At 45.2% G+C, this 142,734-nt stretch overlaps 4 protein-coding genes, 1 long non-coding RNA gene and 2 other non-coding genes across 39 annotated transcripts; 4 read left to right on the top strand and 3 right to left on the bottom strand.

Moving 5' to 3' along the window:
- Nucleotides 1–35,982: 35,982 nt before the first annotated feature.
- Nucleotides 35,983–53,151, bottom strand: SH3BP5L (SH3 binding domain protein 5 like). 3 transcript variants are annotated; one of them, XM_023552521.2, is made up of 8 exons: nt 53,043–53,151; nt 51,937–52,545; nt 45,769–45,831; nt 45,506–45,634; nt 43,190–43,351; nt 40,157–40,318; nt 39,529–39,702; nt 35,983–37,880 (listed from the first exon to the last, which is right to left on the bottom strand). In XM_023552521.2, the coding sequence occupies exons 2-8, from the start codon at nt 52,114–52,116 to the stop codon at nt 37,416–37,418; spliced, it is 1,335 nt and encodes a 444-aa protein (XP_023408289.2). In that variant the 5' UTR covers nt 52,117–52,545; nt 53,043–53,151; the 3' UTR covers nt 35,983–37,415. The 3 variants fall into 3 exon arrangements, with proteins under 3 accessions (XP_023408289.2, XP_064135407.1, XP_064135408.1); XM_064279337.1 differs by having other exon boundaries at nt 52,988–53,059; XM_064279338.1 differs by lacking the exon at nt 40,157–40,318.
- An 11,117-nt stretch (nt 53,152–64,268) lies between these two features.
- Nucleotides 64,269–78,048, top strand: ZNF672 (zinc finger protein 672). 26 transcript variants are annotated; one of them, XM_064279314.1, is made up of 5 exons: nt 68,844–69,902; nt 73,047–73,103; nt 73,241–73,319; nt 73,431–73,951; nt 75,527–78,048. In XM_064279314.1, exon 5 carries the CDS (start codon nt 75,662–75,664, stop codon nt 77,069–77,071), a length of 1,410 nt encoding a protein of 469 aa, XP_064135384.1. In that variant the 5' UTR covers nt 68,844–69,902; nt 73,047–73,103; nt 73,241–73,319; nt 73,431–73,951; nt 75,527–75,661; the 3' UTR covers nt 77,072–78,048. The 26 variants fall into 26 exon arrangements, with proteins under 26 accessions (XP_064135394.1, XP_064135396.1, XP_064135393.1 ...); XM_064279313.1 differs by having other exon boundaries at nt 73,047–73,319; nt 73,431–73,518; nt 73,850–73,951; XM_064279321.1 differs by lacking the exon at nt 73,241–73,319 and having other exon boundaries at nt 68,845–69,902; nt 73,434–73,518; nt 73,850–73,951.
- Nucleotides 78,049–78,578: 530 nt separating this feature from the next.
- Nucleotides 78,579–93,878, bottom strand: ZNF692 (zinc finger protein 692). 6 transcript variants are annotated; one of them, XM_064279306.1, is made up of 13 exons: nt 93,335–93,870; nt 88,770–91,752; nt 87,872–88,057; nt 87,559–87,590; nt 86,888–87,154; nt 85,678–85,726; nt 85,467–85,589; nt 84,853–85,119; nt 84,686–84,763; nt 84,505–84,583; nt 82,568–82,682; nt 79,264–79,363; nt 78,579–79,101 (listed from the first exon to the last, which is right to left on the bottom strand). In XM_064279306.1, the coding sequence occupies exons 3-13, from the start codon at nt 88,045–88,047 to the stop codon at nt 78,777–78,779; spliced, it is 1,611 nt and encodes a 536-aa protein (XP_064135376.1). In that variant the 5' UTR covers nt 88,048–88,057; nt 88,770–91,752; nt 93,335–93,870; the 3' UTR covers nt 78,579–78,776. The 6 variants fall into 6 exon arrangements, with proteins under 6 accessions (XP_064135376.1, XP_064135375.1, XP_064135374.1 ...); XM_064279305.1 differs by having other exon boundaries at nt 91,521–93,871; XM_064279304.1 differs by lacking the exons at nt 88,770–91,752; nt 93,335–93,870 and adding an exon at nt 88,699–88,717.
- Nucleotides 93,879–110,987: 17,109 nt separating this feature from the next.
- On the top strand, nt 110,988–125,067 carry LOC111751529 (uncharacterized). Its single transcript, XR_002786644.2, has 2 exons — nt 110,988–111,276; nt 111,372–125,067. It is a non-coding gene; the product is annotated as an uncharacterized LOC111751529 (long non-coding RNA).
- TRNAL-CAA (transfer RNA leucine (anticodon CAA)) lies at nt 111,239–111,344 on the top strand. The gene is made up of 2 exons: nt 111,239–111,276; nt 111,299–111,344. It is a non-coding gene; the product is annotated as a tRNA-Leu (tRNA).
- On the top strand, nt 111,643–111,714 carry TRNAE-CUC (transfer RNA glutamic acid (anticodon CUC)). The gene has a single exon. It is a non-coding gene; the product is annotated as a tRNA-Glu (tRNA).
- LOC100657023 (L-amino-acid oxidase-like) lies at nt 118,278–126,618 on the bottom strand. Its single transcript, XM_023552511.2, has 6 exons — nt 126,342–126,618; nt 125,958–126,070; nt 124,949–125,150; nt 123,525–123,593; nt 121,441–121,577; nt 118,278–119,375 (listed from the first exon to the last, which is right to left on the bottom strand). The coding sequence occupies exons 1-6, from the start codon at nt 126,567–126,569 to the stop codon at nt 118,544–118,546; spliced, it is 1,581 nt and encodes a 526-aa protein (XP_023408279.2). The 5' UTR covers nt 126,570–126,618; the 3' UTR covers nt 118,278–118,543.
- Between the last annotated feature and the right edge of the window lie 16,116 nt (nt 126,619–142,734).

Raw genomic sequence — 142,734 nt, 5'->3', positions numbered from 1 at the left:
CAACAACAGGAGAATATAAATTCTGCTCAAGTGCATGAGGAACATTCTCCAGAACAGGCCATGAAACAAGCATCAATAAAGGAAAAAAAAAATTGAAGTAATACAAAGTACATTCTCCGAAAAAAAAAAAAAAAATAGAATGAAGTTAGAAATCAATAACAGACAGAAATTTGAGAAATTCACAGATACGTGGAAATTGAACAACACTCCCAAATAACCAATGGGTCAAAGGGGCAAATAAAAAGGAAATTAGGGAACACTTTAAGATGACTAAAAATGGAGACACACAGAAAAAAACTGTTTTGTGTTTTTTTGTTTTTTTCAATCCAAGAAATAACAAGATTCAATTAAAGCAGTGCTTACAAGGAAATTTTTAGTTGTAAATGCCTGTAATAAAAAGTAAGAAATAACCTAACCTTCCACCTTAAAACATGGGAAAAAGAACAAACTAAATATAAAACAAGCATAAGAACAGATATAATAAATATTAGAGCAGAACTTAATGAAATAGAGAAATGCAATACTGAAAATCAATGAAACCAAAAGTTGTTTCTTTGAAAAGTACAAAATTTTAGCTAGTGTCTTTGTCATCTAGTGCTAAAAAAAAAAAAAAGTGTCTTTGTCATCTAGTGCTACTATAACAGAAATACCACAAGTGGATAGCTGCAACAAATAAAAGTTTATTCTCTCACAGTCAAGTAGGCTAGAAGTCCAAATTCCAGGCATCAGCTCCAGGGGAAGAATTTCTCTCTCTGTCAGCTCTGGAGGAAGGTCCTTCTCATCAATCTTCTTGTGGATTAGGAACTTCTCAGTGTAGGGACCCTAGGTCCAAAGGACATGCTTTTCTCCTGGTACATACTTCTTGGTGGTATGAGGTCCCCTGTCTCTCTGCTTGTTTCTCTCTTTTGCACCTCAAAAGAGATTGGCTCAAGACACAATCCAATCTTGTAGCTTGAGTCCTGCCTCATTAACATAACTGCCTCCTATCCCACCTCATTAACATCATAGAGGTAGGATTTACAACTCGTAGGAAGATCAAATCAGATGACAAAATGACAGAGGATCACACAATACTGGGAATCATGGCCTAGCTGAATTCATACCCATATTTTAGGGGGAAACAATTCAATCTATGACAGCTAGGCTGACCAAGAAAAAAGAGAGAAGACTCAAATTACTAAAATCATGAATGAAAAAGGGAATAATACTACCAACCTCACAGAAATGAAAATGATAATAAAGGAATATTGAATAATTGTACGCCAACAAATTAGGTAACCTAGAAGAAATGAACAAATTCCTAGAAATAAACTACCAAAACAGACTCAAGAAGTAGAAAATCTGAATAGACCTATATAACAAGAGATTGAGCCAATTAAAACAAACAAAAAAAAACTTCCAACAAAGAAAAGACCAGGACCAGAATTCTACCAGATGTTTACAGAAAAAAAAAATAATACCGATCTTTCTCAAACTCTTCCAGAAAATACAAGAGGTGGGAACACTTCTTAACTCACTCTATAAAGCAAGTATTATCTTGATACCAAAGCCAAATGCATCGTAAGAAAAGAAAATTACAGACCAATATTCCTGATGAATATAAAAAAATAAATAAAATAGTTACTATCAAGTTAATTCTGACTCATGGTGACCCCATGTGTGTCAGAGTAGAACTGTGCTCCATAGGTTTTCCAATGGCTAATTTTTTGAAAGTCAACCACCAGGCCTTTCTTCTGAAAACCTCCGGGTAGACTCAAACTTTCAATCTTTCAATCAGCAGTGAACCATGGCAACTGTTTGCGCCATCCAGGGACATCTTAAGAATATAAATGCAAAAATGTTCAACAAAAAACTATCAAGTTAAACATAACAGCATATTAAAAGGATTTTGGAGGTGGAGCCAAGATGGCAGAATAGACAGACACTTCCAGCAAGCCCTCTTCACAACAAAGACCCGAAAAAACAAATGAAACAAGTATATTTATGACAAGCTAGGTTTTTAGGAGCCCTGAGCATCAAAGGCAAGCTTAGAAAATGAACTGAGAGGCAGGGGAGGAAGAGACAGTTTAGAAGCGGACAGGAGTTACCGAACCTGAATCACAGGGAGCCCTCAGCACCATTCCCCGAGCGGCGGTGGCTGGCTGGTACTGGTGTTCAGCCCCAGTTTCCTCAGGGAGAAGCAGCCAGCCACACAGCCTACTCACACCTCTGGAATGAGAGAGAAACGGTGCTCTCAGCAACAGCTAAGTACTTCCGTACATTTCCCCGCACCCCCTGCCCCCAAGCCTGCTTCAGCGGCTGACATCCCTGGGCCTAAGATAGGCCCTGCTGAGCACCTATAGCCAACCTCCCAGCCTAGAAGAAGGAAAAAAATTGCAATTGAGGGAAAAGATAATTTGCCTGCTCCACTAACCAGGGGAGCTCAGGACAAAAACCTCTCCCATCCAGACATAAATGGTACATAGACTTTGAGCACCTTTCTCTGCTGCATGAACCTGTGTGAGCCTATTTCAGGTGAATGGTCCCTTGCTGGCAGACTCAAACTGTTTCAGCTATGCAGCAGAGAGGTGGGTGTTTGATGTTTGACATTGCTTTGCCTATTAGACAGGGTCCTCACCTACCCACATTAGGGGCCTTAGGACTGGTAGCTCCACTCAGGTCACCCAGCCACCCACGACAGGGGTCCAAAAATAACTGGTATCTCCCAGTTCTTACAACCAAAAACATTGGGTGCTCATGGTCTGCCTGCAGAACCCACCCACCTGTAAGCCTAGGGATCAGGGATACGCTTTCCTCAAAGACACATGGGGGATGATTCTCAGCCTCCTGCCTTGTTCGGAGTGTGAGCCCCTGCTGCAACCAGATACCAGTACCTACACAAGTCACCCCTGCCCCTCTAAGAGCCCATACCACACACTTGATGATCAGCTACCTGGATGCCTGAGCTGAATTCATACAAGAAAAGTGAATGGACTCCGAGACTGTTATACCTGATAACAGCTTTAGCCACTTGGGGACAGGAAGTCAAGTTCCAAAGGCAAAAATAATCAAGCTAGCTCACTCAAGCAACCCATCTGGGCATATCAAAACAAAACAAACCAAGAAGCTATGACACAGCAAGCAAACATAAAATAAACTAATACAATAACTTATAGATGGCTTGGAGACAACAGTCAATATCAACTCACATAAAGAAACAGATCATGATCACCTCAACAAGCTCTCAAAACAAAGAATCCAGGGATCTTCTAGATGAAAGCACATTTCTGGAATTACCAGAGGCAGAATACAAAAGATTAATATACAGAACCCTTCAAGAAATCAGAAAGGAAATGAGGCAATATGCAGAACAAGCCAAGGAACACAAAGATAAAGCAATTGAAGAAATAAGAAAGATTATTCAGGAACATAATGAAAAATTTAATAAGCTGGAAACATCCATAGACAGACCAATCAGAAATTTAGAAGATTAACAATAAAATTACAGAATTAGACAACTCAATAGAAAGTCAGAGGAGCAGAATTGAGCAAGTGGAAGGCAGAATTTCTGAACTTAAAGATAAATCACTTGGCACTAATATATTTAAAGAAAAATCAGATAAAAGAATTTAAAAAAATGAAGAAACCTTAACAATCATGTGGGACTCTATAAAGAGAAACAACCTACAAGTGTTTGGAGTACCAGAACAGGAAGGAATAACAGAAAATACAGAGAGAATTATTGAAGATTTGTTGGCAAAAAACTTCCCTGATATCCTGAAAGATGAGAAGATATCTATCCAAGACGCTGATCGAACTCCACATAAGGTAGATTTTAAAAGAAAGCCACCAAGACATATTATAACCACACTTGCCAAAACCAAAGATAAAGAGAGAATTTTAAGAGCAGCTAACAATAAACGAAAAGTCACCTACAAAGGAGAGTCAATAAGAATAAGCTGAGACTACTCGGCAGAAACCATGCAGGCAACAAGGCAATGGTATGACATATAAAAAATTGAAGGAAAAAAATTGCAAGTCAAGAATCATATATCCAGCAAAACTGTTTCTCAAACATGAAGGTGAAACTAGGACATTTCCAGATAAACACAAGTTTAGAGAATTTGTAAAAACCAAACCAAAACTACAAGAAATACTAAAGGGAGTTCTTTGGTTAGAAAATGAATAATATCAGGTATCCACCCAAGACTAGAACACTGGGCAGAGCAATCAGAAGTCAACCCAGACAGGGAAATCAAAAAAAAAAAAAAAGCAAGATTTTAAAAAAACGCTCAAAACTGGGTAACAGCAATGTCATTATGTAAAAGATGGCAACATTAAAACAATAAAGAGGAACTAAGAAATGCAGTCATAGATCTTCCATACGCGGAGGAAGATAAGGTGGTACAAAGAAATAAAATTTAGATTTAAATTTAGAAAAATAGGGGTAAATAATAGGTAAGCACAAAAGAGACAAACTATCCTAGTCATCAAAATGAAACACAAGAAAAAATAGAGACTCAGCAGAAACAAAATCAACAACAACAAATATGAGGAAAGGACAATATATAAAGATAATCTACTCGGCACATAAAATTAAATGGGAAAAAGAAACTGTCAACAACACAGAAAAAAAGACATCAAAATGATGGTACTAAATTCATACCTATCCATAATCACACTGAATCTAAATGGACTAAATGCACCAATAAAGAGAGTGGCAGAATGGATTAAAAAACAAGATCCGTCTATATGCTGCCTACAACAGACACACCTTAGATTCAGAGACACAAACTAAAACTCAAAGGATGAAAAAAATATATCAAGCAAACAACAATTACAAAAGACCAGGAGTAGCAATATTAATTTCTGAAAACATAGACTTTAAAGTTAAGTCCATCATAAAGGATAAGGAAGGACACTATATAATGATTAAAGGGACAATATACCAAGAAGATATATACATATTAAATATTTATGCACCCAATGACAGGGCTCCAAGATACACAAACTCTAACAGCATTGAAAAGTGAGATAGACAGCTCCACAATAATAGTAGAATTCAACACACCACTTTCGGTGAAGGACAGGACATCCCGAAAGAAGTTCAATAAAGACACTGAAGATATAAATGCCACAATCAAACAACTTGACCTCAGAGACATATACAGAACACTCCACCCAACAGCAACCAACTATACTTTCTTTTCTAGTGCACATGGAACTTTCTCTAGAATAGACCACATATTAGGTCATAAAGCAAGCCTTAGCAGAATCCAAAACACTGAAATCTTACAAGGCACCTTCTCTGACCATAAGGCCATAAAAGTGGAAATCAATAACAGAAAAAGCAGGGAAAATAAATCAAACACTTGGAAACTGAGTAATACCCTGATCAAAAAAGACTGGATTATAGAAGATATTAAAGAAGAAATAAAGAAATTCAGAGAATCCAATGAGAATGAAAACACTTCCTACCAGAACCTTTGGGACACAGCAAAAGCAGTGCTCAGAGATCAATTTATTTCAATAAATGCACACATCCAAAAAGAAGAAAGGGCCAATATCAAAGAGTTATCCCTACAACTTGAACAAATAGAAAGAGAGCAACAAAAGAAACCCTCAGGCACCAGAAGAAAATAAATCATAAAAATTAGAGCAGAACTAAATGAAATAGAAAACAGAAAAACATTTGAAAGAATTAAGACCAAAAGCTGGTTTTTTGAAAAAATCAACAATATTGATAAACCATTGGTGAAACTGTTAAAACAAAAACAGGAGAGGAAGCAAATAACCCAAATAAGAAATGAGATGGGCGATATTACAACAGACCCAACTGAAATTAAAAGAATCATATCAAATTACTATGAAAAATTTTACTCTAACAAATTTTGGAAACCTAGAAGAAACAGATGATTTCCTGGAAACACACTACCTACCTAAACTAACACAAACAGAGGTAGAACAACTAAATAGACCCGTAACAAAAGAAGAGATTGAAAAGGTAATCAAAACACTCAACAAAAAAAAAGTCCAGGTCCAGAAGGCTTCACTGCAGAGTTCTGCCAAACTTTCAGAGAAGAGTTAACACCATTACTACTTAGGATATTTCAGAGCATAGAAAAGGATGGAATACTCCCAAACTCATTCTATGAAACCACCATATCCCTGACACCAAAACCAGGTAAAAAAAAAAAAAAGATACCACAAAAAACGAAAATTGCACATCTATATCCCTCATGAACTTAGATGCAAAAATCCTCCACAAAATTCTAGCCAATAGAATGCAACAATATATCAAAAAAATAATTCACCACGACCAAGTGGGATTCCTACCAGTTATGCAGGAATGGTTCAACATTAGAAAAACAATTAATGAAATCTATCACATAAATAAAACAAAAGACAAGAATCATATGATTTTATCAGTTGATGCAGAAAAGGCATTTGACAAAGTTCAACACCCATTCGTGATAAAAACTCTCAACGAAATAGGAATAGAAGGAAATTTCCTCAACATAATAAAGGGCATTTATGCAAAGCCAACAGCCAACATTGTCCTAAATAGGGAAAGCCTGAAAGCATTTCCCTTGGGGACAGGAACCAGACAAGGATGCCCTTTATCATCACTCTTATTCATCATTGTGCTGGAGGTTCTAGCCAGAGCAATTAGGCTAGATAAAGAAATAAAGGGAATCCAGACTGGCAAGGAAGAAGTAAAATTATCTCTATTTGCAGATGACATGATCTTATACACAGAAAACCCTAAAGAATCCTCAAGAAAACTACTGAAACTAATAGAAGAGTTCAGTAGAGTATCGGGACACAAGATAAACATACAAAAATCTGTTGGATTCCTCTACACCAACAAAAAGAACATCAAAGAGGAAATCACCAAATCAATGCCATTTACAGTAGCTTAGGAATAAATCTTACCAGAGATGTAAAAGACTTGTACAAAGAAAACTACAATACACTTCTGCAAGACACCAAGAGAGACCTACATAAGTGGAAAAACATACCTTGCTCATGGATGGGAAGACTTAACATTATAAAAATATCTATTCTACCAAAAGTGATCTATAATTTAATGCAATTCCAGTCCAAATTCCAATGACATTCTTTAATGAGATGGAGAAACAAGTCACCAACTTCATATGGAAGGAAAAGAAACCCTGGATAAGTAAAGCATTACCGAAGAAGAAGAACAAATTGGGAGGCCTTACTCTACCTGGTTTTAGAATCTATTATACTGCCACACCAATGGAACAGAATTGAGAATCCAGACATAACCCTATCCACATATGAGCAGTTGATATTTGAAAAAGGCCCCAAAACAGTTAAATGGGTAAAAGACAGTCTTTTTAACAAACGGTGCTGGCATAACTGGATATCTATCTGCAAAAAAATGAAACAAGACCCATACCTCACTCCACGCACAAAAACTAACTCAAAATAGATCAAAGACCTAAATATAAAATCTAAAATGATAAAGATCATGGAAGAAAAAATACGGACAATGTTAGGGGCCCTAAAACATGGCATAAACAGTGTAAAAAACATTATTAAGAATGCAGAAGAAAAACTTGATAACTGGGAGCTCCTAAAAATCAAACACCTATGCTCGTCCAAAGACTTCACCAAAACAGTAAAAAGACTACCTACAGACTGGCAAAAGTTTTTAGCTATGACATTTCCAATCAGTGCCTGATCTCTAAAATCTACATGATACTGCAAAAACTCATCTACAAAAAGACAAATAACCCAATTAAAAAATGGGCAAAAGATATGAACAGACACTTCACTAAAGAAGACATTCAGGTAGCTAACAGATACATGAGGAAATGCTCACGATCATTAGCCATTAGAGAAATGCAAATCAAAACTATAATGAAATTTCATCTCACTCCAATAACACTGGCATTAATCCAAAAAACACATAGTAATAAATGTTGGAGAGGCTGTGGAGAGATTGGAACACTTATACACTGCTGGTGGGAATGTAAAATGGTACAACCACTTTGGAAATCGATTTTTCACTTCCTTAAAAGGCTATAAATAGAACTACCATAAGATCCAGCAATCCCACTCCTCAGAATACACCCTAGGGAAATAAGAGCCTTTACACAAACAGATATATGCACACCCATGTTTACTGCAGCACTGTTTACAATAGCAAAAAGGTGGAAGCAACCAAGGTGCCTATCAATGGAAGAATAGATAAATAAATTATGGTATATTCACACAATGGAATACTACGCATCAGTAAAGAACAGTTATGAATCTGTGAAACATTTCATAACATGGAGGAGCCTGGAAGGCATTATGATGAATGAAATTAGTCAGTCGCATAAGGACAAATATTGTATAAGACCACTATTATAAGAACTTGAGAAATAGTTTAAACTGAGAAGAAAACATTCTTTTGTGGTTACGAGATGGGAGAGGGTGAGAAGGTGGGAGAGGGGTATTCACTAATTAGTAGATAAGAACTACTTTAGGTAAAGGGAAAGACAACACACAATACAGGGGACATAGGCACAACTGGACTAAACCAAAAGCAGTTTCCTGAATAAACTGAATGCTTCGAAGGCCAGCGTAGCAGGGGCACGGGTTTGCGGACCATGGTTTCAGGGGACATCTAAGTCAATTGGCATAATAAAATCTATTAAGAGAACATTCTGCATCCCACTTTGAAGAGTGGTGTCTGGGGTCTTAAACACTAGCAAGCAGCCATCTAAGATGCATCTATGAGTCTCGACCCACCTGGATCAAAGGAGAGTGAAGAACACCAAGGACAGAAGGTGATTACGAGCCCAAGGGACAGAAAGGGCCACATAAACCAGAGAATATATCATCCTGAGACCAGAAGAACTAGATGGTGCCTGCTACAACCAATGACTGCCTTACAGGGAACACAACAGAGAATCCCTGAGGAGCAGGACAGCAGTGGGATCCAGACCCCAAATTCTCATAAAAAGACTAGACTTAATGGTCTGACTGAGACTAGAAGGACCCCAGTGGTCATGGCCCCCAGACCTTCTGTTGGCCCAGGACAGGAACCATTCCCGAAGCCAACTCTTCAGACAGGGATTGGACTGGACAATGGGTTGTAGAGGGATGCTGGTGAGGAGTGAGCTTCTTGGATCAGGTGGACACTTGAGACTATGTTGGCATCTTCTGCCTGGAGGGGAGATGAGAAGGTAGAGGGGGTTAGAAGCTGGCAAAATGGACATGAAAAGAGAGAGTGGAGGAGGGAGCAGGCTTTCTCACTAAAAAAAAAAAAAAAAATAGGGGGAGAATAATTGGGAGTATGTAGCAAGGTGTATATAAGTTTGTGTGTGAGAGACTACTGACTTGATTTGTAAACTTCCACTTAAATTACAAGAAAAATTATTTTTAAAAAATTAAAATAAAATAAAAAATATACGAGGAAAAAAAATAATGTGGAGGATAAGTTATTGCATCTGGCCCCTCCTACAACTAAAAAGGAGGCACAATGCCTGGTGGACCTCTTCGGATTTTGGAGGCAACCTATCCCTCATTTGAATGTGCTACTCTGGCCTATTTATAAAGTGACTTAAAAAGTTGCTAGTTTTGAGTGGGGCCCAGAACAAAAAATGTTCTGCAACAGGTCCAGGTTGCTGTGGAAGCTGCTCTGCCACTTGGCCATATGATCCTGATGAACCAATGAGTGCATGAATTCTGTGGCAGATAGAGATGCTTTTTGGAGTCTTGGCAGAGCCCTATCGGTAAATCACAGTGCATATCCTTAGGATTTTGGAACAAGGTCCTACCATCCTCTGCAGGTAACTACTCTCCTTTTGAGAAACAGCTTTTGTCTTGTTACTGGACCTTAGTAGAGACTGAATGCTTAACCATGGGCCACTAAGATACCATGCAGCTGAGTTGCTCTTCATGAACTGAGTATTGTCTGACCCACAGAGTCATAAATTTGTATGTGCACAGCAGAATGCCATCATTAAATGGAAGTGGTGTATATGAGATTGGATTTGAGCAGGACCTGAAGGCACAAGTAATTTACATTTGGAAGTGGTCCAAATGCCCATGGTTCCCATTCCTGTCACTTCACTTCCCTCTACCAGTCTGTACCTATGGCCTCATGGGGAGTTCCTTATGATCAGTTGACTGAGAAAAAAAAACTTGTGCCTCCCTTACTTGTGGTTCTGCACGATATGCAGGCACCACTCAAAAGTGGACAGCGACAGCACTACAGCCCCTTTCTGGGACATCCCTGAAGGACAGGGTGGAAGGAAAATCTTCCCAATCAACAGAACTTCAAACAGTGCACCTGGTTGTTCATTTTGTTGGGAATGAGAAATGGCCAGAAGTGAGATTGTATACTGATTCATGGACTGTGGCCAATGGTTTGGCTGGATGGACAAGTCCTTTGAAGGAACATGATTGTAAAATTGGTGACAAGGAGATATAGGTAAGAGGTATGTGGAAAGATCTCTCTGAATGGACCAAAAAAGTGAAGATATTTGTGTGTCATGTGAATGCTCAGCAAAGAATAAACTCAGCAGAGGAGGATTTTAACAATCAAGTGGGTAGGGTGACCCATTCTGTGGAAACCAGTCATCTTCTTTCCCCAGCTACTCCCATCATTGCCCAATAGGCTCATTAACAAAGTGGCTGTTGTGGCAGGGATGGTGGTTATGCATGCGCTGAACAACACAGACTTTCACTCTCCAAGGCCAACTTGGCTACAGCCACTGCTGAGTGCCCAATCTGCCAGCAGCAGAGAACAACACTGAGTCCCTAAGGTGGCCATTCCTCAAGGTGATCAGCCAGCAACCTGGTGGCAGGTTGATTACATTGGACCACCTCCATTATAGAAAGGGCAGTGTTTTGTTCTTACTGGGATAGACACTTGCTGTGGATATGAATTTGCCTTCCCTGCATGCAATGCCTCTGCCAAAACTACCATCCATGGACTCATGGGATGCCTTACCCACTGTCATGGTATCCCACACAGCATTGCCTTGAATCAAGGAAATCACTTCACAGCAGATGAAGTGTCGCAATGGGCCCATGCTTATGGAATTCACTAGTCTTACCATGTCGCCCATCAACCTGAAGCAGCTGGCTTGATAGAACAATCAAATGGCCTTCTAAAGACACAATTACAGTGCCAGCTAGGTGGTAATGCTTTGCAGGGCTGCGGTAATGTTCTTCAGGAGACTCCATATTTTCTAAATCAGCATACAATATACAAGGCTGTTTCTCCTATAGCCAGGATTCACAGGTCTAGGAATCAAGGGATGGAAATGGGAGTGGCAACACTCACTGTTACCTGTAGTAACCCACTCACAAAATTTTTGCTTCCTGTCCCCACAACCATATGCTCTGCAGGTCTAGAGGTTTTAATTCCTAAGGGAGGAATACTCCCACCAGGAGACACAACACTGATCTATTGATCTGGAAGTTAAAAATGTCACTTGGCCACTTTGGGTTCTTCATGCCTCTGGATCAACAGGCAAAGAAGGGAGTTATCGTGTTGGCTGGTTGGTGGATTCTGATTACCAAGAGGAATCAACTTGACAGCAACAGGTTTGGTTTGGCTTTTTTTTTTTTTTAACTAAGAGGAGACTGACCGATATTACACAACGGAGGTAAAGAAGAAAGTCTGAAATATAGGAGATGCCTTAGGACATCTCTTAGTACTGCCATGTCCTGTGATTAAAGTCAATGGAAAGCTATAGCAACCCAATTCTGACATGACTATTAATGGCTCAGACTCTTTAGGAATGAAGGTTTGGGTCATTCCACCAGGTAAAAAACCATGACCAACTGAGATGCTTTCTGAGGGTAAAGGAAATGTAAAATGGGTGGTAGAAGAAGGTAGTTCTAAATACCAGCTATGACTACATGACCAGTTGCAGAAACAAGAACTGTTATTGCTATGAGTATTTCTTCCTTGTTTTGTTATATGCGTGTGTGCACACGCACACACGTGCACATACATATATTGCTGGCTATCATCAAGTCGGTTCCAACTCATAACCACACTATGTATGACAGAACAAAACGCTGCCCGCCCAGTCTTGTACCATTTTCACAATCCTTGCTATGTTTGAGCCCATTCTTGCAGCCACTGTGTCAATCCATTTCATTGAGGGTCTTCCTCTTTTTCACTGACCCTCTACTTTACCAAACGTGATGTCCTTCTCCAGGGACTGATCCCACCTGATAACGTGTCCAAGGTACCTGAGACAAAGTCTTACCATCCTCACTTTTAAGGAGCATTCTGGCTGTACTTCTTCCGAGACAAATTTGTTCATTCTTCTGGCAGTCCATTGTATATTCAATATTCTTAGTCAACACCATAATTCAAAGGCATCAATTCTTCTTTGGTCTTGCTTATTCATTGTCCAGCTTTTGCAAGCATATGAGGCAATTGAAAATGCCATGGCTTGGGTCAGGCGCACCTTAGTCCTCAAAGTGAAGTCTTTGCTTTTTAACACTTTAAAGTGGTCTTTTGCAGCATATTTGCCCAATGTCATGCATTGTTTGGTTTTCCTTGACTGCCATTTCCATGGGTGTTGATTGTGGATCCAAGTAAAATGAAATCCTTGACAAATTCAATCTTTTCCCCATTTATCATGATGTTGCTTATTGGTTTAGTCATGAGGATTTTTGTTTTCTTTATGTTGAGGTGTAATCCATACTGAAGGCTGTGGTCTTTGATCTTCATTAGTAAGTGCTCCAAGTCCTTTGCACTTTCAGCAAGCAAGGTTGTCATCTCCATAACGCAAGTTGTTAATGAGTCTTCCTCCAATCCTGATGCAGCGTTCTTCTTCTTATAGTCCAGCTTCTGGGATTATTTGCTCAGCATACAGATTGAATAAGTACAGTGAAAGGATACAACCCTGATGCATACCTTTCCTGACTTTAAGCCACACAGTATCTATTTGCTCTCTTCGAGTGACTTCCTCTTGGTCTATGTTCAGGTTCCCCATGAGCACAATTAAGTGTTCTGGGATTCCCATTCTTCACAACGTTATCCATAATTTGTTATGATCCACATAGTCGAATGCCTTTGTATAGTCAATAAAACATAGGTACACATCTTTCTGGTAGTCTCTGCTTTCAGCCAAGATCCTTCTGCCATCAGCAATGATATCCCTCATTCCAAATCCACTTCTGAATCCAATTTGAATTTCTGTCAGTTCCCTGTCGATGTATTGCTGCAAACACTTTTAAATTATCTTCAGCAAAATTTTACTTGTCTGTGATATTAATAATATTGTTAGATAATTTCTGCTTTCTGTTGGGTCACCTTTCTTTGCAATAGGCACATATATGGATCTCTTCCAGTAGGTTGGTCAGGTAGCTGTCTTCCAAATTTCTTGGCATAGACAAGTGAGTACTTCCACCAATGCATGTCTGTTGAAACATCTTAATTGGCATTCTGTCAACTCCTGGAGCTCTTAATATTGTTAAGAGGGCAATATTTCAAAAAACTGATCTAGAGATTCAACACAATCCCTAACCAAATATCATCTGGCTTCTTTGTAAAAATTGATAAACTGATTCTACCATTCATATGGAATTGCAAGCAACCCAAAATACCCAAAACAGTCTTGAAAAAAAGGAAAAAAATTGGAGCAGTCATCCATCCCAATTTCAAAATCTACTCAAACAATAATAATCAAGACAGTGTGAAGAACAACCAGAATGGAAATAATGAGAATGCTGACACATTGTGAAAAATGTATCCAATGTCACTGAACAATATGTATGTTGTTATTGTTATCAGTTCTGACTCATAGTAACTCTGTATATTACAGAATGAAACACTGACCAGTCCTGCACCATGCTCACAACCATTGTTAAGCTTGAGCCCATTGTTGCAGCCACTGTGTCAATCCATCTCGTTGAGGGTCTTCCTCTTTTTTGTTGACCCTCTACTTTACCAAGCATGATATCCTCCAGGGAGTGATGTCTCCTGACAACATGTCCAAAGTATGTAAGACTCAATCTCACCACCCTTGCTTCCAAGGGGCATTCTGGTTGTACTTCTTCCAAGAAAGATTTGTTCGTTCTTTTGGCAGTCTATGGCACATTCAATATTCTTGCCAACACCACAATTCAAAGGCGTCAACTCTTCTTCAGCGTTCCTCACTTATTGTCCAGCTTTTGCGTACATATGATGCCATTGAAAATGCCATGGCTTGGGTCAGGCACACTTTAGTCTTCAAGGTGACATCTTTGCTTTTCAACACTTTAAAGAGATCTTTTGCAGCAGATTTGCCCAAATGCATTGCGTCTTTTGATTTCTTGACTGCTGTTTCCATGGCTGTTGATTGTGGATCCAAGTAAAATGAAATGGCAACTTCAATCTTTTCTCCATTTATCACGATGTTGCTTGTTGGTTTAGTAGTGAGGATTTTTGTTTTCTTTATGTTGAGGTGTAATCCATACTGAAGGCTATGATCTTTGATCTTCATCAGTAAGTGCTCCAAGTCCTCTTCACTTTCAGCAAGCAAGGTTGTGTTATCTCCATAACACAGGTTGTTAATGAGTCTTCCTCCAATCCTGAAGCCCTGTTCTTCTTCATATAGTCCAGTTCTCAGGTTGTTTGCTCAGCACACAGAGTGAATAGGTATGGTGAAAGGATACAACACTGACACACACTTTTCCTGACTTTAACCCATGCAGTATCCCTTTATCCATCTGAACAACTGCCTCTTGATACATGTACAGGTTCCTCTTGAGCACAACTAAGTATTCTGGAATTCCCATTCTTTGCAATGTTATCCATAGTTTGTTTTGATCCACACAGTTGAATGCCTTTGTATAGTCAATAAAACACAGGTCATGTGTACCCCACCCCCACCCCCATGGCTGTATAAGAGGAACAGCTGCCAAGATACACTGGCACCAGCCATAAAGAGATAATGGGCAAATGCAATGAGAAAGGCCCTCTCCACAACTAACACAGCACCAACTTAGGCAGGAGAGCGAAATTATTCAAAAGCGACTTCTTTCCACATTTTAGCCAAAGTATCCATTTTAGCAGCTGTCACAGAACAAAGACCTTAGAAGGCCTCAAAAGAATTTTGAAGCCTTAGGTCTACTAATGCAAAAAACTTCTACTAGATATTAAGTGACAGTTTCCAACTTTTACTAATTAAGGTTAAAGAAAAAATCTGAGGGTCATGTTTCTGCAGAGCATCCTGCAATATTCTGCAAAAAGGAACTATTGGTTCTTTATCTGAATTATTTTTCCCCTAGGCAGTGCTCTGAGTGGTGAGAGATTTAATTACTTCCAACTGCCAATGTGGCAGACAGTCATGAAACCACAGGGAAAATTCGACTTTGGGAGGATAATGGGGGAAAATTTAGTGACTTCGTGGCCAGTCAGTATATTATGAATGATTTTCTATGATAGTTTTTAAAAAAAAAATTTATTTTAGAATAGTTTAGATTTATAGAATTATTGCAAAGATAGTTTCCCTTATTATTGATATCTTACAATCATATGGTACATTTGTCACAATTAATGAACCAATGATGATAAATTATTTTTAAAATTCATACTTTGTCCAGATTTCCTTAGTTTTTCCCTAATGTCATTTTCTCTATTCCAGTATACCATTCAGGATGCCACATTACAATTAGATGTCATATCTCCTTAGGTTCTTCTTGGTTGTGACAGCTTCTCAGACTTTCCTTATTGTGATGTCCTTGACAGACTTGAGAATTGCTGGTCAGATATTTGGAAAATGTCCTTTGATTAGAATTTGTCTGATGCTTTTCTCATGATTCAAATGGGATCATATGTTTTTGTTTGTTTGTTTTTTGTTTTATTAACTTTTATTGAGCTTCAAGTGAACGTTTACAAATCAAGTCAAACTGTCACATATAAGCTTATATACACCTTACTCCATACTCCCACTTGATCTCCCCCTAATGAGTCAGGCCTTCCAGTCTCTCCTTTCGTGACAATTTTGCCAGCTTCCAACTCTCTCTATCCTCCCATTCCCCCTCCAGACAGGAGATGCCAACACAGTCTCAAGTGTCCACCTGATACAAATAGCTCACTCTTCATCAGCATCTCTCTCCTACCCACTGTCCAGTCCCTTTCATGTTTGAAGAGTTGTCTTCGGGAATGGTTCCTGACCTGGGCCAACAGAAGGTTTGGGGATCATGACCGCCAGGATTCCTCCAGTCTCAGTCAGACCATTAAGTATGGTCTTTTTATGAGAATTTGGGGTCTGCATCCCACTGATCTCCTGCTCCCTCAGGGGTTCTCTGTTGTGCTCCCTGTCAGGGCAGTCATCAATTGTGGCCGGGCACCAACTAGTTCTTCTGGTCTCAGGATGATGTAGGTCTCTGGTTCATGTGGCCCTTTCTGTCTCTTGGGCTCTTAGTTATCGTGTGACCTTGGTGTTCTTCATTTTCCTTTGATCCAGGTGGGTTGAGACAAATTGATGCATCTTAGATGGCCGCTTGTTAGCATTTAAGACCCCAGACGCCACATTTCAAGGTGGGATGCAGAATGTTTTCATAATAGAGTTTATTATGCCAATTGACTTAGAAGTCCCCTTAAACCATGGTCCCCAGACCCCCGTCCTTGCTCCGCTGACCTTTGAAGCATTCAGTTTATCCGAGAAACTTCTTTGCTTTTGATCCAGTCCAGTTGAGCTGACCTTCCATGTATTGTGTATTGTCCTTCCCTTCACCTAAAGCAGTTCTTATGTACTAACTAATCAGTAAAAAAACCCTCTCTCACCCTCCCTCCCTCCCCCCTCATAACCACAAAAGCATGTGTTCTTCCCAGTTTATACTATTTCTCAAGATCTTATAATAGTGGTCTTACGCAATATTTGTCCTTTTGTCTCTGACTAATTTCACTCAGCATAATGCCTTCCAGGTTCCTCCATGTTATGAAATGTTTCACAGATTTGTCACTGTTCTTTATCGATGCCTAGTATTCCATTGTGTGAATATACCACAATTTATTTACCCATTCATCCATTGATGGACACCTTGGTTGCTTCCAGCTTTTTGCTATTGTAAACAGAGCTGCAATAAACATGGGTGTGCATATATCTGTTTGTGTGAAGGCTCTTGTATCTCTAGGGTATATTCTGAGGAGTGGGATTTATGGGTTGTATGGTAGTTCTATTTCTAACTTTTTAGGAAAACGCCGGATAGATTTCCAAAGTGGTTGTACCATTTGACATTCCCACCAGCAGTGTATGGGTTCCAATCTCTCCGCAGCCTCTCCAACATTTATTATTTTGTGTTTTTGGATTAATGCCAGCCTTGGTGGAGTGAGATGGAATCTCATCGTAGTTTTAATTTGCATTTCTCTAATGGCTAATGATCGAGAGCATTTTCTCATGTATCTGTTGGTTGCCTGAATATCTTCTTTAGTGAAGTGTGTGTTCATATCCTTTGCCCACTTCTTGATTGGGTTGTTTGTCTTTTTGTGGTTGAGTATTGACAGAATCATATAGATTTTAGAGATCAGGCGCTGGTTGGAGATGTCATAGCTGAAAATTCTTTCCCAGTCTGTAGGTGGTCTTTTTATTCTTTTGGTGAAGTCTTTTTTTTTTTTTTTTAATTAATTTTTATTAAGCTTCAAGTGAACATTTACAAATCCAATCAGTCTGTCACACGTAAGTTTACATACATCTTACTCCCTTCTCCCACTTGCTCTCCCCCTATTGAGTCAACCCTTTCAGTCTCTCGTTTCGTGACAATTTTGCCAGCTTCCCTCTCTCTCTATCTTCCCATCCCCCCTCCAGACGAGAGTTGCCAACACACTCTCAAGTGTCCACCTGATTTAATTAGCTCACTCTTCATCAGCATCTCTCTCCCCCCCCGCAGACCAGTCCCCTTCATGTCTGATGAGTTGTCTTCGGGAATGGTTCCTATCCTGTGCCAACAGAAGGTCTGGGGAGCATGGCCACCGGGATTCTTCCAGTCGCAGTCAGACCCTTAAGTATGGTCTTTTTATGAGAATTTGGGGTCTGCATCCCACTGATCTCCTGCTCCCTCAGGAGTTCTCTGTTGTGCTCCCTGACAGGGCAGTCATCGATTGTGGCCGGGCACCAACTAGTTCTTCTGGTCTCAGGATGATGTAGGTCTCTGGTTCATGTGGCCCTTTCTGTCTCTTGGGCTCTTAGTTGTCGTGTGACCTTGGTGTTCTTCATTTTCCTTTGCTCCAGGTGGGTTGACACCAATTGATGCATCTTAGATGGCCGCTTGTTAGCATTTAAGACCCCAGACGCCACATTTCAAAGTGGGATGCAGAATGTTTCCATAATGGAATTATTTTGCCAATTGACTTAGAAGTCCCCTCAAACCATGTTCCCCAGAACCCCGCCCCTGTTCCGCTGACCTTTGAAGTATTTATTTTATCCTGGAAACTTCTTTGCTTTTAGTCCAATCCAATTCAGCTGACCTTCCATGTATTGAGTGTTGTCTTTCCCTTCATCCAAAGCAGTTCTTATCTACTGATTAATCAATCAATAAAAAACCCTCTCCCTCCCTCCCTCCCTCCCCCCTTCGTAACCACAAAAGTATGTGTTCTTCTCAGTTTTTACTATTTCTCAAGATCTTATACTAGTGGTCTTATACAATATTTGTCCTTTTGCCTCTGACTCATTTCGCTCAGCATAATGCCTTCCAGGTTCCTCCATGTTATGAAATGTTTCACAGATTCGTCACTGTTCTTTATCGATGCGTAGTATTCCATTGTGTGAATATACCACAATTTATTTACCCATTCATCAGTTGACGGACACCTTGGTTGCTTCCAGCTTTTTGCTATTGTAAACAGAGCTGCAATAAACATGGGTGTGCATATATCTGTTTGTGTGAAGGCTCTTGTATCTCTAGGGTATATTCCGAGGAGTGGGATTTATGGGTTGTATGGTAGTTCTATTTCTAACTGTTTAACATAACGCCAGATAGATTTCCAAAGTGGTTGTACCGTTTGACATTCCCACCAGCAGTGTATGAGTTCCAATCTCTCCGCAGCCTCTCCAACATTTATTATTTTGTGTTCTTTGGATTAATGCCAGCCTAGTTGGTGTGAGATGGAATCTCATCGTAGTTTTAATTTGCATTTCTCTAATGGCTAATGATCGAGAGCATTTTCTCATGTATCTGTTGGCTGCCTGAATATCTTCTTTAGTGAAGTGTGTGTTCATATCCTTTGCCCACTTCTTGATTGGGTTGTTTGTCTTTTTGTGGTTGAGTTTTGACAGAATCATGTAGATTTTAGAGATCAGGCGCTGGTCTGAGATGTCATAGCTGAAAATTCTTTCCCAGTCTGTAGGTGGTCTTTTTACTCTTTTGGTGAAGTCTTTAGATGAGCATAGGTGTTTGATTTTTAGGAGCTCCCAGTTATCTGGTTTCTCTTCGTCATTTTCGGTAATGTTTTGTATTCTGTTTATGCCTTGTATTAGGGCTCCTAACGTTGTCCCTATTTTTTCTTCCATGATCTTTATCATTTTAGTCTTCATGTTTAGGTCTTTGATCCACTTGGAGTTAGTTTTTGTGCATGGTGTGAGGTATGGGTCCTGTTTCATTTTTTTGCAAATGGATATCCAGTTATGCCAGCACCATTTGTTAAAGAGACTATCTTTTCCCCAATTAACTGACACTGGGCCTTTGTCAAAGATCAGCTGCTCGTATGTGGATGGATTTCTATCTGGGTTCTCAATTCTGTTCCATTGGTCTATGTGCCTGTTGTTGTACCAGTACCAGGCTGTTTTGACTACTGCAGCTGTATAATAGGTTCTGAAATCAGGTAGAGTGAGGCCTCCCACTCTTCTTCTTCTTTTTCAGTAATGCTTTGCTTATCCGAGGCTTCTTTCCCTTCCATATGAAGTTGGTGATTTGTTTCTCCATCATATTAAAAAATGATATTGGAATTTGGATCGGAAGTGCATTGTATATATAGATGGCTTTTGGTAGAATAGACATTTTTACTATGTTAAGTCTTCCTATCCATGAGCAAGGTATGTTTCTCCACTTAAGTAGGTCCTTTTTAGTTTCTTGTAGTAGTACTTCGTAGTTTTCTTTGTATAGGTCTTTTACATCTTTGGTAAGATTTATTCCTAAGTATTTTATCTTCTTGGGGGCTACTGTGAATGGTATTGATTTGGTGATTTCCTCTTCGATGTTCTTTTTGTTGATGTAGAGGAATCCAAGTGATTTTTGTATATTTATCTTATAACCTGAGACTCTGCCAAACTCTTCTATTAGTTTCAGTAGTTTTCTGGAGGATTCCTTAGGGTTTTCTGTGTATAAGATCATGTCATCTGCAAATAGAGATAATTTTACTTCCTCCTTGCCAATCTGGATGCCCTTTATTTCTTTGTCTAGCCTAATTGCTCTGGCTAGGACCTCTAGCACAATGTTGAATAAGAGCGGTGATAAAGGGCATCCTTGTCTGGTTCCCATTCTCAAGGAAAATGCTTTCAGGCTCTCTCCATTTAGAGTGATGTTGGCCGTTGGCTTTGTATAGATGCCCTTTATTATGTTGAGGAATTTTCCTTCAATTCCTATTTTGGTGAGAGTTTTTATCATAAATGGGTGTTGGAATTTGTCAAATGCCTTTTCTGCATCAATTGATAAGATCATGTGGTTTTTGTCTTTTGTTTTATTTATATGGTGGATTACATTAATGGTTTTTCTAATATTAAACCAGCCTTGCATACCTGGTATAAATTCCACTTGGTCATGGTGGATTAATTTTTTGATATGTTGTTGAATTCTATTGGCTAGAATTTTGTTGAGGATTTTTGCATCTATGTTCATGAGGGATATAGGTCTGTAATTTTCTTTTTTTGTAATGTCTTTACCTAGTTTTGGTATCAGGGAAATGGTGGCGTCATAGAATGAGTTAGGTAGTATTCCGTCATTTTCTATGCTTTGAAATACCTTTAGTAGTAGTGGTGTTAACTCTTCTCTGAAAGTTTGGTGGAACTCTGCAGTAAAGCCATCCGGGCCAGGGCTTTTTTTTGTTGGGAGTTTTTTGATTACCTTTTCAATCTCTTTTTTTGTTATGGGTCTATTTAGTTGTTGTACTTCTGATTGTGTTAGTTTAGGTAGGTAGTGTTCTTCCAGGAATTCATCCATTTCTTCTAGGTTTGCAAATTTGTTAGAGTACAATTTTTCGTCATAATCTGATATGATTCTTTTAATTTCAGTTTGTTCAGTTGTGATGTGGCCCATCTCGTTTCTTATTTGGGTTATTTGTTTCCTTTCCTGTATTTCTTTAGTCAGTCTGGCCAAGGGTTTATCAATTTTGTTAATTTTTTTAAAGAACCAGCTTTTGGCTTTGTTAATTCTTTCAATTGTTTTTCTGTTCTCTAACTCATTTAGTTCAGCTCTAATTTTTATTATTTGTTTTCTTCTGGTGCCTGATGGATTCTTTTGTTGCTCACTTTCTATTTGTCCAAGTTGTAGTGACAGTTCTCTGATTTTGGCTCTTTTTTCTTTTTGTATGTGTGCATTTATGGATATAAATTGACCTCTGAGCACTGCTTTTGCTGTGTCCCAGAGGTTTTGATAGGAAGTATTTTCATTCTCCTTGCATTCTATGAATTTCCTTATTCCCTCCTTAATGTCTTCTATAACCCAGTGTTTTTTCAGGAGGGTATTGTTCAGTTTCCACGTATTTGATTTCTTTTCCCTAATTTTTCTGTTATTGATTTCCACTTTTATGGCCTTGTGGTCTGAGAAGATGCTTTGTACTATTTCGATGTTTTGGATTCTGCAAAGGTTTGTTTTATGACCTAATATGTGGTCTATTCTAGAGAATGTTCCATTTGCACTAGAAAAAAAAGTATACTTTGCAGCAGTTGGGTGGAGAGTTCTGTATAAGTCAATGAGGTCAAGTTGGTTGATTGCTGTAATTAGGTCTTCCGTGTCTCTATTGAGCTTCTTACTGGATGTCCTGTCCTTCTCCAAAAGTGGTATGTTGAAGTCTCCTACTATAATTGTGGAGGTGTCTATCTCACTTTTCAGTTCTATTAAAATTTGATTTATGTATCTTGCAGCTCTGTCATTGGGTGCATAAATATTTAATATGGTTATATCTTCCTGGTCAATTGTCCCTTTTATCATTATGTAGTGTCCTTCTTTATCCTTTGTGGTGGATTTAAGTCTAAAGTCTATTTTGTCAGAAATTAATATTGCTACTCCTCTTCTTTTTTGCTTATTGTTTGCTTGATAAATTTTTTTCCATCCTTTGAGTTTTAGTTAGTTTGTGTCTCTAAGTCTAAGGTGTGTCTCTTGTAGGCAGCATATAGATGGATCGTGTTTCTTTATCCAGTCTGAGACTCTCTGTCTATTGGTGCATTTAGTCCATTTACATTCAGCGTAATTATAGATAAGTATGTGTTTAGTGTTGTCATTTTGATGCCTTTTTACGTGTGTTGTTGACAATTTCAATTTTCCACTTACTTTTTGTGCTGAGACATTTTTCTTTGTAAATTGTGTGTTCCTCATTTTCATAGTATTTAACTTTATGCTTGCTGAGTCGTTATGTTTTTCTTGGTTTTTATTTTGAGTTATGGAGTTGTTATAACTCTTTGTGGTTACCTTAATATTTACCCCTATTTTTCTAAGTAAAAACCTAACTTGTATTGTCCTATATCGCCTTGTGGGATCACATGTTTTGAGGAGGAAGATCACGAACGTAAAGTAACATCCTCATTATCTCATGTAGATTTTATTTTAAATAAGTAGAGAAATGCTTAGGTTCATCCTGCATAAACTCATTTAGTTTATTGCAAGGTAGTCATGGCTCAGCACACAAGACGCTTATGTAGACCTACAGAATCATAGTAGGGTAAAGTTAGTCCAATAATCGAAGTCCAAATCTTCAGCCTGCAGGCGTTAACCTTTAATAAATGGTTTCAGGAGAAAGACTTGACCAGGGGCTCATCCTTGGTCAAGGTCCCTCATAGCTACAGTCCAAAGTTGGCAACCATTGAGCAGAATCTCCAACAGAGTCTCTGGCAGAGTCTCAGTCTTCGGGGAGGGTCAAAGTCTTGACCAACAGTGAGTTGTTCGGCCTCTACCTTGCTCTCTCTCATTCTCTTTCTAGTTCTGCCTCTACCTTGCTCTCGTTGGAAGAGCAAAAGCCTGAGGTTTTCCCGTGATTTAGTCCTTCTGGTTTTGCTGATACCATGTCCAGTTCATATTGTATCAGGGTAACTTGTGTCATAGGTTCATAATCAGAGGTTTACTCAAACTGCCTAACATAGATAAGCTGAAGGTTATGTCAAATCATATGACAGTAAAGCAGTTGTTTACAACACTAGAAGTTGTTTACCAGTCAAGTTTTCAAGTTGTTCACAGTTCAGCCTGAAATGTTCAAATCACATATTACATGTTTCACACATATGTGGCTTGGGATCACTACATTATAAGCACACATCATATTCATCATATCATATCAAGGATACAATCAATATAACTTATCACTGTTGATGTTAACTCTGATCACGTGGCTTAAGGTAGTCTTTGTCAGTTCTCTCCACTATAAAGTTACTCTTTTATTCCCCCTTCCCATTCTGAACTCTTCGGAAGAAAGCCATTAGTTGCAGCCCACACTTAAGGAATGGGCAGTTTTGCTCCACCTCCTTAAGGATGAAGTATTTACATCAATTATTTAGAATGCTTTCACATGAGAGATTTGTCTATTCTCCCCATTTATTAGTATCAGTATATACTCATGGGTATTTTATACTCTGCGTTATAATCCAATAGTACCTTATTTACCTTGTTGCTCAGATTGTTCCAGGTTTGGCCATTGGGAGCTCTTTCAGTTGAATCTTGGGTTTACATACCCACATGAATCTGGGCTTTTTTTTTTTTTTTTTTCAAGCACTTGCTGATATTCTAGCATTGCCACATGCTTCAGGTTCATCTTGTGTATTTTTGGCCACAGTAGTAGAATCAATCATTTTTCCGAGAAGCCCTGGTCCTTTTATTGAACATGGTATTAGAAACCAAGATCTGGGTACTAGGTGTGCTCACTGCAACTGGGGTGTCATTGCTTCTAGACTCTCTCAGCTGACAGAGCAAGAAAATATGTGTGCATGCTAACCCATGTGTGTGTGTCTGTGTGAGTGTATTTCTGTATGTAACCATCTGTATCTATATTAAGTAAACATAAACTCACACCGATGTCTCCAACTTTAAGCCATTATCACACAAATTAGTCTTTTGCCCTTGCTTATTTATAATCTGGCTACCACCATCACTATCCATTAACATAATTATTCAATTATAGTATACATGTATACTGCCCCCATGGGAAATAACTTTATCAACTAGAGTACCATCTTCTAATTTTGGTCTTACAGACTGTACTAATTCCCAAAGTTACTTAAGATAGGTCAGCATGATATTCCCCCACCCTCTTCAGTGAGGTTGCTTCATACATTTGTAAAACATTCAGACTTTTTGTCTCATTCTGTATTCCTTCCAGGGATTCACCTTGCCTACTAAATATTTTTTTAATATGCGTACATTAAATTTTACAATCTGCGCTGTAAAGTTATATGGTTTTGAAACATGTTTATTGTCTTGTGTTCATCATTACAGTATCATTCAGAAGCTCACAGCCCTAAAGAAACCTCCTATGATGTACGAATTCAATCCTCCCTTCCTCTCCCTAAGCCTCTAGCAACCACTGATCTAAGGTCTCTATAATTTTGCCTTTTCCAGATGTCATATAGTTGGAATCATACATTATGTAACTTTTTCAGACTGGCTTCTGTCACTTAGTAATATGCATATTTTTCCATGTTTTTCCATGACTTCACAACTCATTTTTTTGAATTGCTGAATACTATTCCATTGTATAGATGTCTCACAATTTGTTTATCCATTCACCTATAGAAGGTATCTTGGTTACTTCCAGTTTTGGTTGATTATGGTTATGAATAAAGATGCTACAGACATTCATATGCAGGTTTTTGTGTGAACACAAATTTTTTTTAAATCGGTTGGGTAGTTACCTGGAAGTGTGATTGCTAGAGCATATGCTAATAATATGCATGTTTCTTTCTAAGAAACTGCAGAGTGTCTTCTGAAGTGGCTGTACCATTTTGCATCCCACCAGCAACAAATGAGAGCTCCTGTTGTTCCACATTCTAACCAGCATTTGGTGGTGTTAGTGTTTAGGATTTTTGTTTTGTTTTTTTGTTTGTTTTTGTTTTTGTTTTTTTTAATAGGTGTGTAGTGGTATTTCATTGCTGTTTTAATTTGCAATTCTCTACTCAACTGCCCCATAGTGTTTCCAAGGAGTGGCTGGTAGATTTGAACTGCTGACATTTTGGCTAGCAGCCAAGCTCTTAACCACTACACCACTGGGCCTCCATTTGATTTTTTGGTAATGACATACAGTGTCGAGCATCTTTTCATATGCTTATTTGCCATCTGTATATCTTCTTTGGCACGGTGTCTGTTCAGGTCTTCTGCTCAGTTTTTACTTGGATTTTTTGTTTTATTTTGCTGAATTTAAACAGTTTTTGTATATTCTGAATACAAGTCCTTTATGTATTCTTCAAATATTTTTTCCCAGTCTGTGACTTGTCCTTCATTCTCTCAACAATGTCTTTAGCAGAGCAGAGATTTTTAATTGAAATAAAGTCTAACTTATCATTTTATTTTTCCATGGATTGTGCTATTGGTGTTGTATTGAAAACTCATCATCGATCTCAAGGTCATATAGATTTTCTTATGGTTTCTTCTAGAAGTCTTACAGTTTTGCATTTTATATTTAGATCTATGATACATTTTGAGGTAATTTTTTGTGTAATGTTCAAGGTGTGTCTTTTTGTTAATTTTTTGCCTACGTATGTCCAATTAATTTAGCACTATTTGTTGAAAAGACTATCTTTTCTCCATTGAATTGCCTTTCCTCCTTTGTAAAAGACTAGTTAATTATTTCTGTGTGGGTCTATTCCTTGTCTTTGTATTCTGTTCCATTGCTCTATGTGTCTATCCTTTCATCAGTCACACACTATCTTGATTACTGTAGGTGTACAGTAAGACTTGAAATCTGGTAATGTCGGACCACTAAATTTGTTCTTCTTCTTTAGAATTGAGTTAGCTATTCCAGGTCTTTTGTCTTTCCATATAAACTTTGTTTTTTTAGTAATATTTTATTGTGTTTCTTATGAAAATTTACATGGTAAATTAGGTTTTTACTTGACAGTTTCTATACAAATTGTTCAGTGACTTAGTTACATTTTCATAATGTGTCAACATTCTCTTTTACTGTGTTCTGCTTGTTCCATTTCTGTTACTCTCGTTTCCCTGTCCCCTTATCTTCTTATCTTTGCTTTAAATGTTGACCTTTTGGTCTCATATAGATGGTTTTCTAGTAAAGCACCATACTTACTGATAATATCCTTTGTGTACCACTCTGTTATTTCACTAAAAGGTGACCTCAGGGGATAGCTTCAGTTCAAGGTTTAAAGAGCATCTCAGGGTGTCCTCTTGTCTCAACTGGTCCAGTATGTCTGGCCTTTTTTAAGAATTTTAGTTTTCTTCTAAATTTTTCTTTCATTCTACATTTTTCTTTCTTTCTGCCCAGGGTCACCTATTATGACCCTTGTCAGAATGGTTGGTAGTGGTAGCTGGGCACCATCTAGTTCTTTTTGTCTCAGGGTAGATGAGGCTGTGGCTCATGTAGGTTCATATAAAGTTTAGAATCAGATTGTTGATATCTACAAAAAAGTTAGCTGATGTTTTGATTGAAAATGAGTTGAAGCTATAGATCAAGTTGGGAAGAATTGACATCTTAAAAATATGGAGTGTTCCAAACATGAACATGGAATATCTCTTCATTTATTTACTTTTTTTTTTTTTTTTTAATGCCTTCTGAAAATGTAGGAACCCCTACAGGATGGATTCAGGTACCCACTGGACCTGGTGTGAAATGGGCATAAGCTAAGACTCCATTGATAACCTGATTTCCATCTCCCCTACTCTGACTGGTGGTGTTTTGAGTCTCCTGGAATTAGTGTCAGTTCAAAGACAGGGTCCAGTAAAAATCACATTGATTAAAGGTAGGGTTGCACAGACATTTGTTGTAATTGATGTCAGTAAGTTGTATACCTGTAAAAAGTTGAATTGGCAAAAGTCGTGTAATAGATATATTTACAACAACAAAAAAAGAGTAGCTGCCGAGTCTGCTTATGTACAACCAAACACCTCATGGGATTTGGTTCCTTGGTTTGGAGGTTTAGGGTCATGGTTTCATGGGACATCCCAGTTAATTGGCCTAATAATATGTTTAGTGCTTCTGTTCTACCTCCTAGTTTGTTGCGTAGTGCCTGGGGTCCTAAAAGTTGCAAGCAGCCATCTAAGACAAACGATCTCTATTTGCCTGGAGGAACAAAGGAAGAAGGAAAGTTAGGAATGGGGGGGGGAGGAAATGGAATGTGTGGCTAATTGCCTCTATGAACAACTGCCTCCTTTGTCATGAGACTAGAAGAACTAGATGGTATCTGGCTCCCATTACTGATCATGTTTATCAAAGATTCAATAAAAGAATCCTGATTAATAGGGAGAAATGCAGAACAGAATTTCAAATTTTCATGGACCCAGATTTTCTGGAGCCATGGAAGTTGGATGAAGCCCTGAAACAACTGCCCTGAGATAACCTTTAAACTTTAAGCCAAAAATATCCCATGAAGACATCTTAAAAACAAATAGTTTAGCTTGTAAAGAATGTCTGCCTTGAGTGTTATTCTTTTTTAAGCTCTATATGGGATCAAGTTGACAACAGCAACTCAAAAGATTACATCAATAGGAAACTTGGGGGGCAGTGAGTTTGTTAATGGGGAAGGAAAAACTCAGAGAAGGAGGGTGAGAATGGTTGCACAACTCAAAGAATATAATCAGTGTTAATCGTACATGTAGAAACTGTTGATGTTTTGCCATGTATATTCTCAACAACAAATCACTTATAAAAAATAATAAATAAATAATGCCTCTACCAGTCTATGGCTTCAGTAGCTTTTGTTCTGGGTTAGCAGATCTTGACTGTGACTCTCTAGATTCACTTGTCTCTACAGATTTTTTTGACCTGAAACTCGGTTTTCTGATGGATCTATGAAAAGTCATGGATTTTCAGCTTGTCCAGCTTTTCCTTCTTGTAAGGGTGGGAGTGATGTTTTCCAAGCTCTTTACATGTCGGAGCTGAAACTGGAAGTCTTCTATGATGGAGATCTTAATGACAGTATTTTTCTATAAGTTTGAGGGATTGTTTTTATTTACTTAATTTATCAATGTTTTCAAGAACTTTATTAATATATGACTTTATTTTTCAAAAGCTTAAGCTTCTTCCAAATCAAAATACAATTTTATAGGCACACAAACCCAAAATTAGTTTATTTCCCAGGCCTGGGTCTTTTTAATAACACAAATCAGGTAGTATGGTACACATTTGGTAGAAGTTCCACGAAAGTCGTTTTGTTGTGTTCACTGCAATGTGGTTCTGAAGAAGATTTAAGACCTTTCTACTTAAAGTGTGGTCCAAGGACTAGCAACACAGACATGCAGACTGCACCAGGCCTGCTGAATTAGAATCTGCATGTTAACCATGTCCCCATATGATCCTTGTATACAGTACTCTCCAAAGTGCTGACTGACACCATCTAAAAGCCTAGTTTAAAAAAAAAAAAAATGTACAGGGCTTTTTATGAAGTCTGAATGCCAACTACAGAAGATCATTTAAGAGGCAATTGGGGAAATACTAATTTGGCTTGAGTGATAGACTATACCAAGAAATTATTTAGTCTGGTGTGATAATGGCATTGTGTTCATGTTCAAACTCCATTTTTTAGACAGGCCCATAAAACGAAATCAGACTAAAATGGGCACACCAGTCCAGCAGCAGAACAAGAAGGCAGGAGTGGACAGGAAAGCTGGTAATGGGGAACCCAAAGTCGAGAAGGGGAGGGTGTTGACATGTCGTGGAGTTGGCAACCAAAGTCACTAAACAATATGTGTATTGTTTAATGAGAAGATGGTTTGCTGTAAACCTTCATCTAAAGTACAATAAAAAAGAAAAAAATCCTTTTAAACATTAAAAAAAAAAAAAAACTCCCTATTTTTTTAGGCATACATTCTAACCATAGAAAAGGCAAACCCTAGCTTCTGCCACCTCTTCTGATAATGTTCAGGGCTGCTGTTTTTTTTCTACTTATGGCCTAAAATGGAAACCCTGTTGGCGAGGTAGTTAAGCACTACAGCTGCTAACCAAAAGGTCAGCAGTTCGAATCCACCAGGCACTCCTTAGAAACTCTATGGGGCAGTTCTATTCTGTTCTATAGGGTCGCTATGAGTTGGAATCAACTCAAACAGCAACGGGTTTGGTTTTTTGGGTTTTATGGCCTGAAATATTCCAGGCCTCCTCCTCCGGGGTATGTGGTAGGATTTCATTTCCCACTACACTGAAGTTGGGCCAGGTGACTTGCTTTGGTCAGTACAATGTAAGTAAAGTGACAAGTCTTAGGAGCCCCATTTACCATTAGCCAAATCTGTACGTGCCTCAAAAGTGTGGAAGCTTGTATCTTTCTAAATCAGAGGTTCTCAAACTCCAGCATCCACCAGAATCACTGGAGAGCTTGTTAAACATAGAAGCCAGACTCCACCCCAGAGTTTCTGATATAGTTTGTCTGGGTTAAGATCTGAGAATTTGCATTTCTAACAAGTTCCCAGGTCATGTGTATGCTGCTGGTCTGGAGGCCACACTTTAGGAACCAGTATTCTAGAAAGGTCCTCTCTGGATCTGGGTCCCTGAATGATGCCTTCCTACTGAGCCATGTCTAACGTGGCATAAATGAGAAATAAACTTTCCTTCTGTCTTCATTTCACTGCAGGATTTTAATGCTCAAAACTGAAAGAGAATGTTTGGCAAGAAGCATAAATGTCTCAAAACCCACGAGTCCTCAAGAAAACATGTTTTGATTATGGAGGTGCTTGTTCACCTTATGCAAGGCCTCAGGACCACAGGTCCTCCTTAGATTAATAGTGCATAGGCCTCAAAAGGTATGGCCCCCTTGGTCCTCTTCCACTTGGTAATAGGATGGCTTTTTCCAAGGAGAAACTCCAGGATTTCCTAGAGTCAGTCCTTTTTCCCTGTGCCCTCCATGGGCCCTATGTCCTGTGTTTACTCATAGGATCTGGTTTTCTATTAGGATATCAAACACTGTCGGAGCCAACAGAGAGTGAGGTAGGTCTGGAACAAGATTTATCAGTGATTTACCTGACATCAGAGTCATAAACCTCTGGTCAGCAGACAGCTGCAGAATGCAGGCAGCTCCAGGAACCACCCCACATCTAGGAACCTTAAGATGGGGTCTAGATGAGAGGGCTATAAATCTGACCTGGGCTCAATTAGTGTCCAGGCACCTTTGAGCACCCAGTTCTGCTACTATTTCTGTCACCTGTGGGTGTTTTCCTCTTTTTATCTCTTAGGTCCCTCCCTCCAGCAGAGCTCATGTATCTTCCTTCATCTCTCTCTTCTGCTCTACTTCTTTCACTTTCTCCAATTCTTTTGACTCCTCTAGTTGCAGAGTTTTCCTGTCTTTCTGATTCTGCCTTTTTCTATCACATTCTCTCTGGACATCTCTTAAAAAAGCACAAACTCAGAAAAAGGAAAAAAAAAAAAAAAGCATATCCAAGGTGGCAGGTGGACTAAGCACCTGGTGGCATTTTTCTTTTTCTTCCTTCCTTCCTTCCTCCCTCCCTCCCTCCTTTCCTTTTCTTTCTTTCCTTCCTTCCTTCTTTCTAACTTTCAGTTAGTTTTCATTGATGTTATGATGATACAGCTTCCCTTCTCTAACAGAGACCATCCTAAGTCTTCATGCCCTTTCTTAATGACAGGTTCCTTCCAATTGGGCAGCCAAGGTCCCTTCTGCTCAAATGCAAATTGTTTGAAGGAGAGGAAGGGGTTTGCAATCAGAGGCTTTTGAAATCCTATCCAAATTGAATGGGGCAGAGCACAGCTGATGGAAGGCCAGATGGGAGAGAGTGGGAACTATCAACAGTGCCGCACGTGGCCTACAGGAAGGTAGGCTTCTGGCCTCTCTCAGTCTCCAAGAAGAGCAAGGCTCTGAAATCACAGAACACCCAAGGTTGGAAAAAGGTGTGTGTGTGTGTGTGTGTTGTGTGTGTGCGCATAAGCCAGCCTCTGAGAGAGTCCATGCCAGCTCCATGAGCCTCCTGCCAGTAAGTCCTCCACACTAGCCCCTTTCATTATCCTTTCTCTTCCCACCCCCAGGCCACCAAGTTCCTATGAGAATTCCAGCTCCACTTCTGGAGAAGGGCAGGTCTTGGTACAATGGCAATGCCTTCTGTTGGGTATGGAGAGGACTCTACCCCTCTGTGTGTTTGTGCAGAAATCATAAGGGGACCTAAGAGATGAGGGACCTAGAAAAGGCATGTGAGATGAAGCTGAGGAAGAAGAGCATTTGTGTTCTCTTGCCAAACCCCATGGCCCTTCCCAACTGTATCTTACATTACTCTTTCCTAAATCGGGAAGAACCTCATTTTGATATCCCTTTTCTCCCACACTATGTTGTGAATGCCCTGGGGAAGGAGAAACCATTGCCTGGCACTCCAAGTTTCTCAGCCACAGTGGAAAGTCATAACCCCATCCCCCAGAGTTGCCCACTGGGAAGGAACCTATCAACAAGAAGGGTCATGAAGACATAGAACAGTTTCCCTTAGAGAGAGGAAATCTGTCTTTAAGGGCAGAAACAGAAAATAGCCCTGCACTGCCTTTGGGATGGGCCTTAACCAACCCTGGCCTTGAAGTTCTCATGTTCTAACCCCAAACCATCTCTGCAAATCCATTCACCAGCATGCCTCTTCATGAGTCACTGCTCCAGCCACCAACTAAGCCTAGACACTGTCCACCAAAACTCCTCTCACATGCCCCAGCCTGCACCATCTGTATTTTAGTGCTTTATATAACTTTAGAGGCTATCTACCAAGAGTGGCCTCCTCTTTTTGCATACTAGAATACCAAGGCCCAGAGAAGTGGCTCATCCTGTGCACACAGTCCTCATGCCAGAGGCAGGTCAAGAGCAGTCTTCTTGGAAATGTGGCCCACTGCTTTCAATACTTCAGCTCTCTACCCAATCAACACTTACTGAATACTTAGAAAAACGATGGCCAGACATCCTGGCTCACTTGGGACAGTGCCGGTCCATGCCTGCTCCCTTTCACACTCAAGAATGTCTGGGTTTAGACCATAAATCACATATGGTCACTTTACTTATGTCTCTTGTACCATGTTAAGTGTTGAGTGATATGGAGTCGAGAGTAACTTCTAGTCCTTCTTCCAGGGGACTTAGGACCAACAGTGTGCATATGTCTAAAACACTGGACTAGTTCTGCAACAAGTCAAGAGAGTCAGGAGGAAACTAGGGGGAGATTAATTTGGACTGGGCTAGAGAGCAAGGCAACCAGCCTTTGGTCAAAATTCCACGAGCCAAGCCTTAAACCTCAGGTAGAAGTTTAACAAGTCGAGATGGGGGAAAACACGTGCCAAGTGGAGCACAAGCATAAGCAAGTCAGTTGGGGCAGGTGTTTGGTGGAGACTTCAGAAGAAATGTTGAGGCGTGGGAGCACAGAGGCTCCACAGGAAGGCCTGCAAGCAGGGAGGCTTGGGGGAGGCTTCCTGCCATCTCCTTGCCAGCCAGCCACCAGAAGCAATTTCAAAGCCTCAGAGCAAAGCCGTACTGGAAGCCCCAGGTCTCTTTCCTAGCCTCTCAGATCCCTCATTGATTGCAATCCTCTAGTCTTCTATTTCTCACTGTCCTGGATCACCTGTGCACACCTTCATTCCTTACCTGGAAGCCCCATCCACAGTGTTCCTAACAACCAACACATCCATTTGCTGGCCAGTGAAACAGTCACTTGGTTCCCACCTTTGTCACAGGCTACAGCACAATGTGGTGTGGCATGGTGCTTAGGAATGGTGGGAAGGTGTGAGTGGAGGGAAGCCAATGGGATTTTCCAAGGAGGAAATATAGAATGAGGATATGGAAAGGGAGAGGGAGAGGACATCAGGATAAGGAAGCAGGTGAACTCTGAGAACAGAGGGCATCAGCAGGCACCAAATGTCCCATCTCCCCAGACCAGTCACACCCCACAGACCTGGTCCAGCTTTTACTCATGGCAGACAATTCCAAAGGCACCTTGAGATCCAAGATGCCCGTGGTGGGGACAAACGGGTTCAATTCTGGTCATATCACCCCACCTCACCCCCATGAGCTGTTTTCCAGGCTCCTCTGCGAAGTGCCCACCATGTCAACCTTGCAGGCCTGGAGGGCAAAGGAGACGTGTGCACAGCAGAAAGTGGACCCAAATCTCTGCTGTGCGGGTTGTCTGATGTCGCCTGCTGACAGAGCACAACTCTGACATTCAGAGAAGCCCATCTCCCTGCCAGGCTTGAGGCTTCACCTTCCCCCGCAACCTGACCTGCCCCAGTGTGGGTCAAGCTTGTCAAAATTACATTCAGACCAAAAAAAAAAAAAAACCAAACCTGTTGCCATTGAGACGACTGCGACTCCTAGCGACTCCATCGGACAGAGTAGAACTGCCCCATAGGGTTTCAAAGGATCGCCTGGTGGATTCAAACTGTCAACCTTTTGTTAGTAGCTGTGGCTTTTAACCACTATGCCACCAGGGTTTCTGCATTCAGACCAAGGAAACCTAAAATGCAGCAATGCAGTGGAGTCTTTATACAGTTGCCTTGTGTAGCACAAGGTCTTTTTAAGTTCACAACATTTCAAAGCTGCAAAGAATTGCTCCATAAGTGATTGCTGCTAATATCCATGGCCCAGGTATCGTGCTAAGCACACCTAGATTTTTCCATTTCATAGGCGATAACTGGAGGCATTAAGAAATTGGAGAATTTCCCTAGAGCATGGAGATTTGCTCCTGGGACTCTGTGTCTCAGAACCTGACCTCCTGAACCCAATACTGATACAGTCACCTGGCATAGCTTTTGACTAGAAGGGGTGAGAAGCAAAAACACATTTTCTGTGTATCTTTTAAGCACCAGGAACGTGCAAGGTGCTGGGGAGACTAAAGTGCCAGCCGCAGCCCTGCACACAGTGAGGACACAGTCAAGTGCGTCAGGTTGGCAAACTGACATACAGGAACGAGGGATGAGGCCCCACCTCTGCCATCTCCTGCTCACCTTAAAACAAAAGCCCTTAACCTTCCGGATATTTTTCAGCTCCTCTCCCCTGCAAACCATGCCTAGAGGTGGCTACACCCACTTCCACCACTTCCTCACCTCCAGACCTGTGGGGTCCTTCACTGAAGGGGCTCTAGTCTGGACTCAAGTCTAGGTGACTAGGTTGGAGCCAGTCACCATTACAGAACGCGAGGCTGGGCTGCTGCTTCCTCAGCCATAAAAACAGAATTGTGGTGTTACCTATCCCTGGTTGTTGTGGAATTAAATGGGTAGGTCTATGTATCTGGGTGGTGGGTTATGTATCTGGGTGCATGTGAGCCACAATTACTGGAATTTATTATTATTACATCCCTTTGCCATGTCTGCTTTTTCCTTCTATGTGGAGGAAGTGCCATTACCTCTAACCCTGCTGGCCTCTCTCCACCCCTCAATTACTACCCACCAGAGGGGGTGACATGACTAATCTGGTAAGTTACTTTTCAAGGAAAAACTAGGCAGACACAGCCCAGCCCTTGTTTCCTGGGGCTCCTCCATGCTAGGAGCCTCACAGGTCCTGTGCTCCCAAGCAGCAGCCATGTACACTCGCAGCTGCTTTCTCAGTAACAAAGGAATTATTTTGGCACCTATTTGCATTCCTCAGTTCAGAAACCAGATCAGGGAAGGCACTCAGAATGGACAGAATCTAAGGGCACATCGAGGGCCCCGTACATGTCTGGCATCCCTGTCACTTCCCCATGACACTGATCAAGCCATCACCAAAATCATGGCTCTGCCCTCGTGACCCTTTAATTCTAAGCCTTCACCCTATCCCTTCGGCTCCTAGGACACTCCTTTCCCACCCAAGGTTCCCCTCCCTCTTCCCTGGCAGCTCCTTGTCCATCCCTTGGCTGACCTCCTTCATGTAGACCTCCTGGATCTACATGGTGGTACACCCCAAAACTCCAGCCAAAGCCTTTGGTTCCCTGACTATGCAGTTCCTGAAGTTCTCATCTTCCTTCCCGAACCCCGCCCCCCCCCAAGCCTGATTTCACCAGATGTTTCAAAGGCATCTCCAATCACATGGGTCCAAAGGAACTCAAACCCACCCTTCCCATCAAACAGTCCAGCCCAATTTGGGGGGAAAAAAAAAAAAAAAACCCCAGTGCCGTCAAGTCAATTCCGACTCATAGCGACCCTACAGGACAGAGTAGAACTGCCCCATAGAAGTCACCTATAAAAGATTGAGTCTGAATTTCAGATAGACAATGAATAATTTTTACGGTTAGATCCCAGATGCTGTATGGGACTAAACCTACCATTTATTGGAAATTAAACTAAGCACTCTGTATTTTTACTTGATCTGGCAACCCTACTTTTAACCCTTCCCTTCCTTCAGGCTCACACCCAGGCACGTACAAGATCTCACCACTTCAGCACACTTGTCTCTCCATCTGGACCACTGGGGTGGCTCCAACAGTGCCCACCCCCACCCTGATGCCTCCTCCACATGCCCCTCTGTATTCCGTCCTCCACCGGCACCCTTCGCCTCACCCAGCATGTCTATACCCACCCTACAGCTGTGTGGCCACTCCTCAAGGGCACCGGCTCACCCTTCTGCTTGGAACATCTCCCCTCCTACCCTAGTCTGGTTCCCTCCAGTTTGTCCTTCAGCTCTGGGCTCAGGTGACGACTCCTCCCAAGAGGCCTTCCCTGACCCACCCCAACCAAAGAGCCCACCCTGTTCTTCCCACCTGCCTCATCCTCACTCCTGACAGGGACAATAAACATTATTGTTACATAAACTATTTTATTTAAATAAAACCAGAAGCAGACCCTCTCTCCCACACACACCTGCACATGCATGCACACACACACACACACCCATGTCCTTGTTCCTTTTCTTCCCTCCACTCAATGGCCACCTCAAACCTGTGGTTCTCATTATGACCATCCTCCCTCAACCAGAAGGCAGGGAGACACTTTCCATGGAGATGCCCTCCAAGTGGAGGAACAGGACAGGCCGACACACACTCTCTCATGTGCAGAGCCTGCTCTCCACCTTCCTGTGGTCGGACAAGGGAAAGGCCTGGCTCTCCCAAAGCATTCCCATCCTGATGTGGCTTCCCCACCTCTCCCTCTTGGCAGCCTGGAAGCAGCACAAGGCACCTGGGGTTGCCTGTGGAGGGCAGGGACCCTGCACCCCAGGCAGATTCCTCCCTGCATCAGGTGAGGTAGGAGGCTGGGCAGCCATGCTTGAATACTCCCCAAGGAACCTTGGAGGAGAAATTGTCGAGTTTGGGGAAGAGCCAGGGAGAGCAGTTGAGCACCAAATTCCCTAACTCCACCCTGCAAGAGGGTGCTGAAATTCAGTTCAGCAGCCTTTACCCAGAAAAGGTAAACCCCACTCCCCAGCAGGGAGGTGAGGGCCGGGAATGGCGGGAGCCTCCATTATCAGGACCTCATTACATCTTCATACCCCCTCCCCAACATGGATCCAAAGGACCCAATAGCACCTTTGCAATCTGAAGGGACCCAGCCGAGCTGGGGAAACACCACAAGCACGGAAAGCCAGTGAGGAGTTGGTGTTCCCTACACTGATACTGGGGTTGGGTTTCCTCTTCCCTGACATCGTCACCCTGTTAAATCCTGCTTTGGGGCACACGGGCCAGAGCCGCTAAAGTAGTGAGAAGCAAGCGCTGAAGGGAAGGGGCAGTGTTTTCAAGGGAGGAGTAGTCTTTCTTACAGGTTATACTCTGGGCAGTTTGGGAAGACACAGGCGCAGGGTTTCCAAGGGGACTCAGTAGTGTCCCCGGGGCCACCTTAGACAAGTGCCTGAGAGGTGCCTATCTGCACAGGCTGGGGGCAGTGAGGGCAGGACTCAGGCCCACCACACCTGCTTCTCTGATGGGCTTCCCTGTGTCTTCTAGACCAAGTTCCCTGACAGGGAAAGTCTGGAAGAATGGAAGGAGGGGTCAGACAGAAAGAGGAAAGCAAAGGGTATGAGATAGACAGACAGAAACTAGCAGGAGAACAAGACTTCTGGAGGTAAGGCAAGGTGAGAGCTGCCACCTGGGGAGGGGGCTGTGAGAAAGCCATGACAGACATAGAGCACTCCAGACACAGCCAACCTCTCAAAGGGAAGCATTAGAGAAGATGACCTGGGGAAGGGTGGGCCCCAGGAGAGGGGCCCCTGAGTGGGACGGTGGTCTGAGGATGACAACTACAGGCTGACACTGCGCTGGTGGCGGCCCCCACGGGCCCCATCACTCCCCCGGGGCCCCCCGCTCCTGGGCCCCAGCTCCTGGCCATCCAGGCTGGTGTGGTCCGAGAGGCCCCACAGGTGTTCCACTGAGTCGCACTTCTGCAGGTCCGAGGCCACGGTGCGTAGGCTCAGCAGGCTCAGTGTGTCCGTGTCAGGGCCTGGGCCAGGCCCCAGACTGCCCCCCTCCTCCAGCCCCCCACCCTCAGCCCCCTCAATCCCGCTGTCCCCATCTTCACCACCCTCAGGCCCAGCCTCAGCCCCCACAGGGGAGGATCGACGTGGGCCTAGAGGGTGAGGAGGCAGGCCCCGGCGCCGGGCGTGAATCTGCTCGCTGATCTGTTCCAGGTTCCTCAGGGCAACCGAGTAGCGGGTCTTGGCCTGGGCCACCTGCTGCTCCAGCTCTGTCACCTTAGCCTTGTGCTCCTGCAGAGGGTGGGACACTGTGAGGTGACCCCTGGAGCTACCCAGGTCCCATCAGCCCCACTCAGTACTCGGCACTGAGGTGTTCATAAGCCTCCTCTCCCAGCACCAATAGGAGCCCCACGCCCTCCATCCCAGCCGCCCTCAGCACCCACTACTAAGTTCTCACACTCCTCTCCCCTACTGCCGCAGTGGTTAAGAACTCAACTGCTCACCAAAGCGTTGGCAGTTCGAATCCACCAGCCACTCCATGGAAACCCTATGGGGCAGCTGTATTCTGCCTTATAGGGTCGCTATGAGTCAGAACAGACTCAGTGGCAATAGGATTGGGTTTTTGGTTTCATCAGCCACGAGGACACACAAACTCCACTGACAGTTGCCACACCCCTCCCTGACCTCACCCTTCCTCCCTTCCCCTACCTTTCTCCCAGGCCCCATCCTCACCTGCTGCTGCTGCTCCTCCTCCTCCTCTCCCCATTAACAGAGTGTGAGGTGAAGAATTAACTTTACCCAAAGAATTTGGCCTTTGTCTCCAGTATCTGGGAGGTAATCCTTAAACCCTAGGAATTTCCCAAGTGAATGGTGTGTTTCTCTTATTCATGGAGGGCTCCAGACCACACCTGAGCATGCTAATAAGATGACTCAAGGTGGGGGAGTGGTATCAACAGGATCTCCAGGGAGCAGAGGGTGATGGAAATTGAGTTCAATCCCACCGCCAACAAGTCAATCAATCACACCTACACAATGAGAACCCAATAAAAACCTCTGGATGCTGAGGCTCACATGAGCGTCCCTGATTGACAATGCATGACATGACAGGAGGGCGATGTCCTGACTCCATGGGGAGAGGACACGGAAGCTTCACATTTAGAAGCCTCCCAGACCTTGCCATGTGTCACTTGTTTGGCTTGGTGCTTATTTGTATCCTTTTGCTGTAATCAAATTGTAATTGTAGGTATAAAGCCTTCCTGAATTCTGAGTTGTTCTGGTGAATTATCAAACCTGAGAGGGTAAAGGAAATCCTGATGGCACAGTAACTAGGTGCTACTGCTGCTATCCAAAAGGTCGGCATTTCAGTCCACCAGGGGCTCTTTGGAAACTCTATGCGGCAGCTCTACCCTGTCCTACAGGGTTGCTATGAGTGGGAATCGACTCGATGGCAACGAATTCTTTGGTTTGGAGGGAGTAAAGGGAATCCCCAAATTTGTAGCCAGTTGGTCAGAAGTGAGGGTGGCCCTGGGGACCTACAAGCTTGTGGCTGGCATCTGAAGTCCTGGGCCGACTTAGCAGTCTAAAGGACTGTACCCTTAACCTGTAAAATCTGACCTAGCTGGATTGTTAGTGTCAGAACTGATCCTGCAATAACCATCTACCCAGCGTGGTTCCCTTTCCTGTGTCCTGGTTCCCACCTTTTCTATTGCTTACCTCCCTTCCTTAGCTGCATTCTCTGCCACCAGCGTATCCCTGGCCCCTGTCTCCCACTCCTGCAGTGTCACCCTGAGCACAGGTGCCACCACCACAGGCCTTGCACACCCCACCCCACCAGGATGGTGGCCCCACCAGAAAAACAGACCTGAGGTTTCCCCGCACCCTCCCTCACTTTCCCTGCACTCCCAGTTGTCCATTCTCCCTCCCCTCCCCACTCAGCTACCTCCAGGATCTGGCTGAACTGAGCCTTGAGCTCAAAGTAGGGGCGGCTCTTGCCGATGGCCCGCCGCAGGGTCTTCTGCAGGGCCTGGACCCGAGCCTCAGCCTGTTGGCACAGCCGCGTCACCCGCTGGTGTTCCCGCTCACCACGTAGCCGCTCCTCCTCCGCCTCGTTCACCTGTGTCCAGGTGGAATGGGAACACCCATTAGTGAGCTGGACCCAGTTTCCCTGCCTCTACCCAACCTGCCCATCTAAATGTTCTGTAAGAGGGAATCTGACCAGGAACACCCTCTGTGAACCACCTGCTGTTGCGGAGCCCTGAGAGCACAATGAGTTCTGAAGACACATGAGGGAATGGTGGGCCCGCGCACATCAGGAGACATTCATTCCACCGCTGCTGGATTTGTGGCCCAACTTCTAGGCCTTCAGTGCCTGCACCTCCTCACACACCTCTTCCTCGTGCTCCCATGCAGCGTCTGAGTGCTCCTGCCTGCCTGTACAACTCCACATTCAGCTTTGCTGTTTGCAAGACAGGCTCTGAGTGCCAGGGGCTGGGGTCCCAGGGAGATGGAAAATAGTCTCTCTGTGGGGAGCCACAACTCTCTGCATGGGGTTCTCCAGGTTTCCATACCTCAGGTGTGCACAATCTGGAGTCACATCCGAGCAGAGAGTAGGCAAGCGCTCTGACTGCCTGATTACACAAAGCCAGGACCAGTGGGCCTATCCATGCCACATTCTGAGCAGACCAACACCCAGAGCTCTGCCCTGCTCCATACAGTTTCAACACCGTTTCCTATAGGAGGCGCCAGAGAGAAACGATACATAAAACAGACTTTAAAAGCCAAGGCCCAGAGCTAACATCCTACTCAATGGAGAAAGACTGAGAGCTTTCTCATTAAGATCAAGAACAAGACAAGGATGCTCACTCTCACCACTACCATTCAATACTGTGGATCGGCTAGAAAAAAATAATAAAAGATATCCAAATCAGGAAGGAAGTAAAACCAACCCTTTTGGCAGATGACATGATCCTATACATACAAAACCCCAGTGATTCTATAAGAAGATATTAGAACTAATAAATGAATTCTGCAAAGTGGCAGGGTATAAGGTCAACACAAAAATCAGTCAGGTTTCTATACATCAGCAATAAGCAAAGCAAAAGGAAATTAAGGAAACGTTACCACTTACAATAGCATCTAAGAGAATAAAGTACCTAGGAATAAATTTAATCAGAAAGGTGAAAGGCTTGTACAAAGAAAATGATAAAACATTACTAAATTTACCAAAAGAAATTAAACAAAGCCTAAATAAATGGAAGAACATTCCATGTTCATGGACTGGAAGGCTTAACATAGTTAGGATGTCAATACCACCCAAGCAATCTATAGATTCAGTGCAATCCCCCACCAAAATTCCAACAGCCTTCTTTATAGAAATGGAAAAGATAATCTTCAAATTTATATGGAACAAGAAACTCCAAATAGCTAAACCACTCTTGAAGAAGACTAAAGTAGGAGGAATCACACTTCCTGATTTCAAAATATACTACAAAGCTACAGTAATTAAAACAGCCTTGTACCGGTGGCACAGTGGTTTAGAGCTTAGCTGCCAATCAAAAGATTGGCAGTTCGAATCCACCAGCTGCTCCTTGGAAACACTATGGGGCAATTCTACTCTGTCTTATAGGGTTGCTATGAGTTGGAACCAACTCTATGGCAGTGGGTTTGTTTGTTTTTTTAAGTACTGGTATAATAATAGCCATATAGACCAATGCGATACTACTTAAAGTCCAGAAACAAATCCATACAGCTAGGGCCAACTGATTTTTGACAAGGGCACTAAATAAGTTCACCCAATGGGGAAGGAAAAGTCTCCAATAAATGGTGCTGGGAAAATTGGATTTCCACACGCAGAAGAACGTTATCAGGATCCATGCCTCAAACCATACACAAAACCAATTCAAATGGATCAAGGTCCTAAATATGAAAACCAAAACCATAAATTAGAAAAAAATGTAGGGGGGAGGATGTGGGACTTAGTGTTTAGCTATAGATTATCAGATATGATAACAAAAGCTTGAGCAGCCAAAGATAAAATAAACAGGACCTCACAAAAATTAAATACTTTCATATATCAAAAGACTTTATCAACAAAGTAAAAAGACAACCTAGAGATTGGGAGAAAATTTTCAGGAACCATATATCAAATAAGGACCTTATGTCCTAAAAATACATAAAACTTCTATCACTTAACAAAAAGACAAACAATCAAAAAATGGGCAAAGGACTTGAACACAGTTCACCAAAGAGGATATTCCAATAGCCAACAAACACATAAAAAGACGCTCAACATCATGAGCCATTGTTGTTGTTGTGGTGTACCATCGAGTCAGTTCTGACTCATAGTTACCCTATAGAACAGAACAGAACTTCCCCATAGGGTTTCCTCAGCTGTAATCTTTATGTGAGCGGATCGCCAGGTATTTTCTCCCACAGAGCTGCTGCAGAACCTCCGACCTTTCAGCAGCTGAGCACTTAACCATTGTGCCACTAGGGCTCCTTAGCCATTAGCCATTAGGGAGATGCATATCAAAACCACAATGAGATATTACCCCCATTAGAATGACAATGATCAAAAAAAAAACCCGAAAACAATGAGTGCTGCCGAGGTTGTAGAGAAACTGGAACCTTCATCGATTGCTGGTAGGAATGTAAAGTGGTGTAACCATTGTGGAAAATAGTTTGGCAGTTTCTCAAAAAGCTGAACATAGAACTACCACATGACCGAGCAATCCCCATCTTAGGTATCCAACCAGAAGACACGAAGGCAGGAAAGCAAACAGAAACCTGTACGTTAATGTCCACTGCAGCACTTTTCACGATAGCCAGAAGGTGGAAACCACCTAAATACCCATCAACAGGTAAATGAATAAACAAAACGTGGTACCCACAATACAATGGAATACTATTCAGCCATAAAGGGAAATGAAGTTCTGATGCACGCGAAAATATGGATGATGAACCTTGAAATCATTAAGCTGAGCAAAGTAAGCCAGTTACGAACTGACAAATAGTGCATGATATCACTTAGATGAAACAAGCAAATATATAAAAACCGAAGATTATTAATGGTTAACAGAAGTGGGAGGGAGGGGAAAAAGGAGTTTTCATTTAAAGATCAGCACTGGGTTTATGCTTATGGTGGTAGAATATTTTGGAAAAGGATAACAAGAATGGTGTCACAACATGAAAAATGTAATCATTGTCATTGAATTGTAAATGTGGAAGTTGTCACGCTGATGAGTGTTTCTGGTGTGTGTATTTTCACCACAATTAAAAAAAAAAAATCAAAGAACATGGCAGAGCTCAGAAACAGTGAGTGGTCAGAGCTGAACATAACAAAACACCAGTGCTGCATCGGGAGCTTCTGGAGGGATGGATGTTTGTGGTTAGTGCCACGCCTGGAGGCAAAGGTTTGAGAAGAGTCAGGAAAGATGTTCTAAGTTAGATGAAGATGCAATGTGGGAAGCACTGGAGGCCAAACAGGACAGAGAAAGAGGACTAGGTTTTGCTAGAGACCGAATCAAAGTTGGGGGAAGGTAGAGTGCAAGAGCAAGAGAGAAAAAGGAGTGATGAAAGGGAAGCAAACCGCCTCAGCTTACCTTGCAGGTGGCGTGGTTGAGCATCTCCTGCCACGTGGGGTCCAGCCGGTTCTTGTCAGCCATGACACCCTGCTCTGCCACAAACACCATCTCCCGCGCGGCGTTGTGCATGCTCACGGCCCGCTCGTACCGCAGTGCAGCCTTCTGTGTCTCCTGCTGGGCCTGGGGGAAGAGGACTGTCAGGACCAGATACCCTTGAGGGGACCCCTCTGCCAGCCCGGAGCCATAGGACGAAAGGATGACATAGGCTTCATTTCCCAAACTACACTAAAGATCAATGCCAAAGAAGCAACATTCTACAGAGAATTTTTTTAAGAATAGAGATGAGGAGAAATAAAGATTAAAAAGGATGAAAATGACAGTGGAGGGCGTGTATGTAAAATCCAGCACTCTCAAAGGCTGCTGGCTAGGGAGGACAAAAGAAGCTCAGCACCACTCTGCCCAAAGGTAGTTAGCAACATGGATCAAGTCTTACAAAAAGTCCATCCCCTGGGACCAGCAATTTCACATCCAGGGAACTAGCTGAAGGAAGTAATCAGACAGGTGCTCAGAGACATATCACAGCATGCTTACCAGGCAAAACACGGAAAATACTCCCAAGTTTTCAATTACAAAGAACTGGCTAAAGGAACTATAGGACATGTAATATAAGGAGACATTCCTGGGTGATGCAACCAGTTAAGTGTTTGGCTGCTAACCAAAAGGTTGGTGGTTCAAGTTCACTCAGAGGTACCTCAGAAGAAAGGCCTGCTACTCTACTTCCAAAAAATCAGTCGCTGAAAACCCTGCGAAGCACAGTTCTACTCTGACACACATGGGGCTGCCTTGAGTTGGAGCTGACAAAACAGCAACTGGTTTTTTGTTTTTTTAATATGAGGAAGTGGGGCATTGATGGCTCATTGGTAGAATTCTTGCTTTCCAGGCAGGAGACTCAGGTTCCAGCCACCACCCCTCTGCCAGTGAAGGCTTGCATGCTGACATGATGCTGAACAGGTTTCAGAGGAACTTCCAGTCTAAAACAAACTAGGAACAAAGGCCTGGCGATCTACTTTTGAAAATCAGCCAATGAAAACCCTACGGGTCACAACAGTCCAACCAACGCATCATGGGGATGGTACAGGACTGGGCAGCATTTTGTTCCATTGTGCGTGGGATTACCATGAGTAGGGGCCAAGTCGATGACAGCTAACAACAACAATGTAAGAATATCTTATAAGCAGTTCTTAAAAATGATGGCATGCCAAATGTCCATCAACAGATGAATATGGTATATCCATGCAACGGAATATTTACTCATCCATAAATAGAAATGAAGTCTGGATACATGCTACAACATGGACGAACCTTGGAAACATGCTTAGCGAAATTAAGTCCGTCACAAAAGGACAAATATTGTTCGATTCCACTTATATGAAATCTCTAGCATAGGCAAATGCACAGAGACCAAAATTCATCATGGTTACTAGAGCCTGGTGGGAGGAGGAAGGGGGAGGTCACTGCTTAAGGGGCACTGAGTTTCTGTTAAAGGTGATAAAAAGAAGTTGAAAACAGGCAGCGGTGATGGTTACACAATATGGTGAATGTAATTAATATGGCTGAGTTGTAAACACAAAAAATGTAGACATGGAAAATGTTTTGTCATATATAGATTTATCACAATAAAAATGATGTCATGGGTGTGTATTTACTGACATGGAACCACGTCATCACGCTAAGTAAAATAAAGGAACAAAGAAGCATATATTGTCTAATCCCATTTAGGCAGAATATGTACCAAAATGTTTTTTAAAAAGTGTTTATCTGGGCACAGTGGTATTTTGGGTGATTTTAGTCTTATCTGGTTTTCCAACAATGAGCACACATTATGTACATAAAAAAAAAAGAAGTAGGGGGAGGGAGTGAAGGAGTGGGAGAAAACAAAGAAAAAATGCAGAAGAGACAGATGTGAACCAAAGGAAAGAGAAGAAAGAAGAAACAGGGAAAAAATGAGAATCACAGAACATTGGAGCTGGCAGTATCTGACATATCATCAAAGCTTGGTTCCTCACACACAGAAGACATATTATAAACATCAGCTGGGCTGAACCACCCCTCCACACCCAACCCCTGCCATTTTGTAGAGGATGAGCCCAAACATCACAGTGGTAAAGGAATCTCCTCGGTCCACAGAGCTCGACCAGCACAAAGCTGGGTCTGCACACAGTGCTCTGCCCTTTGGTATGGGATTCCATCTCACCCCCATGCAGAGAAAGAGGAGTCTAGGGCCCTGCTCTGTGTGCACCCCTCCCTGAAGACAGTCAGCTGGGCCATACATACCTCCTTAGCCAGCCTACGCGCCTCATAGTAAGGCCGGGCTTTCTCAATGCAACTCCCCAATTGGGAGCCCTGTGTGTTGAGCTTCCTCGCTGACTCCTGCAGGATCCTTCGATAGGTGGTCCGGGCCTCCTGGCAAAGACAGAGAGGTACATGGGCAGAATGAAGGCACATGCATGGATGTTGGTCCATTCTCCCTGCCACTGTATCATACTTGGAGGGTGAAAGCCCAACCCAAGGCTGGGAGAGAAAGAAGCAACACTCACGTCCAGCTGTAGCTCCACCTGGTTGATCTCCTCACTGGCCTGGTTCAGATGTTCTAGCTCCTCCTGTCACAGAGCGGCAGAGGGTTATAGCAGTCAGGAAGGACACAACCTCCCAGTGATTGCAGGGGCAGGCGAGCTGTGTACACAGAGAAAGCCCCCAACCCCACCGGAGGAAGTGGTGGAGAGAGGCACAGGAAAGGGAAGGAGAAATGAGGAGTACAGTATATGTTAAATGCCTTCTTGTCAGAGACCTCATGCCCAGTCTGTTGTCATCCTCACAACTCTACCTTTGTACTAGGGTTAAAACCCCCTTTTCAAAGATGAGGAAGCTAAGGTTCAGGAAGGCAGCTCTCTTACGCACACCGCGAGGAGGCAGAGAAGCCCCCACTCTCCCCATCAGACCACACCACCTTCAAAAGCACACCAGCCAGAGGGAGAGTGGCCTTGGAGCTACAGGTCTCTGCCCCAGACAGCATGACCTCCAGGCCAGGGCACAGCCCACTCAGCACACATCTGCTGGGCATTTATAACAGCTCAGCATCATGGAAGACATAACCAACAGGTGCTCAGTAGTGTGAGGAGCCCTCAAGGGCTGTGAATGGGTATGAAAAAGGGCAACAAGGTCATCTCCCTGGGCAGCAGCAGGACAAGGTGGGATGCCCAGAACACTTGCTCCCAAGCCAGACCTAAATGGATGTACACAAAAGCACCAGGGAAGGGAAGGGGACTGGGGAACCAAAGGGAGAGCAGGTGCTCCAGCAGGCAGGTTGGCGGATGAGAAGACCATTGTGGCTGGGGCACAGGGGAGGGGACATCAGGCCTTTTCCCCCACAGCAGCAGGGAGAACCTCAGAGCCTGGTGCCATCAAGTTTGCCGGCAAGACCCAGCACAGGGCGTGCATGCTGACCAGCACCTACACGTGACCTGCACTCATCAGAGACAACACAATCGCTTCTCATTCATTCGGCTGGTGATATGACAACCTCAATGGGCACTCAACTCCATGAGGTGGTCAGACCAGGATGTATAATCCCCCATTAATCATTCTATTTTTACGCCTCTTCTTGATGCTGGAGGGGCCCTGGTGGTGCAGTGGTTAAGCATTTGGCTGCTAACCAAAAGCTAGGCAGTTCAAATTCACTTAGCTGCTCCTTGGAAACCCAATGCGGCAGTTCTGCTCTGTCTTATAGGGTCACTATGAGTCAGAATCAACTCGACAGCAACGGGGTTTTTTTGGTTTTGATGCTGGAAAGATTTGAGTCAGCAAGTAAGAATATGGGAAACCAAGTCATATACATTAATTACCGTGAAAGAAAGAAAAAACAAAGGTGGAAACGTAAAATGGAACCGACTGTGCATTCCACAACACAGACCCTGCTTCGGGAGAGCCATTAATCTGGCTCTAAGTTTTCCAGAAACAAAGCTGACCAATAGAAATACGATGCAAGTCACATACGGATTTTTTTTTTTTTTACATATGGAATTTTAAATTTTCTAGTAGCCCCATTTAAAAAAAGTAAAAACAAGGTGAAATTATAACAATATAAATCTAAAATAATCAAAATATTATTTCAACATGTAATCAACACAAAAAATTATTAGCCACGTCTTTTGCATTTTTTTTCTGAACTAAGTCTTTGAAATCCATCGTGCATTTGACCCTATAGCACATGTCAACTTGGACCAGCCATGGTCCGAGCATTCAGTAGCCATATGTGGTGCATGGCTCCGTACTGGATCATGCTGGCCTAGAAGTTGAGGCATACTGGCAACCTGATTCATCACACAACCCCGTGTCCGTAAGGAAAAAAACAAGTTTTCAGGAGTGGCACAACCACTCTGGACTCAAAGGCAGGAGACACTGCTCAGAGGGCCCTACAGGAGGACCTGGGTGACAGCACCAACACCACCACAAGGAACAGAAGTTGGAATTTCGCAGCACTGTTCCTAAGAAGGGGCCCTGGTGGCACAGTGGTTAAGAGTTTGGCTGCTAACTAAAAAAAGATCAGCGGTTCAAATCTACCAGCCACTCCTTGGAAACCCTATGGGGTAGTTCTACTCTGTCCTACGGAGTCGCTATGCACCAAAATCTACTCAACCACAATGGGTATGGGTTCCTAAGAAGGACCATCACCATCAGCTGATGGGATCCCTCTACGGGGCCCTCAGAAAAGACAATCCCTTGTCAGGGTGAGAGGCAACATGATGCCAAGCAAATGTCCAACTTCCTGTGGCTCGACTTGATCCAAAAGGTATTTCAGACTACGCAGGAGGAGAGAGGACTCTGTCCTTTCGGCAGCCCCTCCTGAAGATTCTCTTTCTCAATCATTTGCATTTCATAGATATACAATGGATGATTTCCCCAAGGCAAATAATTAATAACAGAAGTTGGGTCTACATTCAGGACCTGACCCCTGATCTCACTTTTCTGCCACTGCGCTACTACTCCCTTAGGATTAAGGATAGCCCTGGTGGACTTCTTAGAGAAGACAAGGAATAATGTCACCTATGAAAACTGCAGCACTGGTAGGAGGAAATCGATCAGCTCAGAAATGCGATAAACACTGGTAGGGGAAGAGGAAAGAAGGGAGGAAAGGCACGCAGAGAGGCCACGCTGGGATGTTCATGTGGGCAAACCAATGTCCAGGATTGGATCATGACTCCGTTCCACAGCCCAAACTGCTTCCATCCCTACTCCCAAAGCTGACAAATTCATCAAAGGAACGAATAGCTCAGCATAAGCCATCCCACAGGAAAAATGACTTAATGGACTCTTGCTATTGGCAATGGGTTGGAGCGGCATCATCTTTTTATACAGGACTTACATCCCCAAAGTACCTCAAAGCTATTAAAAAGCCTTTTGATGATGTGAAAATCAACTTCCCAGAAAGTCAGGCTCACAAAGTTCTTTATAACAAGACAAGGAAATGACTGGAGGGTAGGCTAGGAGTGGGCTGGTAGGGGTAGCAGAGGCCGAGACAACCAGGCTGAAGCAGACCCGGGGCAAGGCTGGGAGATACGTTCCATTTGGCCAGCTCCCCCAGAGACTCCTGTTGCTCGGTGAAATGAAATTCTGAGTCAGCGCACATCATCCATCAACAAGCTAGTAGCCAGGTAGGGCAACCTTCCCAGAACACACCAAGTACATTCCCAGGATGCCAGGTCACTGAGCCAAATGCTTAGGGGCTAAGACTACAAATGCTCCTGCCCCACCTAGGATTCAAACTGATTCGAAGGATTCAAACTGATTGAAAGTGATTGTCAGTAAGTGCAGGGAAGAGGGTGCGTGGCCCAAGAACGTGGAAATGAAGGAAGTGAGAATCTCCTGTGGATGTCAACCCTGCACTTCTGGATGGGAACATAGAAGCTGCAGGTAGGACTTGACAATAACTTGAGTGTATTAACATGTCTAAGAAAAAAATGTGCCCATCACAAAGGAGCTAGGTAATCAAAAATCACAGAAGAGTAAATACAGGATCCACTCTCCTTCCTTCCTTCCCTCCTCTGGAGCCCTCTTGGAAAGCCAAGATCAATCTGGAGACCTCAGAGAACTGTGCTGAGGTCATGACACAGGGGACAGTCAGTGGCCTTCGCTGGGTGGATAGCCCACTCCAGGCTGGCTGCCAGCTTGCTTTCTTCCAACTTCCAGAGGGATCCCACCAGACAATGTGGGCACAGGTCTGCCTGCTTGCCAAGGAACCACATTCCCACTTGAGAAAGACCCTCATCCTAAGGGCAACCTCTTCTGAGAGCTTCAGAAAACACAGGAGTAGGGTCCCAGCCTTTGGGATATCCTTCATCGGGTAGACTCAGCCCTGGCTGCATGTTAGAATCACTTCATGTCCCACCCGAACCAGGAGAACCTACATGTCTGGGAGCAGCTCGGGAGTGAATGTTTTTAGAGCTCTCTGGAGGAGTTCTGATGGATCTATGTGCAGAGACCTACTATATGCATTGAGAATCCAGAAAAATGAACACCCACTTAAAGTGATGAAACACATTATCAAGGCAACATGGTCTTGGGTACTGTCAACACTAAAAAGGACCTCAAAAGATATACAACCCAATAACCTTCTTATCCAGAAAAGGGGCCCAAATCAAGAAGAGTTAAATGCGCCTTGCCACCTCCATGAAGGGTGCCCCTCACACCAGGGTCCCTCTCCCACATGGCAAGAAGGGCGAGTGACCACAGCAAGATGACTGCTAAATTCCTGCTGACATTGGAGCTCTGGCCTAGCCATCCAAGTGTCCTTAAATGAGGAAGGCCACTACAAGACCTTTCCTCCCTACTGCAACCCATAACGTTTTACAAAGTACTATGCTGTTTGGCAAGTACGAGAGGGTCTCATCTACCCCTCTTGTACCAGTAACACAAGCTTACTGAAGACAAGGTGAATCTTATGCCTTTTCAGCATATTCTAACCCTTACAGAGCCAGTCCAACAGAACTGTCTGTGATGACAAAATGTTCTATTTCTGCACTGCTGATACAACACCAGAGTATCTGCATTTTATAATTCATTTTAATTGACTTTTATTTAAGTAGCTACATGCGGATAATGGCTGCCTTATTGGACAGTGCCACACCAGAGTGGCTTTTAATACTATTGCCTTCACCTGTGGGGCACTGGAAAAAGATGTAGCAGATTCTTTTCTCTGGAGCAGGGCAAGGAATATTGCAGGGAGGAGCATGAGGTGAGTTACACAGTCCTCTTCCCCAAGGAACAGACAGGGGTCTCATTCCCAAAGTGCTAGCCATAAACTTTCACCAAAGAACAAGCAAAAGATTTTGTGAAAGAATCAGAGGATCTGTGTCAGTGCACAGCTGGAAGGTGTCAGGCAAATCAGCTTAGCTAATACTTCACACTGATGAGGAAACTGAGGCGCAGAAAGGTTATGTAACTTGCTTTAAAATCACAAATCATGGAGCTGGAGGATGCCCAAATCTCAGCCATGGTCGTTTTCTCTACAACTTGTTTCCTCAGTGGACCACAAATCCGTAGAATTAGCAGAAGAAACTGAGTTGTTCTCAATGCGATGCCCATGAAGTACAGCAGAAATAAATCACTGACTCATGCCAGAAAAAAAAGGATCGCCACAGCTTCATTATAAGCGTAGACATAGTTCAGGAGGAGCCCCCTACACATATCGCAGGAACCCCCACCAAAAGGGTAAGGGTGATGCCACCTTTGATTTCTTCTCCACTTGCTGGAGTTCTCCAGTAAAGGTTTGTTGACAAAAAAGCCCAGGAATGCACAACCTGAGACATTCTTGCTCACCCATACAAAGGGGATGAGTCACTTCCACATAAGAATCTTGGAGATGCTACTGGACCAAATGGCAGACTCAGACTCCCAACACTTAGGAGCAGCCTGGCCCACATCTGCCCAACCAGCTTTCCCAGGGAGCCCTTCCAGGCCAAGGCCTCAGAACACTGCATCCCAGCCTTGGCTGTCCACCTCTTCCTCACTAGTGCTCCTTGGTTTCCTCCACAAAGATCTGTCTGTCCTACCAACTAGACTGTAAACACTCTCAGGTTGTAAACCGGCTCTTTCATTCCTTTGTATACCCACACAACATCCTGAGAATCAAAAAAGTATAGTATTAAGGACTGACCATGACTGATACAGATCTATAGAACACACAGGCCAAAACCTGATGCCACCTTTAAAAGACCTAAAAGGTCTCATCCTTTATAACTGTAAAAGTCTCTGGGAGGCACTGATGACAGAAAAGAGAAAAAGATTTGATCACTCAGCCTCAAAACTGCCTCCCAGTCTCAAGTTACCTCCTTTCATAGTCCACTAGCACAGCCATCTCTGAGGGAACAGCCCCCTCTGCTTATCTGAAAAGGAGAACAACAGTTCTAAAGTGGACACTTATTCACATCACTGACCTAAATGTGCCTACATGGATGTGCTGCCAATGTGCTGCTTGCTTCTTCAGGGAAGCCTTCAGCAGCATACCCCAGGCATTCAGGCTGGGACTTTCTCTGCAGTCCCATCAGCACTTCAGCCACATAACTTTTTGGCACTTGTTATAGTACATGCAATGATTTGCTGACAAACTTGTTTTTCCTTTCCTGTCCCAGTGCACTGAGAGAGAATAAGTCTAACCCCTCATGAAAGTGGGATTCTGGGCTCCTTGTCTCTCCTCTCAGTCTTCTCACCTGTATTCTAGGATCCAGCTCTTCCTCCTCTCTCGGGGACAATTTGGTCTCACTGCTATTGCTTCTGCCTCCTCCAGGCTCCTCTTCCACTGGGCTCCTAGGGACTTCATCCTCAACCTCAGGCCGCAGCTCCCCCTGTGGGGTCTCCCTCCCGCCTGGAACCTGCCTGGGCTCAGCCATGCTGACCGGTAGAGGGCAGAGCCCTATGCACAAGAGGGGACTGACATGCTGGGACCAGGGCCCCAGCTTGGGGCTTTTTGGGCTCTGGGCAGCAAGGGAGAAAGGTTTCTCTTGTCAAAAGGCAGAAAAGGGGGTCACAGGAAGAACCTCACACTCGGTTGGAGGCTGAGATTTAAACTGACAGTGGGGTTCCTAGAGAGATGGCCTTGTCTGGGCAAAAGGCCTTCCTTCCCCAGGATAAGTCCACCAGGAGAGATCCGGAGCAAAAGCTCCAAGGCAGGGGGGAAGAGGGGTCTGGATCCTGGGCTGAGGCCTACGAGGAGGAGCACCATTCGGGAGGGCGGAGGCAGGCGCCTCGAAGCTGTGGCGGCAGATGGAGAGTAAAGGCTAGGCCTGAGCAGAGGCGGTTAGATGAGCGTCTCTGGGGAGCTGTAGGGGAAACAAAGGCCAAGTATATGGTCATGCCAGCATCAGAACCTCGGCCACCAGCTCCTTCCAACCCCTCAGCCTTTTAGGGACTCCACTCTCCTTCCTCCACACCTCCGTATTCCAACCAGCCCCCATCTCAACTTCTTTCCTCCCCCCTCAAGGTCTTTAGGTCCAGCTCTTCTCCCTTCTCCAGCCCCTCCCCCACCTGTGCCTTCCAGACTTCCCGCCGTGCTCCCACCCTCTCCTTCATTCACCTTCTCTTCCGCCCACCCCACTGCATCCTCGCCCCTCTTGGCAATTCCCCTTGTAAACCCCCTGCCCCGCCCCACCTCCTCTCCTCTCTCCAACCCTCCGGACAGCCTGAGCCTCCCGTCTCCAACTCACAACTAATCCAAGGCCCTACCCCCAGCCATCCTACATAAAACCCAAAAACCAAACCCACTGCTGTGGAGTCGATTCCGACAGCCAGGCGCAAAAGCCACTCTTCAAAACCTCACCTCAGTTTACCTTCCCGTGAGCCGGACTCTTGTGCTGCAAACAACCTGCCCCCTCCCTCCTCGCAACAAGCTGGCCCAATCAAATACGACAGGGCCCAGAGGAAACGGAAATACATCATCATTTAGCACTCTCCCCCTATCCACTCGCCCCTCCCCCCTACTCACTACAGCAAACCCGGCCTCGTCTGGATTCCCCAACATTTGCCCCCGCCCAGCCCTGCCCACCATTTTCCGTACAAGATGGTGTCCCACAGGATCAGACCCGCCAATGTTGCCTCGATTCCATTCTCCACCAAGCCTAAAAAGAAATTTTTAAAATGAGCGTGTTGTGATCAGAAAAAAATATTATGAATGATGAAAGTCAAGAGTCTCCAGTGAGTAGGGAAAAGTACTAGAAATAAAACATATTGAAGAGTAGCCATATAGACAATGCTGCCATATTGTTTTACGGAGTTTGAAACTCCCGGCAGCCGGAAAGTAACTTCCGGCCTTGCCAAGGGAAACTGGCAGCTGCGCCCGACCGAGCCCGGGGATGTCTACGTTCTGGTGTTGGGAAGTAAGGACGTTTTCCTGAAGTGACTTTTCTTACCCTATTGAAGTCAGCGGGACTCTTAGTAAGCTCTGATGGGTAAACTCTCCTTGAGGCCTCTGGCCAGCGCCATTGCCGCGGCTCGGGAGGCTGCCGCTCCTCGAGGCAGGCCCTCACACGCTGAAAGTCGTTTCAGTGGGGTCAGCAATTAAACTGTGAATATTAATTGGAAACGTAGTCAACATGAACTAAATACATGCACTCAGTGCTCAAAAGCCTTCGAGGAGGAGGGATTTCTTTTTGTTGCATGGCCTTGTGTGTCATTACCTGATTCTTAGTCTTAAGGACCCGACCTGGGCGGAGGACCTGGGCCAGGCAATGCCAGGACTGAGGGCAAAGACTTCAAGGTTGGACGCTTTATTTTTACAAAAGGCCTAGAATCCTCTGAACCAGATAAGGTTTGTCCGGAAGATAGAGAAGGCAAATGGAATGAATCCTTCGTTCCTTGGATCACCACGCTCCGACCCCTTGCCCCATGAGTAACATTAGAAAAAGGGGGGAGGGGGGAGAATTAAGGAATAGAGACAAATATATTCCTTCTAAAAGGTAGATTTTTTAAAAGAGTTTTTTTCCATAAAATTGGATACTGTATTATTTTTAATTTTAGAAGTGACTTTTCTCTAGTGAGTCAGCAGGGTCCTTAGTAATCATGTGTAAGCAGACAGCTCTGATGAGTAATAATGAGTCTTGTAGTACATTCCTTATGTTAAACCCGTTGCCATCAAGTTGATTCCGACTCACAGAGAGTGCCATATGAAACCAAAAACCTGGTTGCCATCTAGTACATAGCCACCCGATAGGGACCCTATAGGACAGAGTAGAGGAGTGGTTGATAGATTCAAATTGCTAACCTTTTTGATTAGCAGCTGAGCTCTTAACCACTGCACACCAGGACTCCAGTGCCACACAGACCATGAAAATTATATATAGAAGTCATAAACATAATTTATTTGTTCTCTACCAGCCAGTTTAGTTTTGGAGGACTGGAATTTCACTGTAATGACCCCTTCCTACTCACATCTGTCTACCCAAGCCTGAATCTCCACTCTTTCCTATTTTGCAGTAACCCAACACCTTACACATCATCCTTACTCTGGTGGCACATATCCCTTTCCCTGTGCATTCAATCTTTAGCAATCCTGAGCTCTGAGTCACCATGTATCTTTATTGGATTTGATGGGAAAATACCATGAATACATAAAATGTCCAGACTCCATGATGTCTCCACTGGCCTGAGACCAGATCTGATTTAATCATGTATAGATTATAATACCCTCCAACAGTTTTTCTGCTAGGTTTGGATACTGTTTTGGGTAGGATGAGGTACAAGCAGGTGGAGCTGTGTACTGGTTTAACCTAAGCTTGTTTAATTGAAGCCAGCATAAACCAAAACCTGTTGTCATGGAATCTGTTCCAACTCATGGCTACCCCATGTGTCACAGAGTAGGACTGTTACTGGAATAAGGTTCTTGCCTCTCACTGGTCAAGAAGGAGCAGGTAAGGCACATGGAGTTTTCCACAGGGGCAAAGCTGTATTGAAGAGACCTGCAAGCAGAGAGGAGGAGGGCCTAGAGCAATGCTTACCCTTGTCTCACAGAACAAAAGACAGGCCTGAGTTTTTAAAAGCTCTTGGGTGGGAAAAGATTCATGTTTATTCACAAACACGGGCAGGGATATGTTAACTAAGGTGCACATGCAGCAGCTTTCCAAGATGGTTTCTGTCCCGGAGGCCTCTGGGATTTGTAGCAGGACTTAATGGGGTGTCCTTCCCCAGATTCGATTCCCCAGCTGGGGCTGTAGTCCCTCACTGCCCTGGTGCAAGGTCACACATCAGTCACAGGTGGATGTTCTGTGCATGCTGCTGGGGCTGGTTTTCTCCAGCTGCTTCTGAAAGGCAACTTTAAAGAAATTTGTGGGCTATTTTTAGATACCCTGCCCCATTGTTCTGGGGAATGGCTTTGTTTCTGTGCCATGGCCCATTTCTTGTTACTTTGTTTGCAGATTTGGGGGCCCCTCTGTTCCTTGTCTTAATAAGTCCCTAGGTTCCACACCCAACCCCCATTACCTCCCTGATAGTATAGCCTATCTCTGTTTTATTTTCTTCTCCTCTAACGACACCAGTCTTTTTGCTGTTTCTCAAACAGGCACTCTCTGATCTCAGGGCCTTTGTTCCCTGTCTTAGAACTGCTCCGTAGGGTTTTCTTGGCTGTAATCTTTAAAGAAGCAGATTGCCAGGCCTTTGTGCAGTGCTGCTAGGTTGCTTCGAACCACCAAGCTTTAGTAGAAAATTCCAAACCTTTTGCAGAACACAAGGCCCTGAAGCCGGCATATACATAAATTAAAACTGCTCTAAAACAGACTGTTCAGTAGACCTTTATGGAACAATGGATATATTCTGTATCACCTCTGCAATACAGTAATCACCGACCACATGCAGCCATTGAGCACTTGAAATGGAGCTAATATAATTAAGGAACTACACTTTTGGTTTTACTTAGTTTAATTTTAGTAGCCACATGTGGTAGCGGCTCACTTACTGGACAGTACAGTTTTAGATCAGGTCTTTCCTATGTAATCTCTTCTGGGCGTATAATAATTGAACTTTTTCATGTTCAGTATAAAACAAATGCCTCTCCACTGTGACTTTTGTCTCAGTTCTAGTTCCTCACCTTCCATATACTTCTGCAGTCTGGCTTTTATTCCTGCCAACCCATTGAAATTGCAGAGATGATCTTAAGGTCATCCATGCTCTCAATATTTGCCTATGACTGACATCTGACACTGGATTACTTCTCATTTCTTATCCTTTGGCTTCTTTCCTGGGTTTCTTCTTATTTTTCTGGCCCACTGATTTATTCTTTCTTGCAGTTTGTGTTTATCGAGTGCTTACTATGTACCAGAATTTTCAGGTGATGATGAGAAAATGGACATTATCCCAGTTCCGTGTAGCTTATCGTCTGTGGTGCTCATTTTGTAAATTGGTGACCTTCAAACTAATGGACCACAACCAAGAAATATGTTTTACCTTGCAACCCACACATATGTGTGTACATATATTCATAATAAAAGTTTCAAGAAAAGGTCTTTACCCATCTTATATGAAAAAAAACAAAAAAACAAACCTGTCGCCATCGAGTTGATTCCAATTCGTAGTGACCCTATAGGACAGAGTAGCGCTGTCCCATAGGGTTTCCAAGGAGCTGTTGGTGGATTCGAACTGCCAACCTTTTGGTTAGCAGCCGAGCTCCTAACCGATGTGCCACCAAGGCTCTGTTATATGCAAAGCACAGTAATATTTTCTATACTATTTTTTAATGCTATTGGAGACCTAGTCCATTAATTTCATGACCCACCCACAGTTTGAAAACCCTGTCTTAAATGACAGTGTTCCCTAGGCTCTGATGTTAACCTCTGACCTGTCATGCTGCCCACCTTCCCTGAGTGTCCTGGACTAAGTGCATGGCTCCAGGTCCTAGCCAGGACTACTGCTCCTTCCTTAGAGCTTTGTCTCCACCCAGACTCCCCACAGATCACATCCTGAGATCTAATAGCCTCCCAGACATCACTGTCCTGTCCCATGGTTATCTCGCACTCACTAGATCTAAATCTGATTTCATTCTCTTTTCTCTCAATCGTGCTCCTTCTATATTTACCATGTTGGTGAATAGTTCTTCCACCCACCCATTTACCCTAGGGAGAAACCTAAAAGGCATCCTAAATACATCCTCCTCTGATCACTCTGCATCCCATTAAGTATCTCACATTTATCCCCTCCTGTTAATCTTTGCCACTGCTTTAGCTTAGACCTCCTGACTTCCGCCATAGGTAATGCACCTGAAGATTCTTCTAAATCAGCTCTGTCTAATAGAGCTTTCAGCTGTGATAAACAAAACCAAAAAACCAAACCCAGTGCCATTGAGTCGATTCCGACTCATAGCGACCCTGTAGGACAGAGTAGAACTGCCCCATAGAGTTTCCAAGGAGTGCCTGGCAGTTTCGAACTGCTGACCCTTTGGTTAGCAGCCTTAGCACTTAACCACTATGCCACCAGGGTTTCCTTCAGCTATGATAAACCAAACCCAAACCCACTGCCATCGAGTCGTTTCCGACTCATAGCGACCCTGTAGAACAGAGCAGAACTGCCCCATAGAGTTTCCAAATGATAGAAATGTCTATATCTGTAGCCATTAACTATGTGTCTCTCTTGAGCATTTAGAATGTGGCCAGTGGGACTTAGGAACTAATTAATTAAATAGCAATATGTAACCAGTGGCTACAGTATTGAACAGAACAGGTCTAAATGATCTGCCACAGATGTACCACCTCCCAGTCCCTGGTACAAATAGGCAACCAATTCCTGTTGACTAAGCTAATGAATGAAATACAAAAATATGAAAGCTATACAAAGGTGTTACCAACACCATCAATTACTAGATGGTATGACAAATCAATTTCACAGCTAAATTTTCATAAAATTTTATTGGAGACTTAATTTCCTTGCATAAGTACACTAAATTACCCTTATCATTTTAAAAGCAACTTAAAAAAAAAATTTCTACCACTAGAAACACCTTTTTATGTTCTTTAATTTTTTTTCAACCATCAGTACAATATTTAATAAAGACTACTATCGGTTGCTGATTAAACATATTAGTTTACTTAATTATAGTGACAGAAAGCAGATTAGTGTTTGTACAGATGGAAGGGATTACAGAGTGGCGTGCAGAAACTTGTGGGTGGCAGATATGTTCACTATTTTGATTGTAGTGAGGATTTCATGGGTATATACACATGTTAAAACTTTTCAGATTGTACACTTTAAATATGTGCAGTTAATTCACTGTATGTCAATCATACCTCAATAAAACTTTTTTTTTAATTCGGTTGACATTTTGTTCCAATAACGTATAACATAAAATCTACTAATAAATGTTAATGTATGGGACAGCTTGTATTACGAAAGATCCTGAATTATTTCTATCCTTGTTAAATCTGTTGCTCAACAAATTTAATAATAAAAACAGCAAACACTTATGCAGTGTTTACCTTGTGCTAGATATTGTTCCGAGTGATTTATATCATTCATTTGATCCTCACAACAGCCAATTGAGTTAATTTCCAACTTCATTTTACAGTTGAGTTGTCATTATAATACTTTGTCTCCTCAAGCTCCCCTTTGAAATCTTCTGTTCAGCTCTTTTACTTCATCATTTTTTCCTTTCACTTTAGCTACTCTACATTCAATAGCAACTTTTTAGAGTCTCTTCTGATATCTGTTTTGGTCTTTTCTTTCTTTCCTGTCTTTTTAATAACTTCTTGATTTCTTCATGTATTATATCCTGGATGTCATTCCAGAATTCATCTCCTTTTTGATCATTAATGTTCAATGCATCAAATCTGTTTTTGAGTTGGTCTCTAAATTCAGGTTCGATATACTCAAGGTCATACTTTGGCTCTTGTGGACTTGTTCTAATTTTCTCCAGCTTCAATTTGAACTTGCATGTGAGCAGTTGATGGTCTTTCCGCAGTCTGCCCCTGGCCTTGTCTGACTGATGGTACTGAGCTTTTCCATCGTCTGTTTCCACAGATGCAGTCAATTTGATTCCTTTGTATTGCATCTGGCAAGGTCCATGTGTCAAGAAAAGTACTTGCAATGAAGAAGTCGTTGGTCTTACAAAATTCTATCATGTGATCTTCAGTGTCATTTCTGTCACCACAGCCATATTTTCCAACTCTCAGTCCATCTTCTTTGTTTTCAACTTTTCCATTCCAATTGCCAGTAATTGTCAATGCATCTCGATTGCATGTTTGATCAATTTCAGACTGTAGAAGTTGGGAAATTCTTCAATATCTTCATCTTTGGACTTAGTGGTTGGTGCCTAAATTTGAATAATAGTAGTTTTAACTGGTTTTCTTTGTAGGCAAAGGATATTATCCTATCACTAACAGCATTGTAGCTCAGGATCAAATCTTGAAATATTCTTTTTGAGTGTAAACACACCACCATTCCTCTTCAATTTGTCATCCCCAGCATAGTAGACCATATGATTGTCTGATTCAAAATGGCCAATACCAGTCCATTTCAGATCATTAATACCTAGGATATTGATGTTTCGTTTTTGACAACTTCCAATTTTACTAGATTCATACTTCATACATTCCATGCTCTGATTATTAATGGATGTTTGCAGCTGTCTCTTCTCATTTTGAGTCGTGCCACAGCAGCAAATAAAGGTCCCAAAAGCTTTACTCCATTCACGTCATTAAGGTTGACTCTACTTTAAGGAGGCAGCTCTTCCCAGTCATACTTTGAGTGCCTTCCAACCTGAGGGGCTCATCTTCCAGCACTGTATCAGACAATGTTTTGTTGCTATTCAGAAGGTTTTCACTGGCCAGTTTTTTCAGAAGTAGACTGCTGGGTCCTTCTTCCTAATCTGCCTTAGTCTAGAAGCTCAGCTGAAACTTGTCCACCAAGGATGACCCTTCTGGTATTTGAAATACCGGTGGCAAAGCTTCCAGTATCACAACAACACACAAGCCACCACAGCATGACAAACCGACAGACACGTGGTAGATTTTGCACATAGAATCCTTCACTATTGCAACTCAAGGCTTGAATTTTTTCCCCACTTCTTTCACCTTGAGTAATGCCAAGTGTTTTCTTTGCTTCGGGTTTTCTGACTCCAGGTCTTTGTACATTTCATTATACCTTATTTCATCTTCTCAAGCCGCCCTTTGAAATCTTCTGTTCGGCTCTTTTACTGCATCATTTCTTTCGTTCACTTTAGCTATTCTACTTTAAAGAGCAAGTTTCAAAGTCTCTCTGACATCAATTTTGGTCTCTTCTCTTTCCTGTTTTTTCAATGACCTTTTGCTTTCTCCATGTATGATGTCCTTGATGTGATCCCAAACTCTTCTGGTCTTTTGTCATTTGTATGCAATGTGTAAAATCTGTTCTTGATATGGTCTCTAAATTCAGGTGGGATAAACTCAAGGCCGTACTTTGGTTCTCGTGTACTTGTTTTAATTTTCATCAGCTTCAGCTTGAATTTGCATATGAGCAATTGGTGGTCTGTTGTATAGTCAGTCCCTGGCCTTGCCCTGACTGATGATATTGAGCTTTTCCATTGTCTCCTTCCACAGATGTAGTAATTTGATTCCTTTGTATTCCATCCAGAGAGGTCCATGTGTATAGTCGTTTATGTTCCAATGAATAAGTCCTTGGTCTTGCAGAATTCTATCATGTGATCTCCGGTGTTGTTTCTGTCACTGAGGCCGTATTTTCCAACAACTGATCCTTCTTCTTTGTTTCCAACTTTTGCATTCCAATCATCAGAAATTATCAATACACCTTGATGGTATGTTTGATCAATTTCAGACTGCAGAAGTTGTTAAAATTCTTCAATTTCCTCATCTTTGGCATTAGTGGTTGGTATATAAATTTGAATTATAGTCATATTAACTGGTTGTCCTTGTAAGCATATGGATATTATCCTATAACTGACAGCATTGTACTTCAGGATAGATCTTGAAATGTGCTTTTTGACAATGAATGGAATACCATTCCTCTTCAATTTGTCATTCCAGGTGTAGTAGACCATGTGATTGTCCAGTTAAAATGGGCACTATTGGTCCATTTCCACTCACTAATACCTATGATATCAATTTTCCAGCATTCCATTTCATTTTTCACAACTTTCAGTTTCCTTTGATTCATATTTCATACAAACCATTTTCAATTACTAACCAATGTTTGCAGGTGTTTCTTCTCATTTTGAGTCACGCCACATCAGCAAATGAAGATTTTGAAAGCTTTACTCCATTCACATCATTAAGGTTGACTCTGCTTTGGCAGCTCTCCCATAATCATATTTTGAGTGCCTTCCAACCTAAAGGAGCCCTGGTTAGCACTTAGCTGCTAACCAAAATGTTGGTGGTTCAAAATCACCAGCTGCTGCATAGGATGAAGATGTGGGAGACTGCTTCTGTAAAGATTTACAGCCTTGGAAATTCTCTGGGCCAGCTCTGCTCTGTGCTATAGGGTAACTATGAGGTGGAATCGACTCGACAGCAGTGGGTTTGGTTTGGTTTGGTTCCAACCTGAGAGGCTCATCTTCCAGCCCTATATCATACAGTGTTCCTTTTTTATCCATAAGGTTTTCATCGGCCAACTGTTTTCAGAAGCTGATCACCAGGTCCTCCTTCCTAGTCTGTCTTAGTCTGGAAGCGCCACTGAAACCTGTCCACAATGGGTGACCCAACTGTTATTTGAAATACCGTTAGCATAGCTTCCAGCATCACACAAGCAACACACAAGCCACCACAGTATGACAAACTGACAGACAAGTGGTGATCTAAACCCCTAGCCCTACTTATGTGTCTTTAGTTGCCCCTCAATTGCAATGTAAAGCATGTGCTTGCTGTACATGCCCACAACCAATATTCTCCAATTTTACTTTCTGTTTGTATCTCTCTTAAACCACTGGCAGTAACCTCTGGCCAAATACAGTGGTCTTGATGCTATCTTAGTGCCTTTTGACTTAATCTAGCATTGAGCACTGTCCCCCACTTCCTCATGTGGGGTTGAAGACTTGGCCCTCCTCCTCCCCTAGAACCTTTACTGCTTGCGTTTTCTGCATCTGCCTCCCCTTGACAACTGGTGATCTAGGGTTCTTCCCTCTCTGGGAAATGTCATACACTCCCATAACTTTACCTTTTCACCTCTAACCTCCTAGTCTTTACAAACCCTAATCCACTGTGGCTCCTCCCCTGCCCAATGAGGGAAGCCCAAACTTTTGGGTGTGGCATAGGTTCTCTTACCATATGAAAGGGTACATGACTGGCATGTGTTTTTATCCCCTCTATATTCCCATTACCCAGTCAGATGCAGTCTCATAGTGGACCCTTACTAAAGGCTTGTGGAAGGGAGGGATTCCTTGATCTGGCCCAAGCCTCTTTGAGTTTCCTCACCCAAAATCTCAACCCACCTCCACTTCCTAGGACTTCTGTCCTGCCCCATTTTTCTCTGCAGGAGAAAAGACAAGACTCTGAAACTCCTCTACTCATATTTTGTTCTTAGTCTAGAATAAGAGAACCCCCATTCCTCTCTTGTTTATCCAAATCCCTCTGCCCCAACCCAATCCCAGTACTTACATGGGTGCTCCAAAGGTGTGGAAATCTTTGCCACCACCTGCTGACCCTGACAAAATATCTTGACTGCGTGTTGAATCAATGAAGTTCACCGATTTACCTATGGTAGAATTATCCTGTTCTTCCCATTACTACCTTTATATTGCTTTATATTTGGCACATGATGGGATGGGTGTGTCCTCCCACAGCATGTCTTCAAAGGGTTCAGTCTCCATTTTGTCTCCAACACCACCTGACATATAGTAGACCCTCCATAAATATCTTGAATATTTATCAAATCAGTGGGAATTGTCGTTTACTGTTGTAAGTTTGTAGGGAAAGAAAACCATTTGGATCTGATAAATATTTTTAATATCTATGACATAAATATAACAAGTATTTAATATTTTTGACATATTTATGACAAATATGCATATAACTTATCTATGACCTAACTTTCACTACACTGAGTATTTCTCTTCCAATTATTGTGTCCCATTGTGATGACTCCATAAGAAAAACTTTTCCTCTGTTGAAACAAATGAAAAATCTGCCTTCCTGTATTTTCTCTCCATTGCTCTTCACTTCATAGCAACAAAAGAATGCAGCCTTCTTTCACGTTTGTCAAAATTTGTGTGTAGCCATCATGTGCAGGTTTCTCTTTTCCAACCTAAATATCCTCAGCCCCTTCAAATATGTGACATATTTATAACCATCCTAGTTACTCCTCAAAGGACCCCTGGTGCTGCTAACGGAAAGGTCAGCAGTTCGAACCCATCATGTGCTCTGTGGGAGAAAGATATGGCAGTCTGCTTTGGTAAAGATTACAGCCTTAGAAACCATATGGGACAATTCTACTCTGTCCTATAGGGTCATTATGAGTCAAAATTGACTCGATGGCAATGGTTTTGTTTTTTTAGTTACTCAAGGAACCCTGGTGGCACAACAGTTAAGTGCTCAGCTGCTAACTGAAAGGTTGGGGGTTCAAATCCCTCGGTGGCTCCATGGAAGAAAGATCTGGTGATCTGCTACCTTAAAGATTACAGCATAGAAAACCCTTTGGGGCAGTTCTACTCTGTCATATGGGATCACTATGAGTTGAAATCACCCAGCGGTACCTAAGAACAACAGTCACTCCTCTGGAAATCGCCAAGTGTGTTAAAAAAAAAACATTGCCGTTGAGTTGATTCCAACTCATAGTGACCCTGTAGGACAGAGTAGAGTTCCCAAGGGGTTGCTGGTGGATTCGAACTGCCGACCTTTTGGTTAGCAGCCAAACACTTAACCAGTGCACCACCAGAGCCCCAAGTGTGTTAGTGTCCCTTAAAAACAGGGCATTAATACTGAGCAGAGAATTCAGAAATGTCCTAATTAGTGCCATTTTTCTGGCTTGAAGGACTTTGGAATTATCCTCAACATAATATCCCCTACATACCAAAAAAAAAAAAAAAAAAACCAAACCCGCTGATTCCAACTCATAGGTACCACAGTACCTTACCTGTGTATGGTACATTACAATTTAGAAATATATATATACAACACTTGTCTTAGTCATCTAGTGCTGCTATAACAGAAATACCACAAGCGGATGGCTTTAACAAAGAAGTTTATTCTCTCACAGTCTGGTAGGTTACAAATCCAAATTCAGGGTGTCAGCTGCAAGGGATGGCTTTCTCTCTCTGTCGGCTCTGGAGGAAGGTCTTTGTAATCAATCTTCCCCTGGTCAAGGAGCTTCTTTAGTACAGGGACCCCAGAACCAAAGGACACGCTCTGCTCCCGGAGCTGCTTTCTTGGTGGTATGAGGTCCGCAACTCTCTGCTTGCTTCCCTTTCCTTTTATGTCTTGTAAGATAAAAGGTGGTACAGGCTACACCTCAGGGAAGCTACATTGCATCAGGGATGTGACCTTAGTAAGGGTGTTACAATCCCACCCTAATCTTTAACATAAAATTACAATCACGGAATGGAGGACAACCACACAATACTAGGAATCATGACCCAGACATGTTGATGCACACGTTTTTTTTGGGGGGGGGGCATAATTCAATCCATGACATTCCACACTTTGACCCCCCAAAAATCAAATCCTTGCAACATGCAAAACATTCACTCCATCATATCATAGCAAAAGTCTTAACTCCAATGCAAAATCCAAAAATTCATCTGTGAAATCTAAAATACAAGTTATCTGCTTCCAAAGGTACAATGGCGGAACAGGCGCAAGCTAGACATTTCCATTACAAATGGGAGAAACTGGAAGAAAAGAAGGGATAACAAGCACCAAGAAAGTCAGCAGAACACATTACATTAGCTCTCAAGGCTTTGAAAATAATCTTCTGTTCTCTGAAACAATTTACACAATGGCCCTGCCCTCCAGACTGTAGGTATTGGCCACACTCTCCAGATTCTGAGTGGAGGTGAAGCCAGTCATCCTCTTTCCTCAGCTCACTGCTCAACGGGCTTATGAACAAAGTGGCCGTGGTGGCAGGGATGGAGGTTATGCATGGGCTCAGCAACATGGACTTCCACTCACCAAGGCTGACTTGACTACAGCCACTGATGAGTGCCCAGTCTGCCAGCAGCAGAGGCCAACACTGAGTGCCCTATATGGCACTATCCCTTGAGGAGATCAGCCAGCAACGTGGTGGCAAGTTGATTACATTGGACCACTTCCATCATGGAAAGGGCAGCATTTTATCCTTACTGGAATAGGCGTGGAAACCCTGGTGGCGTAGTGGTTAACTGCTATGGCTGTTAACCAAGAGGTTGGCAGTTCAAATCCACCAGGCGCTCCTTGGAAACTCTGTGGGGCAGTTCTACTCTGTCCTGTAGGGTCACTATGAGTTGGAATTGACTCGATGGCGGTGGGTGGTAATAGACACTTACTCTGGATATGGATTTGCCTTCCCTTCGTGCACTGCTTCTGTCAAAACTACCATCCATGGACTTACAGAATGCCTTATCCACCATCATGGTATCCCACACAGCATTGCCTCAGATCAAAGGACTCACTTCACAGCAAATGAAGTGCAGCAGTGGGCCCATGGTCATGGAATTTACTGGTCTTACCATGTTCCTCATCATCCTGAAGCAGCTGGCTTAGTAGAATGACAGACTGGCCTTCTAAAGACACAGTTACGGCACAAGCGAGGTGGCAATACCTTGCAGGGTTGAAGCGGTGTTCTCCAGGAGGCTGTATGTGCTCTAAACCTGTGTCCGATATATGGTGCTGTTTCTGACATAGCCAGGATTCATGGGTACAGGAATCAAGGGATGGAAATGGAAATGGCACCACCCACTATTACCCCTAGTGGCCCACTCCCAAGATTTTTGCTTCCTGTCCCCATGATCTTATGCTCTGCAGGTCTAAAGGTCTTAGTTCCAAAGGGAGGAATGCTCCCACCTGGAGACACATCACTGATTCCATTGAACTGAAAGCTAAGAATGCCACCTGGCCACTTTGGGCTCCTTATGCCTCTGGATCAACAGGTAAGGAAGGGAGTTACCATACTGGCTGGTGTGATTGATCCCGATTACCAAGAGGAAATTGGATTTATGTTACATAATGGAGGAAGAGTATGTCTGGAATGCAAGAGATTGCTTACAGCATCTCAGTACTACCATGCCTTGTGATTAAAGTCAATGGAAAACTAGAGCAACCCAATTCCAACATGATTACTAATGACCCAGACCCTTCAGGAATGGTTTGGGTCACCCCACCAGGCAAAGAACCACGACCAGCTGAGATGCTTGCTGAGGCCAAAGGGAATATGGAATGGGAGGTGGAAGAAGGTAGTTCTAAATGCCATTTATGTCCACATGACCAGTTGCAGAAACAAGGACTGTAGTTGTTAGGAGTGTTTCTGCTTTGTATGTGTGCATCAACTATTTTTGTTTTCTTCACTTATAAAAAATGTAAACAGGGCTAGGGTGTTTTCAGTTGTATGCATGTTAGTTGTATCATGTTAGGTGCAAGTATGACTTCATAATAGTCTTTATTCAGAGATTATGTATGGTTTCAGGAGATGTGTACATGTGCCAAGTTGGCAAGGGATGGACTGTGATTGTTAAGATCGTGTGTTAACTTGGCTGGGCCATGATTCTCAGTGTTTATATGTGATCACTCCCATGATTGAATCCGCTTTGAGTAGCCAATCAGTTGAAAGGGAGTTTCCTTGGGGGTGTGGCCTGCATCCAAATATAAGCAGATGTTTTGGCTTTTTTGCTCATTCTGGATCCTGTGGCTGCCTCCTGTTTGTCTGACCTCTGGCTCTTGGGACTTGAGCTATCAGCTTATCACAGATCTTGGAATTCTTGGATCTTCACAGCCCAGGGATGGGAGTCCCACTCTCCAACCTACCAATCTTGGGTTCGCCAGCCCCTGCAGCTACGTGAATTGAAAGAAGCCTCTATCTTGATACACAGACTTGGGACGTTTTAGCCTGTACGATTGTGTGAGGCGTTTCCTTGATATAAGTCTCTCTCTCTATATATATATTTATAAGCTTTACTGGTTTTGCTTCTCTAGAGAACCCAGCCTAAGACAATACTTCAGGAACTTTTTCTACATTTCCCATCTCTATACCTTCCTGGTTCAAGCTCTCATCAACCTAGACCTGCATCCTGTATGTCCATTTTTCCTTCCTTGCCTACTGCTGCCAGACCTGTCCTCCTTACACCATGTTGTCATATGCTGGTCAGCAAACATTCATTGAACATCTGTGATGTGCAGGTGTTGTGCTGGTGTTCAGGGGATCATTTATGAATAAGACAAGGCCCGTCTCTTAAACTGTGCAACCGTATGTCCGACTATAACATAACATACAGGGGGCTCCATTGCAACATAGATGTGTCCAGAATTGAGGTTAGAGAAGGGTGTTCTGGCATAGGTGTATCAAGTTGCCATTTGACTGAGCCTTTAAGAATGGGTGGAATTAAAACAGAGAAGAGGGTAAGGGCGTGCCAGGAGGAACCAGGCGGAAGGTCAATGAGAGGTCTAAGTGTCTAATGATACAGGGAATCCCTGAGCAGAACGATGGGGTACAAGCTCTGAATGTGTAGCAGGATGTGTGGTACAAAGTGACCTCTAAAGTAAGGATAGAGTAGGTAAAGAAGGGTCCCAAGGATCATCTCTAGAGTCTATTGTGGTAATGGGTGGCCCAAAAGAGGGGTGCAAATGCATTTCTGGAAAACAACGCAAGCTGTACCTCCCAGTGGAAGAAGTCATTGGAGTTTCAACATTTGGACAGGGAGATCAGCCAGAAAGCTCCTGAAGAGGCAGCTGGCAGTGCGACCTTGAGCGGGTCATTTACTTGTGCAAGTCTCATATTTCAGAAAATGCCCCGTGGCAGGGCTGTGGTGAGGATTAAACCGAATAATATCAAGTCAGGTAAGTATTCACTAAATTACTACTGGAACGGCTTGGGCAGGTGCACTTGGGAGTTGGCTACCCCAGCGGCAGCACCGGAGGGGATACCCAACAGGAAACACACATACATGGCCCGCGTACCGCTAGACCAGTATGACTCCTGGACGCACGCGGGTGAGGCTGAAATCAGCGCCCTTTCCTCTGATTGGACCGGACGAGACCAGGGCTGGAAGGCGGACAAAGGAAGAGGCGGGGATTGGTTACGCCTGGGAAGAGGGCGGGGCCTTGGAATAAGCTGGAGGCGGGGCAGAATCTCCCTTTGCTCACCCTGTTAGCCCCGCCCCTCCGAGGATTCTGGCCCTGGCCGGCTTGGTGGACCAGTAAGTGGAGCGGTGTGTCGCCTCCCAGTCTTCCCAGCAATCAGTGACGCGCCACCGCTCAAGACCGACCACTGGCCACCGTAGTAGCGAAGGAAGCCTGGAGCGTGGCCCCCCCCCCCATCCGGAGGCGCCGGACGCTCAAAGCCTCCTCCCCCCTACTCTCCCTAGTCTGCGACCGCTCGCTCCGCCTTCCCTTTCCTCCCGGCTTCTCTCTGTCCCCTCCTCCCCTGCCCCAGCCCCGCAGTTCGGGAGGCGGGGGTCGGCGAGCCAGCCGAGTGGGAGCCGCGCGGTGTCTGAGGAGTCAGCCGGCGACCGGTGAGGGGCAAGCTCGGCTAGCTGCCGGCGCCGCGAGAGGGAAGGGAACGGGAGGGTTGGGGTGGCTCGGGGCAGCGATTCCCCACCGTCGCCCGTCTTCTCCCCTTAGCCTCCGGGCGGCTTGTTTCTGCTGCTGTCCGGAGCGCCGTCCCGGCAACAAGTGACGCGGAAGCGTGGCGGAGCGAGCGATTGGCCGAAGCCGCGCGGCCTCCTCCCAGGCCTTGCCCTCTGCCTGTCCTCCATATTTATGCCTCCCTCACCCCAGTGACCTTCCGGGCCAGCAACCCCCAAGACGCCGACATCGGGAACGCAGGCGCCACGAGAGGCTGGGCCGAATTAAAAGGGCAGCGAGTGGCTCGGCCATGGCACCGGGTTCCGTTCGCGTTAGACGCCACTCCAATCTCCACCGTATTGTTGGTGCTCTGTCTCGCCCTCGGGGTGGGCTGGTGCCAAGGACAAGAGGCAGTGGTAGGCCCGGAGGTAGGAAAAGGCTCGCCCAAGGAGAGTCGGGCCAACAACTCGTGACATGCGCTGTGAGGTGCGCGGGGATCGGCAGCGCTGCAGAGGGGAAGGGGGGGTGACCTGCCTAGGTGCGGCGTTCCTCGTTCCAAATAGTTTTGCCCAGCACCGGCCAAGTACCAGGCTCCAACTATTAAAACAAGTAACCAACTTCCTTGCTTACTCTCGGGAGTCACGGTTTGCCAGTGGTGGGGCTATGGAAAGCCCACGTTGCTCTAATCGTGTGAAGGAGGATTCTTGCGGGGCTCTGGGAAAGGTTTGAAAAGGGGTCGCAGAACATTTGGGATGTTTTAGGTTGAGAGTAGGAGCCCAGCACCTTATTCTGGATTCCTTTTCAGAGGGACTGCTCTTAGAGTAAATCCTAAGCACTCAGCTACCTTAGTTCTCAGACAAATATTCTGTTCTTCTAACTTTTTATAGAAATAATTGTAATAGCTTCCCTTTACTGAGTTTTCCCAGGCAGGAGGGACAGACACCCTAAGTACCCTGTCCAAAGGCACGCAAGTAGTATTGGCAGAAGAAGACCTCTGGTTCCCCTGCACAGATTGCCGTCCTGATTTGGTAAATCAAAGCATTTTCAGTCCTTCGTATGCAGTGGTTAGGGTATGAAGGATAAGATGACCTCTCCTCCAGGAACCTAACATTTGGTAGACTTGAGTACCAGATTAATACATCATTTTCAAAAAGTATTGAGTGTTTTATGTGTGCCCACCTTCTTGTTAGGCCCAGGAATGGCCCAGTCCCTTCCCCCATTCCTGTTCTGGGGTGCTCCTGGTCACACTGGGCTTCGGTTTTGCCCATGCATCAAAAGGACATAGAGGATAAACTACCCTACTAAGTATGTTCTCTGCTCGCCTTCATACACACCTTCTCCACACTTCTCAGATTTCATACGAAAATCCTTATAAAGCCAAAACTTTTGAAAGAATGTATTTGGATCATGATCAGACCTGGGATGGGAAAGAGCTGTCATTTCTATTTCTACCAGCTCCTTAAACACATCAGACTAAATCTGAAGTACTGGACCTTACCTCTGTTATAGGGGAAAAGGAATCACAAAGTGGCCATTTTGGTGCTCTGGATTCCATTGGTGACCCCACCCTGACCTCCTAGAAAAGGAGCCAAAACCTTTCCACAGTGGGTGGGAGTTGCTGTTTCCTGTTACTTTCACTGATTAATTTAGAATAAAGTTGGGGGGCAGGGGCAGCATGCTCAGGGAGGCCTTCCTGAGGAGGGGACATTTGAGCAGAGCCCTGAATGAAGAGGGGAGAAACCCAAAGCAGGCTCCAGAACTCAAATGAACTTTTCCACCCCACCCTCCCCTGTAAGAGCAGGGAGTGGATAATTCTACCCAGGTCTCGATTTCAGCAGCATCTAGGATTGTCAGAGTCCTAGAGAAAACTCTCAGCTCCCCTTTTGGGCTGGGGTAGGGTGGGGAGTAAAGATACTGGGAAAGGCCATTAGATTCACAGAGAAAAACCTCTCCTAGATGCCAACTACCATTGTCTGTCCCCCACGCTCCAGCTCTCTCCCACCTTTTAACAGTTTCTCAAGCCAGGGTTGCAGAGGATTAATGCTGAGCCCCAGGTCCCCAAGCAGTGGTCCCTCCAGCTGGCCTCTGACCCCTTTATCCTCTGGCCTCCCAGGGCTTTCCACCAAGCCATACCAGACCAGGCTTGTCCCCGCTGCTGCCAGGCCGGCTGGGGCCACCGTGGGAAGGGGTGGGGAGTTGCCCTTGGGCTTCTCCTCCTCCTCCTGTCCCCAAAGGAAGCCAAGGAGGACTTGGGACTGGTCTGCAACAATTGGGTGGCTTTGGACAAGCTCCTTGCCCACATGGTAACCTTAGGTGACATGGGGTAAAGGATAATAGACTACTGGGATAATGAAAGGGAGAAATACACATGAAACACTTGGAGAGTTGTTATTTGTCAATGCTAGCAACAAGTGGGATGTTTTCATCCTCTGTGAGTAGCAGTGAGAGAAAGGGCGGAACTAATTGCAACTCCAAGTCCCAACCAGGTCTCCTAGACAGACAGACTTCCACTCTCCAGAAGAACATGTGGACCTGGAGCAGACCTGGGAACAGCCCTCCACCCTAGATATAGAGAATCTGAGAATCAGGTGGTGTTAGCAACCTCTTCGCAGGCAAAGCCCTCCAGGGACTGTGAGGTGGACAAGCCACCTTTTGTTCTTGGCTCCAGGATTTGGAAAGGCCATCTGGACCAGCACTGTCCAATAGAAATATAATGCAGGCCACATTTGTAATCTTATAAGTTTTCTTAAAAACAGATGAAATGAATTTTAATGACATTTTAAATAACCGAGTATAGCCACAATTCTGTATTATCATTTCAACATATAATCAACATAAAATGTTATTAATGAGGTATTTTGTGTTTTTTTTTTCATTCTTTTTTGTTGGAAATCAAGAGTGTATTTGACCCTTACAGCCCATCTTAATTTGAACCACCACGTTGCAAGTGCTCAGTCATCACTGTAGTGGCGCATGGCTACTGTAGTAGACAGCACAAGTCCGGGCAGTTCCCCTCAGCCCCACTCCCACAGCCCAGACCAGTTTTCTCCCAACTCTTGCTTCAAGAATGAGGGATCATGGGACAGTCACTTGCCTGTTGTGAGTTATGACCTTCTGGGGTCCATCATCCGACCCCAGAAATGCTGGCAGAACAAATAATCAGGGAAGAAAAGTTTTTCTCTATTCTGACTGAAGGAGACAACACAGAAGAAAAAGAACTAATGTGATGCTCTCACAGTAGATTGCTAGTGAATGTACTAAAACCAAACCCATTGCCATCAATTCCAACTTATAGTGACCCTACTACAAAAAAAAAAAAAAAACTAAATCCTGATTAATCCCAGTATTCCTTGTACCAGGGTTTGAGTTGCCCACAAAAGACAAAGGCCACACACACACTATTAGTGCATAGGTAAATGCTTTACTCACAGAAAAGAGATAGAGCAAGGCCAGCTTTACTAGTGGGAACTGATCTCCTGTGGCCAGCTGGATCCCCCCCCCACCCCCCCACATAGGGCTGGTGCAGGGCAGATGTCCTGCGTACACAGTACACCCCTCTGGTGCAGCAGACCTCATCTGCTCCCTGCTGGGAACAGATGTAGGAGTGCCCATGCATGAGCAAAAACCAGAAAGTTACTGTGCCCAAAATGGGAAAGACTTCTCCGTTAAGGAGAAGGAAGTGGGAGAGAGAAGGTGACTCAATTCCCAGCCTACTTATCAAAGAGTGCTCTGGGCCCAAGGCCTTTACTTGGGCAGCCCAACGGGAGGCTTAGAGGCAGACCATTCCCCCAACACTTCTGATTTGTAATTTGTGATCAATTAGAAATGGTAGGAAATACCTACAGTATCTACTGAGTAAGAAACAACAAAAATAAACTGATACATGAAACTCAGAACCTTTATCTTTATTGTGAATGTTAAATGTTTTCCATTAGATTATCTTCCTAGTACCTATATTTTATTAGCTATATGTGTAAGTATTAAATGCTTGAAAAGTACTAAAATACTAAAAGTATTAGAATTTTTCACCAGCCTTCCTTATCCTTGTTTTTTAAATAAAAAAATTGATAGTATAATAACTTCAAAAGTCACAATTAGTAAAATGGTGGTTACGACAATCTAGAAATTGTTCTTTTTTGGCACAGTAATATCTTAAATTTTTTTTCTTTCAGGTTTCCTCCCTGGGCACAGACCTCTTTCTCCCGGAGCAAACACCAACATGGGGTGAGGTACGGAAAAGAGACTCAAGAACGTGCACCACAGATCAGGATCTCTATTAGTCCACATCCACAATAGGGAGAAATGGTATCACTATTTATATACCATTTATGTGTGGGTGTTTTTGTGTGTTTGTTTCACTTTCTAGCAGTGGCCTGGGAGAAGGGGGGCTCTCAGAAACAGCCTGAGGTGCCATGGCTCCCGGAGACCCGCCTTCCCCAGATGAGGTAGAGCACTCACCAAGGCTTGAGCATTGCTCTCTTTGGGAAGCCACTGAGTCTCCAGGGGTTTTATTCACATGAGGGCAAACATTTCTTTTAACTGAAGCTGTCTTGCAGCAGTAGAATGACCTCACGTGCAGCTAGAATCAGCAATGCAAGTGTCCAGGCCGAAACATCTCCCTGGAGGAACCAAGGGACTTCGCAGGTCTGCAGAAGAGCTTCAGTCTCTGCTTTTAGATTTTGCTTAGAACTCATCGTCCTTGAATAAGATGTCTGGGATTTAAAGTACTCCAAACAAAAGGGTGGGGGAGCAGGAAGGGAAAGGAAGTGATTTTTAGATGAAACAAGAATGGGCAAAATGGTAGATAGATGAAGGTGACTGATTCATGATACAGTTCTTGCTAGTTTTTTTTTATATTAGAAAATGTCCCTTTAAAAAACTCTCTTCCTGGAAAGCTTTCCCTCTTCTTTCTCCCCTGCCTCTGTTCCCTCTGCTGTTTGCATTCACATTTTCCTTCTTCCTTCACCCCCTGCAGGGCACAGCACATCCCACCTAAGAGGCATGAGGAGCACATCCTGTTGCAGCCACTCCTGCCCAGGGTGGAGGGGAGCAGAAGCTCCCGACCTCACCCCTGCAGGTTTGTGGTTTTCAAGGATATTTTAGTTGACCCTTTTGGCATCCAAAAGACAAGGACCCCACCTATGGAGTGTTTTAACCAAAGCTCTGAGTATTTATGATTGATTTCCATCTGCTAATGAGAAAATGGCTGCTGACCATGTTATGTTTTGCTTCCTCTCCCTGATCTGTTGGGTAACACGGCGTTACACTGAACTAGCGACTATACTTGATCTCCAATGTTCCATTGAATTGGGCGGGACAGATCTGTGAGGCCTTGATGGAAACAACCAGGGTGAGAAGGGCGGCCACATTTGTGCTCTCACTTGAGGGCATAGGAAATTCTGTCCAGCAAGACACAGCTGGCCTGGCTTCCAGACAGCTGCCTGGAGCAACCTGTCAAAAGGATTTGTGATAAGTATTTGAGATAAACAGGAAAGAGCAGATTTGGTCCCCATAGAGGAGCTTCTCTCCTACTCCTGTCTAAAGATTCCTAGGGCTGGAACAGTAGAAAGTCTGAATATTCAGCAGATTAGAAGGGGATGCCCCTTTCATTACTCCCAAAAACTGAAAAGCACTTCATGGAATCAATCTCTGATAATATTCTTTGTGAATTTTCCATGCTTCCTTCTCACCCATTTCCCTGGCTTTATCCTGAGTTGCTTTCTCAAGGCTGGGTTAAGGAACTTTGGGGCTGTGTACTGGTGTGGGGTAATTATCTATTGGGTACAGTCCAACGCCAGAAGCCCTGGTGGCTCAGTGGTTAAGAGCTCGATTGCTAACCAAAATGTCAGAAGTTGGAATCCACCAACTGCTCCTTGGAAACCTTATGGGGCAGTTCTACTCTATCCAATAGGGTTGCTATGAGTTAAAATCGACTCAACAGCAATGGTTTCTGCTTTGGTCCGAAGCCAAGGAGCAATGTTTTGGGGTTCAAGATATCCTCCTTTGCCCAGGTCCCAGCCCCTTCCGGTACCCCTTCCAGTAATGGTCAGGGTCTGAGCCTTTTGCCTAAGCTGCTGCTCGACCTATGTGTGCTTCACTTCATTGCCCTTGTTGCCCTTCCAGCCAAGGCCAGGCTGGGCTCATTTTGGTGACTCAGGAAACCTGGGTTTTGTAGGAAGGTGTTGGTGTGGTCTGGGCATAGGGGCTTTCTTGTAGCCCCATTTCTCCTTAGTGGTTTCCTAATGCATCCCCAGGCCCTGGTTCCCATGTCTAAGGACAGAAAACAGGCTGGGCAGTCGTCCTCCCAGCAGTGTTAATGGCTCCTGCTGCTGGATGGAAACTGTTCTCCAGAGACAGTCTGTTCCTCTTGCCCTTAGGGGTGGCACAAGGATTCCCAGCTCCGTATTTCTGGGACCTCCCATGGCTTTTCCCTTGGAGAAGGGAGCTGGAAGATGGCCTGGCTGAAATGTCCCCCATCCCACTCTCCATTTGCATAGTTGTTGCCGGGGCCCACGGTGACCTTCTCCCCGCAGGGCTCACAGGGCATGGCGAACCTGGCGGCTGCCTGCCTCTGAAACAGTGTCTGCCCATGGGAGAAAGAACCCAGGAATCCACAGACCGGCTTTTGAGGCCTCCCCCTTTTCCCTCCTAGACCACTCCCTTTCCAGGCCGTTAGAAAACTGAAAATAACCAGCAGCCCGAGGAGGCGAACCCCAAAGCTTGAGCTGCAAGCTTCCCTGTCAGCCGGGCCCCCATCGTGCACCCCCGCGGACACCAGGTCGTCGCCATGTTAGCAGCATCAGGGGCGGCGGCGGAGAAGCCTTACACGTGCAGCGAGTGCGGCAAGAGTTTCTGCTATAGCTCCGTGCTCATGAGACACGAGCGAACCCATGGTGGCGACGGCCGCTTCCGCTGCCTGGAGTGCGGAGAGCGCTGTACCCGGGCCTCCGACCTCCGCGCGCACAGGCGCGCTCACGCCGGCGAGACGTTGTATATTTGCAGCGAATGCGGCCAAAGCTTCCGCCACAGCGGCCGTCTCGACCTGCATCAGGGCGCGCACCGGCGGCGTAACCGCGCCTGCCCCTGTCGAGCCTGCGGCCGCCGCTTCCCACACCTCCCAGCGCTGCTGCTGCACCGGCGCCGCTGGCACCCACCTGAGCGGCCTCGACGCTGCCCTCTGTGCGCCCGCGCCTTCCGCGAGAGCGCCCTGCGCTTCCATCAGGCTCGGGCGCACCCGCAGGGGGCATCTACCGCTCTCGCGAACAAGCCGCACCGCTGCGCACAGTGTCCGCGGGCCTTCCGTAGCGGCGCAGGGCTTCGGAGCCACGCGCGCGTCCACGCGGCCCGGAGCCCCGACAACCCCGCGGGCGGGCAGCCGCGCGCTCCCGACGCTCACCAGTGCGGCGTGTGCGGCAAGAGCTTCAGCAAGAGCTCGACGCTGACGCGGCACCTGCAAACGCACTCGGGCGAGAAGCCCTTCAAGTGCCCCGAGTGTGGCAAGGGTTTCTTGGAGAGTGCCACGCTGGTGCGCCACCAGCGTACACACACGGGCGAGAAGCCATACGCGTGCAGCGACTGCGGGCGCTGCTTCAGTGAGAGTTCCACGCTGCTGCGCCACCGGCGCAGCCACCAGGGCGAGCGCCCGCACGCGTGCGCCACTTGCGGAAAGGGCTTTGGGCAGCGCTCCGACTTGGTGGTACATCAACGCATCCACACGGGCGAAAGGCCCTACCCATGTCCTGAGTGTGGCCGCCGCTTCAGCGACCGCTCAGACCTCACCAAGCACCGGCGCACGCACACTGGTGAGAAGCCCTACCGCTGCGAGCTGTGTGGCAAGCGCTTCACGTGCGTGTCCAACCTCAACGTGCATCGGCGCAACCACGCTGGCCACAAGCCGCACAAGTGCCCGGAGTGCGGCAAAGCCTTCAGCGTAGGCTCCAAGCTGGCGCTGCATCGCAAGACGCACCTGGGCGAGCGACCAGCCGAGTGTGCTGAGTGTGGAAAGTGCTTTAGCCACAGCCGCTCACTGTCACAGCACCAGCGGGCCCATACGCGCGCCCGCGCCGCTGCTGCCAAGGCCGCCGCTGCCAAGGCCGCCGCGGAGTTCAGCTCCGCTGGCGCTCCCCTCGTCTTTACAGAGGAGGCTGGACAGGAAAACCAGGGGCTCCTTGTGTCCCAGTTGGGGCAGAACTGCTAAGACGCTTCTCTCGAGGGCACTGGATAAGCACCTGCAACTGTCACTAGGGACATTGGGGGAACTCGCTGACCAGGGTTTGGGGAAAAATGGGATGGCCTGCTGCCTTTCTTTCCATCTCTGTTGATTGCTCTTCACCTGGCCTTCCTGTTAGCTCTCTTCTGCTCTCAGTCTTCATGGCCCTGCTTCTCTTTCTCTGAAGTGTAGGTGCAAGGAATCAGGGAAAATCTCTCAGATCCCAAACATGCAAGAGGGCTCAGGACTGATGTGGCCCATTGCTACGGTGCTCTCTCGTGTCCTGATTTCTTATCATGTGCCGTCTTTTCTTGCTCCATCTCCTTATTCCAACCTACATCTCCACTGCCTCTCCTTACCCTGCTTCTTTGGCTGCTGTTTCTCCTGCTAATGGTCACAGGTGTGGCTCCAGGATCAAATTCCAGGATCAAATCCCAGCACCCTGTGGTCTTGTCAGTTTCACGTGACTTTTAGTCTCTGCTACTTTCTCCCTCAGTTTGAGAGACAGGTGGGCTGTCAAGGTGGGAATCTTGGAGGCAGAGAGTGAGCTCACTTCAGTGAAGGACTTCGCATCAGAAGCACCCAAGCTGGTGCCTGGCGGAGGTGGCCCACCAGTATGAAGGTGGGCAGGTGCCCTTCAGCATGGCTACCCACCTGTCCTTTGAGCCAGGCCTCATGGTTTCAAACTGGCAATGCCTATCTCAGGACAGTGTCCTCCAGCCAGGTGGGGGAAGGCTGACATTTGCCTGGGCCCCAGGCCAAAACCAAGTAGGTCCACAAGGCTGGGTAATGCCAGGTAGAACATCAGAATATTATTTCAAAATCAGGCTTGGAGCCAGGGTCTCTGTTCATGGTGAAACATGCTCCACAAAGGGGAGAGGGCAGAATGGAAAATCCCCTGGAATTGGCTAACAACTTTTTGCTTATGGCTGGTGAAATAAAGAACTGTTTGTTTTGGTTCCTGATGCCAAGAGCCTCCTTTGTGAAACTTGATGGTGATGGTCTCCACAGACTTTGAAGTGGTCTAAGAGCCAACTACTTTGGCAGTTCCAAGGTCCCTCCTCTCTCCCCTGAATAGCTCAGCAATCTCCTTGTGTGTAAGATCCCTCATTTCTCCACTGGAAGGCAAGTCTCTTTGGGGTTTACATGTTTGGTTTTTTTTGGTGAAGGGCAACTACTAATGTGGCCTAGATTCACATACCTTTCTTCATGCCCCACCCTGGAGAGACCTAAAGCTCACTAGACTGTAACAGTCTACCCTACTTCAGTGCAACAGTGGGGTTGACACTCCTTGGGAAAGGGCTGCAAAGTACCAAACAGTCCCTAAAGTATACTGAGGACTCCAGAGAGAGCAGATGGAGGGCAGGCAAGGGGCCACATGGAGAGGACCAGGGCCGTGCACCTACACTCCACTCCGGCACATTTTATAAAGCCTGCTTTCAGAGGAATTAGGATTCCTGTGCTTCAGGCGCCAAAACACTCATCTGCCCACACATGCCCATGCAAAATACTATTTATTCTGTCCTTTCAGTAGATTAAAGTAGTCCAGCTCCCCTACTTCCCCAGGAGTCCTTCACCCTGAACTCATAGCCCCAGTTCCAGGGGACCCAGGCATCTGATGCTTCTCTGGACCACTCTCCTTGCTCCCTTCCAGTCCCTGGGAACTGGCTCCCCAAAACCTGGGAGGAAGAGCTCATTTCTGAGGCAGCAGGGCCGAAGCCTGAGGAGACAGGGAGGGCGTGGCCCCTACCTGCATAGCCTTTGGGGCCTCAGTAGACCCCAGAGGCCCAGAGACAGAGATGCTGGGAGAGGGCTCCAAAGGGCCAGGTGACTCCTGTGGGCCCGGGAGTGGTGCTGGGTGGCTTTTGCTGCGGTGGGCTGCAACGCTGTCCGGCTTTTCAAAGCGCTTGCCACAGAACTCACAGGGGAAGAGCAAGGCAGCCGCCGTCTCTGCGTGCTTGCGCCGATGCCAGTTCAGGGAGGCCTTCTGGCGGCAGGTAAACCCACAGATCTCACACCTGGAACCAGGGGCAGAGGAGGGCAAGGAGGAGGCCTCAGCCATCTTGACTTCCCCAGCAGTTCTTCCTGTTCCCGCCAGGCCTGGGTGCCCTGCCTATCTCCCTCCCAGCCCCTTCCCCCACACGGTCCTTTGGTCCCCAGGCCCTCTTCCCAGCACTCACTGCAGGGGTTTCTCTCCAGTGTGGATGCGCCGGTGGATAACAAGGTTGCTGCTGGTACGGAACGATCGAGCACAGAACTCACAGATATAGTCCCGGGTGTCTGTGGGCACACGAGGGACACCCTAGCATCTGTCCCCAGGATGCGGCCCTTCTTCAGCCCACCCACCCACAATCCCCACAGAAGTGCACCGGTATTTGGGGCCAGGAAGCCTGAGTTCTAATTAGCTGTTGTCCTTGGGCAAATCTCTGAACCTCCTTTACTTAACCAGTCATGACAATCAGATGAGATACAAACAGAAAGCAGGATACCCTAAGCCTCACCTAAGCCTCATCAGAGGTGCACTGCCTTGCATCTAGGTCCCTAAACTGGATCTTTGTCAAAGGAGTTTCAAGGGATGGAGAGTTAGGTCCTTATGTATGAGCAGAAGGTACCAGGAGGAAGCCTGGAGACAGGGATGGGAATTAGGATTAAGTCCAAGCCCCAAGGCTGTTCCCTGGGACCTAGAATCATCTCCCCATTCAGGCCTGCACATTTCTTCTCCCTCTATCTCCCACCCCTCCCCAGCCCCTACAGTGCCCTATGGAACTCCCTGTCTGTCATAACCCAAATCCCCTCTCCACCTTGTTCCTGAATGGGCCCGTCCCCTGCTAGTTCTAACAGCTCCTGCCCATCGCCCAAGGTCACTGCTTCTTCAGCTCTCATGTGTGCCTAACACATTTGTTCTCCTACACTCCCCAGGGCCTATGGTAGAGGAGATCTCCTTGCTTCTCATAGCCCCTCAGATCTCCCTGTAGACCCTCATCTCTAAAGGGGGCCATCAGACCACATACACACACCCCACACCCTCGCTTTCCACCTTCATCTTGATCACTGCACACAACTCTGGCTTCAGGCCCTCTCTTCTGCCAGGACACCTGCTGTAGGTTTGTGTTTATACACCTAGCACTCCACCCCTCTGTTGCCTGACCTCTAATGAACTCGTGCCCCACCCTACCTCAGCCACCACTCCCAGGTCACACAGACTATGCAGTCCATCACTGCACCAGCTCTGAAATTGCCATGTGAAGCATCCCAGTTCCAGCCAGGGCTTCCTACTTTGTCCACTACAATAATCTTGTGACTGCCAGACTGCCAATCCATTGGCCCCACCACCTCTTCACTGTCCCTCTACACCCTTCTGTCCTCCCTACCCTTCTTACCCAGCTCCATTTCCACAGCCCATCTTTGTGGCCATTCTTTCATTTACACTACCAGTTTACCTGACCTCTGTTGTACCTGCTTGGTTAAACCTCAACTCAGGATAAACACAACCCTTGGCCTGTTCCAGGCCTGTATGTGTGTGCTAAGTGGGGAGAAGCATGCCCCACAACTCTGCCACTGGCCTCTCCTTACATCCGCAATCACAAGTCTACATGATTCTACATTTCCCTGGTCAATTCACTCTCCCACACTCTGGAGTCCTTTCACAAGCCATTTCACATCACCTCTCTCCACAAGCCTCCAACACCCCCACTCCACCATCCTCACTCAGTTGGTGATCTTATTTTTTAAGTCACCAGGAAAAGAAAAGAAACCAGGAGAGAACTCCTACATCTTCCCACCATCAAATCCACCAGCCAACTTGCATTTGTATCCATATATATAACACCCCACTATTCCCCTGAAGACATCCTCCACTGTGCCCTGAAACCCAGCCCTTCTCGCCAACTCAAGGAGACTGTTCCTACCCTACCGTCAGCAAGCCTTTTCTCTCTATGGGATCATTCCTACCTCTGTGCCCCTAGCTCACAGTCCTTCAGCTAAGACCCCATTTCTCTGTCCATTTTCACAGCAAAACTCCAAAAGAGTTGTCTGTACTTGCTTTCTCTGCTTCAACTCCACCCTGCACCGAACTCACTCCATTCCAGCCTTCCTTTTGTCCGTGCCATCCTATGAAGGTCAAGGATGGCTTTTATACTGCCACATCCAGTGGGCTGTTGTCATCCTTTCCTTACTCAGCCCTACAGCACTGTCACAGCTCACCTCTCCCTCCTTCTTGAAACACTTTCTCACATTGGCTTTTTAGACACCACTCTCTGCTCCTTCCTCACTTTCTCTGTGGCTGCCCTTCCTCTTCCTGCCCACTAATGGTGGGTGTGCTGCACTCATACCTCTTCTCTATTTGCCCTCACTCCCTAAGTGAGTGTATCCACTCCCACAGCTTCAAATATCAGCCATATGCTCAGGATGCTCATTTATATTTTTTGCCAGACATCTCTCCTGAACTCCAGATTTACGTGCTCAACTACATACCTGACATCTCTTCTTGGATAGCTAATTGTTGTCAGGTGCCGTCAAGTCGATTCTGACTCATAGTGACCCCATGTGCCAGAGTAGATCTGTCCCATAGGGTTTCCTAGGCTGTAATCTTTATGGGAGCAGACTGCCAGTCTCCTGCTGGATATCTAACTAGCGTGTCCCAAATCAAAATTCCCTCCCCCAAGCCTGCTTCTCCCCTCATTTTCAGTCAATCACATCATCTTCTTCCCAGTTGCTCAGGCTAGAATCCTCTGAATCAATTCTGAATCCTCTTTCCCTTTACCCCCATAGCCAATCCATCTCATCTGGCAGCAACCAACCCTTCTGGTCCCACCTTCACACTCCAGTCAGCTTCCAGCCACTTCTTACCAACTGGACTGCTACTAAGTGAATCCAAGCTCATTTTACACAGGGATATCTCTGCAGTTGCCTTGTTTGCCCTTGGCCACCTGCAGTCTATTCTCCACACAACTGTCAAAGCGATCCTTTTTTTCCCTTTCACAGTGACCTTTTTAAAAGTTGGTCAGGTCCCTACACTGCCGAAGACCTGCCAATGACACCCATCTCACTGAGAGTAGAAGTCAAGCCATCCTAACAGTGGACTCTGAAGTCCCCACCACCTATATGACTCAGACTTTCTAACCTCAGTGGCATCCTCCCTATTCCACAAACATACCGCACAGATCCCACCTCAGGGCCTTTCTACCTGCTCTCCTGTATAGGCCTCAAGTCCTCACTTCAATTAGGTCTTTGCTCAAAGGGCCTCCCTTTTTACAGGTGCATATTCTATTCCCTTATCCTGTTTTTATGTTTCTTCACAGAGCTTTATCACTAGAATGGAAATCTCATGAAGGTTAGGGACTGTCTGTTCATTGCTGTAGTCCCAGCACCTAGAACAAAGTCTCAAGCAGGTGCTCAACACACAGGCAATGACAGATGAATGAATAAACAAGATGTCTAGGAACCCCCAAGGGAGGAGCTGAAGGTGGCAGTTGCACCACTCACCACTGTGCAACTTCACATGCTCCTTCAGGTGTTTCTTAAAGTTGAAAGACTTCCCACAGGTCGGCTCTGGGCAGGAAAAGGACTTCTGGTGGATATGCTGGTACTTCTTGTGGTGCTAGCGAAGGAAGCAGATGGTAGGGGAGAAGAAGAAAAAGGATAGATAGCTGCATCCCCCAGGGCCACAATCCAGAGCTTACATGATAGGTGGGCTCCTCTGCCTGCCCCCATCCTATAACATCTGTGTCCCAGCAGTTCTCCCTGTCACAGCCCAAAGTTCATGTCACCCTGGGCCAGACCTTATCTCTACCATGAGCACCCTGATCCCATTTGTCCTTCACCCTATTCTGCTCTCAGCTTCCATTATCTCACCTCCTTACCACGCCCTCATCTTGCAATGTCTAGTTCCCTCTGCAAAGGACTGCTCTGGATGACACTTCTGGTTTACCTAGCCATGGATTTGCTATCTGCCAGGATGGGAAGGGAGAACATTGCAGATTATTGTTCATGTGATTATTCTCTTTAATATCAGTCCCAATGTACAAAAATATCTCCCCGACACCTATTTTTCAGTAATAGCTCACTACGGGTATATTATTGTATGATTTTCTCCAGCATCTAATTTGGAAACACACATGTGCACATACACACATACACACACTGTCAACCTAGAACACTTCTAAGGGTTCTTCAACTATAACTCCCCAACATGGGAAGTACTTATCTTTTTACCTGATCTAATTTCACACCCTGGCTCACTAAATAGCATGGGCTTTCCTCTACTCCGTAACACCATTTTTTTCATAGTTAAACCACCAGGGCTGCTTCGGCCTCCTTCAGAACAGGCTCAAGAAATGGTTGACCTGCCCCCGTCAAATGCACTTCTCTGCCTTGAGCGTCACTGACACTCAGGAGCACAGAGGGACATTTCCCCACTTTCCTATTCGATTCCTCTCTACATCTTTTTCTCTACACAGCGTTTTCCCCCATCCCATCCACCCATGCCTCACCATCCCTCCCTCTGGTCTGGTGCCTTCCCTCAGTCTCAAGACCTGCCCTGTCGAGGGCTCTGGCTGACTGTGGGGCCGGGCCTTCATCCCTCTGTGCCTCGTACCTCTCATGCAATGATGTTTGGGACAGGATCATCTCCCAGTCCTTCCCACTCTAGGACTATCCACTTGACAAGTATGGTGAGATCACCTGAGTGTGGACTCTGGAGCCAGGCTGTCAAGCTCAGAATCCCTGCACTACCACATACAAGCTGAGGAACCATGGGCAAATTGTTTTACTGTGCTATGTGCCTTAGTTTCCTCAACTGTAAAGCAGGAATAGCAACAGCATCTACTCCACAGGGAGGTCCCTGGGTGGCACAAATGGTTTGTGCTCAACTACTAAATATTGGTGGTTTGAATCCACCCAGTGGCACCACGGAAGAAAGGCCTGGTGTTCTGCTTCCATAAAAGATTACAGCTAAGGAAACCTATGAAGCAGTTCTACTCTGTAATACATGGGGTGGCCACGAGTCAGAATCGACTGTATGGCAATGGGGTACTCCACAAGGATGTTGTGAGAATCAAATGACTTGATGCAAGTCAAGTGCTTAAAACAGTCACTAGCACACTGTAAGAGCTTGGTAAATGCAACTGTCATGACTGTGTGTAATTCTCTGAGGTTCCATGTTATGAGCAGTAGTGGGCAGTGGCTTTGTGCAGTTAAGGATTGGTTTTTCTGCCTCATCTATCAGTTGTCTGGTTTAGTGAAACAACCAGAATTAACTTCAAATTAACTTCAGAAAAGCTTTGAATGTCTACCTCAACTCTTTTCTTTCTAGCTCCAAATCACCCCACACCTTCAACTCCTTTTCCTCAGTTTCTATTTCAGCCCCTATCCTCTCTCTCTGACTCCAGTGGACACACAGAAACCCAACTTGTGCCCCTCACATTTAAATACTGCCGATTAGAGAAGATCTTTCCACAGCCAGGGAAGTCACAAGGCAGAAGCTCTCTTTTGGCAGCTTTCCTAGGGGAAGAGAATGGAGAGGAACAGGAAGAGTCTCACCCACTCTCCTCTGACTCCTTTCTCTTATCCCTCTCCCCAGAAGCCCTCACCCCCAGGTCCTACCTGATTCTCTTGGGGCCAATCTGTGCAGTGTCTTCATCCCAGGACAGGGCTGGAACAGACTGGGCCTGACTCCCAGAGCTATGGGCAGCAAAGAGGGGAGCAGAGGGGCTCGAGGAGGGGCAATGTCCCAGGACTCCCCTCCCCTCTCTGTCTCAGCCATCGGTTACCTGGCTGGGGGCTCAGTCTCCTGGGCTGCCTGAGGGGTCTCGCTGAGATCCGGCTGTATTCTGATTTCCGCAGTCAGAGGAAGTCCAGAACACAGTGAGGACACTGAAGAGGACGGTGCAGCCAGAGGAATGGGAAGGTCTGAGGGACCAGGTGCAGCCAGAGAAGTGGGCAGGTCTGAGGGGACAGGTGGTATTTCTTCCACCTTAAGGGAGTGGGGAAGAGGGGCAGGAGGTGGTCTTGGGGACCCAGGGGCATCTGGCTCACTGCTGAAAAGAGAATGAAGAGAAGGGCATTATCTATCCAAGCCCTCAAACCAGCCCCAGCCTCTCCCAGACCCTGGCCCCTATATCCCCAACCTCAGAACAACCCCAACCCCACCCCAGTCTCTCTGTTCACACTTACTTTTAGCCCTCAGTCTCCACCAGGGCCTGATTTCGCCACATTCCACCTCCCAATTCAAAAGCTCCAGTTCTTTCTGTCTTGCCCAAAGCCCACCTTGACCCCTCCCCCCAAAAAGCCCACCCTGCATGTCTACAAAGTTCTGGATTCCTCAGCCAGCTGCCTCCTCCCTCCTCCTGTTCTCTTCAGTATCCCCTCCTCAGCCCCCACTTGCTCATCTGGGGAGGAGCTGTAGGTCCATGGGCTGGCATCACTAAGCATCTCCTCTTCATCCTCTTCTTCCTCCTTCTCTTCCTCTCCTGGGGGCAGGGAATTCTCTGGTGGGGGTCCTACCCCCCTGCAGGCCAAGGAAGGCAAAGCTGAAGTCCTGCTCCCTCACCTCCACTGTCAATCCAGGTCTATCCTGCCCCCCTGTAGAACCTCACCTGGGCAACTTGGACTCCTGAATCCTCTCACTATCCTCAGATTCCAAACCTGTTGGCACAGGCAGGGTCAAAAGGGAAGGAACTCTGGGCTCAAGGAATGAGAACAGGTGGAGTTCTAAGGTCTGATGTGGTGGGAGACTCTTAGGAAGGAGGAGGAGGAAGGGGCAGAGGCTACTAAAGTGGGAGTGGGAATTTTATGATATGATACATTCGCACAGTTCAAAAAAATAAAGGTATAAAAAGGTACACAGCGAAAAGTCTCCTTTCCAAAACAAGGAATCAGAGAAGGAACTGGACTGAAGACCTAACTGCCTCCGTGCACTACTGCCTCCTTTGCCATGAGACCAGAATTGGTTGGCACGGGACTACCATTAGTGAATGTTTTGATCAAGGACTCAATAGATGGATCCTGATCGAAAGGGGGAAAAAGTAGAACAAAATTTCAAATACCTATGGAGTCCAAACTTACCGGATCTATTGAGACTGGAAAAAACTCCAATTCTATTGCCCTGAGATAATCTTTAAACTCTGAACCATAACTATCCCCTGAAGTCATTTTTAACCCAAACAACAGTTTAACTCAAGTAGTAAAAAATGTTTGCCTTGCGCATTGGGCTTCTTTAAAGAGATCAAATTTGAGATCAAATTGACAGCAGTAACTCTAAAGTCTAGATGAGAAGTTTGGGGAGTAGTGATGCTGATGAAATACCTCACGCAGAGATAATGAGAATGATGATACAATGTGAAGACTGTAACCAAGGTCACTGAATTGCACGTGTAGGAATTGTTGCATGGGTATATGTTTTGCTATATATATATATATTCACCAAAAAAAATTTTTAAAAAGGTCTTCTTTCCAACACTGTCCCCCAGCTATCTAGTTCTTACCACAGGCAACTTGGTTTCTTTCATGCCCTTCCAGAGCTATTGTACGCACTCACGAGTGCATACAAATATATATTCTTTTCACCCTTTATTTTCCACATATGGTAGCATACCATACATCCTATTCTGAATTTTGTTTTTTTATACCTAATAATATATATATATATATATTTTTTTTTTAATATATATTTGGGGATATATTTCCTTGTCAGCACAGTTTTTTCATTAAGAAAGGATCACTTTTAGATAATGGGGTTGCAAGCCATAGAAGATGGGAGATCCTTTTCTTCCCTTTCCTCCACAACTCTTCTTTCCCCCAGCCTACCTGCAGGCTCTTCCTGTCCACTCCTGGTCTCTGAGCACCAGCTTCTCCGGGCAGAGCGTTGAAGGGGGATTGGCCTGGGTGCCTCTGGAGGTGTGCAGCCCAAAGAGGGGTCCCACGAGAAGGTGTGGCCTGCCGAGCACTCCCACACGAGTCCCCCATCATGTCCCCCAGGCCCTCGCAGCCCAGGCACCAGGCTGCACTCTCGGCTGTGAGCGTGGCACAGGAGTACAAGGTACTGCAGACCCTTGGGGGGCGAAGGCTCAGGGCCTGGAGGGACGTGGGAGGCAGTCAGGCCCAGCTGGGAGGCCCCCTCCACTCACCCTGGACACTCTCCACACCTAGACAGTCCTCCTGTGCCTCCAAGCCCTGAGCAACCTTAGTCCTCTCCTCTTCCATTTACCATTCTTCAGAGCCCAAGACCTCCAAGGGTCCTGAGACCTTGCTCCCTTCCCTACATGCTGCCCACCACACTATCCTGGGCTCCCCAACTCCCCACCCTCCCAAACTCACTCACAGCTCCCCGTAACCCATCCACCTTGGGGAGGGTGTGACTAAGTCACACCACACCCTGTTGTGCCTCTCTATGATTCCTAAGCCCCTACCTTTCCCCCACACACACAGCTTGAGCACTTCTGTCCACCCTCTTCCCCCATTCCTCATTCATCCCCTACCTGCACAGAGTATGCAGCCTGAAGAAATGTACCTGCCAGCAGGAGAGGAGACAGGTCAGGTGGTGGGGGCTTAGCTGGCCAAATGCCCTCAACCATAGGCACTCACATACTTAAGGGGCCAGCCCTAAGGGCCCCTATTTGCCGGAGACCACAGGAGGGAGCAGGAACCTGGGAAGGCCTTACACAGGACATCCTGAAGCGAGAAATCTTCAGGCCCAAAGGAGGAGGACAGAGCATGGCCCTGGGGAAGGGGCTTGGGTGCTGCTGCATGGGTCCCCTCCCACGGAGCCCATTCCTTCCCCCTGCCCCTAACCGATCCAGCAGGAACTTGGCAAGCTGCGAGTGCAGGGAGAAGCCCAGCCGCTCCTTCAGGAGGCACCACTGCTCCATGTGGCCGCCCAGGCGTATGCGACACTTGCTGCGGCGGGCGTCCAGCTGCCGCCGCTTCTCTTGCCGCCTACGGGACACGTCCGCTGGGGAAGAAGCCATGCTACAGGGCCTGGATGGTGAAGGAGATGCACCATCTGGGCCAACCTGATCCGAGGACTGGAGTAGACTTGAGCTCCACCCGCCTCTCTAGGCCTCAGTTTCCTCATCAGTGAAATGGGGCAGAGCTAAAATATTTAAATAGCATTAGCTGCAATTGGGCCCAAACCACGCTTCCCTGTATTACAGGGTGTGTAAATTCAGCGCTGTGGGGTGGGTGTTGCGGGGTAGAAGGTAGGAGGCAAGGTCAGATTTCAAACAAAAGCCTGAGCTCTCAGGACCAATGAAATGTAGAAACAGGAGTTATGGGGAAGGGGCTTGAGACTTTCACTGGGGGATGGGCGATTTTAACTGGAGGATTGCATACATTTCTTCTTGAGGAGGATATCCGTCTGCATTTACTGGTTTATGGGGGGCTGGGGTGAGTCCTGTCCAGGCGTGCACAGGCGCTCTTCTATAGTTGGGTGGAGGGGGGCCCGGGGGGGCGGGGGTGTGGAGGGCGCCCCCCACCACCACCTGATCTCTGCCACTCCACTTAATGCTCAAAATGCGTGGGGTCAAGTTAATCCCAAAGGCGGGTCCCCGGCAGCCCAGAGTCCCCGCCACTGCCACCCCGACTCCTGCCTTACCTGCTCGCCCCCACCCCGCCCTCACCCCGACTGCGGCTGCGCCCCCGATGGCCTCCCGCATTGGCCCGGAGAGCGACGGGAGAATCGAGGGCCCACCTCGCACGCGAGGCCGCCGTTTCTCTTTTAAGACGAAACCGTCCTCTGCTTTAGGTGGCTCCAGCCCGGAACTGGGGTCGGAGCCGGGGGAGGGGAAAGTCGGAAGGCGGCGGTTTGCGCCTGCGCACTGTCCGCCCCGCACAACGCCTGCTGGGAATCTCGGTTCCCCGAGTCAATTGAGAACAGGCTTCGCGGAGTACCGCGGGGTTGCTTTTTGGTGACAACCAAAAGCTTGGGGTAAGGGAGAACGGAATAAATAAGGTCAGGCCCTCCTTCTGTGCGCTGATCCTAATTCCTCCGACCAGCTCAAGGACATCACTTCTCCAATTTTTTCTAGTTTGTACTTCATGTTTAATTTTCTCTCAACTGCCAGCAGTAAGCAACGACATGCTACAGAATCAGACCCCTTAAAAGTCAAATAGAGCCCTCCCTGGACCCTGGTGCCCCCGCCAGCTACAGCCCACTCTGTGTTTCCGTTAAAATTCCTCCAAAAATGTGCCTAGATTTGCTGTGGACTTTTTCTCATTTCCAGCCTCCAAACGACTCCAATGGAGCGTTCCTCTCCACCCCTCCACTAGAATGGCGCTTCTTAAGGTCACTTGGGTCCATGTTGCTAAATCTAGTGGTCAGTTCTCTACTTCTCCGCCTTAAAGCAGCATCTGACTATGTAGGTCTCTCCTTTCTCCTTTTCCACATGGCTCCTCCCACCCTTTCTTTTTTCATTTGGCTTCTGGGACTTGACACTCTCCTGATATTCCCTCCTCCTCATTGACTCCTTTCTTTCCTTTGTTGGATTCTCCCTCTCTGTTCCACCAAAAAAAAAAAAGTATCCCCTGGTTCAGGCCCTAGTCCTCATTTTTATTCTCCATAAACTCCCTGCTTGAGTAATCTAATTAGGTCCCATGGTCCCTGATGACTCCCAGATTTATATTGCCAGCCTAGCCCTCTCTCAGTTGCAGACTCATATCTAACTGCCCGCTTGACTCTCCTTGGTTAACTGAGTTAACACACTTAATACATGTTAACAGTGCCTGGCTCTTGGAGAGCTGTGATACCTGCTAGTTGATATTTTCTCAAACATGGTTATGGCCAACACATAATACTTAATAATCCGTGCCCCCTTGCCCATCTCGGTAAATGATGCTATCATTCATTCATCCACTTGCTTAGACCAAAATTTGGGGCTCATCCTTGATTCTTCTCCTATGACACACACACTATGTATCAGTTGGTCCTAGCTCTTAAAAAAGTATTTTGGATCCAATCACATCTGACCCTCTCCATTGCTCCAAACTACTTGTAATAGTTTCCTGTGTAACCAATCACCATGACTTTGGTGGCTTAAAATAAATTTATTTTCTCACAGTTGTAGAGACCAGAATTTTATTATCGCTGGGCCGAAATCAATTGTCAACAGAGCTATGCTCCCCCCACAGGCTCTAGGGGAGGATCAGTTCTTTGCCTCTACTAGCTTCTGATAGCAGTGAGCACTCCCTGAATTGTGGCCTCATCATTCCAATCTCTGCCTCTGTGGTCACACTGCCTCCTTCGCTTCTGCCTGTGTCAAATCTCCTGTGTTTCTTACAAGGACTCTTGCGAATGAAGTTAGGGTCTACCTGGATAATCCAGATAATCTCCCCCATTTTATTACCCTTGATTTAATTACATCCGCCAAGTCTTTGCCATATAAGGTTTTATTCAGAGATTCCAGGGATTAGAATGTGGATATCTTTTGGGGGAAGGAGCATTTTTCAGTCTACCACACTACCATCATCTCTCACCTGTTCTATGATAACAGCCTCCTCATTTATCTGTCTCCTGCTTTTACCCTCACAAAGTAGGGAGAGTAACCGGAAAAAGCTAATATCCTTCTTAAAACCTGTTGGTGGCCTCTAGCGCAATCCAAAACCTTTACCATGGCCTCAAAGCCCTCTGTGATTTGGCCCTTGTCTGCTTCTCTGGCCTCCTCCCCCACCTTTCCTAACCACTTCATCCTTCTTGCTATTTCTCAAGGGTGCTGAGCATACTGGAGGGAGTTCCCTCTGTATGGATCTGTAAAAATGGTGTGATGGCATCAGACCTCAAACTTCAGAGGGATCACAGAATCAACATCAGCCTAAAGCTAATTACTGTGAGGTGGAGTCAGACATGCCTCTTCTCTCCCACGTTTTTACCAATTCTGACACCAGCCATCCCTACCATGGCACTCTCTACTTCTCTGCTGGGTTCAATAATTCATTTCAGAGGCCACACAGAACTCACAGACCATGCTCACAGTTATGGGGTTTATTAGGGAAGTAATAAAACAGGCTGCTCAGCCGTATCTTGAATAGTACCTGAGCCAATTTTTCTTTCCTTCTTCCTCCTTGTCTTCTTTCCCTCCCCTAGTCCATCCCTGGCTCCAAGGAAGATCCTCCAAGTAAGATTGGTTAAGTGTTAACCAATGATTCCTCTAGGACTGTAGAAAACAAGTGATATTGATCTAAGCCTGTCAAATAAAATGAAGGATGGTGCCAGCCATCCCCTGAGCTGATGGGATAATGGCAGGAAAAGATCAACATGTGTAAGGTACGACCACCAAAACCAAACGGAAGAAAGAATGCACATTCCACAAGTTCCTAAAACCCATTTCCCCCTTTCCGTATAAAACACCAGCTGGACAGCAGTTCCTCGAGACAGACAGCTTTAGGAGGAGATCATTCCCCTCTGTCTGTATATACCGGTATATATAATAAAGGTCTTGCTACCCACCTCACCCCGTCTCAAGAATTGGCTGTTTGTGGCAGGCAACTCTAGCAAAATTGCAGTAATAGTAACATGCAGGATCAAGATCAAGAGGCTACAACTTGGGATCAGGATTATGAAGCATGTAGGCAAAGTCTCTCTTCTTCAGTGCAGGATAGCCCTCTCAGTTCCTCTCAGCCATGCAGGCCTCCTCTCAGCTCCCTCAGGACAGGCTGCTCTTGGCTCTGCCAATGCCCTGCTAGGGGGACAAGTGTTACAAAACTTCTCATTGCCACAGATAAGTGTCTGGAAGCACCCCACTCCACCAGGAAGTCTCCTGCCCAAAGGCACTCAGATCTCTCTTTGCATGGGTTGGCACACCCACTGTAGCTGCCTCGCTCTGTGGGCCAGGAAGCCCACCATGCTGTCTTAGACCAGTCTCCAGTTTCTGGTACTGCTTTTTCTCAGTCACCATTTCCCGCCATCTCACACTGTCTCTGGTGTTACAGCTGTCTCTGGCTCCTGGGTCTAGGAGGTTCTCAGCAGAGGGACCCCAGTTCCAAAAGATGCACTCTGCTTCTGGCTTTTCTTGATGATAGTGAGGTCCCCTTTCCGATTCTGGGATTAGTTCCCCTTAACCCTTTTTTAACCCTAGCTGAGTGGCAAAACTGACCAATCCCCTAGGAAGAGTCCATGCACCTTATTTCCATAGTCAGCAAGTTGTCCAATCCTTTTGGTGGGCTACAACACCTTATTTGCATGTTGTGTGCTGTCAAGTTGATTCTGTAGTCCTACCCAATTATTTTGTGGGAATTAACCAGGCCATGGCTAGAGGGACCGTATTAAGTAATTTGCTGCGCTGCAGGAGCACTCACCCCCAGGTCTTCATTTAGTTGCTCCCTTCTCATCATGTGAATCTCAGCTCCAAGATCACCTATTCAGAAAGGCCCTGTCTTAGCTATCTAGTGCTGCTCTAACAGAAATACCACAAGTGGATGGCTTTAACAAACAGAAATTTATTTTCTCAAGTTTAGGAGGCTAGAAGCCCAAATCCAGGGTGCTGGCTCTACAGGAAGGCTTTCTTTCCCCATCAGCTCTGGGGGAAGGTCCTTGTCTCTTTTCAGCTTCTGTTCCTCAGTTCCTTAGTGGTTTCCTTATGGCCTAGCATCTATCTTCCCCCATCTCTGCTTGCTTGTTTTATATATCAAGATTGACTTAAGGCACGGCCTATCCTAATACTATCTCATTAACATAACAAAGAAAATTAATTCCCAAATGGGATTATAACCACAGGTTTAGGGTTAGGATTTACATTTATTTTGGGGACACAATTAAATCTGTAAGAGGTCCTCTTCCCTAGTCATTCTCTTCCCCTCTGCAGCCTGTTCTATCTCCTTCATGGCACTCACCGTTTTCTGAAATCGTTTTAGGGACTTATTTGCTTGAATGTTTGTTGTTGGTATATAAAGGTTGTTGGCCAGCCCTGGCCTCTTCTCTGCAGCCTAAATATCCCAAATGACAAAGTGTCCAATATGGAAGCACACTTAGGATGTCCCGTCAGTGTTCCTCTTGATTTGCAGTACCAATGACTCAATATGATACTTGTCTGACTAGCATAATATTTTTCTTGAACTCTAGATGGCACCGTAGCCGCCTTCTTATCTCCAGGCATTGGACAAAGCCAAATTTAATATTGAAATACTCTCTGAGATTTCAGTATCTCCGTCCAAAGAGAAAAACCTTCCACTCCCCTGGCCCAAGGAAGAAAGATACCACTGGCCTGAAATCCTGAGAAGATGTATTTAGAGTGAGAGAAGGAGCACTCCTGCGTCAGTCTGTACCTTAAATTCAATTACCACGGATACTCTCAGCGCCGTCCAGGTCCCGTATATTTACACTAGTTTTGCCGCTTTGTGTTCACTCCAATCCAATCAGCGTCTGCCGTCTATTCCCTCCAGCCAAGCAGTATTGCCTGGAGCCAAACCCCATTCGTCTCCCGCCCCAACAGCCCGCTAAAAAATGGGCGGTGCCTGCATCCAGTGGCCAATTTTGCCGGAAGAGGGCCCTATGTGACGTTGTGTGGTCGTGGCAGGACTACAAATGAGAGATGCGGGACTGGGCTTCGCTGCCTGGTGGTCTGTCCGCCTGTGCTTGGTTCGTTCGGTTCTGGTCCGAGTGGCCGGGGACATGAAGGAGGAGAGCAGGAGGCAGGAAACTCACAGTTGGAAATCTTGCAGCAGTGGTGCTCGCTGCTGAGGTCGCCGTTGCAGCGGCGGGGCTCGCGGCGCCAGCGGCCCACGGAGCACGGCCTCGTCTCCAGGTGTGAAGCAGCAGCTGCCCTAGGGGCATGGGCTGCTGTGGAGCAACGCCGTGGCGGTGCTGCAGGTGATGGTGCAGGACCTCTCCGACCAGGTTGCCTGAGAGGGAGCATAGCTCAGGCAGGAGGGCGCGCACGAGATCGCCGAGCACCGGGAGGTGGGCGCTACTGAAAGCAACGCCGCGCTGCGGTTGCTCCTGTCCCCGGAGCTGCGCTTTGTGCCAGTGCGTCCTCCTTTCCAGCGCTTTGCCAGCGCGAGGGCCGGGCCCTGCTTGGGGTCCCCCGCGTCAGACTGTGCTACCTAAAAAAAATGTTTGTGGAAAACTGCAAATTTACAGATAAAGCGTGGTTATTATCCAAAAACAAAACAAAACAAAACAAAAAAACAGGCTGTAGCAAAGATCAGCGATCCAAGCACCTGGGCCTTGGGTGTGTTAAGGCAAAAGAAATGAAGGTGTTTTCCAGAGTAAATGCCCAGAGAAGAAAAAGCATTTAGAAAACAGGGTGGTAATTGGACGCAAGAAAAGGACTACGCAGACATGGGAGGTTATAACCCTGGCACCTGGATAACCCCCGCTGCCTCCCCCCAGGCGAAAGATGGAGATAACGGAGGGAGGTCTGATTGGGTCTCAGTTTAAAAAAAAAAAACTCTTTGCCGTGGAATTGATTCCGATTCATAGTGACCGTATAGGACAGAGTAGAACTGCCCCATAGGGTTTCCAAGGAGCACCTGGTGGGCAGCCAGTTGCTCTTAACCACTATGCCACCGGGGTTTCCTTGCTCTCAGTATAATCTGGTTTTTGTGTGCTGTTTGTCTTGTGGTGGGACATATATCTGGAGGATGGAAGGGGGTGAGGGAGGGAAACAACTGGGAGGTTTCAGGGAGGAGCACCCAGGGCACTAAGGATACATGGAATAAAGGATCGAGAGCAGGAAGAGACCTGTAAAATCGTGTAGAGCAGGAAGAAGAGACCTCTTGTATATCCGAGTTTGATGACCTGTCCCATCTCCTCCTCTTCACCATAGTTCCATCCTCCACCCACAACTCCTACCTTGTCCTAGCATGGCACCACCACCTCCTCAATCTGTACCCCTTTCTTGCCCAAACCCATGCTCTCCCCTCAACACAACTCCCTACAGCAAGGTCAGAAGATCCTGTAACACAAGGCCAGGGGCATTGTTTTCTTATACATTTACAAGTAATTTCAGGAGGTAAAATAGAGGAGGAAGGCAGCCCAAAGGAGCTAAACCAGAGGGTGGGTGAGGAACAGTCAGGCCAGGCCGGGTGGACCATACCTAGATACAACCTGCCAGCCAGAAACAGTGAGGCTGGAGCCTCAGAGCTACCAGCTGCAGTTCTGGAGGCCTACCAAGCTTCTAGATGGCCAGCCATCTACATGGAAGAAGGATAATTTTTAAAAAATCAGCAAGGTGTGTAGACTTTTCTTGCTTCCAGGGGTTGTGTGAGTAGTTCTTCAGGCTCTGTGAAGATGGGGAGGGAGAGAAGGAAGAGGAGGCTGCTGTAGCGAGAGATGAGTACCTGGAGGAAAGGGGACCAGACTGGCAGGTCCATAGTTAGATGTTGGGAGGTGAGGAGGATTAAGCACCAAAGACCTATTTGCCTATTTAACACTCCAAAGGCAAGGAGGAAGAAAAGGGCTGAGAGGGGAGAAGATTTTAGATTCTTAGAGCCCAAAAGGAAGAGTGTGATTTGAGTGAGGTTATCGATAACCCCTATACCCAAAAAAGGCACATAAAGGAAGCACCTTTAAACTGGGCTACCTCTTGGTTATGCTTATTGTCCCTTACCCCATGCAGAAACAACTACAAGGCCCAAATCACCCCACTACAAGTCATGGAGAGGCTTCTCACAGACAAAATACCACATTGTGTTTGGAAGCTACATATTCAACCCTGATGGGGCACTTCCTTGCTAAAAATTCCTGGAGGATAGGGTTGGCCTATAAAGCATGGGGCAGTGGAAACTAATACAGGCAATAAAGCTGGGCATTGCCTGTAAAGAATTTAAATACAAAAATGAAACCAAATAAAGTCAGTTGTAAATTCCGTCAATTGTAAGTGATGTCAGTGATAAAACACTTCTTCCAGGTAAAATCTTTTGGTGTCTAAGTTCTGAACAGTTACTATTGAGTTATTTTATTGATATCTATCTATCTATATCTATAATGGTTCAATAAGCCCTTGTGTTATAACACTTGGATATAGAATCAGCTCTGGACACACGCTGACTCAGCTACAGATTTTCATTTCTAAGTTCCTAACAATTTGGAACCATTTAATCTCAGTTTAGGCACATTCTGGGTACTCCTGCTTTTAAACAGTTGATTTGAAATAAACAATAGCACAGTGATTGTAAAGACAGAGAATCACCTTGAGTTAATTCAGTTCTGTCATTCTACATACACACACACACACACTCAGTGGTCATTCTACATAGCCACTAGCAATTTTGATTTATGTTTAAAATCTAAAACAGTGGAACAAAGAATGAATTGCAAGGTGTAATATTTTTGTTTGGTAAGTGCAAATTTTAGCTTATGCATGAAATATTGTGAATTTGAACACTTTTAAAATGGAATTTTTTTCATCATTAATTATTTTAAAACTACAGAATCAATCTAAAAAATAAAACATTACATCAGTGGTTTAATTTGGTCAAATTTCACCTTCTTTAAAGCTTTCACCAGTCCTGCCATGGCCATCCTAAAAGTTGTGTTTTCTTTCTGCGTGGCACCATTTTAATACGTCTCACAGAATATTCTAACTATTTCAGTCCTCTCACGTTCTGTCCAACAGCACCTGTCTTTCTAGCTCACTCCTTCTAGTCCACCTTTGATCCCCCTTGGTGTCTAGCCCATTGATCCATCACCTTGTCACTGACCCACTCCATTTCTGTCCTCTCTCCCCTCCTTGTCCAGCTTCCAGTGAAGGCTCTGCCATTGTAATCTCTCCCCTAGCACACACTCTTATTGTGCTTGTCCCTTCTCCCTGAGCCTTAATCACTTGGCAAGAAGCCTTTGCTACTGCTGCTGTGGATGCGCTGTCTCCCTTCTGAGGCCAGCTCTTAACTGCGCACAACATTGTCCCCACTCCTCATCCACGTCCCTCTTCTGATCAATCCTCTCTTGACTTTGGGGGTTCTTAACCTGTGCATAGAATTCAGGGGTACATGAACTGGGATGTGAAGCAATTTACGTCTTTATTTTTATTGTCCCTTTTCCTTCATGGTTCCCATACAGATAGGTCCTCTGACTAAGGAACGCGCTTTCCTACTTTTTTTTCTGATTCTCCTGTAAACCCATTGAGGAGAGACCTGCTGAGCAACTCCATATTCTGTTCTCTGGGCAGTATCTGTGGAGCTCCAGGGAAAAGACACAATATTTGGTCATAGCCCTGGTGGCTCAGTGGTTAAGAGCTTGACTACTAACCAAAAGGTCAGCAGTTTGAATCTACCAGCCGCTCCTTAGAAATCCTATGGGGCAGTTCTACTCTGTCCTATATGGTCACTATGAGTCAGAATCTACTCTATGGCAACAGGTTTGTTTTTTGATTTATGTCTTTTGAAGGAAACGAGATATGGTAGAAAGTGGCAGTCTCAAACTATGCTAGAAAAGTATCCTGACCTGGAATGATTGTTTGGGTCCTAGGGAATAATGATACTGGTTTAATTTGAGATATAAAACCAATAAAAATAGATTAGCAAAAGAATAAAAGCTCAATCAGGAGGAATAAAATCAGTTATCAAAGAATTAAAAGGAACATTCATCCTGTAATACGCCCATAGTTCCAGTTAAGAAGGAAGGTAAATTTCATTTTTAAGATGGAGGAAACCCCACCTCATCCTCTTTTTAAAGTGTAAATGCTTTTTTCAAGAGGTGAAATCATTTGCTGTTTTTTTCTTTTTTGGTACAACCAGAAAATAGTGGGATGTTGAATTGTGGGAGGCCTTGGCTATTTTGGAGCTCTGGTGGTGCAGTGGTTAAGAGCTCGGCTGCTAACCAATCCACCAGCCGCTCCTTGGAAACCTTATGGGGCAGTTCTACTCTGTCCTATAGGGTCACTATGAGTTGGAATCAACTCAACGGCAACAGGTTAAACTGTCTTGGGTGTCAACCTAACATTGCATAGGTGAGGGTGGGGCAGTTTTTCTATCCCATAATACAAAAGCATATTAAATGGCAATATGGAGTCACGGTCATTCATTTATATATCTTGGACATTTTAAATTATTTCAATTTCCATTTTTTTTTTTTTTTTAGTAGATTTTTTTCTTAAAGAAAACCACTCCCTCATCTTGGCTCTCCCTGTCAGAGCTGTGCATTCTGGTTGTGGTAGTCCAGTTTTCCTAATACCTTTGTTATGTGCTGTGAAAGGTTTAACACTGGTGTGTATAGTGTGTATGATATTAAATTATGAATTAAGGGGACTTACGATGTAACAGCTTATCAACAATTGAAGATATTGGAACTTGATATCCTTTTAAGGAAAAATTGCCTCCAAATTTTAATCTGGAAAGTCACTGGAATTTAGAAAAGAATTATAACTATATGGCTGTTTAGATTTTTGGTATATACATTAACAGTTGTGTACAAATTGTTCATAAGGTCTCTGTACTGATCCTCAAACAATACCAGTTATGAATGTTTTCAAGCACCAAAAAAAAAAAAAAAAGGAAGGTAAATTTCATGAAGATGGCCAACCACTATATAGATTTGTACAAGATCTTAAGGAACTAAATAAATTTATTGTCCCACTTACCCAAATAGTTCCTAACCCAGCAACTATTCTAGACTTTGGTACTGTAGTATGCAATTTTTCCGTTTGATCTGTTTTGCATTTTCTTCTTTCTTTCCTTCTACTGGAGAAGTCAAAATTCTTGTTTGTGTTTAAGAAAGAATCCAGTATTAGTCATAAAGGATTCTTCAAGGGTTTGGGAACTCCTACTATTTTCTCTGGTCATTTACACAAAGCTTACAGAAGAGTCTGTAATTCAAAATGTAAATGATTTGTAAATTATGCCCCTGAGAAGCAAAAAAATCACTAGACAAGTTGTAATATTGCCAAACGGAGGTGAAATATTTAGAGCATCTGTTGTTAACTGAAGACTATAAAATGTTACAAGCTATAAATCAGCTGACTTTGCAGATAAATGGGCCTATTCCTGTTCATAATGCGGATTTGAAAATGTTTACTGCTAGGTCAAGTATTCAGGATAAAGTGGCTCACTTAAGGTTCCCTCTGCTGTGGTGACATCATTAAATTTTGGAAGCTTATGTTTTGCCAGGAATTAGTTTTGCACAAGCAGATGAGTTAATAGCAGTTACTAAAACTACAATTCTTGGTTCTGGACTTAAAAATGAATATATATACTGAAAAACGTATATTTTGTGTCTGTCATGCAACAGGGCAAGTCTTGGGGAAAAAAGGGAAGAGAGGATTCTTGTCTTCGGTGAGAACTAGAGAATCTCATGGAAAATTGATAGCTGATTTGCTATAGGCTTTACAACTGCCTGCTCAGATATCGGTTATTTATTACAGCGCTCATACTGGACAGAAGAATGAAATTTCTAAAGGCAATGATTTTGCTGACAGACCTGCAAAGGCCGCTGTTAAACCATGGCAGACTCCAAACTTAGAAGCACTGCTTTTAATGCCTCAGGAAGCTTGTTCATTTCCAGAAGTATGCTTCACAGAAGGAAATGAACAATTGAATTGTGTCTCCCAAAAATATGTGTTAAAAAATCCTAACCCCTATGAGGAGTACACTTGTGGATGTAATCCCATTTGAGAATAAAGTTTTTCTTTGTTAAGAGGCCATATCAGTGTAAGATGTGTCTTAAACCAATCGCTTTTTTAAAAAAATAATTTTTATTGTGCTTTAAGTGAAAGTTTACAAATCAAGTCAGTCTCTCACATATAAACTTACATACACCTTACTCCATACTCCCACTTACTCTCCCACTAATGAGTCAGCCTGCTGCCTCCTTCCAGTCTCTCTTTTCGTGACTGTTTTCCCAGTTTCTAACCCCCTCTACCCTCCCATCTCTCCTCCAGACAGGAGATGCCAACATAGTCTCAAGTGTCTACCTGATGCAAGTAGCTCACTCCTCATCAGCAACTCTCTCCAACCCATTGTCCAGTCCAAACCATGTCTGATGAGTTGTATTCAGGAATGGCTCCTGTCCTGGGCCAGCAGAAGGTTTGGGGACCAGGACCGCAGGGATTCTTCTCATCTTAGACCATTAAGTCTGGTCTTTTTATGAGAATTTGGGGTCTGGATCCCACTGCTGTCCTGCTCCCTCAGGGGTTCTCTGTTGTGCTCCCTGTCAGGGCAGTCATCGGTTGTGGCCGGGCACCATCTAGTTCTTCTGGTCTCAGGATGATGTAGTCTCTAGTTCATGTAGCCCTTTGTGTCTCTTGGGCTTTTAATTACCTTGTGACCTTGGTGTTCTTCATTCTCCTTTGATCCAGGTGGGCTGAGACTCATTGATGCATCTTAGGTGGCGGCTTGTTAGTGTTTAAGACCCCAGATGCCACTCTCCGAAGTGGGATGCAGAATGTTCTCTTAATAGAATTTATTTCGCCAATTGACTTAGATGTCCACTGAAGTCATAGTGCCCAAACCCCCACCCTTGCTCCGCTGACCTTCGAAGCATTCAGTTTATTCAGGAAACTTCTTTGCTTTTAGTCCAGTCCAGTTGAGCTGACCTCCCCTGCATTGAATGTTGTCCTTCCCTTCACCTAAAGTAGTTCTTCTCTACTATCTAATCAGTAAATAGCCCTCTCCCACCCTCCCTCCCTCCTCCCTCTCATAACCACAAAAGAATGTGTTCTTCTCAGTTTAAACTATTTCTCAAGATCTTATAATAGTGGTCTTATACAATATTTGCCCTTTTGCAACTGACTAATTTCACTCAGCATAATGCCTTCCAGGTTCCTCCATGTTATGAAATGTTTCACAGATTCATCATTGTTCTTTATCGATGCGTACAATTCCATCGTGTGAATATACCATAATTTATTTATCCATTCATCTGTTGAAGGACACCTTGGTTGCTTCCAGCTTTTTGCTATTGTAAACAGAGCTGCAATAAACATGGGTGTGCATATATCTGTTTGTGTAAAGGCTCTTATTTCTCTAGGCTATATTCCGAGGAGTGGGATTTCTGGGTCATATGATAGTTCTATTTCTAGCTTTTTAAGGAAACGCCAGATTGATTTCCAAGTGGTTGTACCATTTGACATTCCCACCAGCAGTGTATAAGAGTTCCAATCTCTCCGCAGCCTCTCCAACATTTATTATTTTGTATTTTTGGATTAGTGCCAGCCTTGTTGGCGTGACATGGAATCTCATCATAGTTTTAATTTGCATTTTTTTAATGGCTAATGATCGAGAGCATTTTCTCATGTATCTGTTAGCCACCTGAATATCTTCTTTAGTGAAGGGCATGTTCCTATCCTTTGCCCAGTTTTTACTTGGGTTGTTTGTCTTTTTGCGGTTGAGTTTTAGCAGAATCATATAGATTTTAGAGATCAGGCGCTGGTCGGAGATGTCATAGCTGAAAATTTTTTCCCAGTGTGTAGGTGGTCTTTTTACTCTTTTGGTGAAGTCTTTAGATGAGCATAGGTGTTTGATTTTTAGGAGCTCCCCGTTATCTGGTTTCTCTTCGTCATTTTTAGTAATGTTTTGTATTCTGTTTATGCCTTGTATTAGGGTTCCTAATGTTATCCCTATGTTTTCTTCCATGATCTTTATCATTTTTGTCTTTATGTTTAGGTCTTTGATCCATCTGCAGTTAGTTTTTGTGCATGGTGTGAAGTATGGGTCCTGTTTCATTTTTTGCAAATGGATATCCAGTTATGCCAGCACCATTTGTTAAAGAGAGTATCTCTTCCCCAATTAACTGACACTGGGCCTTTGTCAAATATCAGCTGCTCATATGTGGATGGATTTATATCCGGGTTCTCAATTCTGTTCCATTGGTCTATGTGCCTGTTGTTGTACCAGTACCAGGCTGTTTTGACTACTGTGGCTGTAAAATATGTTCTAAAATCAGGTAGAGTGAGGCCTCCCACTTTGTTCTTCTTTTTCAATAATGCTTTACTTATCCGGGGCTTCTTTCCCTTCCATATGAAGTTGGTGATTTGTTTCTCCATCACATTAAAAAATGTCGTTGGAACTTGGATCGAAAGTGCATTGTATATATAGATGGCTTTTGGTAGAATAGATATTTTTACTATGTTAAGTCTTCCTATCCATGAACAAGGTATGTTTTTCCACTTATGTAGGTCTCTTTTAGTTTCTTGCAGTAGTACTTTGTAGTTTTCTTTGTATAGGTCTTTTACATCTTTCGTAAGATTTATTCCTAAGTATTTTATCTTCTTGGGGGCTACTGTGAATGGTATTGATTTGGTGATTTCCTCTTCGATGTTCTTTTTGTTGATGTAGAGGAATCCAAGTGATTTTTGTATGTTTATCTTGTAACCTGAAACTCTGCCAAACCCTTCTATTAGTTTCAGTAGTTTTCTTGAGGCTTCCTTAGGGTTTTCTGTGTATAAGATCATGTCATCTGCAAATAGAGATAATTTTACTTCTTCCTTGCCAATCTGGCTGCCCTTTATTTCTTTGTCTAGCCTAATTGCTCTGGCTAGGACCTCCAGCACAATGTTGAATAAGAGCGGTGATAAAGGGCATCCTTGTCTAGTTTCCGTTCTCAAGGGAAATGGTTTCAGGCTCTCTCCATTTAGGATGATGTTGGCTGTTGGCCTTGTATAAATGCCCTTTATTATGTTGAGGAATTTTCCTTCTATTCCTATTTTGCTGAGAGTTTTTATCATGAATGGGTGTTAAAAAAAAATTTTTTTTTTTTGTCAAATGCCTTTTCTGCATCGATTGCTAAGATCATGTAAACCAATCACTTTTGAGATATAAAAGGAGAAGATTAGGCACAGAAGCAAGGAAGCACAGATGGAGAAAGATGGCACATGCCGCATGAGGATCGCCAAGGAACTGAGGAATAAAAGCTGAAAAAGGACAAGAACATTCTCTCTCCCAGAGCTGACAGAGAAATCCTTCCCCTAGAGCTGGTGTCTTGAATTCAGACTTCTAGATTCCTAAACTGTGAGAAAATAAATTTCTGTTTGTTATAGTCACCCACTCTGGTATTTCTATCATAGTAGCCCTAGATAACTAAGACAGGTGATAGTATTATACTGGAGTATGGGAGTTAACTAACAAAATAGTTATTGTACCAAAAGCCCTATTTGCTTGGTTAAGTGTTGTTGTGTAAAAAACAAAACACCTGAGTAAGAGAGGAATTTTTAAAGGTACTGGACTTTTACTAAGCCTTCCAGAAAGATGAAACTATTCAAAACATTACAAAGATGGACCGTTTGTCAACAGAATTCTTTATAGGGTGCTCCCAAGGCAAGTGCAGGAGGCTTTCCCCAACCAACTCTACCAGGAACCTGGTGACAGTCGGATTTCACAGAATTAAGGTCTATGAAGTAGAGAAAATACATTTTCTCTAGTGTTTTAATATTAGAGAGAATATATTTTCTCATTTGTTTTAATATAGCTGTATAAGCTGTGATTAATCTCTAGTCTTTAGAAAATGGCACAGCTTCTGTTCAAGATATGGCTGAGCAGGCTGTTCCCCTCTTAACAAACATCTAATACCTTACAACATGTGTTCTCCTATTCACAATGGGTGATTGAGAGCTTGACATAACTAACACCGTAATGATGCTTTAAGTAATCTCTAAAAACATTTTTTTATTGCACCAGCTACACCGGTCTCTTCCAAAGGGGTGTGGAGCTCTCTCAGCTCCTGTGGCCTTGGTCTCTCCTCTCTTTTTTTGTTCTCTTGAGAAATGACCTTCAGCCTACAAAACGTCAGAAAGGCTGCCTGACATTTTTAATCTACAACTTTCTTGCTCCCTATCTCAGCCAGAGTAGAGTTGACAGAAGAGTTTCACTAGCCGAGAGATTCTTAATGTGAGTTTTTTCAGCCTGTTACAAACATACTGATTAGAGTCCAGATGTCTGACATGCATGCATATCTTTAGTTTAATAAAGAGTTTCTGGTAGTTGTTTTGTGATATATAAGACCATCTGTGGGCTACGTTCCCCAAAACATTAGGTAACCCTGACCTTCCCCCTATAAAACCCTCCTGCTAGCTCTTTAGAATTAGAATTTGAGAGAACTTTAACCCCCTCTGTCTCTTGAATACCAGTGTTCAATAAAGCCCTCTTGCTGCTTACCTCCTCCTGTCTCAGTATTGGCTTTCTGGCAGGTGGCTCCAATCCGCTATTTGCAGTAACATCTGTGGAAGATAAGGAATTGTTTATGTTTATGGTGTGTTTGATGTCTGGGTGGCATAAAGTCTTCCCCTTTTCAAAAACAGGTGCTCAGGCAATGGTGTAAATGCTCTTTTAGAATACATAATTTCCACTTTGGGGATACCGGAACATGTTAAATCAGAGAGAGGAAGTTATTTTGTGTCCACTGTTGTCCAGGAATTATGTAAATGTTTTCAGTTTCCGATAAGATATCATACACACTATCATCTTCAGTCCTCTTGAAGCAGGCACTCATGAAAGGGTTATTAAGGTTTATTAACCATCTCATAAGAGTTGTTTTTCAGAAAAGCCTACTCTTGCTACATTTCTGTTACAACTTTTACAGCACTTCACCATGATTGGTGGAATCCCCAGGTTTCTTCACCTCTCCTGGTAAGAGGCCGAGGTGGAGGTGCACTGATTCTGAATCTACTCGCTGTATGACCTTCCTGGGGTGGCAGTAGTGAACTGTTGCCATTGTTTAGGGCTGTGTGCCGTATTTTTAGAGCTGTGTGCAAAAACTCATCCTGAAAATTGTGTAGACTATGCAAGCATCATAAGACTGAAGATCCTCCCCTCACTGTTCAAGTATAAGAATGTCGCTCCCTATGAAAGGAGCAAATCTGACCCGGTTCAGGGAGCTGGTAGCCTTAGGTCATGAGACCCTGCCTGCTTCCCAGTTTGCAAACAGTGAATAAACATTTCTGTTCTTTCAACCCTGTGTCTGGCTGACTTCACTTCGCTAGTCTGTTTCACTTGACGGCTTCCCTGTGGATGGCTTTATTCTGGACAAATAACCAAAAAACCAAACCCACTGCTGTCAAGTCGATTCCGACTCATAGCGACCCTACAGAACAGAGTAGAACTACCCGATAGAGTTTCCAAGGAGCACCTGGCGGATTCAAACTGTCGACCTCTTCGTTAGCAACCGTCGCACTTAACCACTATGCCACCAGGGCTGCCTTCTGGACAAATAGAGTGGATAAACCTGACTTAAATTTTTTTTTTTTCTCTTTTGAAATTGACTGATATTCAGCAACTTAGGCTAGAACTTTACTACTAGCCTTGTTAAAAAACTAGAACTCCTGTAAGCAAGCATGGGAGCTCTCCCATTGTTCATCAGACCCATGAATTCCGGTCTGAAGCCCTGTCCTCTGCCTGATTTAACTGAGTCTTCTCATAATCATGGTCAATACTTAAAAGGACCTCTTTCTCTCCCTTAGAAACCCTGAAACTTAAAATCATAAGGACCTGTCAGAAGAAATCTGCCACCCCTATAGACCAGGAGATTCAGTCTACATAAAGGTGTTTTGGAGAAAACACAGGCTATCACCACATTGGGAAGGACCTTTTCAAGTGCTGCTGATCAACCATATGGCTATTAAAGTGGAAAGAGAAAAACAAAACCAAACAAAACCCAAGCTGGATTCATGCTTCCAGCTTGGTTTTATGTTTTGTTTTAGTTTTCCTTCCACTCTGATAACCATATGGTTGGGTTTTTTTGTTTTGCTTTCCTTTCACTTTAGTAACCATATTGTTGATCAGCAGCCTTTGAAAAGGTCCTTCCCAATGCAGTGACGGCACCAAAGGAGGACTGTACTGTGGTTCCCACAAAGAATTTAAAATGTCCAGTTTTCTAGGATAGCTGATATTGGTACTAAACTAAGCTGAAAGGAGGTAGCTTTTTCAGTCTAGAAAACTTAGTACTCTTATAGACTGCCTTTCTGTCCTATTCACAGTAACAGTTATTTCAATTACTTTAAAAAATTACATTTTATGCAGCATTATTCTCAATAGCAAAAAGATGGAAATGTTGCAGAGCAAGGCTTCCCAGCTTGGGACTAAGCCCTGCCTAGGTTCTTGCCTTCTACTGATCAAGAATGACCAGGAGAGGCTTAGAGGTTCCACATGAACAAAGGTTTATTAGTAGCAGGAAGAAAGTCAAGGCTCACAAGCGGGGAACAGAGAGGGACCAAGCAACGCTAGCCTCTGTTCCCCAAAACAAAGGTTTTCCTGGGGCTTATTTGGGTTTGGCGAGGGTAATAAAGTAATGAATATTTAGTAGGTTTCTTTCAAGGGGTGGGTACTTCTCAGAATGGCGGTGCATACTAAATTAGGCTGCGTGTGCATCTGAAATACAAAATGGAACCCATAGAAAAGGCTCCTGGGACTGGGTGGCAGGACTTATTATGGGGTATTGCACCTGCCCAGTCCCCCTGTGGCACCAGTTCGATTCCTGTCGTAGGTACTTGCATCAGGTGAAAGTCAACCGCTGGTCACGTTGTGGATATCTGCGCATGCTCCAGGGACCAGATTGGGCTGGTCGTTCTGAAAAACATCTTATAAGGGAGTACATTGTTTGTTCTTTTCTTATCGCACATTCCAGGATGGGAGTTTTATGTCATTAGCCAAACACATAGTATTGAAGTTGCAAGTTGCAGGTGCTTCGGGACTCCTTGCCTAGGGGCTCAGTCCCTGTTTCTTCCCTATCTCAGAAACAACCAAAGTGCCCATCAACAGATAGATGGATAAACAAACTATGGTACACACACATAATGGAATACTACACAGCAATAAAGAAAGATGACTAGTCTGTGAAACATCTCACAACATGGATGAATCTGGAGGGCATTATGCTAAGTGAAATAAGTCAATCACAAAAGGACAAATACTGTATGAGGCAACTATTATAAAAACTTAAGAAAAGGTTTACATACAGAAAAAATCTTTGACGATTACACGGGAGGTGAGGGGTGGGGAGGAAAAAACACTAATAAGACAATAGATAAGTGGTAACTTTGGTGAAGGGTAAGACAGTACACAATACTGGGGAAGTCAGCACAACTTCACCGAGGCAAAGTCACAGAAGCTTCACAGACACATCCAAACTCCCTGAGGGATCAAGTTACAGGGCTGAGGTCTGGGGACCATGGTCTTGGGGGACATCTAACTCAATTGGTGTATCATAGTTTAAAAAGAAGATATTCCGAATCCTACTTTGGTGAGTAGCCTCTGGGGTCTTAAAAGCTTGTGAGCAGCCATCTAAGACACATCTACCGGTCCTACCCCGTCTGGAGCAACAGAGAATGAAGAAGACCAAAGACACAAGGGAAAGGTTAATCCAAAGGACTAACGGACCACAACTACCACAGCCTCCACCAGGCTGAGTCCACAACAACTGTATGGTGCCCGGCTACCACCACCGACTTCTTAGACAGAGATCACAATAGAGGGTCCTGGACAGAGCTGGAGAAAAATGTAGAACAAAATTCAAACTCACAAAAAACCCCAGACTTACTGGTTTGACAGAGACTGGAGAAACCCCAGGAGTATGGCCCCCAAACACCTTTTTAACTCAGTGCTGAAGTCACTCCTGAGGTTCACCCTCAGCCAAAGATTAGACAGGCCTATAAAACAAATAACACACGTAGTTCAACCACGTATATGAGACTAAATGGGCACACCAGCCCAAAGCAAAGGCGAGAAAGCAGAAAGGGACAGGAAACACGAGGTCGAGAAAGGGAGAGGGTTGACATTTTGAGGGGTTGACAACCAACGTCACAAAACAATATGCATATTGACTGTTTAATGAAAAAACTGATTTGCTCTAAAACACTATTAAACAAACAAACAAATGCATTTTATGAGAAAACAAGTTATTTGGGATTAGACTGCTTGGAATAGTTTAATCAGGGGCATAGCAAAGGTAATGAGCCCCCAAGGATAATCTCTAAATTGCACCCCCCCATTAGAGCACCCAGGGGCCATCTCTAAGTTGCACCCTTCCCCCAACTTCAAGATGAACAAACTTTGATAGCGGTGATTGGTCAGCAGAAAAGCCTTCCCCCTCTTTTGTCCTGCTGCCTCAGTCAGACACCTTTCACATTTGTGATACCTCAGAATGTCATTACCTGCATCGTCTGGCACCTCCTTGGACTTGCACCCAGGAGCAAGTGCCCCCTTTGTTCCTCCTTGCTACGTCCCTGAGGCACTCCCATGTATTTCTGTTGTCAGGTGCCTTCGAGTTTGTTCCGATTCATAGCAACACTATGTGCAACAGAGTGAAACACTGCCTGGTCCTGTGCCATTCTCACAATGGTTGCTATGCCTGAGCCCATTGTTGCAGCCACTGGGTCAATCCATCTCATTAAGGGTCTTCCTCTTATTCACTGACCCCCCACTTTACCAAGCATGATGTCCTTCTCCAGGGACTGGTCCCTCCTGAATACATGTCCAAAGTATGTGAGATGAAGTCTTGTCATCTTCACTTCCAAGGAGCACTCTGGCTGTACTTCTTCCAAGATAGATTTGTTTGTTCTTCTGGTAGTCCCTGATATACTGAATATTTTTCACCAATACTGCAACTCAAAGGCATCAATTCTTCGGTCTTCACATGTATCACAAATTAATTACTATAAAACAGCTCCAAGATATCATTACAGAATTGTTCATATTTAAGGAAACAGTTGGGTACTGAGACTATGACTACACTGAAAGGGATAAATGGATGACGTTTAAAAGAGAAACATCTGATTAAAACACAAATGGAAATCTAGTATTTAGATGTTGTTATGTGATTCGATTTTTGACTCATAGCCATCTCATGTGTCAGAGTAGAACTGCCCTATAGGGCTTCCAAGGAGCTCCTGGTAGATTAGAACTGCTGACCTTTTGGTTATAGATTAGAACTGCTGACCTTTTGGTTAACAGTTGTAGCTCTTAGCCACTACACCACCTGGGTTTCAGATCTTATCACAACTCTACTCAAATCCCTTTTGTTCACTTGGTGTCAATCCAAAGGTGGGCACCAGGCCACTCCCATTCTCATTCAATTCTGGTAGTGCTGGCCTTTTTGCATCCCTTGTTGGTCTTTGCATCTGCTCTTCTCTATCCTCGGATCCCTCCTCCCCCAGATATTTTGGATGATGGCTCCCTGACTTTATGCAAATCTTTGCTCAAAGGGCACATCCTCAGAGGCCTTCCCATCCATCCCTATTCCTCTCTGTTGTTGTGTGCCATCAAGTCAATTCCAATTCATAGTGACCCTATATGACACAGCAGAACTGCCCCATACGCTTTCCTAAGCTGTAATCTTTAAGGTAGCAGATCACCAGATCTTTTCTCCCGTAGAGCAGCTGGTGGATTTGAACCACCAACCTTTTGGTCAGCAACTGAACGCTTAACCATTGTCTCACCAGGGTTCCTCTTTCTCGCTACGTCCTTTCTTTGTTTTATTTTTCTTCACAGTACTTATCATCCCGACATAAAACTATTTTATTAACTGTCTTTCCCTGCTGGAATGTGAGCTTTTTGATGACAGATACCTTGTTTTATTCTCTGTTGTATCCCTAGACTTTATCTTTCAGGGGCTCAGCTAGAGCCAGAGCACTGGGTGAGGCACTGGTTGAGGGTCAGAGTTCTGGGTGAGGCTGAGGAAATGAAGGCAGATCAATTACGCTGAGTAAAGGGCAGCTAGCTAACTGGGACACACGGGAGACTGTAAAGTGAAGTTAGAGGCTGACCAGAATCCAGATCCTGGAGGCCAAGTAGGCCACCAGAGGAGTCAGGAGATTTTCCTGAGGGTAACAGAAAACACTCCTCCCCCTCTCCCAAGGCTCATTTCCTCCCTTCATGTCAGGGGTGCAATGTGATAAGAAAAATTATCCAAAATTTAGAAATAGATAAAAGAGATTACTAGGTGTCCTCTCAGTGCAGTGCCTGGCATTGTCTAGCAGACATTTTGGGGATAATCTGATCCTATTGGTGTGTGCAACATGGCTTGACTTTCTATTGACTTGTCTATTTTACACTTTTGCAGGGATAGAGGTTCATTTGTAGACAACTGATAGCAATGGAAATGAGTCTTGTTTGAGAGCGATGCAGATGAAAATTGTTAGAGATGCAGCTGATCAATTTCTCTTAGGAAAAAAAAAAAAAAATCCCAGAGTAGAAACCATAACCTCCAACTTTACAGTTTATCACCCTTAGTGTATTAACCCTTTTTGCATCTATTAGCAACCTCTTTTCAGCATTCCTTTGGCTGACGGATTATATAAAAAAAAAAATCTCTGTTCTTCGGATTCTCCTTTGAACTGCTCATAACATTTTACAGGGTCCCTTTTAGTGAACTGAATAAAGTATTGACACATGAGCATTTTATACATGCGTGAGAGTCATGTATTTTACTTTTTGAAAATTATGTTTCAGTCAGTCACCTCAGTGAGGCCTTACTTGACCACCCATGCCTAAAAAATAGAATTCCTCCACCATTTCACTGTCCTGCGTTTAATTTTCTTCACGGCCCTTTTATTTGTTTATGCTGACTGTTTCCGTAACTATCAAGTGAGCCCAAGATGCTTGTCTGTTCACTGCTATATCCCCAGTGGACTCTCAATAAGGACTGACTCACTCAATGAACGAATGTACGTTATCTGGTCTCAGGGGGAAATCCATAACCAACCTGAAGGGCCAGGCCTGCGTTGCTCTGGAGCGGAGGGGACTAGGGCTTTCCCATTCGAACCTAAAGCACACTCGATGGCTTTTCACTCTTTTGTCAACTGCTATTTTTTTTTTTTTTTGTGTGTGCAAACACAACCTGATTCTCCTTTATCCAAACTGCGGTCCGCACCCTTTTGACCTGGCCCTCCGCCTCTCTCTGGTTCCCCATTATCTCGGATCGTAGCTGTGTGGACCGACAGAGAACAATTTAGCAGAAAACCCCAATAACAATGACGGTGCACAGCGGCTTCGAGCCTTTTTTTTTTTTTTTACTTTGCCTTTCCTGCTAATTTTTCCGCGCTTCCAGGGGCCAGGCGCCTACGCAGTTGTCACTAATCCTTCCGGTTTTCTCGCCTCTTCAGCATGGTTTCAATCCCCGGACTACGAGAGCGGGTGTTGGCCAGTCATAGCTGTATTGCTGCCAAGGCTTCCGTGGCGTTTCCAGAGCTTCACAACCAAGACTACATGAACCGTACTCGCGGAACACATGGCTCTAGTGGCTACCATCCTGGCCGGATAACAGCCTGCAAGGAAGCAGAAGCTCCGGTAGGGAGCCAGTTTCCGTGTGTCAGGATGGCCGAGTGGTCTAAGGCGCCAGACTCAAGGTGCGTACCTTGCTTGTGAGCATTCTGGTCTCCGAATGGAGGCGTGGGTTCGAATCCCACTTCTGACACAACGTTTTTTATTTTTCTTCGCTCAGGGACCTCAAAACCTTCCCAGCCGCCGTTTGTATTTTCTTCTCCCGGAAGGCGGTCATAACTTAGAGGCTCCTATCGTGGCAGTCCTGCGCTGTCTCTTTATGCGTATCTCTAGCGGCTGAACTGCGCCCAAAAGCGAAAAGAAGGAGGTATTTGGGTTAGGGAAGGAGAATAGACATCTTTCGGTTATTCATCCAATCGTATTCACAGACAAAATGTACGTCATAGATGATAAATTTAGTTTAGCACAAAGCGAAAGACTTCCTCGTGTGTTCCCTGGTGGTCTAGTGGTTAGGATTCGGCGCTCTCACCGCCGCGGCCCGGGTTCGATTCCCGGTCAGGGAAATGGTGTTTTTTCTCCCCTTAAAAAAAGAATATACTCGGTAATGTCTTTCAGCAAAGAGCGGGAGAGAGATTATGGCAGTCTGCTTCCGTGAAGATTTACATACAGCCTTGTAAACCCTGTAGGTTAAACCCTATAGAGTCGCTACGAGTCGGAATTGACTCGAGGGCAGTGGGTTTGGTTTGGTTTTTGGAAACCCTATGGGGAGTTTGTATCCAATCGACGGCAGTGGGTTTGGTTTTTTTTTTGATGGGGAGTTTTACTCCGTCCTATAGGGTCTCTGGAAACCCTGGTGGCGTAGTGGTTAAGTGCTGTGGCTGCTAACTAAAAGAGCAGCGGTTGGAATCCGCCAGATGCGCCTTGGAAACTCTATGGGGCAGTTCTACTCTGCCTTATAGGGTCGCTTTGAGTCGGAATCGACTCGACGGCAGCAGGTTTGGTTTGGTTTATAGGGTCTCTATTTTTTTTTTTTTTTTTTTTTATGAGTGAAAATCGACTTTATGGCAATGGGTTTTTGGTTTAGCAAAGAGTAATTAGCAGAAATGGCCCTTACTGCTGATTATGACTGCCGGCTGTGTACAAGTCAATAGGCTTTTACTTGCAATACCTTAATCAAAAGGAGAAAAGAGCTCTGCCGACAGCACAGAACGATCCGTAAGGACTGATCGGCGGCTGCCATAAGTGCCTAGTCTTGGAATTATAACCCAGGGTTAAAAAAAAAAAAAAAAAAAAAAACTCAACTGCCCAGAATGCTGTTAGAATGGCACTTGCTGACTAGAGGGTTGGGTCAGGGAGGGTCTTAGTTACTCACAATGGTATCTTGCTGCTATCGAAAGAATTAAGGTTATCCTCCCCCACCCCAACGCCTACTTTTTTATTAGAAAATTTTCAAAACTTCAGAACAGTTGAAATAAAGCCACAGGTACACCGGTGTTCTCTCTACCTAGATTCAACATTTATTAATATTTTGCTTCTCTCTCCCTCTCCACATATATACATTTATATATATATATATACGCACATGCACACACATATATACTTTCCCTTCTCCTAACCATCTAAAAGTTGAGGACGTTTTGACACTACTCCATGTCACGCCTAAGAAAACTGACAGGAATTCTATAATATCATCCTGCACCAGTCCACGTTTAAATTTCTCCAATTGTTCCCAAATGCCTTTTATAGGGACTTTTTTTTTTTTTCTAAATCAGGATCCCATCAAGGTGCTCGCATTGCACTTGACTGTCATGCCTTTTTCTGTCTCCTTTGATCCAGAACAGCCCCATCCCCCCCCCCTTTTTTTTTTGTGATAGTGACTTTCTGAGAATCCAGGCTGGCTTCCTTGCCTGATTGTATCCCTAGTAGGGGAAACTTTGGACTGGGGAGAAGAGCGGTGCAGGCATGTGGGATGCGGGTGGGCTTTGCCCCTTTGCTTCAGCCTTCTCCTCTCATGGATGACTCTAGCAGCCCCAACCCTGGCTGCTAGAGACCTTCCAGCCACACTTTCCCAACTGTCCACTGACTGCTTCACCAAACCTCAAACTAAACATAGAAAATTTAGCATCCTTTTCAATATTGGTTTCTCCTCCTGGCTTCCGTATGTCTGTGGATGGACCTACCATTCTTCCAGTTACCTGCTTCAAAGCTTTAGAATATATATATATTTATAATTTATATTACATTTTCAAACGTATACAAAAGTAGTGAGAATAATGAACCCTCAGGTACCCATCTTCCAGCTTCAAAAGTTATCAACATTTTGCTAACTCTTCTAGCTGCCCCTTACCTATCTATTTTTGATGAAGCATTTATTTTAAGGAGCCCTGGTGGCGTAGCTCTTAAGGCTTCAGCTGCTAACCATAGGGTTGGCATTTTGAATCCACCAGCCACTCCTTGGAAACCCTGTGGGGCAGCTGTATTCTGTCCTATAGGGTTACTACAAGTCATTTGGGTATCTCGATCTTTAAACTGATAAGCTCTCCTCGTGTCCTTGTGTGTATGTGAAGTCACCTACTGCATTGCTACTAACTGCAGCCAGGTTTTCCTGAAGGGCAAACATTTCAGTTTAGTTATCTCTTCCCCAGGGATGGATGCTGGGTTATCACCCCCGTCCACTACCACAGCAATACTGTGATGACCATACTTGTTCTGTGTGAGGATTTGTCTGTAATGCATATCCAGAGATGGGTATGCTGGGTCTAAGTTTCAGCATATCTTACTTTGATGAATAGTTTCCATTTGTGCTCCAGAAAGTCTACCTTAGTCTAAATCAGTGGTGCCAATAGAACTTTCTGTGATGATGCAAATGTCCTATAGCCACATGTAGCTGCTGAGTACTTGAAATGTTGCTAATTCGACTGAAGAACAGGATTTATAATTTTAATTAATTCAAATTGAAGTAACATATGGCTAGTGGCTATCATACTGGATAGCACAGGGATAAACTCCAACAGCAGAACAAGAATATTCACCAAATTGTCTCAAATCGGCCTTATCCAGCATTCTCATATTTGTCAGTATACGGCATACCTCATTGTTTTAATTTACATTGCTTTACTTACTAATTTGTAGTCCCTGGATGGTACAAACAGCTGATGTGCTCAGCTGCTGACCAGAAGGTTGAAAGTTCAAGTCCACCCAAGGGCACCTCAGAAGAAAGGCTTAGAGATTTACTTCTAAAAAATCAGCCATTGAAAACCCTACAGACCACAGTTCTACTCTGACATACATGTGGTCACCAAGACTCAGAATCGACTTGAGGGCAACTAGTAGTCATTACTAATTTGCTAACCTTTCAGATTTTCTCTTCTAGGGTTGCTTGTTAGTTTCATCGCCCATTTTTTTCTCTAGGGATGCCTGTGGAAAATAATATATATTTATACTAAAAAACATAAATTTTGTTTAAGTTCTATCTTAACGTTTTTCTAATATTCTGAGCCTTTATGTCTAATTTGATGTTGTTCAAAGTATTCATCTTTCCCTGGGCCCTTTTTCTAGAACCCCAAGCCAGGGATATGTTAGCATACTGTTTATGTCCCTGGTGGTTTACAATCCAGCTTTCCAGAACTATCCCCAGGCTTATGAATAGAGGTCTGCCTTACTGTGGCCTAGCCTTTGGCTTCTCTGCAATCCTCTCCTGGAGCACAGCACTGAGATAGGGAAGAAACAGGGACTGAGCCTCTAGGCAAGGAGTCCTGCAACACCTGCAACTTGCAACTTACTTACAATACTGTGTGTTTGGCTAATGCAAAACCCCCATCCTGGAATGTCCAATAAGGAAAGAACAAACAATGTACTCCCTTATGAGATTTTTTCAGAAGGACTACTGGATCTAGTCCTGGGAGCATGCGCAGATATCCACAAGGTGACCAACGGTTGACGTCCACCTGATCCAAGTACCCACAACAGGAATCGAACTGGTGCCGCAGGGTGACTGGGCAGACGCTACAGCCCATAATAAGTGCTGCCATCCAATGCCAGGAGCCTTTACTACGGGTTCCATCTTAGATTCCAGATGCAAGTGCAACCTAATTTAGTATGCACAGCCATTCTGAGAAGTACCCACCTCTTGAAAGAAACCTACTAAATATTCATTACTCTATTATCCTCACCAAACCCATATAAGCCTCAGAAAAACCTTTGTTTGGTGGAACAGAGGCTAGCATTGCTTGGTCCCTCTCTGTTCCCTACTCCTGAGCCTTCACTTTCTTTCTGCTGCTAATAAACCTTTGTTCATGTGGAACTTCTGAGCCTCTCCCTGGTCATTCTTGGTCAGTAGAAGGCAAGTACCTAGGCAGGGCTTAGTCCCGAGCTGGGAAGCCCTGCCGTGTAACAGCACAGCGAGTGACCCTGTAGGTTAGTGGTCAGTAGAGCTGGGTTCAAATTCTGACTCTTCGTTTCTATCTGAAGGCAAATTATTTATTCTAAGTCTTAGTTTTCTCATGTATAAAACTGGCCAGTCAAAGAATGAAGAAGAAAGAGAATGAAATTCTACCCAACCTTCAAGTTTCAGTTTAAAATCTTCCTTGATCTTCAAAAGAAATCGAGAAGATTCTGCACATATATAAGACAAAAAATTAAATAAATGAAAACGCTGTGTTATGGATTGAACTGCATCCCCCCAAAATGTGTGTCAACTTGGCTAGGCCATGATTCCCAGTATTGTGTGGTTGTCCACCATTTTGTGATCTCATGTGATTATCCTATGTGTTCTAAATCCTAACTTATGTTAATGAGGTAGGATTAGAGATAGTTACATTAATGAGGCAGGAGTCAATCTACAGGATTAGGTTGTATTTTGGGTCAATCTCTTTTGAGATATAAAAGAGAGAATCAAAGAGAGAGGAGAGGGGCTCCATATCACCAAGAAAGAAGCACCGGGAGCGGAGTACATCCTTTGGACCCAGGGTCCCTGTGCTGAGACACTGCTGGACCCAGGGGAAGATTGATGATAAGGACCTTTTCCCAGAGCTGACAAAGAGAGAGAGGCTTCCTCTGGAGCTGACACCCTGAATTCGGACTTCTAGCCTCTAATAAATTTCTGTTTGTTGAAGCCACCCACTTGTGGTATTTCTGTTATAGCAGCACTAGATAACTAAGACAAGCGGGAAGGACAAACACCTAAATTGAACTTTGATTCCCTGTAAGTGCTAGGATTATGAAAAATTTTTAATTTCTTTGTTGTAATTTCCTGCATTTGCTGAATTTTCTACCACAGGCATGTAAAATTTATTAGTAGAAAAATACTTTACTTGAAACATTGCTTACACTTTTACGAAAATTAACTCAAAATATATCAAAGATTAAATATAAAACATAAGACTAAATCCAAAACCAAAAAAGTACTCCTTATTTAATGGGTGCCATTAGCCCCAGTAGGTATAATCCAGGAAGAAACTCACCTCTGACATCCCGGGGTCCTTATTTTATTACTGACACATGCCATCATCTGTAACTTATCACACTTATTTGGACATTTGTCTTAGTCCCTAAGCTTATTTCCAAGTTCACCAAGGGCAGGACCAGATTTCAGTTGTTTAATCCATGTGAATGCCATGCTTGCAGTGTGATTCAGTGTGAGAATGGGCGTGCCAATGGCCTCGAGGGGTTGGGCTGCTACAGAGAGTTGCTCTGTAGGGAGGCAGTTGGGGTGTGGGAAGGTCAGTGTTGGGAGAGGCAAACCATCATGTGCCCTGAGTATCCCTGCATATTCCTGTTGGCTGTGCCAACAATGCAAGGCCCTGACCACTCTTTCTCAGGTGGCATTTCAGTGAGCAATCCTAAGGGATAAGTTAATGTCTCTTCCCACAAACAAACAGCAAGCTTGGTAAATGCTCTGAGCTTAGTGTTCCTCGGCTGCCACAGAAGCCCATTACACGTGTAGCGTCCACCTGGGCCCCTCTGCACTGCCTGCTTGGGACTTGCTGGGGGCCATAAGTAATAAAGTCCTGTGTCTCAGAAATTTTGTTCATGAAATAATTAGCAATTAGCTTTGGAGACATTCAGCAATGGATATGTTGGATATGTTGAATGGATCAACTTATCTAGGAATCTCATGTTGTCCACCAGCATCCATTAAACTGTGGCAGGCTAACTTACTAGCTTGATTCTGATTCTGACAGAGTCGGTAGTGTGCTGTTCTGTCCCAACCTTCAGGCTCCAAAGAGAATAATACTTTCTCTGCTGGTTCAGAAGATCTTCCCAAAGGTTCCTTGTTGCCTTGTGGTGATGAACTGTCCCCTTCCTTACCTTAGAGCCTCCTGGCTTCTTCCCGTGGCCCTCTGGGTGATTGCTCACCCCTAAGAGGTCCCCTAGGGACCAAATTCAGGCCAGGTCACTGCCAAATAATGGGCCTCTCTAGAACTTACCCATCTGTCTGTGCAGCAATCTCTGTATCTGTCTGCTTGAAAGGCCTCATGTGTATCAGTATCAACTCCATCTGTCTGCCTCTTTACACCTCAAGGCTATCAGGCAAGGAAAACCCAGGCGAATGGGGGAGGGTTGGAGGCAGACCATGCAGCCTTGGCCCTGTGCATTCTGAGACCTTTTACTCATTCAAGCATTCAGCATACTTTTTGCTGAATGTTTCCAAATTTAATTGCTAATTATTTCAGGAACACGAAAAAGAAAAAAAACAGAGCCGCTGGGCATAGAAGAAGTGAGAAGATCTGGAGTTGGATGATTTAGGTTTTAACCATTTTTTACCAGCATTTGTGACCTCAGGCGAGTTATTTAACCTCTTTGAAAATCAGCCTTTCTCATCTGTAAAATGGAGTCGGTAACATTAGAATAAGTACACCAGGGCTGTTGTAATGACATGGAGTAGCATCTAGCATGTTGCTAGTCACACAGTTGCCTCCACCTAAGTATTTAAGTTTAAAATCCATAGTCACAGGAGATGGAAGAGTGTAGGAGGGAAGTGGAGCTGTGGCCGGACTCAGATTAAAGCAATAATAGTGTGGAGCACCCCAGATGAGGCCCTTGGAAGGTAGACCTCAACACTCAACTGTATAATTATTTGGGTGTCTCATAGAATGTAGATAAAGCACTTAGTAACAGTCTTAAATTCAAGGAATACCTTATTGTTTTAATCGCTATATCACATGTTGTTGTTGATAATGTCAAGACATTGCTCACAAAGCTAAGGTCATGGGTATAATAGGTTTTTATGCCTAGTATTAGAGTCACTCTGTTTCTTGGCCTTAGATGACACCTTTAGGTCTGGCATCTTTCGATGAAGGTGGAGATAAGGTGAGACACTGAGTTTTTGGTATTTTCCTGGTGGGCCAAGGTGAGTGGAATCACTCTACTTCCTGAGTGTTCCGAAGTTGGCTATAGCTCACTTTTGGAGGAGAGCTCTTTCGGGTCTCTACGGCCCTTTGTCAAACCCAAGCCCACAGCCTCTTGGATGCTCCGTGCTGCCCTGAGGCCTGATTTAATGGCGGTGTCAATCCAGCCGTGGGGTAGGCTTGTGTGCTCACCAGCAAAGTGCACCCGCCCTTCAGGCTGGCTGAGTTCCCGGGCATAGTCCACATACTGGTAGGGGGTGAAGGAGACAAAGCCTCCCATGGAATAGGGGTCCTGGCTCCAGTGCTTGACCGCGGAGTAAGGGCAGAGGGCCTGGAGCTCCTCCTTGGGGCGGTCATGGACTGCAGCCAGGTCATCCAGGATGACATCCACTATCCGGGCATGGTTCATGGAAGTGAAGAACGAAGAGTCATCATCCAGGGTATAGGAGGCCAGGATGACTCCTGTGCCATTGGGGAAGACGTGGTTGGGGTAGTATATGAAGCGGGCAGGCCGGTCAGTGGTGGACTTGCAGCCAAAGATGCCATCCTGCTCCCAGAAACGCTGTGTGCAGGCCAAGATCACTTTGGTGGCACTGCTGTAGTGGACAGAACGCAGTGCGTCCTCCTTACCAGGGGAGAGGGGTGGCCGGAAATGGAGGAGTCGGGCAGCCTTGGCCGTGGTAGCCACAATCACATAATCTGCAGTAAGACTTTCTTTGGGTCGCAGAGGGTCAGATGTCCGATATGTGACGTGGACGAGATCCCCGGATGCCTCCACCTCCTCCGCTGATGAGTGGAGCTGCACTGTCCCGGGCAAGAGGGCATCGTGCAGGGCCCTGGGGAGCTGGTCAAAGCCGCCAACGATTTCGTCAAACCTGAGAATAAGCAGCCAAAGGAGGTAGAGGGAAGCAGTCAATGGACAAGGCCATGCAGTGAGTAGGTGGTTTGAACTGGATGGGAGCCTGGTTCTCTAATGATTTTGTTCTGGCCCTGTGTGCTAGAGAGGCAAAGCAGTTGGCAGGGAGGCTTGCCAGCCAAAGTCGCCATCGGCTACAGGAAACTACAGAAAGGCACCTTCTTTGGGCTGAAAATCAGAAAAGGCATCCCTTCTAGGAGTCCCTGGGTGATGCAAACAGCTGTGCTCAGCTGCTAATGGAAAGGTTGGAGCTTAGAGTTCACCCAGAGGTGCTTTGGAAGAAAGGCCTGACGATCTACTTCCAAAAAATTCAGCCATTGAAAACCCCATGGGGCGCAGTTCTACTCTGACACACTAGGGGTTGCCATGAACTGCGATCAAATCCATGGCCACTGGTTTTTTTTTTTTTAGTTCCTAAGAGGGTACAGGCCCTTGCAAGGAGTCCCTGGGTGGTGCAAAATGATTAAACACTTGACTTCTAGCCAAAAGGTTGGTGATTTGAACCCACCCAGAGCTGCCTCAAAAGAAAGGCCAGCCGATCTGCTTCTGAAAGATTACAGCCTTGAAAGCCCTATGGAGCCTAGTTCTGCTCTGCATACATGCTGTCGTCATGCATCAAAATTGCCTCAAAGGCAGCTAACAACAACACAGCCCCTTGCTAGAGAGTACAAGCTTGGAGAATGGACAGTGGACTGGGCCTCAGTCACTCCTTTCTTGCCCCTGTGTATGGTCACCTCCATGTATAGGGACAGGATGCCCAGCTCCTTGGGCAGACAAAGACCCCAGGCTCTGACAGCATTCTCAGCTCCTTTAATGCCCTCGGAGAGAGCCTAGTAGCATGGATGCAATCTTAGTTCTATTATGATTGCCCACTTCTCTGTCTTTGGATTCACGCCCCTTCAAGGCAGCCCTTGGTTTGTATTTATACTGATTTATACTGACTAAGGTCCCTGGTCCTAATGGTGCAGTGGTTAAGAGCTAAGGCTGCTAACGAAAAGGTCAGCAGTTCAAATCTACCAGCTGCTTCTTAGAAATCCTAGGGGGTGTTCTACTCTGTCCTATAGGGTCACTGTAAGTCAGACTTGATGGCAATGAGTTTAGTTTGGTTTTTGGGGTAGCACAAATAGTTAAGGAGCTTGGCTGCTCTCTGAAAGTTGGTGGTTCCAGTCCACCCAAAAGAAAGGCCTAGCAACCTCCTTCTGAAAAAGAATCATCTGTTGAAAACCCTATGGAACACAGTTCTACTCTGACATACATGGGGTCGCCATGAATTAGAGTTGACTACATGGCCAATGGTTGTACCCTGAATAAAAATGCTGGGCAGAAGTCAGGGGGATACTACAGGGGAAAGAAGAGGATCAAGCAAATAACTACATGAATTGCCCCCTCAGCCTCTCAGGGTTGACAGCCTCAGCCTGACCTCTCCTAAATGTCTGCAGCCTGTTTTGTAAAAGTCATTCTTATGAATATCAAGGGAGAGTATATCCTGGTGTACTGTATCTTTGCAGTCCCAGAACTTGTGGCCAGGGGCCAGTGGTTTGGTGGCTGGGGGCCTAGAGTGGGTGCCTCTGAAAGACATCAACGCCCCCTGCAAAGACCTTCAGAGCAGAGCTGCTTATGTAACAGGAGAAAAGGCAAGGCCCAGAGCAAAGAAGCTCTGCAGCCTTCTGATGGGATAGCCAAGGGTTCTTAAAGTGGACATTCCAGACAGGCAGCAGCAGTATATCCTGGAAAGTATTAGAAATGAGAATTCTCAGGCCCCGCCCAGATCTTTGGAATTAGAAACTCTGGGGGTGGGGCCCAGCAATCTGTATTTAACAAATCCCTGGGTGATTCTGATGCACACTGGTATTTGAATATCTCTGGCTTCTAGTGCCAACTCCCTCCCCCCACCCTGCCCCCGTTTTCTTTTGGTATTCTCACCTGATTTTATCTAGTCCTACCATTTATAATATAACCACTGCTCTGTTTAGTAACTGACCAACCCCTGCCCATTCTTCCTCCTCCCTGCTACCCGTTCCCACCAGGGCTCCTGGCTGAAGGAGATGATAGCACGCATGGTCTCTGTGAAGGCCTCATAGTAGCCGGCTTCTGCATTCAGCAGGTCCCCAATCATCTGTACAGCCCCGCGGCTGAGGTTCCCCACCTTAATCAGGTACTCCTGTGACATGTGCAAGGAGAGAAGGCAGGCAGGTCAGAATGCTTGGGCGGGGGAGGGGAAGATGTGTGACCCCTTGACAGGGTAGAATGACAGAGCACAGATGCACTTATGGGGCTGCAGAGGGCCTGCCTGGCACACGGGGCTATGAGGACAGTGGTCAAAATGCTCTCTTCAGTCCTGATAACAAGGAAAATAGCTAACAGTGCCACTCCCATCTGCAGACCCTATTCTGTGCTCTTTGCATAATTCACCAGTTTAATTTTCATATGTAATCCTAAAAGTAGTTTATTACCCCCATTTTACAACTGGGGAAACAGGTCCAGTCTTCATGTGCACCTGCAAACACCTGCAAACTGGCTTCTCTGCCCTGCCCTGTGAGAGCTGTGCTCTCGCACCAAGCTAGGAGAAATCTGAGTACCCACCGTTACTACCACTCTACAGCAAGTGACTGAGGTTTGCTTCCTGTGTACCTGTCTGGCTGGAGACTGTACCCAGCCCCCTGCCCCTGTTCTCTTCTTCCAGGCAAAGCCAGTGTGGACACAACAAAGTTGGTTATATTGACCAGTCCACATTTGCGCAGAACGGAGGGGCAGAGGGAAAGTCCTAGATAAATTGAGTGGAGCTAGTCCCTTTTTACCGGGGCAGAAAGCTTTGGGGCCTGGGCATCTGGGGTATAGGAAGAACAAGACTGGCCTGGTGCGGTGCTAGCCTGGGTAAAACCCCTTAACTCAATATGCTCCTTTAAACAAGAAGACAAGACCACAAGACCCCACCATCCCAGGAAAAGCAACAACAAGAAAGAGGATTGGAGGGACACTGGAATAGGAGACCAGCAGCCTGGACAATCAGGGCCCAGACAGAGTCCTTTGGGTCCCAGCCTCAGTGAGTGGAAAGGGTTTGTGTGTTGAGGTCAGGGGCACAGTCATCTCTAACTCACTGTATTTACAAGTACCTGTATCTCTTCTTCCGCGTCTCCTTCCCTCTCTTCCTTCTGACACACTGACTACTCAGACCATATATAAAAATAGAACTTGAGTCCATAATCTGCAGCAACCAGTCCAGGAAACCAAACCACAACCTCTTTAGCAATCGATCCAAAATGGTCAGAGCTTTGTCAACAACTGCCAGCTTCCCTGATTTTTTTTTTGCCCTCACTTCCAATTTAAGATCAACCAGAGAAAGCTGAATATGCTCTCCTAACAAATCACAGAGGATACCCTGCTTCTCGTTAACCTGCCAACAGTTTCCCTGTGTCAACATCCTTCAATCAGTGCACACCTGACACCTTCCCCTTTTTCCACTATAAGTCTTTCCTGCTCCCCTGACTGCCTTTGAGTCTCTGCCAAATGCCAGTAATAGTGACTGACTTCCTGCTACACAAGCTCTAAATAAGTAGTCTTTGCTTGTTCTTATCTGGGTGGTCTTCGCAGATTTCCTTCCTTCCTTTCTCCCTTCCTCCCTTCTTTTCTTCCTTCCTTTCTTCCTATTTCCCTTACTCCCTCCCCCTTCCTTCCTTACCTTCATCCCTTCTTGAAGAAGAAGAGGGGGCCAGCCATGTGAGTATGTGGGTGAAGAGACTTCTAGTCAGAATGAACAGCCAGAGCAAAGGCCCTGAGGCTAGATTGGACTTGATGTAGTTAAGAAACAGCAAAGATGCCAGTGTGGCTGGCACAGGTGAGTGGGAGTGCAGAGGACCTGGGTCTTAGTTTCAAGGTGCCCTGAGCCATGGGAGTGTTTAGAGCAGAGATGGGGTGGCTTCTGTCTACTGCCTTCCTCTGGCTGTGGGCCGGGAGAGGTTTTCATGCTAGGAACACCAAGTTTAAGGCTAAACATCCCTGTCTCCTGCTACAGGCCTGGGACTGGGGCTGGTAGTCCCACTGTAATTTCTGGGGAGCCATGACAGGATGGGGCGTGGGCAGCAGGAAGAGGGAATCTCAGGGAACTGACCTTGGTGGAGAAGGAGTCGTACTTCTCCAGCACCTGGCTGCAGCTACTTGTCTTCAGCTCTTCCACCACCTGGGCACAGGGAAAGAGGGAAGGTGGATGCACTGACAAAGGGTGCCACCAGCAGAACTGAGCTCCCCCCAATGCCTACGCCTCACCCCCTGGCCCATTCGGCCCTTCCAGGCTCTATGCTCTCATTTACTTGCTTCAGATTGTGTACGTGTCTGGGCTTTGCTTTCCGAGCTCTCTGGGTTCTAAGACTGTGAGTGTTCTGATGGCAGAAACATCACCTCCACTAGCGGACAGACTACAAGGTGTGCAATGGTAGGGGCTAGGGCTCTCCCATCCAACCGGGAGCTCTAGGAGCAGGGAAGTCTACCTCCTTGTTCCTAGAATAGGCAAATTTCTATTGGCCTAAAAAGGCCATGGGCGTCCCCGGGGTGGTGCAAATGGTTAAGTGCTTGACTACTAGCCAAAAAGTTGGCAGTTTGAATCCATCCAGAGGCACCTTGAAAGACAGGCCTAGCAATCTTCTCCTGAAAGGTTGAAACCTTAAAAGTCCTATTGAATGAGGTTCTACTCTGCACAAATGGGGTTGCCATGGGTCAGAATTGACTTGACAGCAACTAACAACAACAATAAGGCCACAGTGATGGCCTGATAGCCTGGTCCCATTGAGCTGTTGATGGAGGTTGGAGTGAAGGGGTCCAGTGTTGGGCTGGCTAATACTCCCTGGGGAGCCCAATACACCTGGACAAGGGTTGCTGTCCCACAAAGCCTGGCTGTCAGCACAGTCCCCATGGGCAAGGAGTCAGAAAAAATGAAGGTGTTTTCAAAGTTGAGCAAACATCAGTGAGACAGAGAAGGTGGGAAGCATGTGTGTTCCAGCAGGACCTGGCTGCCTTCCTCCTCCACCATGTATCTATAATGAGGATGATTATAATCCTAGCCGTCACCACCGGTGGCACTGCTCTTATCACTTTCCACACATTCTCTCATTTAATCATCACAACAAACTGGGAGAGAAACTCCACAATGACCATTATTTTACAAAAACTGGGGCACAGAGAGGGTGTGTATCTTGCCCAGGGTCACACAGAGAGAAGTGCAAAGAGCAGCATTTGAATTCAGAATCTGGCTTCTACAACACCCTGCCCTAAACTTGGGTTTCCCTGATGGTTTTAATGGTGGCAAGGTGGTTGAGAGCTAAGGCTCCTGCAAAAAAGGTCAGCAGTTTGAATCCACCAGCCGCTCCCTGGAAACCCTATGGGGCAGTTCTACTCTGTCCTATAGGCTCGCTATGGGTCGGAATCAAATCGACGGCAACAGGTGGAGGTGACATCGATCGAGGGCTTGCCTGTAGTGACTATGCAGATGGACAGTGGTGGCCACACATTGGGGTCAACCCGCACTTCGCTTTCACTCACCTTCCTCAGTGACTGATCAAACAGCTCTTCTGCTGTCTTCCCCTCCTCATCTGCTCTGACTGTGTAGCCCAGCAGGTGGGGGTTGGCCTGCATTTCTCCTGTCCGCCGCCGCACCCCATTGATCAGGACCCAGGTCCGGAGGTCAGAGTGGCAGAACTCACGGAGTTTCAGCCCAAACTTTCTGACAAATTCACGGGAGAGCCTGCAGGAGAAGCCGGGGACTGCTGGGGCAGGACAGGAAGCTGTCAGCCCTCCCTCCTGGGGCTCACTCCCCAAGTCCTGGTAAGCAAGGAGTTGACAAGGAGGACCACACTGCCCCTTGAAGATTCACCAGGGCCATTGGAACTACCCTTGGGCCTCGATCCACAGATGCGGCCTGAGGTCTCTGGGTCGCGGGGGGGCCCGGAGGGAACCTGGGCTATTTCTCTGATCACACCACACCAGGCTGCCCCTTCACGCTAGCCCCATTTAATCACCCACAGGACACTTTGCCTGAAATCTCTAGCCTTCAGGCTGCAGCCACTCTAGGGTCTGTCTGGAGGCAGAGTGAAGGGCACCACGGGAGAATCCTCCTGGGCTTCTCCACCATGGAGGCCACATCAGCAGTCCCGTGCCTCCAGGTGGGGTCCCCCTTACAGCAGCAGAGGCTCCACGCCAGCTCTGGGAACCCCAGGTCAAGCTTCTGATTCCCAGAAATGATACCCTTCCCCGCAGAAAGATGTTTCGTTATTCTGGTCAGTCATTGCAATGATCCCTTACAAAGCAGACCACTTTTGATCTTTCAAAGTGCTTTCTCACTCCAAATATCATCCATGATCTTAAAATAGTCTTCCAGGTAGGTGGGATTGCGGAGAAAAAAAAAAAAAGTGTTCAGGGATAGGCGTGGAGTCACATTATGAGTTAGGGCAGATCCAAAACCAGAGGCAGTGTCTATGATTCTGACCTTCCTATGCTAACTGCCCACCCACCCCCACTTCCTCACCCATCCCTCACCTGTCCCAACCCTTACCTGTGGTTGGCAGGGATTCTCATGGCGCCCAGTTCCACATACCACTGTGCCCCGGGCACTCTGTGTGTCTCTATTCGGCCACCCACACGCCCTGAGGCCTCCAGGACAGTTACCTAGAAAGATGGTCAGTTCCTGGACTTAACAAAGCTGGCCATGTCCTCTCCACACTCTGCTCTTCTCTCCCTGCAGGCCCGGCCCCCATAGCCCTTCCCAAGGTTTCCCTCTCGTTATAGGATTTAGAACCTAGTTGTCAGATTACCTGGCTCTTCTAGCCCTTCTGTACCTGCCCAGATCCCTAATACCACCCCCTGCCGCACTCAGCTTTCTCTCCCCTCCATCTTGGGGCTGACCCTACTCTCCCCAACCCCCCATCCCGTAGCATACCTGGTGGCCTGCGTCCTGCAGCATCTTGGCAGCAGTAAGCCCAGCCATGCCTGCCCCAATCACCACTACTCGCTTCATTTCCACCGTCTGCCCCAGCCCGTCTCTTGCCAGCTGCACCAGCTCTTCATATTGGGGGTCCTCAAAGCACTTGATGAGCTTTCTGTAGAAGGCCTGGGTGCCTGGGCTTAGTAGGAACAGGAGCAGGAGGGCCAACCACCTTGGGCACATGGCTATGGAGATGGCAGTTGGGCAAATGACTGGGGAATCAAGGAAGCTCAGGATGGTCTTAAAGCTCCTTCTGAGGAGAGGTTGCGTCACTGGGCCTTGTGATGCAATATCCCACACTTCGCATCACCTTCCTCCCCTGCCTGAGGGCACCTTAGTCATGGGGCTTGCCAGCCTTGGGCTCCCCTGAGGGTTAGTGCCACTCCCTCACAGTCCTCTCACAGTCACTATTCAGGGAGCCATTCCAGGCTGGTCACCTGCCCAAGCACTGGCCTTCAGCCCAATGAGAGATATCACATTGGGTGTCTTCATTTCTCCCCCTTAGGGTTGATAGACTAGACATCTCTGTGGTTGTTTTGGAGTCCCTGGTAGTGCAAACAGTTAAGCTCTCAACTGCTAACTCAGAAGAAAGGCCTGAAATCTACTTCCAGAAGATTACAACCATTGAAGACCCTATGGAGCACAGTTCTACTCTGACACACATGGGGTCGCCATGAGTCATGGTTAACTAGAAGGCAACTGGAAGGATGGTTGTTGCAGTGAGAAGACCCTAACTGACCTGCAGCCATGGAAGGTCCTGGCTGAGGATGGAGAGTATAAAGATATAATTTGATAATGCCAACAGTTATCAGAGAAATGCATGGCAGGCTACAAACTTCCCCAACCCCAGGGAGTCATCAGCTCTTCCACCTTTCACCCTTGAGTTAGTTAGAACTGGACAGCCTCATTTCCCAAACAGAGTTGAGGCTCAAGGAGGTTAAAGAATGTGCTAGATGGAGATCCTACATTTCCAACAGCTGCCTCTGGGCAGAGCTCCATCCCATTCCTCTTGTTCATTTCCAACCCAGCTCACAGGGAATGACATGTTATACCTCTTTGGTCCTATTTCTCACAGCCTTCTTGATAGGACCCTTTGAAAGGTCTTTGTTTTTGTTATCACTATTTTCTTCTCATTTTTTAAAGCTAATATCCATCACCACGTTTCCCTCGTGTCTCTGCCCATGGTGTAGAAGTTGAAAGGGGCTCGTTCGGGCCCAGCTCAACTTTAAAAAAGTATATTCATACAGGTAATATGTGAGTGTATAATTTAACTTGAGCCACTTTTCCCCCTTCATTTACAATGAAGACATGACAGTGGCATTACAGAAAGTGGAAAAATAGAGGAACAAATCATTTATAATCCCTCCTGTATTTTCTTTGTTGGGTATAACCACTCACTTTCCCACCCCACTCCATTCAGCACCTTTAACAGTTTGCTGCAATTACTTCAGTTCTTGCACGGAGCATGAAAAACAATTGTCAATCTCCTGCTTCTCCATTTCAAACCAGAAATCAATCCCTTCAGAGCCCGGTTCACAGTGAGCACTCAACACTGTGTGGAATGAAGGGGTAGAGGAATGGACAGATGGACAGACAAATGAATGGAAGGATGGATGGATGGGCAAATACATGAATGGGTAGATCGATAGATGAAGAGATAGAAGGACAGAGGGAAGGAAGGATATATGAACAGATGCCCCTTTCTATGCATTACATCATCAGTTCCAGCTTGGGGTCAGTGACTCTCTGGTGCTCCACTTCACCTGTGCCCTGTCTCTAGTCGCCCTCCTGAATGTCTCACTGCTTTTCCAGCTTCTTTCTGAAAAGATGCAGAGGCTTAAAACCTGTATGTCTGGATCTCTAATTCCTTTAACTACGTGCACATACTGTTATGGATTGAATTGTGTCCCTCCCAAATATATGTGAATATCCTAACCCCCATACCTGTAAAGACGACCTTATTTGGAAACAGGAGTTTTCTTTTGTTATGCTAATGAAGTCACCCCAGAGTAGGGTGGGTTCTAAACCTAATCACTTCCGAGTTATAAAAAGAGCAGAATAGCCACAGAGATACACACAGGGGAAGACACCATATGAAGACAGACGCACGCAGAAGATGCAACTACAAGCCTAGGAACTCCAAGGATTGTTGACTACTACAGTCTTTTAGAAATGGACAAAGAAAGGCCTTCCTCTAGAGCCACATCCTGAATTCAGGCTTTTAGCCCCCTGAACTGTGAAAAATAACTGTATGTTTTTTAAGGCCACTTGTTTGTGATATTTCTGTTATGGCAGCACTAGGTAACTAAGATGCACAGAGACACATACACTAGCACACACAGTACAGAATCTAGTCTTTTCCCTCCCTCTAAAGTCTTCTCTCCACCTCTTCTGTCTTCAAGAACAGTTGGGGGTTTTCCCCTTCCCTCTTGCTTGAAGTGAGAAAGTAGAATTGGACCCATCCTGAAGTCGTAAGTCTTGGCCCTTCTCAGCCTGTGTGATGTTCAAATTTTAACCACAGTGCTGTATTGCTCATGAGCAATTCCAGCCTCTAGTTCAGCCCTTAAAGAAACCAGAAGGTGCATGGCTGGACCTTCCAAGAAACACATGTGCTTTGAACTGTTTTCCCAGGAGTGGGGGGAGGTTTGCACTGAGCTTCTCAGACTTTCCCATCTGCTGCTCTGCCCTAAGCAAACCAGCTGGCAAAGACAGAGGGCTCCTCCCCGGCTGCAGAGCAAAGGAGAACTCAGCATCTTTCAGTTGTAAAAATAAAAAACCAAACCTATTGCCATCCAGTTGATTCCAACTCATGGAGACCTCATGTGTTATAAAATAGAAATGCTCCATAGGTTTTCTTGGCTGGAATCTTTATGGAAGCAGTTCATCAGGCTTTTCTTCTAGAGTGCTACTAGGTAAGTTAGAACCACCAACCTTAATGTTAGTAGTAGAGTACAGATCATTTGCACCACCCTTGAACTGAAGAAGCTGTCAAAACATCCCAGTACAACCTCTTTATTCTACAGAGAAGAATACAGATCCAGAAGGGGTTTTGTACTTGATGCCGAACAGGTATTTACTATTTGCAAAGTGAAATCAACGCTAGACCATAGCCTTGAGTGACCCACCACCCACCATTTACCCAGCTGAGATAATCAATCCTGTCTCCAGGATGGAGGAATCATTTAGCAGCCCAGATGCCTGCTCTGAAGCCAAGAAGTGTCTGCCTTGTCCACCCTGCTTATACCCCAACATCACAGTTCCATAGTGGACCATTACTGACAATTTGTTGGATGAATGAATGAGGAATAGATATGAACCCACACATCACAGATTTTCAACTTCAAGGAATTCTGTCCCTGTGTCTCCACCAAAGTCAGATGGTAAGTTTCTATTTTTGGCTTAGAAAGCAGGGTCACCCTAGGGCCAGGGGCAGAGCAGCAGAGGATGAGGGATGCAGGCCCCTCTGGGTACTCACAGAAGCTCATCATGGTTCTTGGGTCTTCAATGAGTGTTTGCTCCAACAGGTGGGTCCCTTTGGGGCTCTGAGGTTGGTCTGAGAGATGAGGGCAGAGTCAGGGGCCTTATCTTCTTCTTTCTCTGGCCTCTGAACATCCCAGCTCCCAGCACTTTAGTTACACCGAGGGCCTCCGGATGGGGGAGGCCGGAGTCCTAGGGATAAGCACATAAAGTCCAATACTGTTCTGTTCCCCAAGAAACCAGACCTGCCCCTCCTTGCCTCACCCTACCTGGACTGAGTGTACTCTTGCCCATCTGGTTTTCTCGACTAGAAACTCTGAGGTACTTTTTGAGTCCTCCTTTCCTCTGAGTCCTCAGTCCAGGGTTAACTGTCAGCTCTGTTCTTCCTCCTCCCTTCCCCTGGGGCCTCTCAACCAGCCCAGGGATGGTTCTAACATAAGCTCCTTGCTGTAAATGCCCACTCACAGCTTCTAGGATGCTTTGCCTACCTCTCGACTAAAACTCTTTTCACTTTTTATATAATTTATTTTATTTTTGTTGTTGTTTAGAATATACACAGCAGAACATACACCAACTCAACAATTTCTACATGAACAATTCAGTGACAATGATTACATTCTTCAAGGTGTATAACAATTCTCACCTTCCTTTTCCCAGTTGTTCCTCCCACCTTAATATAAAATCACTACCTTCTAAAGTTCCTATTTAATCTTTGGAGTTGCTGTTGTCAGTTTGATCCCATATGGATACATCTTAAAAGAGCACAGTACTCAAGGCAGACACTCTTTACTAGTTAGGCTAAACTATTATTTGGTTTTAAGAAGACCTCAGGGGATATTTCTGATTTAAGGTAAAACTCTACTTTTAAATGATAACACACTTATCTGTTCTGCTGGCCTGTTAACTGCAGGGTACCAGGGCACTTCCTTTTTTAATCTTCACTATAGGATGTCCAGTTGAGTGCCTGGTATGCAGTGGTGCTCAATGAATGCTTGGTCAATGAATGCATAAATGACGTACTGAGGCTATGTACCCATGACAGCCAACATTGAGGTGGGTACCTAACCTGATGCCCCTCCAGGGCAGAACATCCAGCCCTCCTTGGCTCCTAATTCCCCCAGCCCCTCATAAACTCTCCCCTTTCCCCAAAGGGCCCCATTTTTCCTTCATCCTGTGCTTTAGGACGTTCAGAGCAGAGAGATTTGTCTACCCGGGTTTAACTTGGAGCCCAGCACTTCCTGCTCCTTGATCTATTTTTTTGTTCTCAAGGCATTTTGCTCTCAGCACATGCTTCCAGCACAATACTCAAGGCAGATCTTGAAGTGCTGGAGATCTTTGGAGACAGGCATAGCACCAGCTAGAAGTGTGAGGTGAGCCCAGCTGCCCTCCTATTCTGATGAACCTTATCCATTTGTTTATTCATTCATCATCTATTCATTCAGTACGTAGTTACTGAACACCCAGTATGGACCAGGCTCAATCACAGGTGCCTGTGATCCATTAGGTAACAAAACACACAAAACTTCAACAGGAAGTTTTCACACTACAATAAGATATGCAAACTGGGAGTCCCTGGCCTGCCCTTCTCCTGTATCCCTCCCATTTGGGGCTTTCCTCTATCCCTCCTTTGCAGGGAAGCACATGCCTCAGTGAGGGTTTGGGGAGTGTAGAGGCTGCGGGGCATGCAGGCTAAGCTGGAGAGAAGAAGGTGATTGGACTAGGGTAGAAAGTAGAGGTTGGAGATGGGAGTGGAGTCCCTGAGTAATACAAATGTTTAACGCACTCAGCTTCTAGCCAAAAGGTAGGAGGTTGGAGTCCACCCACAGGTGCCTCAGAAGAAAAGCCTGGCAATCTACTTCTGAAAATCAACCATTGAAATCCCTATGGGGCACAGTTCTACTCTGACACAAATGGAGTCACCATGAATCAGAATCCACTCATTGCCAACTGGTACTAGTTTGGGAGATGGAAGTAAAGGCATTTAGGCCAGGCATGTTAGGGTGTGTAAGGACGCCTCGACTTGGTAGTTTTCAGCCATGGACCAGAGATGCTGGCATCCTGTTTCAAGGGATGGGGGAGATTTCAGGCCTTTCTGATCCCTTCCGCAATGTGTCCCAACTCAACCATCCCTCTCATCTGCACAGCGACCCCAAAAGGCAGATCTTCAAAGTGCTGGAGATCTTTGGAGATAGGCGTAGCACTAGCCAGAAGTGTGAGTTAAGCCCAGCCATCCTCCTATTCTGAAGAACTTCAAAAGGAAGTTTTCACACTGCAATAGGATATGCAAATGGCTAATAGCCACATGAACAAGCATCAGTCAGTCAACCAAAAAACCAAACCCATTGCCTTCAAGTTGATTCCAACTCATAGCGACCCTATAGTCATCAGGGAAATGCAAATTAAAATTGCAATGGGATTCCTCTTCATACCCATGAGAATGGACAAGAGGAAGTGCTGGTGAGTATGTGGAACAACTGGAACTCCCAAACACTGTTGGTGGGTGTGCCCACCAAAGACGTGGAGAAACCTGTTCAAACCCATGTAATAAGCAAACGGAAGCATATTCATACAATACTACCCAGCAAAAAATAAAATAAAATAAAACTACAGATATATATCATGTTATGGATTGAGTTGTGTCCCCTCCCAAAAAAATATGTTGAGGTCTTTATCCTATACCTGTGAAAGTGATCTTGTTTGGAAATGGGAACTTTGAAGGTATTATCAGTTAAATTAAGATGAGGTCATAAAAGAGTAGGGTGGGTCCTAATCCAATCTGAATGGTGTCCTTAAAAAAGAAGAGAAGAGGCAGACAGACAAATGCATTTACAAGCCGAAGAATGCCTGGGATGACAAGAAGCTGGGAGAGACAAGAAAAGAGCTTTCCCTAGTGCCTTTGGAGACGTTATGACCGGGCCAACAACACTGACTTGGACTCCAGCACTGTGAGACATAAATTTCTGTTCTTATAAGCCACCCATTTTGTGGTGCTTTGTTACAGCAGCCCTTGGAGACATGGATGAATCATATAGACATAGTGTTGAGTGAAAGAAATGTTTTACATATTATCTTATTCCATTTACATGATATTTAAGAACAGGCAAAACTAATCAATGGGGATAAAAGTCCTCATAGGGATTATCTCTTGTGGGTGTTGACTAGAAATGGGCAAAAGAGAACTTTTTTGGGGTGATAAAAATCTGGGTGATAGTCACAAAAATTTACAAAGACAAAGCTTCATTAAGCTACTTAAGATTCCTGTACTGTACTACAAGAAAATTATGCCTCAGTAAAAATTTAAACCACCACCTTTCTGTCAATTTGTCATACTGTGGTGGCTTACATGTTGCTATGATGCTGGAAGCTATGCCACCGGTATTTTAAATACCAGCAGGGTCACCCATGATGGACAGTGTTCAACAGAGCTTCGAGGCTAAGACAAACCAGGAGGAAAGGTGTCACAGTTTACTTCTGAAAATTAACCAGTGAAAACCTTATGGCTCAGGACAGAACATTGTCTGAATTGCTTGCTTTGGACACATCATCAGGAGGGATCAGCTGCTGGAAGAAGACATGTTTGGTGAAGCAGAAGGCCTAAGAGGTTGAGGGAGACCCTTGGTGAAGATGGGCTGGCACAATGGCCACAATAACGGACTTGAACATGCTGGAGATTGAGAAGATGACACAGGACCAGGCAATGTTTTGTTCTGTTGTACATAAGGTTGCCATGGATTGGAGTGGACTCAACAGCAGCTAACAACGACAACAAAAATTTAAAACCAATTATAAAGTGTAAAACAAAAAATGTAACCACGGGCTAAAATTAAAATTGCTTTTTTTCTAGGTGAAGAAAAAAAAAAAAGGAGAGAGACAATAGTGGAGGAGAGAGAAAATACATGAAATTACTATACACTATGTGCGATGACGAAAAAGGCTCTGGAGGACCTGAAGGGGTGAAGTGGATGATGGATCCCAGAGAAAAAGGGAGACTGTGAAGAAGGAGGTCAGGTATTAGACCAATGGAGACTCAAGGTAACATCTGCTGAGAGCCTCCCCCATGCCAAGCCCTGCCTGCCTGCGTAGCTTCTAGGACCCAATGAAGGTTTTAGAAGCCCTAATCCCTGACAGGTGGAATTCTAAGTAAAACATTGCCAAACTCTAACAGAAGAAAATTCAACAAAGTTCTGAGTTTCCTTGATGTTTAAAAGAAAATCCAACATCACATTATTGGGGAGCACTTGTCCTTTTTAGGGGATTCTTCTGTGCTGCTGGCGTTTCTGGATGGTATAAACAATTAACATGCTGGGCTGCTAGCCAAAAGGTTGGAAGTTTGAGGTGTTTGGAAGAAAGGCCAGACAATCTACTTCCAAAAATCAGCTGTTTAAAATCCTGTGGAGCACAGTTCTACTCTGACACACATGAGGTCGTTATGCATGGAGTTGGAGTCAGAGCCGGAGTAGCAGTCAGAGTCAGAGTTGCCTGAATGGCAGCTGGTTCCTGTGTTGCCAGTGCCCAAGGCACTTGACCTCACTCTTCCTAACCCAACTCTGATTATTTCCTTCACTCCCCACCCACACCCCTGGAAGCAGGTCCTGTTATTACTGCTGCTTCTGGACTAGAAAGCCAGGACTCAGGCAGTGGGACTTTCTATGAAGGTGGGATGGAGTTGCATGCATGCACAAGAGAAAACACACTCTGCCAAGCCTCTGGGAGGAGCTCTATTAGGGTCAGAGGACAAGAGGAAACTTGAACAATATCTGGCTCAACCCCCTGGTGTTGATGAGCTAACAACACAGGTGCACACATAATCTGGGGCACACACGGGCACATACCTGAGGTCCAGGTGGTGGGCTAGCAGAGTGGGTCTGACAGGGCTGGGCTGCCCAGAGAACCCCTGTCTGCAGGTGGGTGCTACCCCTGGAAAGTGGGGACTGGGGCCGCCACATGTGTGTCACAGGCTGTGTTCATATGCTGGGCACTGTTTACATGGGGTAGGGTAGGGCTGCCAGCCCTTCCAGCCTTGGTGGGTGGAGAGCTCTGGGGCGGGGGGGGGCAGGTGGGGACCTGGGCCATTCAGCCTCCAGGACCCTGGCCTCAAATCTACTCCAATCCAGATGTGAGGGAGGAGCTGCAGATCAAGAGCCAAGGTAGGGCCTGGCAAATTAGAGGGCATGTAGCTGGGATTCTGTCCTGGGGAGTCTGTCCTGGGGCACCTGTTCTGTATGCCCTCTGGTTGGAGGGACAGAGAGTTCAGGGAAGGGGCTGCTCTGCAAAGCATTCATTGGTGATGCATTGTTCCCCATGGTTCCCCCTCGGGGCTGAATTTCTTTACTAGGGAGTGGGGGTAGGGTGGCTGAGGTGAGGAGGGAATAAGGGCAGGACAGGGAGGAACCACGGGTTAGAAGGAGCATACTCCTGGCATAAGTGCCCTGCCTGCCCAGCAGCCCTGTGGGGTCTGTCACTCCCTCCCACACGTCTTCCTGGTTTTGCACCTTTTCTGCCCCTCCTCCACACTTAGACTTCCAGGTGCGTGAGCTGCCCTCAGAGACCAGCCTTTTTACCATGTCCCACATGCAGAAGGAGGTTTTCCCCTGGCACCCTTTTCCTGGTGTCTCTGGCCTGCCCTGCCCTTGGCACAGGTGTCAAAGAGAGTCACAGCCACACCTGGGGCGGGGGCACCAGCCACATCATGACTGACTCTCCTCCTCCAGTTGAGAAGTCTGTCGCTGTCCACTGCCAGCATAATATGGAACCTCAAAAACTGCATGGGTAAGGGTGATGGTTGAATAACATGATGGATGTAATTAATGTCACTGAATTGTACATGTGGAGATTGCTGAAATGGCAAACGTTCCAAAAAACTGGCATCACTAGGGTTGGTGCCACCCCCCCATGGACCTCCTTCCATACCAGACCATATAGAATCCTTAGTAATGTTTATTATAAATTCTAATCGTAGAATAATATGTGATAAATATAGTCATAAATTGCTTAAATGTAATATTTCTTAGATTACCTGAATACTAAAAACAAAATAGTTAAATCTTTCTCTGTGGAATTACAACATTATTAGTTACATTTTTAGTAAATGAGTGGAAACCTTTTTTATTTTTTTCCTTTTTCTTTAATTACTACTTCATTCTCAAAAAAGTTACCGATATAGGTTCACAAATACTAATTTCCACAATATTGTAGCTAAAACACCAGAAAATTTGACAAAATCGGGGACTATAAAAACAACAACAAAAAATTTTTTTTCTTTATAAAAACACACCAGCAGCAATGAAAACAGCGTGTGCTTCTAGCGGGTGCAGATTTCTTGATCTGAAGCATCACTGTAATTGGGTAAAAGTTCCAGCTCTGACCGAAGCGCATTAGAAGGTTCAAACAGTAAATTAGAATAGTGTTTTAGTCTTGTAGGTATATTGATACATGTAAGCTGGGCTTATGAAAAATATTTTTGTTGTCATAACTATCTACATGGATTTTTTATAAAAAGTAATACATTTCCTTCTCAAAAACTGCACAAATATTTTATAGACAGTCATTTTGGTGTCACCCCCTCTGACAGTGTCACCCAGCACAGGCCACACATCCTGCACCCTCCTAGTGATGCCATTGTCCATACATATTTACCAAAGTTAAATAAATAAAACAAGAGGAAACATCTATGACAGATAGGGACAGATTTCCGAAATATACCATTAAATTAAAGAAAGCAATCTCTAAAGCAAGCAAACAAACTGTAAGAGTGTGGGGTGGGGCATGTGAAGGAGAGAGAGGGAAGTGAGAACAGGGACCCTGGAGAAAAACAGAAAACCTATAAAATCAGAAGCAAACACCTTGACCTTATATAGCTTCAGCCCTGCCCATCTCAGACTCCCTGTGGAGATGACTGACCCTTTTGGGGAACAACACCCAGGGCCCAGAGGACATGCAGAGCCTGCCCCATAAGACATGTCCTCCTCCATCTGTATTGACTCTCAGGGAAAGGAGAGATAGGCCATCCTCGAAGCCACTCCAGGACCATTCCTTTCTTATTACAGTAGGTTCTTCCTTGGATCACAGAGGTGTCAGGGATGTGCCTCCACCCTGCCCCAGCCCTCATACTGTCCTCTCTTGCTGGGCACCCTGACTGGTAGCTCATGCTGAAGTCAGCCCCAGTGGAGACATGCCCAAGGAAAGCTCCTGGACCAGGTGGAATGGTACCTGGTATCAGGCCAGGAGGGGAACACACCCCCTTCTGTAGTGTCAGGCCGGTTTGAGGACAGGTCAGATACAGGGTCTGCCAGGCCCCACACAATGTCAAGTTCATCCTAGAAGGCTGAGCTGTGACCAACAGTGAGGTCACAGGCCAATGGAACACATGTCCCCATGGCCAGGCATGAGCCCAGCTGTCAGCGTTTGGGAAGGTAGACCAGGCACTGAGTCCCTGACAAGGACCTGGAGCTCATTGGGCTCTGGGGATCCTCCTTGGTTATGTGTCCACAACTAGAGTCTCCATGGCCATGCTTCCCCCTTCCTTCTGGGTCTCTGCTGAATGTCCAGGGCAAGGCCCCACAAAAGCTGATTCTGCTGTAGTGCCGGAGGAGAGGAGGAATGGGATTTAAGGGTGGTTAACTTTTTTTTGTTGTTGTTAACAAAGCTAGCACTAAAGCTCGTTCTTGATTCACATTTCCTCAGCATGAGATCTCTCAGGAGAAGTCCTCATTCTTGAGGCAATAGATAGCATGGTGCAAGAGAATGTGCCAATCCATAACCTGGCGAGAGTCTGTACGATTTAGGGTGGGGACAGGCCCTCGTTTCTACTTCCTTCCGTCTCTGTGAACCAGCAAATTCTTCTGGCAGTGGATCAGGATGTTCTGTTGTCGTCATGTCTGGGGTGGCCCCACGCATGGCTCATTTCCCTACCTTGAACATGATCTTCCTGCTCCAATTATTGCATTTGAAGGGGAAATTTGGTGGCCTTAAAGGACACCCCCAGAAGGATGAGGGAGTACCAGCAGAGGGCCTGGGGTGGTGGTGCCTCAGACCTTCTGCTAGTGCCCCTCTCTCTCCTGCCCTCTTCACCTCCTTCTGCACCATGGTGGTTGGGGTGCTGGCAGCGGTGAGGGGGACACCTTGCCTTTTGTCCTTCTTGGTGGTAGGCTGGCTGTGCCCTGTGCTTGCTGGTGCCTATGGTCATGTCACTGGGTACCTCTGCCTACTATTTCTGGACCCCTTCTGGCCTGACATGGGAAGACTCATGTCCTCATATACTTTGAGCTTCTATTAAACATCAGTGAATTCTACACTGTTTTCCAGAAACTGGAAACCCTCGTGGTTAAGAGCTATGTTTGCCAACCAAAGGTCGGCAGTTTGAATCCACCAGGTGCTCCTTGGAAACCCTATATGGCAGTCCTACTCTGTCCTATAGAGCCTCTATGAGTCGAATTGATACCACAGCAATAGGTTTGGTTTTTTTGGTTTTCAGGTAACCAGTTGCCCTTGAGTCGATTCTAACTCATGGTGAGCCCATGTGTGTCAGAGTAGAACTGTGCTCCATAGGGTTTTGAGTGGCTCATTTTTCTTAAGTAGATCACCAGGTCTTTCTTCAGAGGTGCCTCTGGGTGAACTTGAACTTCCAACCTTTCCGTCAGCAGCCAAGTGCATTGTTTGCATCTCCCAAGGGCTCCATTCCAAACCAAACCAAACCCAGTGCCGTCGAATCGATTCCGACTCATGGCGACCCTATAGGATAGAGTATAACTGCCCCATAGAGTTTCCAAGGAGCCTCTGGCGGATTGGAACTTCTGACCCTTTGTTTAGCAGCTGTAGCACTTAACCACTAGGCCACCACGGTTTCCTCCATTTCAGCCTACAAATTAGCTAATATACTCAGCATGGAGCCCAGGCTAGCTGAGAGCAAATGAAGAAGTAAACAACATGTGAAGAAAGGAGATAAAGATGATGTAACCTAGAGGAGAAAAACAACTTTATCAACAGAAGAACCAGGACCAACTAAGTCACAAACAAGGACTTATCAGTATCAACCAAACAGGCTTAAAGAGCTCCAGCTAAGTCGTGAACAAGTACTGATCAACACCAACCAAAAGGGCTCAGAGAGCCCCAAAGTGTATAAAAGAAGAGATACTAAGACTCAGCTTTGCTCGGAGCATATCAGAGCCACCCTCTTTCGGACAGTGGAGAGGCAGTGTGAGACCCCTCACCTGCCAGGGGACCCCCTGTGCGAGAGGTTGATCGACCGGGGTCCCAGAACCAGCTGAGTTTTGAAGTAAGGGTGATTGGCCTTCGAGCCAACCCGGTCTCCACTTAGTCTGAAGGGAAGTCGATCCCTCTGCGGCCCTAGCTTGATGAAAGTCTTGCTGAAGTAGAGGCCTGATATAGTGCTCATGAGCCCAATGAGGCAACATGGTCAAGAGTGACAGAGGTGTCTGGACTTTGGACCTTAGACTTTGGAGTTTGTTTGCCCTAAGCTTGCCTGCTCTCTTTCTCTCTCTTACCCTTTTGGTGTCTGAGGCCTCTGGTGTCTGGGGTAGCCAAGAACCTGTGTCCTTACTAATTAAAAAAGAACATTGTGAGCAGACACAAATCATTTGGAGTAGTCGATAACGACTCCCCCTCCTCACGACACTCAGCACTGGTTTCCCACTTATTAAATGAAGCATATCTTGGCTTCATTGATTTGAAAACATTGTCTCTTCAATGTGTAGTGGTGCCCTGAATCCAAGGTGGTCTGAGGCTAGGGTATGCCTCTGTCCTGGGAAGCATTCTGTAAGGCCAGGGAAGGTTGGGTGTGGCTGGGCCCTCAGAAGGGGTGCTACTCAGAGTCTCTCATACCTCTGAGACTGGGAGTGTCCCTGAGCGTGGAGGCGCCTTTCCACGAGGCTCGTGCTCAGGCATCAGAACTTAACCCCAGAACTTCTCTCAGAGGCACCCTGTTCATCCTCTCCATGATTTATGGAATCCGAGTTCCCCTCAGTTTGTATCAGTTCAAACTGAAGATTTCTAAACTCCAAGCCTGCCTTCTCCTCCTGTAGCTGCAGGAAGGCTGAATTCGATAGAGTTGTTGCCTGACTGGAAGTCCCTGGGTGGTGCAAATAGTTAAAGTACTAAGTTGCCATGGTGAAGGTTCAGGTCTACCCAAAGATGCCTTGGAAGAGAGGCCTGGTGATCTAATTCCAAAGAATTAGCCACTGAAAACCCTATGGAGCACAGCTCTACTCTGACACACATAGGGTCGCCATGAGTCGGAATGGACTGTACAGCAACTGGAGGTGGTTGCCTGACTGAGAGGAAGCAGCACAGGCCCCGAGGGGAAGTTGGCCCATGGGAGTCTGTGGTTTAACTTTGGCTTGACTTCTGATCAACAGTTTGCCCTTCCTTGGTGTGACCCTTTACGTATGTGAGCACTTCTCATTTTCCTCATCAGCACTACCCACCACACCTGGTGGTGGGAAGATGAAGAGAACGTTGGTGGAAGTCCCTTGTGTGGCCTTCTCTGGCTCTTCAGCAGATCTGCCTTCCTTGCGAGGACTGGGACAGGGATATCTGGACAGGGGAAGGGATGGGGTAACTTCTGGAAGTATGTCTCAAACTCGGCTTTTAAAAAAAATTTTTTTTTTATCGTGGCAAAATATACATAAGATTTACCATTTTAACCATTTTAAAGTGTACAATTCAGTGGCATTAATTACATTCATAACAGTGTGCAACCACCACCGCCAACTGGTTCCAAAACTTTTCATCACCCCAAATTGAAACTCAATACCCATTAAGCAGTAACTCCCCATTGTTATCTACCCCCAGGCCCCCGCAACCACCAATCTGCTTTCTCTGTGGATTTGCCTATTTTGAATGTTTCATGTAAATGGGATCATGCAATGTTTGTTCTCTTCTGTCTGGCTTATTTCACTTAGCAAGATGTTGTAGCAGGTACCAGAGCTTCATTTCTTTTCATGACTGAATAATATTCCATTGTATGGATATACCACAAGCATCTGTTGATGGATATTCAAGCTTCACTTTGGATTAGTAAATCAACAAAATTATTGATTGCAGATCCCAGAAGTGAGCTCGAGAAGTGAGAGGGAGGGAGAGGGGACACAAGGGGTCTCGCTTTCCTTGAGGGAGGGATTATGGTTGGCCTCCAGATCCAGGGGACAGGCAGCCTTCTGAAGATGGTGATTGGATGGGTGGCTTGTACTGCCCTGACAGGCCCTTGCCCTCTAACTAGTCCTTCTATCACTCCTCGCACCTCTTTAGGAATGGGGCTGCTGCCTCCCAGACCGCCATCACCACTGAGGATGGGGGCATGCCGCCATTTCCCCCCAAAGGCCCTCCCCCCCAAAAGGGAGTGCCAGGGTTTGCTTCGGAGAGAGACTGTGAAGAGACAGAGCACACAGACCAGTGGTGTGGGGCCACGGCCATGTCCACCTGGCCCTGAGATCCTCTTCCTTCTGTCCTTGGGAGGGAGAGGGGTCATCAGACCGGAGCCTGGGTCTCAGGAGCTTCTCCCCTGGAGATAATATCAGTCTGAGTGTTGAGATGGGGTGTCCCTGTCCTCTGGCTGAGGGAGGGACCTGGACAAGTGCTGGGAGGAGAGAACAGGGTGGAAGAAGATATGAAGTTGACACACAGTCTTCAAGGCTATTAAAAACAGTTATTCCCTATCTCTCCATCCCTGCTGACCTCCTCTGACAGCCAGGAAAACTACATGTCTTAGGGGGTTGGTGGGGCTGGAAATAGGACTGAAGGTGGCCTTGACACCTTTCCTGAGCCTTTCTTCCTCATCCTTCATTCCTTCATTGTAGTTAAGGATTGAGCAAATCAACAGTCAGTTTCTATGTCATTGTAACTGCCTCTAGAAAAACTTTTTTTTTCTTTCTTTTATCTTTGCACAATGCACTTCATGCGTAGGCACCACCAGTCTGTCAGTGGAGGCTTGCATGTTGCTATGACGCTGAACAGGTTTCAGCAGACCTTCTAGACTAAGATGGACTAGGAGGAAAGGCCTGGTGATCTACCTCCAAAAATCAGCCAAAGAAAACCCTATGGATTACAACGATCTGACCTCCAATGGATCATGGGGATGACACAGGACTGGGCAGCATTTTGTTCAGTCATGGGGTTGCCATGAGTTGGGGGCCATTCTCAATGGCAGCTAACAACAACAGGAGCAAGGTACAATTGAATGGAAAGAAGAAAAGAAGAAAAAAAAGAGGGAGGAGGAGAGAAGGGAAGGATGGAGAGAATAAGATGGCAAATTGGATACCAAAAAGACATCAGGAAAATTATGGAGTAGACACATAATAAATATTTATGAAATGACTGAAAAAAAAAAGACAAAAGTTCTGTCCTCTAGTAGCTCATATTTACATACAGTAAACACTCTACTGGATAATAACTCAGCAATTCATTCAATCCTTCATTCATTGAGTCACTCAAAAATATTCCTTATATACCTGCTGTGTAGAGGCCCTGACTGCCCAGCGGTGAATGAGACAGATAAGCATCATCACTGCCCCCATTGAATGGGCAGTCTGACGGCAGACCAGATAAAACCTGAAAACAGATCCTTTGTTAGATGGTCCTAAGTGCTAGGGAGAAAAATAAAACAAAGAAAGGGACAGACTTCGTTGGGGTTAGTGCAGTTTTAGGTGAAAAGGTCATACCTGGAGGTTATTTGGTTTGTATAGCGGTGGAGGTGTGTATATGGGACTCTGGGTGCCCCAGACATCCCAGGTTTGTGACCCCTGTACTTGCATCCATCCGGCTTCTCTGGCAGCAGCTGTCCCCTTCCTACCTGCTGACTTCTGGGTGTTGACTGCCCTGACCTCCACATTCCTACCTGTGGCTTCTGTGGGTCATC

Source organism: Loxodonta africana, chromosome 2 (assembly GCF_030014295.1).
Source record: "Loxodonta africana isolate mLoxAfr1 chromosome 2, mLoxAfr1.hap2, whole genome shotgun sequence".
In the NCBI taxonomy this organism is placed as follows: domain Eukaryota; kingdom Metazoa; phylum Chordata; class Mammalia; order Proboscidea; family Elephantidae; genus Loxodonta; species Loxodonta africana.
This window is presented reverse-complemented; position numbering and strand designations above follow the sequence as displayed.

Excerpts from the sequence above, each read along its gene's own strand:
- SH3BP5L (XM_023552521.2), bottom strand. The coding sequence starts at position 52,116 with ATGGCTGAGCCCAGGCAGGTTCCAGGCGGGAGGGAGACCCCACAGGGG. Across the intron at positions 43,352-45,505 it reads CGCGTAGGCTGGCTAAGGAG|GCCCAGCAGGAGACACAGAA; the intron begins GTATGTATGGCC and ends CTCTTCCCCCAG. Across the intron at positions 40,319-43,189 it reads TCAACCACGCCACCTGCAAG|GAAACGGTGTTGAAACTGTA; the intron begins GTAAGCTGAGGC and ends CGCCTCCTATAG.
- ZNF672 (XM_064279335.1), top strand. The coding sequence starts at position 75,662 with ATGTTAGCAGCATCAGGGGCGGCGGCGGAGAAGCCTTACACGTGCAGC.
- ZNF692 (XM_064279305.1), bottom strand. The coding sequence starts at position 88,047 with ATGGCTTCTTCCCCAGCGGACGTGTCCCGTAGGCGGCAAGAGAAGCGG. Across the intron at positions 87,591-87,871 it reads GCCAAGTTCCTGCTGGATCG|GTACATTTCTTCAGGCTGCA; the intron begins GTTAGGGGCAGG and ends TCCTGCTGGCAG. Across the intron at positions 85,727-86,887 it reads TGGACAGGAAGAGCCTGCAG|GTTTGGAATCTGAGGATAGT; the intron begins GTAGGCTGGGGG and ends CTGTGCCAACAG.
- LOC100657023 (XM_023552511.2), bottom strand. The coding sequence starts at position 126,569 with ATGTGCCCAAGGTGGTTGGCCCTCCTGCTCCTGTTCCTACTAAGCCCA. Across the intron at positions 125,151-125,957 it reads AGAATCCCTGCCAACCACAG|GCTCTCCCGTGAATTTGTCA; the intron begins GTAAGGGTTGGG and ends CTTCTCCTGCAG. Across the intron at positions 123,594-124,948 it reads TTGATCAGTCACTGAGGAAG|GTGGTGGAAGAGCTGAAGAC; the intron begins GTGAGTGAAAGC and ends CCCTGTGCCCAG.